The sequence below is a fragment of the Notolepis coatsorum genome (genome assembly GCF_963971535.1).
Source record: "Notolepis coatsorum genome assembly, chromosome: 7".
NCBI lineage: Eukaryota > Metazoa > Chordata > Actinopteri > Aulopiformes > Paralepididae > Notolepis > Notolepis coatsorum.
Window position 1 is genome coordinate 98,435,971 of NC_140171.1, and position 124,636 is coordinate 98,560,606.

Sequence of the window (124,636 nt, forward strand, 5' to 3'; positions counted from 1 at the left end):
GCCATACCAGCGATATCTATAACACATTAACACAGTCATACAGGTCATACCAGATATATCTATAACACAGTCATACAGGCCATACCAGCGATATCATAACACAGTCATACAGGTCATACCAGATATATCTATAACATAGTCATACAGGCCATACCAGAGATATCTATAAGACAGTCATACAGGCCATACCAGCCATATCTACAGTATAACACAGTCATACAGGCCATACCAGATATATCATAACAGTCATACAGGCCATACCAGCGATATCTATAACAGTCATACAGGCCATACCAGCGATATCTATAACAGTCATACAGGCCATACCAGCGATATCTATAACAGTCATACAGGCCATACCAGCAATATATATAACACAGTCATACAGGCCATACCAGCGATATCTATAACAGTCATACAGGCCATACCAGCAATATCTATAACACAGTCATACAGGCCATACCAGCCATATCTACAGTATAACACAGTCATACAGGCCATACCAGCAATATATATAACACAGTCATACAGGCCATACCAGATATATCATAACACAGTCATACAGGCCATACCAGCGATATCTATAACACAGTCATACAGGCCATACCAGATATATCGTAACACAGTCATACAGGCCATACCAGCGATATCTATAACACAGTCATACAGGCCATACCAGCGATATCTATAACACAGTCATACAGGCCATACCAGATATATCATAACACAGTCATACAGGCCATACCAGCGATATCTATAACACAGTCATACAGGCCACACCAGAGATATCTATAACACAGTCCAACTTTAGGGCGGTTTTGTAAAATACTTTTAAAGGTATTCAAAGGAAGCAGTGCTTTCCACATTATTCCTGATATTTGGCACTTAAAGGAATACGCCAACATTTTGGGAAATGAGCACCGTCTTCTCCAGAGAGAGACAAGAAGATAGATACCAGTTTCCTCAAGATTTTGTCGCAGCGGCCCGCCTGATCTCCAACCTACCAAAGTCAGCCCACGTCAGTGTTGTCACTAAATCTCAAGTCTGAGTCGAGTCTCGAGTCCCCAGTGTTCGAGTCCGAGTCACTAAAGAAGAGCCAGAGTCGAGTCCCCATTACCCTAGTCCGGGGTCCAAGTCCACTCCACTCTGGCAGTCAAAGACATACACATAAAAAAAGGTCTACATTAAACATAAATGACACAGCGGTCACCGTTTCAAAGGGAGTTTATTTACTTTGTGACACAATAGCCAAACAAATGCACTAGCCATCAATATATTATGCCAAATGATTAGGCCCGATTACAATTTATTTTTTATAAATAACTATTTATCAATTAACAAGTCAGAGTCTGCACCTTCCGTGTCCGAATGCAGTCAATGCTCGAGTCCAAGTCTGAGTCATCAGTGCTCAAGTCCAAGTCGAGTCACGAGTCCTGAAAAGAGTCAGAGTCCCGGACTCGAGTACTGCAACACTGGCCCATGTTACACCACTTCTTAGAGAGCTGCACTGGTTTCCCATTGCCACACAAATACTCTTCAAGGACCTCGACATGGCATACCGTGCAGCAAAGGGAACGGCTCCCTCCTACCTCCTGTCAATGGTCTTTAACTACACACCCTCCATACCCCTCCACTCTGCATCTCCTGGCCTCAGACCCACTGCTATCCAAGCGCCTGGGGGTCATAAATGAGATGCAGAGGCTGTTCTTGGTCCTCGCTCCACAACGGTGGAACAAATTGCCCACAACACCTGCCTAATTTTCCAATAAGACCTTCATGTGTTGTTGTTGTTGAATAAGTGTTCCTGTTCACTGATCAGCACTCCTCTGGCAGGCGTTGTAAATAGGAGTGTTTTTCCTTTCTAATGTGCCGCGCACCAGCAAGCTTATTCAACGTAGTTGCACACGGACGAGTCTACGAGCCCTCGTTTCAAATTAGTAAAAAGAATGCATCCATACAATACCATACAATGCCATTATAATGCCGTACAATAATAATAATAACTTTATTTGTATAGCACCCTTCATACAGGGGATTGCAGTTCAAAGTGCTTTACACCAGTAACAAATAAGACATACAATCTGTGTAAAACAAGCAGCAAGAGCAAAGCATAAAGTGGGATAAAATAATGCAGATATATGAATCAAATCATATCAGAACCTCACGTTCCAATATGCTTCTTGAATTTCTGTATTCTGTTACAAAACATGATAAAGGTCATAGTATGCACCCAGCGGATAGTGGGGCATAGAAATACAAGTAAAAATAAGTAAAATAATAGCAGACATATAAAATCACAGTTTTTCACATTAGGATCTAACATCCCAACAGGCCACTTTGTTTATGGTTTGATTAAGTTTTAGTAGAATAGAAAAGACATGAATGATGAAAATACTATACATACTATAAAATCACTTTTTCTTTTACAGTGCAATAAAATAGTTCTGGATTACAGTTATATTATCGTACTTGGCCATCGCGTCCCGCTCTTAAAGCCTATCGAGATACCTCATCTCATGTACCTATTGTACTCCATCAACGGAAAAAAAACATGTACACCTACACCTGCCGGGTCCCGCCCCTATGGAGGCGTAGCCTATAAGACAGTGGGCCTGGTCACCAAACACTCTTCCTCTATTTTCGTTTCCATCATAACGGATGCAGTGCACCTTATGTTAACTAGTTGTTATGAAAAGATTAGAGAAATTGCGTAATGTTGAAAGCTTACCGGAGGTTTGCTTACCCCTGGCATCTTCGAGGCATGTTTCAGCGACACGTCGGGCCTGTGTTGATGTTTCCTCGTCTGACGGCAGCAGACCAAGGGGCAGTGTACAAGGTTTGGCTATCGAGCCGGCTTGTACAAAGGTAGGCCCTGTGTCATCAGGCATCAATGTTGGTATTGGTAATGCTGTGGAGTATGTTTCGGCGTCAGGGCCGGGGTGGCTTGGTGAACGTTCCACTGCAGTGGACGTATTCCTGGCGATCCTGGAGCACGCTGCTAACGCTAATGCTACTAATGCTACTACTGCTAATGCTAATGTTGACGCTGAAATGGGTTGTTCTAATAACCCCCGCCGTGGGACATTGCCGCTTTTCCCTCCTCTTGCCCGCTTCATTGATGAAGGTCAGTCGGTTGCTAATGTGGGGGGTTTCGCTGAGTCCTATTTACCTTTTTTACGGGTAAACGGGCTAACAACAGAGAGAGCGAATCGGCTCGGAGGGTGGCAGTATGGACGGATGAGTGGTATACTGCTGCAGGATGGTTTGTAGCGGCGGCCAGTGTTATGGCTCAGCTGGCTAGTTTCCTATCCACATTGACGTCGGGTAGTAGGGCTATGGGTCCAGCCGACATTGTAAACATGTTGCATGTTTGTGGTGTTATAGAGATCTTGACTCAGTCGCAAGCTATAACTGCGGGGAGGATTAGGATGCTATCAATGTTTGTTGTTAGGCATGTTTGGTTGGAGCAGTCTCCTCTTGGGGAAGAGGATAGGTTTTCTCTCCTCACGACTCCTTTTTCCACGGAAAGTCTTTTTGGTCGTTCTGTGGAGGCGCAGGCGGTTGTTGATCTGGGTCCTACACCGCCTCACGCTGTGCAGCCAGAGGTGGGAGCACGGTCTCGTCAACGACTGTGGCGAGATCCTCGACAGGCGGCCATGTTTCCCCCGCCAGTGGTGCCCTGGGCGGAGAGTCAACAGGGTTCCACAAGGCCGACAGCCTTGGCGGCCGAGGGATCGGCCATTTTGGGTGAATTCGGCTTGGATAAAACAAGCCGTCGTCACTTTGCCGCGAGCAGCCCGCTCCCCGTTCAATCCTCTCTCTGTTACCCACGGAAGCGGGGCTCTGATCGTTCTCCTTTGGCTGCGGGCAGCGAACCTTATTTGAAGCGCATGCGGCCCCATTCTTCACTTCTCATGGGGACAGGGGCTGACACCCAGTTGATGGCTGAGCCTGGGTCTGTCCGTGAGAATGTTGTGCTGTCGCGTGGCTCCTGCACCACACGTTGTGTGATGGATGAGCCTGGTGTTACAGCTGCCACTAGCTACGGTGGTCAGCAGGGGGACTCGAGACCTCTTCTGTTGAATGTACAGCAAGGGTTACCCCGGCCTCGCCTTCGCCAGGCGGGGTATCGCGCTGATGCCTCCCACTCCCGTGAGAGCGGCAGTGGTCTGCAAAGAAGAGGCGAGCGTGATTTGGGTGGTAGCAATATCACTGCAGGGCTTCGGCGTGTAGGAGCCCATGGGGTCCTCATGCCTTGCGTGTCTAGCTGCGGAACAACTCCTCAGCATGCGCTAGAGGGGTGTTCAGGGGGGGGTGTGTGTCAACCAGTTTGATGACAGCTTCTCCTGTATCAAACCGGCCCTTTCTGTCGGCGTCCCCCCTTGGGTGCGTCGCACAGCGGGAGGGACCGGGCCAACTATCTACTGTTCCTTGCGGCCCAGCGTCAGTTGACGGCGGGTGCGCTGTGGGATTATTTTCACATATGGCGACAAGAATGCCGTTTGGAGGGGTGGATAGAGTGCACTGGAGCCTTTACATCGTCGGGGGATACGAGTTCTATTCTATCTCGACGACATTCTACTCCTCAGTCGTTCGGAGGAGGTTGCCAGGTCTCATACCAGGCTGGTGGTGGAATTCCTCACCAGGCTGGGTTTTGCTGTGAATTGTAAGAAGAGTACGCCTCTTCCCAGTCAACAGGTGGAGTACTTAGGCTTGACGTTGAGGTCGAGGCCCATGATTGTAACCCTCTCGGAGCAGCGCCGGGTGTCTATCCTTCGCGCGCTCTGGGGTTTCCGTCTGGGAGGGACGGTCACGGTTCCTTTGTCGATATGGGGAGATCTCGCCCATTGGAAGAGGCTGGGTATCCTCACCATTGGGGTCCCCATGGGCAGCAGGCGCTCACACATCACGGTCTTCACCGACGCCTCTCTCACGGGTTGGGGAGGGACGTGTCGGACCCACGCAGTGGGGGGCAGCTGGACGGAGGTTCATGCTGGCCCATCTACCCCGCACATCAATGTGTTGGAATTGAAGGCGATCCTCCTGGTCCTCAAACGGTTCGACCACCTGGTGGTAGGCGAGCACGTTTTGGTCAGGACAGACAGTATGACGGCAGCGGCGTATATCAACAGGCAGGGTGGGACTCGTTCCATCCGCCTGCTCCGGGCGGCGGTCGAACTTTGGCTATGGGCATCTCGCAGGCTGCGCAGTCTGAGGGCGCTCCACATTCCTGGTACAGAGAATATGGGCGCGGATATTATGTCTCGTTACGACGAGTGGGAACTCCGCCCCGACATAGTCAGACAGATCTGGGATTGGTTCGGGGAGGCCTCGGTAGATCTGTTTGCGTGCCGACGCTCTCACAAGTGCCCCTTGTGGTTCTCGGTCAGTCGAGCAGATCATCCCCCCTTGGGGGTGGATGCCTTCTCGACCTTTCCATGGCCGCCCGGTCTTCTGTACCCCTTTCCTCCTGTACAGCTGTTGGGTCAGCTGTTGGAGCAGATACGGAGGGAGCGCAGGACGGTGATCCTGGTCGCGCCGGACCGGGGCACGGCAGTGTGGTTCCCGGTCTTGATCCAGCTTCTGGTCGCTCCTCCTTGGGTCATTCCTTGGTCGGCGACGGCCCTCTCACAGCACAACGGGTCACTGTTCCAGTACCCGATGTTGGGCCAACGACTGTTGGTGTGGCTGGTGGGAGGGTGAGTCTGGAGAGGATGGACCCTTCTGTGGTTAATACCATCCGGAATGCACATACTCCCTCCACTGTCACGCTTTACGCGGGCAGATGGCGTATGTTCCAAGAGTGGTGTAAGGCGGGGGGCCGGGACCCAGTCTCCTGCCCCCTGGATGCTGCCCTGCGTTATCTCCAGGCTCTCCTTGGTAGACTGTTGGCTTCGACGGTGAGGGTATATCCTCCTATCATGAGGGGTTTGAGGGGAATGTCTTGTTCAGCCACCCTCTTGTGAAGCGTTTCCTGCTTGGCGCTCGACGCGTTAAGCCGGTGCAACGCTCTTTGGCTCCGACTTGGGATCTTCAATTGGTCCTCGGTCGGTTGTCCTTGGCCGCGTTTGAGCTGCTCGAGCAGGCGCCGTTGGGACAGCTGTCTTTCAAGACCGCGTTCCTGCTGGCTGTCACCTCCGCTAAACGCGTGAGTGAGCTCTGTGCTCTTTCGGTACGTCCAGAGTGCCTGTCTTTTCGGGCCGATTGCGGTGCCACTCTGCGACCTAATCCTGCTTTCATGCCTAAGAATATCCGGAGTTCCTTCCGCTCCCGGGATATTGTGGTTCAGGCGTTTCGTCCTCCTCCTCACACTAGTGAGTTAAATGCGGGCCTTCACCTGTCATGTCCGGTCCGTGCTTTGGGAATTTACCTCAGCCGTACTCAGGACCTCAGGGTTACCGATCAGCTTTTTGTCTGTCACGGTGGTTCTCATGCCGGTAAGGCACTGTCGAAACAGCGTCTGTCCCATTGGTTGTGCGAGGGCATTGCCCTCTGCTACACGTTGGCTGGGCAGGATCCCCCTGCGGGCGTCAGGGCGCACTCCACTCGTGGGGTGGCTGCCTCTGCCGCTCTCCTGAGTGGGGCCTCGGTGGAGGACATCTGTGCTGCAGCTTCATGGTCCTCCCCGGGCCCCTTTGTAAGGTTTTACCTCATGGACATGACCAGGGGTTCTGTCTCCCAGGCGGTTCTGGGGTCTGTGGCCTTTCCTGCTTCCCGTCCTTTGGTAGGGTAGCAGGAGTGTGTGGGTATGGGCCACAGTGTGTAGGTCACACGTGGTTCCGCCTGTGCTGTGTGTTCAAGGGGTTCTAGTTCCCTCTTGCTCGCACTCAGGTGGAGTTGACTGCGCCCCCCCTTCATTAGGAAGGATGGGGTGACGGGGCTCCCCAAACCCCTTGATGTGGGCTTACGGGTCCTCAGGGGGTGCATCTGTCAGGCCTCGCGTCCGCTCTAACCCATATCTCGATAGGCTTTAAGAGCGGGACGCGATGGCCAAGTACGATAATATAACGTAAGGTTATGTATATAACCTAGTTATATTGAGTACTGGCTAAGCGTCCCGCTCTTAAGCGGTCCTGAGTTCCCTTTTGAGGGATCTTTTACTGGAAACGGGTTTTTTTGGCGAGGAAGAGTGTTTGGTGACCAGGCCCACTGTCTTATAGGCTACGCGTCCATAGGGGCGGGACCCGGCAGGTGTAGGTGTACGTGTTTTTTTCGTTGATGGAGTACAATAGGTACATGAGATGAGGTATCTCGATAGGCTTTAAGAGCGGGACGCTTAGCCAGTACTCATATAACTAGGTTATATACATAACCTTACGTTCAAAGTCGTCTTTACCTTCCATTTGGTATCCACAGCCTTCCCTCTTGTTTGATACCCACTTTGACCCTTTTGAACCTCCCACTCAGGGCAAACCTCCCTCTCAGAGCACAGTTCCCTCTCTCAGGGCGCAGTTCTAGGCCTGGGTCTTACACAGTTTTAAAGCCTGACAGTCTTTCTCGCTTGATACCCACACAGTTTAATACAGACAGTTTCGAACCTGTAATAAAAAGAGTATTAGAATAGACAGAGTAAAATAGTGCAGTGCAATAAAATTGTAATAAAATAATAAAGTAATAAAACAGAGGGAATAAAATATAATAATAAATAATAAAGACACCAAGAAAACAGTAATTGACTAGTATGGATGTCCAGCCTCGGATATATAAAATAAGAGAATAAAAACATAAAAGGGACTAAAACATGGGTAATAAAACATAGAGAAATAGTGCAATGTCAATCACAGAGAAATAGTGCAGTATAATAGTGTAAAGTCAGTCAAATGCTTTGGTAAAGAGATTTTAAAAGGCTGCTAAAAACCTAACGTATTGGCTTCCCTAATATTGTTGGGTAACGTGTTCCACAGTTTTGGGGCATAGTTTACAAAGGCTGCATCACAATACCATTATAGTACTGTACAATACCATTGTAATGCTGTACAATACCATACAATATCATTATAATACCATACACTATCATTATAATACTGTAAAATACCATTATAGTACTGTACAGTACCATTATAATGCTGTACAATACTATTATAGTACTGTACAATACCATTATAATGCTGTACAATACCATTATAATATCATACAATAACATTGTAATACCATACAATACCATTATAATACCATACAATACCATTATAATACTGTAAAATACCATTATAATACTGTACAATATCATTATAATATCATACAATACCATTATAATATCATACAATACCATTATAATATTGTACAATACCATTATAATATTGTACAATACCATTATAATACCATACAATACCATTGTAATACCATACAATAGCATTATACTACCATACAATAGCATTATAATACCATACAATACCATTATAATACTGTAAAATACCATTATAATACTGTAAAATACCATTCAAATATCCTACAATACCATTATAATACTGTAAAATACCATTATAATACCACACAATATCATTATAATACTGTACAATACCATCATAATACTGAATAACATTATAATGTCATACAATACAATTATAATACCATACAATACCATTATAATACTGTACAATACCATTATAATACTGTACAATTCATTATAATACCATACAATACCATTATAATACTGTACAATACAATTATAATACCATACAATACCATTGTAATACCATACAATACCATTATAATACCATACAATACCATTATTGAAGATATAATGTTTGTTTGCAATGTTTGCTGGAGCCACTTCATCCAGAACGGCACACCCCGGTCAGAGAGCGGACACAGACACAGAGAACAGTCCTTTGTAGTTTAATTAGGATCACATGATGGAAGGAGAGTGATATCTCAGAGTGCTTTCCATCCAGGTTGTAAGGCTGGATGGAACAATGAAAGATTGAGTGAGTGAGTGATTGCGTGAGGGAGTGATTGAGTGAGTGGTATTCTGCAACAGATAAGCAGAACAATAATATTAACAGAGGTACATACTTACTAATCATAACCTGAACACACACAACTAAAGATGCTATCTAGCATATTAGCATTGGCCGCATGGACCAAACATAACACAAGTAATTGGCAGAATGCAATGGCATCCAGAATACACACAACTGAAGAGATGCTATAGCATTATTAGCATTAGCATAGCTCAATTAGCAGCATGGATCAACACAACGTAGCAAACCAAATCATAGTCACACATGCATGTCACAGCATCTCAACACACAAGGCAGGCTACATATGACATGATGTATCTATCATTATCATAGGCACTATATATTTGTAGGCTATTGGTGACTTACTTATTTCATGAACGCACTCTCTCACTGGGAAAGCAGACAGTAATGGAACACATGGGCGGCAAGATGGCCGCTGTATTTAAACCCATTAGGACCCCTGGGCTGTCCAGAGAGATGCCAGACTATAAATAATAGGACCCCTGGGCCATCAAAGAAGTGCCTGAATGGAAATAACAATACACAGCATAACAAATAGTGGGGAATTTACAACAACCATTATAATACCATACAATACCATTATAATACTGTACAATACCAGGCAGACACTACACTGGGCTTCTCTCTCTCACACACACAAGCAAATCAGACATAGTGCGAGAGAGAGCGAGCGAGAGAGATCCTAATCACTATAATTATGATCACCCACTCAAGGAGTACAAAAACATTACACTGCTCTAACAAAGACAAGCTGTTCAATGAAGACAAATACAAATTAACAGTGAAGGGTCTTATTCCGAATCACTGGAACCCTTGCATCCTCAAAAACAACTCTATCCTGCGAGACTGGGACGGACACCAGCTGGCCCGCATGCAGCCCTTGTACCTCCAGGTCAGTTCTCTTGAATTAGCCAGCTATTATTGTACTTACTACAAGGTACCATTTATGAGACTCAATCACTAAATAATGGCTGCATTTATATAGCGCTTTTATCCAAAGCGCTTTACAATTTGTTCCTCACATTTTTACCCATTCACTCACACATTCACACACCGACGGCGGAGGCAACCATGCAAGGTGCCAACCTGCTCATCGGGAGCAATTAGGGGTTAAGTGTCTTGCTCAAGGACACATCAACACGCTGCCCGGGAGGAGCGGGAATCGAACCGGGAACCTCCGGATTGCCAGACGACTGCTCTACCTCCTGAGCCACTGTCACCCCCACAAATTATCGAATAAATTATCTGCTTATTCAACGTAATTGTACATGGACGAGTCTACGGGGTCCTCGTTTAAAATTATTACAAAATAATGAATCGTAAACTTGGTATTGGCATCTATATGCTCATACCTGCCGGCCCTCTTAACTCATTGAATGCCAAAAACGAGTATACTATTTAAAAAAATTATTATAATTTTTAAATGATTATTATAAACAGTCCGCCGGACCTTCTTGTGTGAGCTCTGTGTGAATTGGAATTGAAATGACGATCGAATCCCGATAGGTGGCAGTATCGCCTACCTTTTGAACTGGGCTAGTTTACTGTGGGGAAGGGGGTTGCTCACTCACTGCTGGCCAGAGTCGTAGTCATAGCCACTAGCCTGCGGACTGTCTATATGCAATGGCGAGCAAACTATTGGAGATTATTATGAAGAGGACAAAACGATCACACTTATGGATGATAAGGTGCGTTTTCACCAGACTACATTGGACTCAGTACTTCTGGTAAATCATAAAAATACTATAGTCACGAGCAAGAGCACATGTATGTATTGTATTGTATTGTAAGTATTATGTATATATCTTGTAGGGCTGACCCCTATTAATCGATTAGTCGACTAATCGGTCGAAAGGAGCCGTAGTCGACTGGCCAACATCTTAGTCGAATATAATAATACAAAAATATATATATATATTAATATATATATATTTTTTTTTTATCATTCTTTCCAAAAGAAAAGAGGCCTAGAAGCGTGGCTAACGCTAATGGCACGCATACCAGAGGCTAACTGCCTACGAAAACAGGCACAGAGGCACTGAAAGAGGATTTCACCCATCTAATAAACACACTAGACTAGACAAATATCAAGATGTATCCATCAGTGGACCAATTGCATGCTTTTGCAGAGGACGAGAAGCCTTCAGTCGACTCCTTCAGACATGAAGCACCCCCCACAGCCCAAATGGAATGATACAAAAAGAAAAAAGTTAAAAAATATTATACTTTTTTAATTAAATTTTTTTTTAGTCAACCAATAGTCGACTAACGGCAAATTTTGGCCAATCCTAGTCGACCATCCAAATCCTTAGTCGGGGACAGCCCTAATATCTTGTAACCTACATTTATATTGATCCAAATAATGGACTGTATAGTCCTGTGATTTATTGTGGATATTTACTGTTAATGTTTGTGTCTAGTTTTATGTCATGTCAAAAAAATAATAAAAAGAAAATTTCACAAAAAAAAATACTATAGTCAAACCGGCCGAGCATGTAACATCTGTTCACCGCTCCGCGGTAGTCGCCGACACTAGAGTTGAGAGCACTCCAGACTAGCAAACTATTGGAGATTATTATGAAGAGGACAAACGGTGACGATCCATCCATAGCATAAGGTGCGTTTTCACTAGACTATGTTGGATTCTAGTATTTTCAAACAGGCTGTTTGGATGTAACTATAATGTTATCTGTTGTGCTGAACCAAGACACTTCGGAGCAAGAGTGGACGGGGTTTTGGTGGACCTGTGTGCAGGGCCGCCTCAGGGGGTGTGCGAGCAGTGCGGTCGCACAGGGCCTCGCGGGAAGGGGGGCCTCGAAAAAAAAAAAAAATATATATATATATATATATATTTTTTTTTTTTTTATATTTAAAAAAAAGAAAATTCGAGGCCCTCCTTCCCCCAAGGCCCTTTTTCATCACAGACCTAAAATCTAATTTTGCTTACATGCTTATATATTTCACATTAGACACGTTTGTATAGTGTTCCGGGCTCTGCGGCTCTGCTGCTCTGCAGATAGACACGTTTGTAGAATAGTGTTCCGGGCTCTGCGGCTCTGCTGCTCTGCAGATATACATTACATATACATAACATTAGGGGGAGCCGAGCTGGTTGGCGTCGGTCTGGTAGTCGGTAGAGAGATGTGAAGAAGACCGGATCCACGAGGGGAGGGGCTACAGCTAGGTATAGGGTCTATTCAGCGCTATCCAGAGGAGCGAGTGGATGTCTTTTGAAAAGCAGCATGGAGCAGAAGAAATAACACTGTGTGCCATAAGCTTGTTATCAATACCAAGTATGATTAGGTTATGCCAAGACGAAGAGGTCGTTCGGCAGATGGACTGAAGATGAAAGTTGTTGCGTGTTAGAACCTTCAGTCAGGCTATAGCTATGTCGGCTAGTAGCTTAAGGCAAGGACAGCTAACTAGCGTTAGCTAATGCTAGCTAACTAGCGATAGCTACGTTATCGAGTGCTAACGTGTGGCAGATAAACTAGGACTCCCAAGTTCATCCCAACGGGGGGACAATATCATGGATGGGACTGGTACTTTTCATCTCCACGGTAGGAAAATGCGTCGACGTCGTCTCCTTCCAACTTTGCCATTGATTCTGCGTTAGGGTGTTTTTCATGCAATCTATTCTGTTCCCGCTGTGGTCTCTGTCTCTCTGTCTCTCTGTCGCTCTCTCTCTCCATCTCTGTCTCTCTCTCTATCTCTGTCTCTCTTGCTATATGTTGACAGTTGACTGTATCATGCCCAGCCTCGGGCAGCGCTATTATTTAAGAATATGTTGACTGTATGCCCAGCCTCGGGCAGTGCTATTATTTAAGAATATGTTGACTGTATGAAAAAAATAATAATAATATGTAATTATTTTTTTATTATATAAAAAAATTAATCCTTTAGGGGGGGGGGGGGGCTCGCGTTTAAATCTCGCACAGGGCCTCGCATTTCTCCCAGGCGGCCCTGCCTGTGTGTGTGTGGTTTGAGAATCCTTCTACTATGGTCATGTTACCTTTGACCTGGAAATAATATAGGTGGCAGGCGAGCAACCCGCATGAAATGCAAATTGGCGCACAAAACACGTCATATCTCGCGTTCCAGGAAACGTAACTGGATTATTTTGAAACGGGACGATTTTTTGCATGGGATAGCGCAGGAAGGAAGGTATTGTGGCAGATATCATCCCCCGTCCCATGGCTACGTGGAGGAAGGGAGATACTACTGCCACGGTCAGAGGAGGGGACATGCATTGCTATTCCTAGCACTATTTGGGCAACTTTACACAATTCCTGTGAGTCTATGGAAGACATCTGTAAGGTTTATTTAAAAAAAAAATCATTGTTTTATATTTCTAATGGAGTACTCAAAAGCATCATTTTCCAGCCTCAGGATTTCAGCCTGTTATTGGCTGGGCTCCGCCCATAAGCACTTTCAGTGACAGTCATCCACACAGTCTGCGAATGAGAGAGAGAGAGAGAGAGAGAGAGAGAGAGAGAGAGACACGGAGCACTGTGTAAACAAATCTGCGTGTGTGAGATACGCAGGTCCCCTTCTCGTTCTCTCTCTCCCTCTCCCGTTTGAGGAAGTCTTCCACTGTGCGCTACAGCCATAGACGGGCCGTTAGTTATGCTCCCGAATCAAGAGAGAGAGAGAGAGAGAGACAGACCGAGAGAGAGACAGACCGAGAGACGACAGCGCGACCCCCGTGTGTGTATGTGTGCTCTGTCGCAAGGGTGTATCTGTTCTCCCTCTCTCTCTCTCTTGCTCGCTCTCTGTCAAACCCTGTTTTGTACGCTACAACCACAGAGCCAATCGGATCACTATCCGCTCCATCCTCGCCACGTGACGTCACGATGCGAGTCAAATCAGAATGACCTGATTAAATGGAGCAGGAAATGAATGACCTGAATGACGGCAATCCGCCAATATGGTATTTAGAGACACAGACACATTGATACTAACTCCTATTACTATAATACAATGCCCCTTTAATTAGGGAGCTGATTAGGACTGATAGAACACACCTGTGCACCACGTGATCACCCACATCCCACACACACACACCAGACACACATAACATAAAACCCTAGGAAAGACAGAGTAGAGGGGAGTGGAGGTGAGGAAGGAGCAGAGTGCAGACAGAGAGAGCGATATACAGAGTTTTTTGAGGTGAGAGGTAGTTGTAAGGAGGAGAAAGCGAGAAGGTGTTCATTGTACTGGACCCTAGACTGGCTGAGAAACCCACTTGTGAAACTGACCCTGGACCGGAAGACAAACCCTGAGTATTAAACATTCCCTTTTTGTACGAGAGCCTGATATGTGTTTTACCCTGGACTGTTATCCGACTACTCTAATTGCCCATCGGACTGTTGAAATTCAATTATTTATTGAAATTGTGCTTGTTCACCAAACCCCGGAGCGGCTAGATTCGTCTGTTCGAATCCAGCTCACAGCTCCGGGGTTGTCACCAGCTTGGCTGGCCGTTCACACTAATACAATTGGCAGTATTAGAGGGTGGGAGAAGCTGGCGGGGTGGGTCCGGGTCGTTGTAAACAGCGACTCCTACAGTTCGGTCGGGGCGCCTGCTAAGCGCGGATAGGACTTGAGTGGGATAGTGTGATCCTTCCACACACTACGCCCTCTCAATGAGAATCCACGCTGCCAGGTGAAAAGAAGTGGTTGATTGGCTGGACGTGTGTCGGAGGAAGCACGTGATAGCCTCCACTCTCCCAGACCGACTGTGGGGGGTAAGTGCGCAGCGACCAGGAAGGGGATTGGGAATTGGCATAACGACTAAACATTGGGATGGGAGAAAATCTGAGGAAAAATGGAGGGGGAAAAAGATAAATAAAAAAAAATAAAAAAAAAATTGTGCTTGTGTGGACAATTGAATTTGTTTGTTTTGAACCGTGTCGAGCCTGAACACCACTGGCTCGTCACATTATGTAGAACTAAAAGTTTTTTTCCCTGTTGGAGTATACATATTTCCTTTCAAATGAGCCATACTATTGTCTCCATAGCTATAATATAGAATATACGATGGGTCTGCAAACATCGTGAAAATGGTCATAAAACGCTGGCGCCAGGGAGTACAGATGGAAAAACAGCGTGGCAAAGAGTTAATACATTATGGCTCAATACACACAATTGTTTTTTTTTTATCAATTTTTTTTTTATTATTACTTAACATGAAAACAAGACAACACAATACAATAACCATAATAACAATACACAGAACTTCACAGGGAGATAACAGAACAATAATAATAAAAGAAATAACAATTTATAAAAACAGAGTACAACATTTTAATTTTAAAGGGGTACTATCTTACAATTGGCCTTTCCCAGTATTCAGTACCGTTTCCCGGCCGTGTGGCTCTATATCAATAAGACTTATGTCTCTAATTCTCATATTGGCGCACTCTTCCAATTCCCCTCACATCCCTCACCCTCACCAAACTGAGTCATCTCAAAACGTGCATATCAGTGATGTCAGAGATTTCCAGCTGCATAACAATGTGGCAATTGTCACCAGGCCACACAGTGGTTGGAGCCCAGCCTCAAAACGGCTTAAGATCCTGAGGTAGAAAAACGCTGCCCCTGAGTACCCGACCAGAAATACAAAACAATTAACCTTTTCGAAAAACAAAAACCTACAGAGTGTTCCATAGACTCACAGGAACCGTGCAAAAGTGCCCAAACAGTGAAGAAATAGCAAAATAGCTCCCCCCAATAAAATCCCCCCAGTTAAAGTTAAGAAGGACAAGACAAAAGACAAGACAGACAAGACATTTCCTCCTCCCCCTCCCACGAGACCGCCGGACTCCCCCGAACAAGCACCTCAACCCCGCTCAGCCGCACACGGCGGTCCTGACCTTCTCTGCTGTTGCAAACCACAGGTCAATACCAGCCTGCCCCACCCCAATCAATACCCACAATTGTTAAGGGGATGCAGCAGGGGCATATCTAGACCAAGCACTATACTGGGGCACAGGGGGCACCAAGGTATATGACATTTTTATTTTTTGCCGATTTTGCCCGTTTTTTGGGCGAAAATGGGCAGATTTTCGAACTATTTTATTTTTAACTTTATTTCGGTTTTAGGGTTAGGGTTAGGTTAGATGCATCCATCTGTATGGAGAATGGGAGGGGTTTGTCTGATGTTAAGGCCTTGAGAACATCACCCACTGCCTTTGGAGCAAGGACCAGAGCCTCTGCCTTTGTTCTTCCTAAAGTCATTTTCTTCACTATTTTGGAATCATGTAGAATCTTTTGATTGAGCTTGTTTTTTTTTAAAGAAAACATTTATCATTTAGATGCCTTTATTTCATATTAGACGCAGACGGTAGGCTATATATACAGCGGCGGTGGGGGGGAGGGGCTAGCAGGGGCTTAAGCCCCCTCTGAAAAAAGCTTAGCCCCCTCTAAGCCCCCCCTCCCAGACAGTTATGTTTTTTATTTTATTTATATATAAAATAAATGTATAAATAAATGTATGGAATAAAAAATATAATATATGAAGACATCGGACTGACTGATGTAACTAAACTAAATTATTAAATCATATTGACCTGCCATGATGACCTGCCGTTCACCTTTGTGGCACCTGTTGTGTGATTTGATTGGTTGGGTTCGTTGCACGTGATTGCATCACTCATTTGCATGCGCACACTTTAAGTTTAACGTTAACTCTAGCTAGCGCGAGAAGTTTCTAGCTGCAGCACTGTCTCTACTTAGTAGCAGCAGTTATTACAACTTACAACAAGCTTAAGTTAGGTGACATTTATATAATGGACCGCTTTATTATTATTGGAAAAAAGCGAGGGAGTGTGGTCGTGGATGATGTTGTTGATGGACTTGGTGGTCGTGGAGATCCACCAACTAATTCCAGCAACGTGGTGGTCGAGAACGTGGAAGACATTGTGTTCGTGTTGCCAGACACGGAAGATAATGAGGAGGACCTGGACGATGAACAACAAGGCCCCGGGCCCGGGGTAACGTCAGTGGCGAGGCCCGCAGTCGCAGAGGGTTCATCTTCGGCCGAAGATGACTCGGATAACGACAATGAGAGTGGAGGGGCCGCCGCCCGGGGGGAGAACAGGTGGCGGCGTTGGCTCACAGTCACATACCTGCCGTCATTCGTGGCAAAAGGCCTGGTGGGCAACTTGGGTCTGCTTGCAATCAGTTCCAGAAGGACCAAAGAACTGGACGCCAATGCAGTGATCGATCGCTTCGCTGCAAATCACAACAACAGGCGGATCGTTCTCCTGTGACTGGTGGTGAGTACCATGCAGTCTTTGTTGACACACACACACACACACACACACACACACACACACACACACACACACACACACACACACACACACACACACACACACACACACACACACACACACACACACACTGGAATGTACGGGCGGCTGTGCCCATTTTAATGTCGGGCGGCTGTGCCCATTTTAATGTCGGGCGGCTGTGCCCATTTTAATGTCGGGCCACACACACACACTGGAATGTACGGGCCGCCGTGCCCATTGGCTGTTACGTGGTGAATGAATGGTGCATGTCATAAATGTAGTCATATTATTATAGGCTATGTTTTTGTTGTCCTTGTGATTTGTCATTATCTGATATATTTCGTTGCTATACCCTTTGTAGAAACGAAATCTTAAATATTACACCTTTCCTTTGGTTACTTTTCTTTCAAGCGTTGTTTTAAATTCTAACCATACTGACAGAGACCTTTTACGCACAAGCGTCAGATTACCACTCCCGATATAATGTCGAGCTTTATTGGGTTATTGGGTGCTTGCATTGGTGTATAACGCTAAACATTTAGTAACGTGCATTTTCAATGATGTAGCCTATATTAGCCGTTATTTTGTTTGTTGCATTAAAATTCATTAGCACCTGCTATAAACAATTCAGCCCCCCCAAAGCTCCTGCAAGGCCAATTCTCTGGCGCCGTCGCTGTATATATAGCACATTTAGTTTGGTTTTCAGTTTTCAATCCATAATAAGTTAACAGAAAAAATAAGTACACAACCACATTATTTCAACCTAATAAAACTATGTTTATTGTCATTGTTTTAAGAACACAAGGTGACTTGGTAATACTCACATTTTGAGTAAAAAGAATCCCACTGGTCACAATGGTGACCGTAATAATGTTTTTGTTATAAGGCTCTGAAAATGTTACTGAATGATGTATCAATGTATTTCCAGCTAAATTGAAATAATAAAGGGTCTCAATTAAATATGTGTAGTGTCACATGACCAGAACTCAGTCGTCGCAAGGTTTAACTGAGGCTGCGTTAACATGATGGCACACGGCCTCCTCCAATCCCTTCACCGGAGCAAGGCCAGAGAGAGAGAGAGAGAGGAGAGGAGAGAGAGAGAGAGAGAGAGAGAGAGAGAGAGAGAGAGAGAGAGAGAGAGAGAGAGAGAGAGAGAGAGGAGAGGAGAGGAGAGGAGAGGAGAGGGAGAGAGAGAGGAGAGGAGAGAGAGAGAGGAGAGAAAGAGGGAGAGGAGAGGAGATAGAGAGAGGAGAGAGAGAGAGGAGAGAGGAGAGAGAGAGAGGGAGAGAGGGAGAGAGAGAGAAAGACGTTCAAGTTAACACGCCATGTGTAGGAAAATAAACAGCTGCCGCAGCCTACCTGAGATCCCTGGCACTGTTTTGCTTACTTGGTCCCTTTAAGCTGCACACCGGAGCATCTTTTAATCCAGCTGTTTGCTGTTCTCTGATATTTTCTGACATTTCATTGATGCGTCGCTCGACACTTCGAGCTGACATGGGGATATCGTTTATCCTTGATTTGATTGTCTCTTTGTTTGGCAAGCCTTCAACATAAGTACACACAGCACGGTCCTTCTGACACACAAACCTGTAGTAGTCTGTCCACGAGGGCTGGAATGCCCGAATTTCTTTAGCTTTAACTTTCTTAGCTGGCGGGGTTGCCATCATGACAGAATGCGACCGCAGCACTGTATGATTTTACCTGTGAACTGCGCGAGGCCAGCTGACTGCTGGGATGTACCATGTATTAGCTGTCATAGGGGTGTGCAAACCAGTCAACTTACAAAAAAGAGCCTGTTGGAGGATTTCAACAAGATAAATGCGACAACAGTGCAAAATATTTCACTATAATATTTCAAAGCGAAGTATTAACAGCAGTCCTGATCAACTGGATCACAGCTGATCAACAATGGGGCACGTGCCCCAGTGATAGTGGTCTAAATACGCAGATGGGATGCAGACCAGAGAAAGATTTCAGTCTTGTTTACATCAGGGTCCCCCATTTTCAATTCATAGTGACATTTATGACATACACGACATACAGATTATACAGTACTGTTACATCCAGACATTTATGACATACAAGATGTAGAAGCCAAAACCGACATTATTTGAAGTTGTATTATATGGTTCAAGTTTCAAGTTTCTTTATTAGTTTTCATACAGAAATACAGAATACTTTTGCATGAAATGCTTCTTTCTGTTTTGCTCACGAGAGTGTGCTAGATAAAATAACAAGATAGTGTAAAATAGTATAATAAGTATAAAATAGAAAGTCAAGTACGTAAACAAGTGTAAACAAAACAAAAATGTTCAATATACATATATACAGTATATGTACAGTCTATACTTCTGTACAGTCTATACAGTCAGCTACTATACAGTACACTATACTGTCTTGTCGTATAGAACTTGTAAGTCGCTTTGGATAAAAGCGTCAGCTAAATGACTAAATGTAAATGTAAATGTACAGTGTAGAATGGTGAGGTATAGCTTAGGTTGTGGTGCCACCTTGTGGTGGTGAGGTGCAATGAGGTGCATGGGATTGATGCCAATAAATATAAAGTGTGTGTTAGTGTCTAAAGTGGGTAAAGTGGGTGCTACAGTGTGTTGTTTATTTAAAGTGAGTGTGTGCGTGTGGATGTGTGTGTTGTGGGTGTATTTGATGTTCTGTTATTGTTCATTGTTCATTGAGCATCCTGATGGCCTGGGGATAGAAGCTCCTTCTGAGTCTCTCTGTGCTTGCCATGAGACTCCGGTATCGCTTGCGGTATATGGTAATGGTGTATTTATGTTTGAATGGTATATTTATGTTTGAACACTAGGGGGCACACCACCTTTATTATAAGAGGCTCTGTTAATCAGAGCCTAGGCATGCACCTGCAGAGGATTCACTTTCAAACCTGCTTTCACTGTTGGAACTGCTTATCTATAACAAACAATTGACAACTGTTCTGTTAACCATCATCATCATTCATCTTTCTTTTGGACAATAAAACCCTGCAAATGACATCAGCTGCAGCTTGGACATTCAACTTTATCAACATCCACAACTTTGATTGCTGAGTTAGGAAATGTTGTGGGAATATTATCATGTCATTATAGATCTGTGTTGAGATATCATACATATTCTACTAGGGGTGGACGGTATAAACGGTATACGGTATAAACGGTATTAATTTGCTCTACGGTATGGATTTTGACTATACCGTGTAACTGGTAGGGCAGCTCTAAAATAGCAATGACGTCATGTAACCACAGCGCAACTATTTCAATCGCATTTGCCCCTAAAAATAGATAGAATTAGTCATAGATAATAGATATGTGCAAACTGGAAAAAGTTATTTAGGAGGCTTCGCGCAGTGGGCGTGTCAACACGCAATTGTCATTTCATAATAAACACATATCACCGCGGCGCACAGCAAGTTTCAATTTCAGTTCCTGGCATTTTTAACCAGTGGAGAAAGGTAAGATATTTCCCTATCGTTTTTCTTATATGAATTATTCTACGTTAATAAAACATACCTGGTGATCAACTACAGTTTGCTGTAAACATTACGATATGTGTGTAGTGTTATGATAATGACGGCAGCAGCGGGAGCCGGGAGGACGGCTGCAGCAGTGGATTTGCGAATAGCATGCAGCTGCAGAGCCGCAGAGCCAGGGGCTCTTTCAGGTCTGGTCACAGGCCCGTCAAACAGCGCCCCCCCACCCTTGCGCCGTTCTGACCCCCATCGTCTCTAAGCATTTTGTGTGTCAATTTGTTGACACATGTGTCAATTTGTTGACACATGTGTCAATTTGTTGACACAATTGTCAATTCTTAAAGCTGAGGATGAGTGGCACCCTTGTCTCAATTCTTATTCAATTCAATTCGCTCTGCGGCTCTGCAGCTACATATGCTTCTAGCAAAATCCAGCCCCGCTGTTTGCAATGGGAGCAGGAGTCTCGACTCGGGACTTATTTTATTTGGAATATAATGACTTTATACGCAAAAGTAGCCTAGTTTTAAGTTAAAATATTATAAATCTACATGCCTTGAGGATGTCATTCTTTATATAGCCTGCCTATCAGGCAAAAAAAATTATTCTAACAGAAACACTGATACCGTGATATATACCGTTACCGTCTATGCTTCAAATTATACCGTGATATAAATTTTAGACCATACCGTCCACCCCTATATTCTACCATTGTACAACTTGACTAGGTTAATACGCTCAGATAACTACTACATTACTACAGTGTGTGTGTGTCTCTTGTTGGGACTTCAAGGTTGTATTTTCTTTTCCTAGCCAGCCAAAGCAAGCTGGTGTTATTACTTCCTCTCTACTGATAACCCAGTTTGTTTATACTTTCATCATCATATCTGATGTATAATGTTACATCTTGCAAGTTTGTGTTAATGTTCGTTCTGCCCAGAACCCTTGGTCACTTTGCTGGTCAGTCTCTGATTGTAAACTGAACTTTCATTTGTGGCCACAGATGAAATAAACTATGTTTTCTATTTTTAATAACGACTCAGAATGATATATACAAACGGCTCATCTTTTTGTCCTTTAACCTTTTCCATAACAGATGGCGACGAGAGATGTTTTTTTTAAACCGATGGGTGTCGAGGTCGGACTCTGCAGAAAGGGTGAATCCTGGGATTCCAGGATTCCTCCTCGAGGCTCCTCCGTGCAGGACGCGGAGGGGAGAGAACCGCTGCGCTCCTCCTTGTGGACGCGTGATGAGGGACACTCGGTGAGCTGTTGATTTTTGTTAACATTTTTTAAATTAGAGGTCTAAACTAGAACATGGTGCCTGTCAGAGCTATTTGTTTTGTGTATATTACTGTGTGCTTGGTAGACTGGCGATGGTTTTTTCTATAGTTTCTCAATCTTGGTACGCCCTGAAAGTATTAGGCGAGGATTAGACTCGTGCCCTATGGATGGGGCCACAAGTATAATAAAAGATGTTTTGAGTTCAAGTCTGCGTCCCGACAGTATTAGGTGAGGGCGGGGATATTTGCTTCAAAAAAGCAGAGAGGATTCTTTGGGGTTTAAAATGTCCTTTGGAACGCTGTGCTGCTGGACATAAAAGGGAACCAGAGACAGTATGTTTCACATGGGTGGATTATCTTTAATTATCTTACCTGGTCAAATCTCAAGTGTTTTCTAAGGAAAACTAGGGTATGAGGGTACTTTTCATGGGGTTCATGGACGAGGAAGGCACTGCTCTAAGGGTTAATTCCATTTTTTGTTTGTTTGTCTGTACTATAAGGGATAAGGGATACTATTTACCTGTGTTTTTCAGACCTACCGTCATTTGCCATTCAGTCTCTATTTGACCTGTTCAGTACTCACATGGTTAGTAGCTGCTAGCAACAGCGATCATCTAATTTCATGTGACCTGCAGACATCATTGTGACCTGTTTGCCGACGAGACTCTAAGAGACAGTTGTTTTTTGTTGTCATGACTTAGGAAACTGCCCTGCTCATTGGAGCTGAGTTGAGGGTATAGAATGACCTGACTTCAGGCCAGGAGTCGACCCTTTCTACCATTTTAGTGTGTAAGCAGATAATGGGGAAATAATAGAAAAAGAGTTCTGTCTATTGTAATGTGTGTGTGTGTGTGTGTGTAACCAACCGTGGACCTGAACGAGGGAGCCAGCAGACGGGGGTGTTTTGGATTGGACGGGAGGAGGAGGAGAGAGAGACCCCTATGCCACTCCGAGATCCTACAAAATGATGAGGCAAGTTTAAAACACACGCTACAGATGTGCTTTTCATTGTTTGTGTGATTATGTTTCATTCTTGTATTTTATTATTCTCTGAGCTTTGGCTCTCAAAGTCAAGTGTTTCCTGTTTTTGTTTTATCTGCTCTGCTCTTAGATTAGTAGCCCTGCAGCTATCTCATGAGAGAAAATGTATTAATATTAGTCATTCAAACAAAATTTTGTTCAACCAGGAACATCCATGTACTATTGAGATGTAAATCCTGTTATACAATCTAATTGTTAAGCGACCTTCTTAATTCTTAAAGTTAAAGTAGGCTAGTAGTGGGTTTTTTCACTCCTGGCGTTTGTTTTGGGAACGCTCCATTCCAAATTGATTCCAAACACTGTCTCATAGCAGATAAACGAAAGGTTATCCTATAACCTAGTTATATGAATACTGGCTGAGTGTCTCGCTCTAGCCATAATGAGATATCTCTTATCTCCAGCACCTACTGTGCTCATAAACAAACAATTGCACTCTCATGCACGTGACCAGGCCACGCCCCCGCGTCCTACTATATGACGCCAGAAATGGTCACACTCCCCCTTCCTCAGAAAAAGTTTCCAACACTGAAAACCCAACCAAGGGACCTGAGGGCGCTAAGAGCGAGACGCTCAGCCAGTATTCTTATAACTAGGTTATAGGATAACCTTTCGTTATATTATCATACTGGCCAATCGCGTCTCACTCTAGCCATAATGAGATATGGGGCAGAGCAGACGCGTGGCCCGACAAGTGTACCCCCTGAGGGACCGCAAGCCCTACTACCAGGGGGGAGGGGAGTCCCATCCACCCGCCCGTCCTAACGAAGGGGGGGAAGCAGTCAACTCCACCAAAGTGCGAAAAAGAGGGAACACAGACCCCTAAAAACGTACAGTACAGGCGGGACCACGTGTGACACATCACCCCGTGGCACACACCCACACACCCCTGCTAACCCACCAACAGGCGGGACGCAGGGGAGGTCCCAGACATCAGAACCGCCTGGGAGACAGAACCCCCAGTCATGTTGTCATGTACGAAGGTCTAACGACCATACAGGATAGTTAACTGGGCAGGTGGTACATGAGCAGAAACAACCCCCTCAGTAGAAAAATGCTTGTCAAAACAGTCCCGGGTAGGCAGATAGTAAACAAAGACGTTTTCAAATGGTAAATAATATTTATTGTGGTGGGGCTTGAAACCCACGGCTTTCCCCAAAGGGAGAATGATGTTTATTTTAGAGGGGATTTAAACCCAGAATGCACACAAATGGAAAAAGGTAAGGGGAGAACACACAAGGTGATATATAGATAAACAACTAGATTAGCGTCCGCCGACACTAACCAACCAGCCAGAACGTACTAAAGGTACAAGTCCACACAAAGTGGCAATGGCATACAGTTTACAAATACGTATATATATACAGTTCCACTTGAAGGGAACAATAGCAAAAGGGCAGTAAAGTATCACTCCACACTCAGTGGAAATAGGCACAAAGGCCAACAAGAGGATACTCACTCAGGTAGAGAAGTGGCACATAGGCCAACAATATATATATATGAACACAACAGTGGTTAACAATGGCAACCTCACTCTTCTCTAGTCACCAGCAATTGACAGAATGAGGCGCCGAGATGTGTGTGTGCTGTCAGGTATTTGGCTACCCATCCCTGTTGAGCTGATTGCCAATCAGCTGTCATTCATTAGGCAATCAGCACTCTTCAGTAGGGATGGGCAGCACCTGACAGGGAGAGAAGAGACAGCATTAGCTCTCCTGTTCACACACACACACATCATATACAAAACATAACACATTAAATATACTAACCTGATGTTCAGAAGGTGTCATAAATACAGTAATAATGGTAATGACCAACCCACGTACGTCACACCTCCCCCCATAAGAGCGAACCTGTAGGGTTAGTAAAACATTATTACTTATTACCCAACATCCGATTAGTACCACACACCAGGGAAAACAGAAACAACAACAACCTCTACTTTGACAGGCCGCACCGCCGATACCCACAATTTGCAACACAATTTGACGCCTTGTATTCCAGTCTTCTCCACACCTCAATGGGTTTAGTAGAAGTCATTCTGATTGTTAACTGGAGTCCACAGCAGCAGCAAGTCAACAAAAAACAGCTTCACATATTGATACCCTTGTATAAAGAGAAAAAGTTGAAGTGAAGAAAATATCACAGAAAATACAAAAATATAATTTTCTTCTGCCAAAATCTTTCAAAAATACTAACTACTCGAGTTACCAGGGTTGTTGGGCAAACATTGTTTAAAAGGTGCCCTACAGTTTTTGTGAATAATGTCCAATGGTACATTGTCACAATTGAATAAATATACTGTCCTCTAGAAAGCTTCCTGAAAAGTTACTACCTCACTGCTGTCGCTTGCAAAGGCAGGCCTGCAATTTTGTCAACAAACATACTTTAGGCTCATATTCGGTTCACAGCGCCCAAAAAAAATGATTTTGTTTCGATTTATGATAAAATAAGCTAGAATAAGTATTAGTCTCTTGCAGGCTCTGCAAACAAACCACCTTCCTCCGAAACTGCATAGTGCACCCTTAATTTAGCAATCAACTCCAGAAGGAACCAATAAAATGAAACCTTGCCTATAAGATCTACAGCAGCTATTCTGAAAGAATACTGACGCTCCATCTCCCTGCTCCATCGATCCACTTTAGCATCGTTGATCATTACAGCAGGAAAAAAACAAACAAAACAATAAATAAAAATCCACATGTAGAACTCTATTTTACTAGACTCTATTGACAAGCTTCGCATTATATACAAAGCTCTATAATGAACCGCCTCAGATTCTGAGGGGTATGTCAAAACATGTCCCAACTAATTATTGCAAGTTTGCGTTAATTTTTTGAATAGATCAACAGAAAGCTGAACGGGTCTTGACAAAGGGGTGGGGTGAAAACTGACACACAGTATCCAATTACCCATTTCTCGTCAAAGTCGCCTGTCATATCCTTTAGTCGACAAACACCCGGTCTAGGTGTGCAACACCCCCTCTATCACAAAAGTCTGTTTCCTACTAGCAGTAGCGCTGGCCACTGCCGCAAAACAACTTGATAGGCAGGAATCACTGTGCTGAGCAGTGATCAATGCTTGACGAGTCTGTGGTAGCGAAACGCCAACAGACTCGGGAATTACCAGCGTCCCCTGAACGCTACTTACAGCAACCTGTTCCATCCTTCCAATAGATGGCCCCCTGTCCTCAGCGATAGCCTCGCTTACTGACAGTCACTCAACGCCAAAGCTTGAGTTCGCTTCCTGTCCCGTGCCTTGGTGACAACACAAGCAGAAAAAACATTGGGGAGATTATTAATCCATTCATCACGACACAAGTCAGTTAATGGAGCGTCTTCAACCTCCAACACAGGGATCACCCTCTCCCCAGCAATATCGTTCCCCATGATAAACTCAACGCCCTCCACAGGGAAACCTGGGCGAACGGCGACCGGAAAACAACCTGTGATAAGATCTGACTGTACATGCACCTTATGCAATGGCACGCGCCTACACCCCATTTCTATACCTCTTACCATCGCACTAGACTGACAGTAAGAGTCCTCATTTAGCGGTAAGACATCAGCCAGGATGAATGACTGAGAAGAACCTGTATCACGGAGTATTCTCACCTTCCGTTGGTCACAGACGTCACCCGACAGTGACACACACCCATCAAACAGAAAGGGCACACTCAGAAAGGGTTTAACACAGCCATAACTTTCTTTTTTCAGAGAGCTATTCTGGTCAGAACATGACACTGTACCCATCAACCCCACACCTCCTGGTTTCTGAGCTGACGCTCTTCTCTCCTGTCGCTTCCTCAGCGCATGACATGCTTTTACCATATGGCCAGTTTTCTTACAATAATTGCACACCACCGTTCTCTTAGACGCCGGTGAGCGTGGCTGAAATTCTGACTCACTCATGAATGGGCCACCTCCACCACATACAGTAGGACGTACAGAAACACGTTTGCGTGACCATTCAAACTCATCTGCCAAAATCGCAGCCTGTCGGAGGGTTGACGGAGGTTTGAGGGTTGGCCCATGTAAATAGAGCACAGCTTGGCCTGGCAGGGTGGACATGAACTGCTCCACAAGTACCAATTCACTCAATGATGCAAAGTCTTTTACCTCATACGCAGAACACCACCGATCAAAATTAAGTCTCTCCTCCCAGGAGAAATCAACATGGGTTTGGGAAGGAGATTTACGGCGGTTTCGAAAATGCTGCCTGTATGCTTCTGGTACCAGTTCGTACACACGCAAGACAGCACTTTTCACTTTCTCATATACCATGCTGTCTTCCTTCGATAATGACACGCACGCCTCCAGAGCCCTACCAGTGAGTTTGTATTGCAATAAAATCGCCCACTTGTCCTTTGGCCAATGGAAAGCCCACGCCATGCGCTCAAAAACAGAGAAAAATTATTCCACCTCAGACTTCTGAAAGTCGGGAACTAAAGGAATATGCTGCCCAACATCAAAGGGTGCCTGGGGGTCGGAAAGTACTGGAGAGGAAATGGTGCTATCCTGAAAGGGGGGAACCAAGGACATGTGTTGGCTAATATCAAAGGGTGCCTGGGGCCCGGACAGTACTGGAGAGGAAATGGTGCTACGTTTAGCGTCACCATACTCCAACTCCAGTTTCCTCATCGCCAATTGAAATTCAGCCACCTCCTTTCTCTCCAGCATGTCTCTCACCTCCTTCCTCTCTTCCCATTCTCTCATCTCCTTCCTCTCTTCCCATTCTGCCTTCCTCTCCTCCCATTCTCTCTCCTCCTTTCTCTCTTCTCTGTCTCTCTCTCTGTCTCTCTCTCTGTCCTGCCTGTCTCTCTCCTCTAGACAGGGTAACCGCAGCTCAGCGCTCAGTGTGCTCAACTCACCAGCAGAAGTAATAGAACCATGGCCTGAACCTAATGCAGAGTCAAAAAAACTCTCAAGATCCGACACACCAACATCCTGATCACAAACCTCCATAGCTCTACTCATGAAAAAAAATAATCTATACTCGGCACTCTGCACTCTGCACTCTGTATACAGTTTATGAAAGAAAGTATACTCCCGTAGCAACACACAATACTACCCCAATACTACACCGAATCAGACTTCAATAAGCCCCACAAAATAGCCACTCACCTATGGTACTCAATAATGTCCCTGTGCAACACTCAACAGCCACATTATGCAGTATGACACCCTGACCAATTCGATTCAATATCCACATCTAACATTCATGAAAACAATAAATGTCGGTTCTAACCACCTAATTAGGATCACACTGGGTAACACTAACTACCCCGTCTAAACTACTTCCCTAGCGGAATGAAGGCTACACATATCTTCAGTCGCTTACCGATTTCATTGCGCACTCCACCGGAATAGACGACGCGTGCCCCCCACCCCCTAACCAAAGCAGGTGATCCACCCTTTACCTATGTGGAAAAAAATAGAATGGTTAAGAGCATAACTCACAACAACGGTTTACAACAGTCAAGTGTGCAGCACGGAAAAAATGGACATATAATAATATAACTTACCAAATGAAAAAAACGCAACCTACCTGACACGCTCCAATCGACAAGTCCACATGTCACATAACAACAAGGAACTATACAATTGTGCAAACTAACGAGCCCCCATGTCATGTACGAAGGTCTAACGACCATACAGGATAGTTAACTGGGCAGGTGGTACATGAGCAGAAACAACCCCCTCAGTAGAAAAATGCTTGTCAAAACAGTCCCGGGTAGGCAGATAGTAAACAAAGACGTTTTCAAATGGTAAATAATATTTATTGTGGTGGGGCTTGAAACCCACGGCTTTCCCCAAAGGGAGAATGATGTTTATTTTAGAGGGGATTTAAACCCAGAACGCACACAAAGGGAAAAAGGTAAGGGGAGAACACACAAGGTGATATATAGATAAACAACTAGATTAGCGTCCGCCGACACTAACCAACCAGCCAGAACGTACTAAAGGTACAAGTCCACACAAAGTGGCAATGGCATACAGTTTACAAATACGTATATATATACAGTTCCACTTGAAGGGAACAATAGCAAAAGGGCAGTAAAGTATCACTCCACACTCAGTGGAAATAGGCACAAAGGCCAACAAGAGGATACTCACTCAGGTAGAGAAGTGGCACATAGGCCAACAATATATATATATGAACACAACAGTGGTTAACAATGGCAACCTCACTCTTCTCTAGTCACCAGCAATTGACAGAATGAGGCGCCGAGATGTGTGTGTGCTGTCAGGTATTTGGCTACCCATCCCTCTTGAGCTGATTGCCAATCAGCTGTCATTCATTAGGCAATCAGCACTATTCAGTAGGGATGGGCAGCACCTGACAGGGAGAGAAGAGACAGCATTAGCTCTCCTGTTCACACACACACACATCATATACAAAACATAACACATTAAATATACTAACCTGATGTTCAGAAGGTGTCATAAATACAGTAATAATGGTAATGACCAACCCACGTACGTCACACATAGGCCTGCCACGATAACACATTTTGCTGGGCGATTAATTGCCCCCGAAAATATCGCGATAAGCGATATTATTGCAACCGGTTAGAGCATTTTTTTTGAGAAATTTATTTCCCAAAACTTTTATTTTGAAGCCCACCGCTCCGTCTTTTCCGGTTTTAGACTTTTATTTTGAAGCCCACCGACCGGACCGGAAGTATTGTTGTGATTATCCTAAGCAGAACATATGAGCCGACAACTTGTCTCGTCCGGTTGTTTTTGAGCTAATAACAAATGTTGAGATTGTTGGTGAACAACTAACTTTAGGTAGTTTTAACGTTAGCTACTAACGTTAGATGCAGCTACTACAGGCAATCAACGATGAGGAGGAAGCGTCAAAGCAGTATATAATAGAATAGCTGTGGTGCGTAAGCACTGCAGCACGACTCGAAACTACCGGAGTGTTATAATAAATTAATTCATGTTTAACTTGTCCCCGTGTCCAGTCCTTTGACTAGCCCCACCCGTTCATTGTAAACAATGATGCATGTAATTGTATTAACGTTATTCTGTGTTGTACTTGTAGCTATGCTATACGTTGTATTTCGTTTGTTAGGTATTTAGCTAATGTTGTTAGCATGGAATGAGAATCAAAGCTCTATCTTTCATCTTTATTTAGCAGTCCAGTTTCTCCGGGCAGTAGCGAGTAACTACTTGGGTCTAAAAATAGCTAACGTTACACTACAAACTACTTGAAGACAGCTGCTCCAACAGCGCCTGCTTAAGAGGCTCACCGGGGCCTCAGACAACCGGCTAAAGACCAGTTGGAGGTCCCAACTCGGAGACAGAGAACGTTCCACCGGCTTGAGACGCTGAGCGCCAAGCAGGAACTTCCCACGAGAGGGTGGCTGAACAACGTTCCGCCCCCACACTCGACCATACGCCACTCCCCAGCGTACGCCGTGGTAGAGGACGGAGCGCGCGCACCGGATAGCGTTAACCACAGAATAGTCAAGACGCATTCCCCACCAGATTCACACTGTCAGCAGCCAAGCCTAGAGGCTGCCCCAGAAAAAGAAGGCAGAACAGAGTTCCGCGTGCCTGAGAGAGGGCCTGCGATGACCACGGAACAGGCCACGGCGGGGCCACACAGAGCTGAATCAGGGCCGGGGACCACACAGCTGAGCCCTGGCCCGGCACGACCAGGACCAAGTCCCGCGCTCCCGACGTACCCGCCCCAACAGCTGAGCTATCAGGTGTAAGGGGGGGAAAGCGAACAGAATCCCGGACGGCCACGGAATCTGTCCCAGACCTGCCCGACTATGTCTGGACGTAATCCCCACTCGTCAGGGTGAGGACCGCCCTGCGACATCACACCTGCACCCACATTCACCCTGCCGGGGATGTGGAGAGCCCTCAGGCAGAGCAGATGGAGAACGCCCATAGCCAGAGCCCGACCGCCGCCCGGTGCAGACGGGGGGAGCGCACTCCACCCTGTCTGACAATATACGATGCTGACGTCGTGTTGTCCGTCCTGACCAAAACATGCTTGCCCACCACAAGGTGGTCGAGCCGTTTGAGGACCAGAAGGACTGCCTTCAATGCCAACACATTGAATGTAGCGCAGACCGGGCAGCATGGCAGCTGCCCCCTACTGCGTTGGTCCGACACGTCCCCCCCCAATCCCATGAGGGAGGCGTCTGTGAAGACCGTGACGTGTGACAGCCTGCTGCCCAAGGGGAACCCGCAGGTGAGGGCACCAGACCCTCCCCAGAAGACAAGGTCCCCCAGTACTGACATGGCAACCTTCAGCCGCTTCCATATGTCTCACACCGGGTCCATTTCCATACCGGAAAAAACCACCTCTGCATCCTCCCCATGAAGAGGAGGCCAAGAGGGACCCCAGCAGCAGGCGCATCACGGACAGCGCCGTAACCGTCCTAGGACGGAACCTCCCGAGCGCGCCGAGAACCCAATCACTCGCCGCCGCTCCGAGAGGGATGCCCATATAGACCTTGAGCTTAGAAAAAGCCCAAGTACTCCACCCGTTGACTGGGAAGAGGAGAACTCTACTTCCAGTCTACAGCAAAACCCAGGCTGGTGAGACACCACCTGCCTGGTATGAGACCTGGTGATCTACCCTGACCGGCCAAGGACCAGAACGTCATCCAGGGCAGAATACACTTCGTAACCCCCGACGACGCAGAGGCCCAGTGCGGTCTACACGAACTTGGTGAAGATGCGGGGAGCCAGAGAATAGCCGAACAGCAGCCTCTGGTCCTCGTACGCTAAGCCCTGCAAAGGAAGCATAGGTAAGCCCTAGGATGGAAGATCGGGATGCGAACATGCATCCTACAGGTCTATGGAGGAGAACCAGGCCCCCACCTGACAGCGTCTAACAGGTGGGAGACGGTCAAAATTCTGAACCTTCCATGGGCAGGGCTGTACGCTAAGCTTTTTCACTAGGGGCACACTTTAGGGGCAAAAAATATTTTTTAGGGGCACATTTTTAAATAACAATTTTACCATTATTAAAATAATATGTTCCTCCTGCCTCATTACTGTGGTCCTTTTATTTAACATTTAAGTGCGTTTGTTTTCAGGTTTGTATCTTTTATAATGAACCAACTGAGAAAGTGTGTAAATCACTAATAGAACAAAAACAACAAACTGTGTGTGTGTGTGTGTGTGTGTGTGTGTGTGTGTGTGTGTGTGTGTGTGTGTGTGTGTGTGTGTGTGTGCGCGCGCTTGTGTAGTGCTCATTGAATGAGATCACCACAACACACACACCATTGCATTAATCTGGAGGACAAGAAACTCTGCATACATTTGTTTCACAATGAAAAGTGCTTTAGAAATCAAATTAATTATTATTATTGTAAATAACCCCATGAAAGGTTTATTATTTTTATGGGTAATTACCTGCTTCATATTTGTGATGTTACTGGTTTCAGTGTGTGCCTAAAGTGATCAATGTGTTGGGCCGTTTATAGAGATATATGCCAATTAATGTTTATGTATATCCGGGACTTTTTTTTATAAGAATTGAGAGGTATTTGTACTGTGTATGTGACCTTTATTTTGAAAACCGTGTTGCGACGCAAACTTGTTTACATTTGCGCTTTTGACAGTGAAATGTTCAGTCCAACTTAGCTCGAAGGAAAGACTAATCAAAAAGGTTTCATTGACCCGTATGAGGCTCTTACGGTAGGACTTTGATTGTTTATAGAAGTGGAATGTAATACTATGCAAAACGAGAAATAAACAGTGATTTTACCAGCAGTAAGTTGCAAGCCACTTTCATTTCATATACGGGGAACCGTGACAATTATTAGTATTATCTTATTTGCATATTGTCTCATTATTAGATAGATAGATAGATAGATAGATAGATAGATAGATAGATAGATAGATAGATAGATAGATAGATAGATAGATAGATAGATAGATAGATAGATAGATAGATAGATAGATAGATAGATAGATAGATAGATAGATAGATAGATAGATAGATAGATAGATAGATAGATAGATAGATAGATAGATAGATAGATAGATAGATAGATAGATAGATAAGATAGATAGATAGATAGATAGGTTGATACTTTATTGATCCCCGGAGGGAAATTTAAGTAGACAGTATTTCACGTCCTAATAGTGGGCTACTCACCTAATGCAGGGCTGAACTGAACGTTAGAAGTGTCTCTGTCACCGTCAATCATCACTGCCAGGTCCGACTTAATTTCACCGGCTATGGTCTCTTATCATCTCTCCACATCGGACGTGGTTGTCATAAGATGGACTGATATCCGCTCCGTTGTTCTTGCAGAGCAAAATTAGCGGCTTAAACTTATTGAAAGGAAGTGCTTCTTTGGCGATGCAATAGCCCATATTATTATTGAAAGATGCCACATTCAGTTTCGTTTCGTTGGTTCGCTAGGAATTATGGGATTTGGTGTATAGACTCTACGCAGACGGGGACATGGTCTTTAATCGCACGATAGACTACAATTACCAAGTGGCCCAGATTCACTCCACACGCAAATATTTTTTCCACACAGGCTATCGCAGTAAGTTCATTCATTGCCGACAGATTCTTTCATAGCACCACAACATTGTGTCGCACTGTACAGCCCTGGTTGTAGGCTAATATTTAACAATTTTTTTATCCAATTTGTATGGATTAATTTAGGAGTGAAATGCGAATGAAGGGTTGAAATCACTACTCGCAAGCTTGCCCCCAAATATTATTTTCCACTCGCACGGGCCAAATTAAGGGGCAATTTGCGATCATCTCGTCGCAGTGTACAGCCCTGATGGGTCAGACTGGCCATCACCTCTGGCTGAGCGGTGTGAGGCGGTGTGGGGCCTAGGTCAAATACCGCCCGCGCTCCTGCGGAAATACCAAAGTCCCTCTGCGGAGAGGGGAGCCCTGAGGAGGGAAAAAAACGTCTCTCCTCCTCAAGGGGAGACTGATCCAACCAAGATGTCTGTAAACAAGCGTTGACAGCATCCTAGCCCTCCCTGCGGTTATAGCTTGTGGCTAGGTCAAAGCTAATAACCTCAAATGCGCCATGTTTCGACGTCGGCTGGCCCTAAGGCCCCGCCACCCGCCAACAGTTTTGACAGAAAAAACAGCAATTCGAACAATGTTACTAGTCGCTGCTAATTCTATACCGTGGCGGTATAGGCTTAATAGCCCACCAGCCACCTGCCGGGCCGACTCGCCTCATGGCGTCGGCCGGGCGGGACACCGTTCCACCATGTCAGAGGCAAAGGACTGATGCCACCTGCTTCACAAGCACGGAGCACCAGTGGTGGCTGCAACAAAAAACTACTACTAGTGAAGCACTGCCTCACTAGTAGGAATGCAGCAACCTCCACTGTGGTGTGCACCCATGAAGGGGTAAATTAATAAATGAACGAAAACTCCACTAACACACTGCAGAATGGGCTAGCCCATACACACAAATGTTAAGGGGATGCAGACCAGAGAAACACCAGTCCCGCACACAATTCATAGATTCACAAAAAGCACACCAGCCCTAGGCCTCAGCCCATCCACCCATGAAATGGTAAACAAGCCCCGTCAAAACTCCCAACAGTAGACACCGATTGACCGTCAGCATGAATGGTTAAGAGGAGGGAAGACCTTTTAGAAAAGACAGCCCTTGGCGGGGAACAAGAACGGAGACCCAGCATTGTAGCATTAGCCGCGCGCACTAGGATAGCTGGGAAAACACACAAAACAGAGTCATGACGACCATGTTTTCCCAAATATCCTGCCCCTCGCGCCAATACACAACTCGGCTGTCTCACGGGACAACGAGCAGTATCACAAATGCTAGCATTAATGCCTGGCAGTGCAGGCCCTACCTGTGCGTGACCTAGCCCGACAGCTAGCCGCCGCGCGACGTCCCTCAGTCCGCTGTCACGAGACGAGGAAACCCAGGACAGGCCCGATGCGCTGTTAGGCGAAAACCCAACATTGTGTAATTTCTCTCTGCATTTCATAACAACTAGTTCATGGAGTGCACTGCAGCGTCCATGTTGGAAACAAAAAAAGAGGAAGGGGGAGTGTGACCATGTCCGGCGTCATATAGTAGGACGAGGGGCATGGCCTGGTCACGTGCATGAGAGTGCAATTGTTTGTTCATGAGCACAGTAGGTGCTGGAGATAAGAGATATCTCATTATGGCTAGAGCGAGACGCGATTGGCCAGTATGATAATATAAAAGTGTTTTCAAGGTTGCTTTGTTTTTGCCTTTTGTTATTGTTTCTGCAAGATACTCTCCTGGGTTTTTGTTGTGATTCTTTCCAGCTTGGTGATTGGAGAAATCTATATTCTGCATCTCGACCGCCCAGGAGCCTGGACACTGTGTTCCCGACCACATTTATGTGTGGACTAATGTCTCCCTCTGGGGGTTGGTTGATGTAATAAAGATTGTTTTTTTGTTTCCTCTGATCAATGAAGTTATGTTTTTTGCAGTTTGATATTAGAGACAGTAGTCTACCCGTATTCTGCATGTTAAATTATAGGTTAAATTAGAGTTAATAGTGTTTAGAGGTTAAAGAATGATAATATTTGTAGTTATGATAAGTGATTATGATTAATTATCAAAGAGGGGAGTGTCATGGGAATATTATCATGTCATTATAGATCTGTGTTGAGATATCATACATATTCTACCATTGTACAACTTGACTGGGTTAATACGCTCAGATAACTACTACAGTGTGTGTGTGTGTCTCTTGTTGGGACTTCAAGGTTGTATTTTCTTTTCCTAGCCAGCCAAAGCAAGCTGGTGTTATTACTTCCTCTCTACTGAGAACCCAGTTTGTTTATACTTTCATCATATCTGATGTATAATGTTACATCTTGCAAGTGTGTATTAATGTTCGTTCTGCCCAGACCTCTTGGTCACTTTGCTGGTCAGACTCAGTGTGTGAACACATGTTGTCTCTGGTTGTAAACTGAACTTTCATTTGTGGCCACAGATGAAATAAACAATGTTTTCTATTTTTAATAACGACTCAGAATGATTTATACAAACGTCTCATCTTTTTGTCCTTTAACCTTTTCCATAACAGAAATGATCTAAGTGGGTGCATCATGACGCTTGTCGATTAATTGGGGAGCGACAAGCGGCCACTACACAAGATATACAAATATACAGTACTGTTTAACACATTGACTGCCACGCTTCTATCCATCAATGTATGATCACTGCCACCAGTCTAAGCCTATGGAGATGTTCACCTTCTTTGCAGGGCTATAACTTTTTAAATTGTATTGCTAAATTGACATTACTATGGCCCATTCAACATCGATTATCTATGGTTCAGGATGTAGGAACGTTATACTTTTTCATTCATAGATTCTTCCAAAAATACCGTCTAGAATATAAGTATGTTTTTATCGTTTTCTGCAGTAATTCCTAGAACGTGAGTTATAGGCATAAACGCATATATAGATGATCAACTGCCGTTTGTTGCCGATACACGCTATATTAAAAATTTCAACTGTACATGATCCTAAATGTTATGACTCATCATGCGCGGATGAGCGGGGGGGGGGTCGTTTATAATGCCGTGATCGTCAGTAAATGCTTTATGTAGTATGGGTTGATTTATTGATCAGATGGTTTATAAATAAAGAAATGTACAATCGCCTTGAAAATAACGTTACTGTCCTCTTACCGTTCGCCGATGAGACTGGAGGAAAAATATCCCACTTATTTGATGTCGATCGACTAGATCCATTTCCGGTTTGTATGGCGCAATAAACGCCCAAATCATATCGATTATTGAGTTATGGCAGCGATCCATATACAGGGATGTGTGTCTAGAGTCCCGCAACAATATGTGACTGCCGGACGGATTTCCCAGATGCACCGAGATCACCAGATCCATTTCCGGTTGTAACTCGCCCGATCATCCACCAGGCGGCGGTATTGAAGCGTTGCACTGTTGTGCAGAGTCCCACTGTCTCAGCAGAGTCTGGGTGGCGGAATTATGAATACCATGGCGAAAAAATGAAATATGATCTCAATAACGTCGTACGCCGTGGCTTGGCAGAATTCGCATGACCAGCAAACCCGTCGTACAACGTGATTGCCGGTCAATGTGTTAAGCGACAGAGTTTCTAAAAGAGAATATATACATTTGAGGGGGAAGAAACTTTAAATTGGAGGGGGTTGGGTTTGGACATTTACCGGGGCCAGTTTCGAATTGCAGCCTCCTATAGGTGCTCTTTGAGAGCGGTTTTGAAGGTGGGTAAGAATTTCACATTATTTTACGGCTGTGGGTAGGGCGTTCCACATTGTTGTGGCATAATTGTGAAACGTGTTTAGTCCCTTGTTTGAGCCGAATCTGGGTTGAACATGATTTGTGGAACGCCCTCTGGTGTTGTGGTCGTGGAATTCACTGACCTTTGGGAAGTATTTCGACATGCACATGGGTATCTTAGTGGTGTAGTGTATCTTGTAGACCAGACCCATTGCAAGTTGCTGTACTCTGTCTTCTACTCTAAGCCATCCTAGCAGTGGCGGCTCTGCCACTAGGGGCGCACGGGCGCCGCCCCACCTGCTGTTAAATCAGAGAAGAAAATAAAACTTTTTAGTTTTTTGTTTTATAGCCCTATAAATAATATAAACATGTTTAAAATGAATAATATTTACTCATTTTAAGTATGTTTGTATTTCCAATGCACAATATAACGTTATTATCTCAAATAAAAAACACTCGTTTTCCTGAGCAGGAAGTGACATCACGTTTTTTTTATTTCTTCGTATTTCTCGGCCCGGGCTAGACGCGATAGCGCTCTGAGTGCGCGTCACAGTTTGATCGCTGTATCCGTCACAGCCAATCAGTGCATAACGCGTTGTGCGTTGAAATATGACTATTATGTTGGAATCCGGGCGCGATTTGAAGCGGTCTAGCCAGTAGCGTCAAGAATTTCTGTAGCCGCATTTCGCGGAGACGCTCTCTGATTGGCCGACGCCAGTATTTTTTTCCGTAGCAGAATTTCACAGAGACGATCTCTGATTGGCCGAATCCAATTTCTAATGTTCCAATTCTAGCTTATTCCTAGGTTGGTCCGTTGGTGGTATAGAAAGTTGTGTTGTTGTTGATGCAGGCAGCTGTTTGTCTTAGAGCGTGCCGTGACTGCAAGTTCTTTAGACTGTTAAGCTTAGGCACTCTTTCAAAGTTGGTTAAGGTTAGAGTTTGTCTTAGAGCATGGCGATAGAACGCCAGGTAGTTTGCAGTCTGTTCGAGCGGAAATGGACAAAGGAATGAAGTACTTGTGACTGTTGTGTGGTGCTGCTAACTGCTAACAAGCTAACACTTGGCTAACAAGCTATATGGCGGATGCAGTCTGGACACAGTGGACAGTGGTCTGGAATACATCAACAGTGGATTATACACTACTTTATCAAGGCAAGCCCTCCTGCCCTGGACGTGTCAACTAAACAGTGAGTCTCTCTCTCTCTCTCTCTCTCTCTCTCTCGCGTTTGGATTGAAAATACGTGGATTATGGCTTGTTCAATATCGTCTATGTTTGAATGAATGAATGAATGAGAACTTTATTAACAGATTGCAGAATGGGTACAATACAGTACGGCTCAATACACACAATTGTTAAGGGGATGCAGACCAGAGAAAGACGTTTGTCTTGTTTACATCAGGGTCCCAGATTTTCGATTCATATCGATAGTTTAATAGCTAGCCTTGGCTCGTTTAACAATATGCAAAATATGTGTACAGCCCTGTACTCATACTGAAGTTATTCTTGGTATATAATAGGTCTGATTGTGTAACGAATCGATTCCACGTCGCGCTGTGTGTGAGAGAGAGAAGGAGAGAGGGAGAGATCTGCCTGTGTTTGGAGACGGAGCGAGTTTTGTTTCTAACTTTTCTATTTATATATTGTTTCAAGTTGTGAATTAGACTATACTTTATTTGACTGGTTGTGTGTTGTTGTAGTAACAGCTGAGCGACTCGTTCATAAGAGCCGATTCATTGCCGTGAGCGTGAGTCGAATCGCTCACGTCTTGCCATGAGTCGGTTGCGTGGTACTGTACATGTTTGCAAAATGTTTGGTATAGCGCCCCTAGTGGCGAAGCATCCACGGGCCGCCACTGCATCCTAGGTTGTCAAAATGGGCAGGGGTGAGGTGGGTTCTAGGAGTAAGGTCAAGCAGTAGTCTGACCAGTTTGTTTTGTGATGTTTGTAAACTTGTTTTTAGTGCCTTTGAGGTATTTTGGTACCATGAGGTGCAAGCATAGTCTTAGTACCCTTGAATGAGTGCTCCTGTTAGAGTCTTCAGGGTATTCTTGTTTACCAGAGAGGAGATCCGGTACAAGAATCTTGTTCGTTGGCTGACCTTTTTTATTAAATTGGTTGCCATTTTGTCACAGGAAAGATTTGCCTCTAGGATGGAACCCAGGTATGTAATTGCATCTTTCCTTGTGACAATATTGTCACCCACTGTAACAGAGAAGCCGTTGGCCTTGCTGAGTTTGTTATTTGATCCAAAGAGAATGGACTCTGTTTTACCCAGGTGTAATGATAGTTTGTTATCAGCGAGCCAGGTGCAGATTCTGCCGAGTTCAGAGCTGAGGGCTTTTTCAACTTGCAACTTGTCCCTGTCAGAGACCAGCAGGGCTGAGTCATCTGCGGACAGGAACAAGTTGCAGTCACAAGCTGATGAGATGTAATTTGCATAAATAATACAATGAGCTTTACATTCAGACCAGGCAATAATTTTTTAATGAGTGTGTGTCTCCCCGGTAAATGATATGTCATTCTTAAACTCTCGCGGTCGCCTCTCGGTTTACAGGCCTATAATTCAACGTGGATAATAAACCAATGAAACCCCAAACGTAATAGCCTAGATTACAGTCCACGTTTCTTACAAAAGGATTAAGACCACGTTTAACGGTTATTATAGGGCACGGCCGGTTTGAGTGTACGCATAATGAGATAAAACCACTGTGTGCGCTGTGGCATTAGCGCGAGTGCCCTACTTGAATGGCGCTGGCCGGTCATGAGAGGCAGGCAGAACAAGGATGCGGCTTTGACCCCGTTTGAATGGGAGGCAGCTAATTAGAGCGGTGATTACTGGTTGTTCGCGACATGTCGGGGAGCGACTGGAAATTATGTGAGGGCTGCAGCTGGGGAGGCGGAGAGACAGATGGTGATAGATGAGAGTCATGGTGAGAGATGAGAGAGAGATGGAAGGGGGAGAGAGAGAACGATGGAAGAGGGAGAGAGACGGAGAGATGGAAGAGGGAGAGAGAGAGACGGAAGAGAGAGGGAGAGATGGAAGCGGGAGAGAGAGATGGAAGAGAGAGGGAGATGAAAGAGGGATAGATAGAAGAGGGAGAGAGAGAGACGGAAGATAGAGGGAGAGGGCGAGATGGAAGAGGGAGGGAGAGAGAGGGCGAGATGGAAGAGGGAGGGAGAGGGCGAGATGGAAGAGAGAGACATGATAATAAGAACAAAGAGAGGGAGATGAAAAAACACGAGAATGAGGGAGGACAATAAACAAGCGTACAATGAAAAAAGATGACAAAGAAGTGATACTGGGTGTCTGAAGAAAAGAGAGCGTGTGGGCTGTGATGAGCTGCGTGGTGTTGTATAGCATGGGGAACAACCCTCTGAGTAGCCAGTGTCAGTGGAGTGTCTCCAGATGTCTCTGTTCTCTAGCGTCTGTCTTTGGGAGAGACGTGTTTGTGTACACAAATTCTTATCAAAGATCTTTTCTTTTTTTTTACATTTACATTTAGCGGACACTTTTATCCAAAGCGACTTACAAGTTCTGTACAACAGTGTTGAACTTGAGTGCTAGTCTTGAGTGCATAGTAGAATAGACATATTAGCATAGTAGGTAGTAATATAAGCAAGGTAGATTACTAGCAAAGTGCATAATGGTGAAAGACAAGGTTCGTCTTCATCTTTCTTATCTGTTCTCCCAGCTGTTAACAGATGTTTGTGCTAACTAGCTACCTGGGATGGGTACCTTTCACATTTGAACCGATACCGGTACCTGTGAATCGATACCGGTACCCAACGGTACCTTTTTTCGGTACTTTAGTCTCAAGAAATTTTATTTACCTACCTCAGTCGAAAAAAAAAATCCAAACCTCAAATAACTACAATTTCGACAGTTTTCGGCTCGTCATTGCTCCGACTGCTTTGTTGTTGAATCAAGTCAAATCCTAGGTAAGCATATATTGTGCGTGTGAACGTTGACATGAAAAGAAAAAAGTAAAAAAAAAAAAAAAAAAAAAAAAAAAATCGGTTTCTCACTTGATTCGATACTCGGTAGTACCGACGTGTTTCGGTTCGGTACCTCAAAAGTACCGAATTCGGTACCCATCCCTAGTAGGTACCCAGCATGTGGTTCAGCCGTGTCACAGTTAGGGTCCCCTCTCAATACATTACACAGTGTAGTTGCTGGTAAGAACAAGGGGAAATCTATTCTTTAGACAAAAACTATATTCGCATAAACTATTCGATTTTTTATAATTTAACGACTTTTAGAATATTAAAAAATCGATGTCCATCCCTAGTATTGATAATGCTGATGCTAGAAATAATGTCACTATTAACGCCTATAACCCAGTGTTGTAGTCAAGTCACTAAATCTCGAGTCCGAGTCGAGTCTCGAGTCCAAGTCCGAGTCACCAAAGAAGAGCCCGAGTCGAGTCCCCATTACCCAAGTCCGAGTCATCAAGGTTGAGTCCACTCCAGTCTGGCAGTCAAAGAGCTGACATACATTAAACATAAATGACACAGTAGTCACCGTTTCAAAGGAAGTTTATTTACTTTGTGACACAATAGCCAAACAAATGCACTAGCCATCGATATCTTATGCCAAATGATTAGGGCCTATTACAAAAAAAAAATAAAAAATTACTCAATCAATTAACAAGTCCGAATCAGAGTCTGCACCTTCAGAGTCCGAATGAGGTCAATACTCAAGTCCAAGTCATCAGCGCTCAAGTCCAAGTCGAGTCACGAGTCCTGAAAATCGGTCCAGACTCGAGTTCTACAACACTGCTATAACCACACTGTCAGCACATAAAAAAAGATAACAGCAAATGGTTTATTACTGTGCAAAAACAACTTTATTCACAGACGGTCAGCATGATATCAGCCAGATACAATAATTATTCTCCACAGAACAATTTAAACAACAGGAGTATTTACAAAAATAAAGTGGGATTCCTTGTAAAAGCAGCATTTTCCAAACGTCCAAACTTCAAGCTGCTGAAAGTGTTTGTGTTCCCCAGAGGGATAGAGTCGGTGTATTGCCTGTACCGTGAACATTTATTCTGCTCAAAGACAAAATCATTTGTATGGTTGTATGTGGTACTGTTGGACAATCTGTACAATTAATGTGACGGTTCTAAGCTCTGTCCTTCAGAAGCAGCCTGAGATCCTCCTCTGGTCTCAGGGAGATCTAGACTAGTTTTAGGTTGTGGATGGTCAGGCGCTGCTCCTGGTAGTGAGAGTGGAAGGCCTGCGCTAGGCACAGGAACGGGGCTTCACAGTTCTCCATCTCCTTCTGCAAGACACACACACACTAGGATTGGGTACCGTTGCCATTTGAACCGTAACCAGTACTAGTACCAGTTTCTGGAATTCGGTATCGGTACGCAACGGTACCGTCTGTAATAACAAACAAAAAATACTTCTCAATTTCAACATTGTTATTTCTTTAGAACATTGTTATTTGTTGTTGTAACACTCCGTTGTAACACTCGGACCGACCGACCGACCGACCGACCGACCGACCGACCGACCGACCGACCGACCGTGAGTATTTTCATTTTAGGGAACTTTATACTTTTACTCCACTACATTTCAAAGGAAATATTGTACTTTTTACTCCACATTTATCTGAACCCATCAGTTACTAGTTACAGTACTTTGAAGAAAAGGATTTTGCATAGAAAACATGGCAAAAATATATGAAGATTATGTACTTTCAATCTGAAGCCTGTCAACTTCAAGAGGACGTAATCAGAGCAGCATAACTGGACCACATATCACTTTAACATTAACCTTTAGACGTCAGTGGATGGAGGTTTGAACGCTCCCAAGCACTGGAATACACAAACGTCACGTATAATGCATACTTTTACTTTAGATACTTAAGTACATTCAATTGCAAATACTTCTCTACTTTTACTTAACTACTCAAGTAGAATTTGAATGGGGGACTTTTACTTTTACGAGAGTACTCATTTATCTGAGTATTTCTACTTTTACTTAAGTAAAGGAACTGTGTACTTCTTCCAGCACTGTGTAGTACTGGCAGCATACAGTGTTGTGTTCATGTCTGAGTGCACTCACAGCAGATGTCTCGTGGTACTCCAGTCCCTGGCTTTGGGCCCACTCCTGGGCTGTTGAGGCCTGCACTTCCCTCCTCACAGACAGGTCAGACTTGTTGCCCACCAGGACACCTGAAACAAACACAAACACACAAACACAAAATTAGGTGGCTTTCCCTTATAAAATACATATACACCGTTATCACAGATATAGTTACCACATGGTTCATATCTCATATCTAAAATGGTTAATGGACTGCATTTATATCAGCTTTTCTCCAAAGCACTTTACAATTTGTTCCTCACATTTCACCCATTCACTCACACATGAAGGCGACCGTGCAAGGTGCCAAACTGCTCATCAAGAGCAGTTAGGGGTTAAGTGTTTTGCTCAAGGACACTTCGACATGCTGCCGGGAGGGAGGAGCGGGAATTGAACCGGGAACCTTCCGATGACCAGACGACCGCTCTACCACCCGAGCCACTATCGTCCCTTCTAGATGCCGCCCACTTCCCATTCAACTGTAAAACTACATCGAAATCAAACCTCACACATTCCGTCTCCATGCGGTAAAGTGATCCACGGAGGGAGATTTGTGTACCAACGGAAATCTGCCATTTTAGATTAGATTCTCATTTATTGTCATTTATACAGCAGCACAAGTACAGTACAACGCAAATAAGTCTGGCATCCAACCAGAGTGCAAATGTAACAGTAAAGTGCAATAGTAACATACAATGTACAGGTGATTAAGCTGGGTATAAAATATATAAATAAGTACTACCTAATAACTACCTAAATGGACAACGTATAATGTATGACCTATATCACGCCATATGTACCTTATGCATACTGCACCTGTGTATACTGTGTACTTACTTACTCATAGATTATAGTGTATATTGTAACTATATCTATTGTAATGCAAATATAACTGATATGGGCATACAGACCCTCATCTGCACCTTGGTTTACGCTGCCTACTTGCTCATATGCGTATACTCAGAGTTAATTATATTGTTATATTGTTAACACTGCCTATTTTAATTTCTAATGTACTATAATGTTATGACCTGTATCATGTCTTCTACTATCACCATGTACCTGTACCTCCCCTCCTCCATGTTGCTATGATGCCTGAATTTCAATCAATCAATAAAGGAATATCTTATCTTACTACTGAGTAATAGTGCTATCAGATGTATACAGTATAGAGTTGTAGTATTAATATATAGTCATACTGGCCACTGCAGCATAACTAGTAAGAGTACTGTAGGTAAAGGATATGGACAGATATAGATATAGTATCGACAGACATGTAAAAAGGACTATAGGCAGGTTTGTACTGATACATGTGGGTAGATATATGTACAGATGAATCCGCTTCAAGGTCCTCGACCTGGCATATCACACAGCGAAGGGAATGGCTCCCGCCTACCTCCGGTCAATGTTCTCTAACTACACATCCTCAAGACCCCTCCGCTCTACATCCTCTGGCCTCCTCAGACCCACTCCTATCCGAGCTCCGGGAGGGTCATCAAAGAGAAGCCGCCTATTCTCGCTCCTCAATGGTGGAATGAACTTCCCACCACAGTTAGGACAGCCGAAACCCTTCGAATCTTTCACCGTCGACTAAAGACACACTTCTTCAATCAATATCTGAATTGAAAAAAACTAAAAAAAACACTAACCTTCTTTCTGTCTTATACTATCATGCACTGTTCCTACTATACTAATATGTCTTTACTACTATGCACTCAACACTGCAGCACCCAATTTTCAACACTTTGATGAACATTGTTACTCAGCTGTAAGAGTTGTACCCTTCCTGCTGACTTGTCGTACAGAACTTGTAAGTCGCTTTGGATAAGAGCATCAGTTAAATGACCAAAGTGGTAAGAATATATATGGTAAGAATATATATATATATATATATATATATATTAGGGGTGTAACGGTATGTACCTCGGTATTGGGGTCACGGTTCGGTACGAGTTCGGTACAACAGAAAAAAAATATTTATAATTATTATTATTAACACTTTGAGTGCAGACGACGTGTATTGTCATCTTATCATGCCCCCCGTTGAGTGCCGACGACGTGTATTGTCGTTTGATTTTTTTATTAGCAATCTGAATTCATATTTCATCAACCGAGTCTCCCGTTGGTACAGCAGACCTTCTAGGAGCTCAGATGGGAAAATACCGCCCCCTATCGTCTATCCCTGTGTAACTGCAGGCCATTCGATTATACTGCTGGCTCTGTGGAGGTGGAGCACTGGCTCCACTGTGCTGGCAAGCCGTCTGATGATGAGGGAAGTGATCACGGGTTGGAAAGCAGCGTGGAATATATATTTACAGCAGCCAATAATCAATCAATAAATGCAATCGATATTTGGAATGGCGATCAGGAATTGGAATAATCTTTTTGGAGAACATCTGATCTAAGGTAAGGAGTCTGTTACCAGTTTTAGGATAATCAGAGCTGTATTCACTGAGATATCAGCATGTGCCGTGTGTGTGTATATGTGTGTGTGTGCGTGTGTGATCTTGAGGAAATGAGAGAATAGATTTTTCAGCCTGCTTCTATAGCGTGCATAAGTACACATATTGTTGTGAAGGGCCAGATTAAACCGAATATATATATTTATTTATATATATATATTTAATTGTATTTGTATATTCTCTAATATTCCCTGATATCCCTTGTATATTCCTTGTACAATATGCATTGAATATCCATTCTAGCCTACTGAACATCCCATAATAGTCTCCATTCTACTATTGGTCGAGACCTTGGTGCCAGGCTGCCATACCCCTCAGACCCAGTTCAAACGTACCGCTCCACATGTACGAACAAGTCCTAGTTCCGCGTAGGAATCTGACTACCGCACCACTAATGGGACTATTTGTTCATAGTGCGTATATATACTGCGCTACTAAAGTAGGACTTCCTTTTCAGTCCAGTTTCTTACCCTCCAATAGAGTCACAGACGTAAAGCCTCCCCGCGACGCCACGTGTGGGAGTAAGGCCAAGTTCGCCTACCATCGGTATTGAGACATCGTGTATATTAATATTTGAATAGTCATATTTGGCACTATATCGTCGAGTTGGACGTAGTCTATTAAGCTAATAATAGTCTGTTAATATATAGTGCTTCGTGCGGTGAGAATACTACCGTAGTCAGTACCCCATCGTTTCGGGCAGAGAACTGGCTGCTTATCCAGGGTGGTTGACCCCACGTGAAGCTGCACCCGAGGAGCCCCAGAGCCGACGAGCGAGTGGACCTGTATACCGGATTATTCTACCGACGACAGCCCGCCTTCCCAGGCACGGATTATGCTTTGTATACTTTGATTATTCCATGGATAAAGACCCCCGACACTGCCGTGTGTTGGAACCCCCCCCCCTGGAGAGGACGCAAGGTGAGGAGACGCTCTGCAAGACGAGGTCGCTTCACGTCTCTCCCCCGTGGACCGGAGAGAGCCGGCCCACAAAGAGTCCACCTGCTTTCATCTGTGGTCCAAGGATCGCCGGCGCATTGAACGGCACTACAGTGGGTTCACCTGGGATACCCTTGGCCGGATGAGGCAGCCGGATTCTACCCCCCCCCCCCCCCTCCTACTCCTGTCGGCTTACAAGCGACCGGATTAACCCCCCCTAGTGTGTCCAGTATATAATCATTAAAGTATCATTGCTGTTATTCCTTAAACTATTCCAGGTCGTATATGTACCACCTGCGCCTTCAGAGATTGGACATTCTCTATTGATATACCGACGAGTACTCTTGCCATAAAAGTGCATACTAATTTCCATTCATAAATGTGATTGATTTGATTAAGTGCTTGCTCTACACACCATCGCTGTGTAGAAATAAAGACCTATTTCTAATTCGTACATTTGTGTTGGATCCGTTTCATCTACGTGACAGTGTTCATCATAATATATTTATGCTGTGTACTGGGTGGCCGAATATTAAGTACAAAGGTAGTGGTAGTAAGTATCATATCTAGTAATACAGTCAGGGAATTGTACCCCTCAGTTACAATTGGTCCTTCGAGCCGGATGGTTATCAGTGTAATATTAATATAGTGTTATTAATATTGAAATGGCCTATGATGAACACTCCACGAAACGATCCTCCTAACCAACGCCCGCAGCGCGAACGACGGCTCCCTCAGTACTTAGAGGCTTACGCTGTCAGTCAACAACCTAGTCTTCTACTAACAGTAAACGCGGTAAAACTAGAAAGTAAAAGTATGTCTAACCCCAATGCCCAGACTACCCCGACCATAGAGGCCCCTACGGGCTCTAATGTAACTGACCAAGTTCACGGTGGGGACCAGTGGGAACCAGACATGACTTCACACCCCGCCAGTACTGAAGAAGTAGTCCCAGATGAGTCCCGGGAGGAATACAACGCTACCGAGAGAGAACTCGGCACGGAAGAAGACGGGGAGAGCACCGTGGAGATAGAGCTCCAAGGCTCCGCAAGGAGTACCCCGAGGGAAGGCTCCCCTATACAACCGCCTTCTCCCAGCGAGGCAGAGAGGACCCTACAGCAGGCCTTCCTCATCAGCCTGAACGCCGCTGCTGAACGCGACCGACTGCAGATCCAGCAGCGGAGCGAAGAAGAGCATATACGTCTAGAACTAAGACGCATTCAGAGAGAAGAGAATGTGGCCCGAGACCGAGCAGACAGCCAGCGAGCAGCTGCTGGTGCTCTACGGGACGCAGAGCGCAACAGACAGCAAGCGCAACTAATAGAACAGCTGATCAGACGGACAACACCCTCTCCCTCCGCCAGAGGCTCCAGGAACTCGTCTAGACACACCTCCAGGGCGGCATCCCCTAGCCGAGTAAACAACCCTGAACTTGACCAACAGACGAGGTCTATACCCCCCACAGACCACCTCCCCCCACCGGTCCAAGCGAGACCTAGCAACCGGGAAGGAGCAGCATATCCTGTGGAGAGGCTAAACCAGAGACTACAAGCACTGGATGACCTAACTGAAGACGAAGAGGAAGAGGAGGAGAACCACGCCCGACGACAGCACAGTACTCTACCGGACCAGGAGGTCCGGTACAGCCCAGGCTATACTCCCGCGGAGCTGCGCTACAGACCCCCGACTCTATACACGGGTGAGCACGACGCACGACCCGCACCGAGGAACAGCACCTGGACAAGCGGGCCATGGTACACTGCCGGTACCAGCCCATACCAAGGAGCGGGAGGAGACTCACCTAGGAGGCCTCTCCCCCAACGCTCGCCGATGTATCCACAGTCAGCGTCATACATTGGCCCGCCTATGGTACCCGACTTCACCCAAGAGAACCGGGCCCAGTATACGGAACTCCGCATGTGTCTGGAGACCATGTTGGTGGATGTATTGGATGAACGCCATAAATACGCCATCCTACTGAAGCACTTAAAGGTACCCCGCGCACATAATATAGCGCTCGCCTACGCGACTTCCACCACCCCATACACAGCAGCGCTGGTAGCATTGGACCAGAGGTATGGGCGCATATGGGATTACGTGATCCAGGAGATCCGACACATCGACCGCTTACCCCCAGCAATAGACAATCGAGCACTGGACGACCTGTCCATCAGAGTGCAGTCCCTGGTAGGGATGTTGGGAGCGCAGAGAGAGAAGGGGAGGCATGAACTTTACGCCAACTCAAATGTGGAAAGGATCTTGGAGAAGCTGCCGCCCGCTCGACAGGAGCGTTTTAGGCTACAGAGGGACCACCGAGACCCGAATGGCCCCGAACCGAACCTCCTCGATCTAGCAGACTTCCTGGCGAGAGAAGTCAGCAGCCTACGGCTAGATACATTCGGACGGAGCACCCCTGGCTCCAGAGAAGGAACCAGACGACTAAATGATGGAAGAAGATCGGTGACTGTGATGCACCAATCGGAGTCAGTACCGAGCAGCAGGAGCCACAGTACCCCCTCCAGAACGGAGAAGTGGAAGATAGTGTGCCCCTACTGTGAGAAAGAACACTGGCTAGCGCAATGTGACTCCTTCCCCAAGCTGAACGCGGAGGAAGCAAGTCAATGGATAAAGTCCAACAAGCGCTGTTTTCGCTGTGCGCGCTCACACATGGCAGCCGAATGCCGCTTAAAGAAAAGGTGCACCAAGTGCGATGGAGCCCATCTGGACATACTTCACGACAGTAACAGACGGCGCCCTTCACCCGCACCATCCAGCAGCAAAGCGAGCGTCATGTACATCGATCCCGCCAGCAGCAGTGGAGCCCGAGTACTCCTAAAAGTAGTGAGTGTGACACTAAGCTACCAGAATAAAGTCCTGGACACTTACGCCGTCCTCGATGACGGGTCAGAGAAGACCCTGCTGCTCGCCTCCGCTGCGGCCCAGCTAGGGCTGCGGGGAAGCGAAACCCAAATGACAATTCGGACAATAAGACGAGATTTGAAGACGATAAAGGGCGAGAATGTCTCATTCTCTATCGCAGCAAGCGGCCAGCCTGAGCGACGGTACCAGATTACAGACGCTTTCACCAGCCAAGAAATAGGACTGTCGCGGTACACATACCCCGTCGCCAAGCTGATGGAGAAATATGCACATCTGCGCAAGTTACCGATCCCGCTCATAGACAATGCTATGCCGACCCTGTTGATAGGCTCCGACCATGCAGACCTCATTGTCCCGATAGACCGGGTTCATACCGGACCCCGAGGCTGTCCTGCAGCAGTCGAGACCCGTTTGGGATGGACTCTCCAAGGCCCGCTCGCCAAATCTCTCAACCGAAGTACAGCCACTAGATGTCTCCACTCCCGAGTCACAGAGGGAGAAACCGCACTCCTGCAACACGTAGAGCGGCTATGGACCTTGGAACAAATGCCCTTTAAGAACGGAAGGAAAGACATTCGCTCTAAAGATGACATTTACGCCATTCACCTCCTCGAGACAGGGACCAAGAGAGTCCCGGTCAACGGCGTGTTGAGATACGCCACGCCACTCCTGCGGCGAGAAGGAATGCCTACTTTCCACGCCAAGACAGACGCCACAGAACGGTACCTGCTGAACACGGAGCGGCGCTTAGCCAAGAACCCCGCCCAAGAGAGTGTATACCGCGCTGAGATTGAGAAGCTCATCACAGCGGGACACGTCACAAAGATGGACATTAAAGAGGCTGACCAGACCACTGAATCGTGGTACGTGCCTCACCACAAGGTCCATCACAACGGTAAAGACTGCATAGTATTTAACTGCAGCTACCAGATCGGATCCCAAAATCTGAATAAAGAGTTACTGCCCGGTCCCACACTCGGCCCCTCCCTACTCGGCGTTCTACTCCGCTTCCGCCAGGAAAGGGTGGCCATCAGCGGGGACATTAAAGGAATGTTCCTGCAGGTGAGATTAGTAGAGGCGGACAAGCCCCTGTTACGGTTCCTATGGAGAGAGAAGCCAGGAGATGAGCACCCAGCCATCTACCAATGGGAAGTCCTCCCCTTCGGAACGACGTGCAGCCCCTGCTGTGCTACATTTGCACTACAGAAACATGTAGCAGAGGACCCAGCAGCGGACGAAGAGGTCCGACACAGCGTAAAGAACAGCTTCTACGTAGACAACTGTCTACAAAGCCTTTCAACCCAGGAAGAAGCCGAGGCTCTCCTGATTAAACTCCGCGCCTCATTGATCAAAGGCGGCTTTGATCTCAGGCAGTGGGCCAGCAGCGATCCGCAAGTACTGCGCAGCCTCTCCTCCGAGGACAAGGCAGCCAGCAGCGAGACCTGGATGGCTACAATCCCGGGAGAAGCCCAGGAGATGACCCTGGGATTGGTGTGGCGATTCAAAACAGATTCGCTTCACTACAGACACAAGCCCCTGACTACGGAGCAGGGAAGGCCGGCGGCGGCGCCGACCACCAGACGGAGTGTGTACACAACACTCGCCCGACAATATGACCCGCTAGGATGTATTCTACCGTACACCACCAGGGCAAAAATGATTGTACGAGCATTGTGGGACAAGGACCAGGGCTGGGACGACCCCATTCCCGCACACCTTGCATCCACCTGGAGAGAGTGGGAGATGGAGCTCCACTCACTCCCAGGCGTTAATATGCGCCGAAGCTACTTCCCACCCACGGTGAGGCCAGAGACATGTAAAATGGACTTACACGTCTTCAGTGACGCCTCAGAGGTCGCATACGGATCAGTAGCCTACTTGCGGGCCCAAGAGAAGGGGGGAGAGATCTACACAGCATTTGTCCTCGCCCGCTCGAGAATAGCCCCACGCAAGCAACAATCTATCCCACGTCTAGAGCTCTGCGCAGCCCTAGCCGGAGCGCACCTAGCCACGCTCATCCAACGTGAGCTCACCATACCGGTGTCTAGAACAATCCTGTGGTCAGATTCCACGATGGTACTCGCCTGGATCAAATCGGACTCATGCAAGTACAAGGATGGCTGACCTTCCTCCATGTCGCCTCCGAATCGGTGACAAGCCATTCCACTCAACGGGTATGGACTGCTTTGGCCCGCTGCACATAAAGAAAGGAAGAGGAACCGAGAAGCGGTGGGGTATTGTATTCAAATGCATGACCACCAGAGCGATACACATCGAGCTTCTCCCGACCATGAGCACAGACTCATTCCTTATGGCCTTCCGTAGATTCACATCACGGAAAGGAAGACCGTCTACCCTATTGTCCGATCATGGGACAAACTTCAAAGGCGGCGAAAGAGAGCTGAGAGAGAGCTTCCAAGCTATGGGCCCAGAACTTAAGACCCACCTCGCTCCAGCACAGGTTGATTTCCAATTCAACCCCCCAAACGCACCCCACTTCGGTGGCACTTGGGAACGAGAAGTGCGCTCCATAAAGACAGCCCTGTACGCAGTACTTGGGGCCCAGACTGTGGCGGAAGAAGTCCTAATGACAGTCCTCACGGAGATTGAGGGAGTACTTAACTCGAAGCCCCTCGGATATGTCTCCAGTGATGTGGCGGATATCGACCCAGTTACCCCCAACACACTCCTGATGGGGCGGCTAGATCCTGCATTACCCCAGACAATGTACCGGCCTCAAGAAGCGAACGGCCGACGAATGTGGAGGTACAGCCAAGTGTTAGCTGTTAGTTTCCTACTGCACTACCTACCGTCTCTACAGACCCGCCAGAAGTGGGTAAAGGAGAGAGACAATTTGACAGAAGGAACAGTCGTCATGATTATTGATCAATCACTGCCCAGAGCTATGTGGCCGGCCGGCCGCGTAAGCAAAGTGATCACCGGTGCCGACGGCAAGGTCCGAGCAGCTGAAGTGCTCGTCCAGGGTCGCACTTACACCCGTCCCGTGGCGAGGCTCATAGAACTGCCCCTACTCCCAGACACAATCGATGATGACCATGACCCTATAACCCTATGACTTTGTGAAGTTGACTGACCCCTACAGCAAACCCTTATGTGTAAATAGACAACGCGATTAATCTGTCTCTGTTTAACTGATTAGGTCTGGGACCAATCAGGGGGTGGCTGTTGTGAAGGGCCAGATTAAACCGAATATATATATTTATTTATATATATATATTTAATTGTATTTGTATATTCTCTAATATTCCCCGATATCCCTTGTATATTCCTTGTACAATATGCATTGAATATCCATTCTAGCCTACTGAACATCCCATAATAGTCTCCATTCTACTATTGGTCGAGACCTTGGTGCCAGGCTGCCATACCCCTCAGACCCAGTTCAAACGTACCGCTCCACATGTACGAACAAGTCCTAGTTCCGCGTAGGAATCTGACTACCGCACCACTAATGGGACTATTTGTTCATAGTGCGTATATATACTGCGCTACTAAAGTAGGACTTCCTTTTCAGTCCAGTTTCTTACCCTCCAATAGAGTCACAGACGTAAAGCCTCCCCGCGACGCCACGTGTGGGAGTAAGGCCAAGTTCGCCTACCATCGGTATTGAGACATCGTGTATATTAATATTTGAATAGTCATATTTGGCACTATATCGTCGAGTTGGACGTAGTCTATTAAGCTAATAATAGTCTGTTAATATATAGTGCTTCGTGCGGTGAGAATACTACCGTAGTCAGTACCCCATCGTTTCGGGCAGAGAACTGGCTGCTTATCTAGGGTGGTTGACCCCACATGAAGCTGCACCCGAGGAGCCCCAGAGCCGACGAGCGAGTGGACCTGTATACCGGATTATTCTACCGACGACAGCCCGCCTTCCCAGGCACGGATTATGCTTTGTATACTTTGATTATTCCATGGATAAAGACCCCCGACACTGCCGTGTGTTGGAACCCCCCCCCCCTGGAGAGGACGCAAGGTGAGGAGACGCTCTGCAAGACGAGGTCGCTTCACGTCTCTCCCCCGTGGACCGGAGAGAGCCGGCCCACAAAGAGTCCACCTGCTTTCATCTGTGGTCCAAGGATCGCCGGCGCATTGAACGGCACTACAGTGGGTTCACCTGGGATACCCTTGGCCGGATGAGGCAGCCGGATTCTACCCCCCCCCCCCCTCCTACTCCTGTCGGCTTACAAGCGACCGGATTAACCCCCCCTAGTGTGTCCAGTATATAATCATTAAAGTATCATTGCTGTTATTCCTTAAACTATTCCAGGTCGTATATGTACCACCTGCGCCTTCAGAGATTGGACATTCTCTATTGATATACCGACGAGTACTCTTGCCATAAAAGTGCATACTAATTTCCATTCATAAATGTGATTGATTTGATTAAGTGCTTGCTCTACACACCATCGCTGTGTAGAAATAAAGACCTATTTCTAATTCGTACATTTGTGTTGGATCCGTTTCATCTACGTGACAGTGTTCATCATAATATATTTATGCCGTGTACTGGGTGGCCGAATATTAAGTACAAAGGTAGTGGTAGTAAGTATCATATCTAGTAATACAGTCAGGGAATTGTACCCCTCAGTTACACATATACTATAGAAGAAGCTTCTATCCCCAGGCCATCAGGCTGCTCAACGAACAATGAACACTACACAACAACAACCATCAAACGCACATAGCACACACATCCACACGCACACACTCACTTTAAACAAACACACTGTAGCACCCACTCCACACACTTATAGCACACACTCACTTTAAACAAACACACTGTAGCACCCACTCCCCACACTTTATATTTATTGATGAAGGATTGCACTACAACTCGTACACCTTACTGTAAATTGTACCTAAATTGTACCTCATCCCATTTCTGCTTTGCACTATATAGTATTGTACATTAGTACACTGCATAGTATTGTATATTATATGGTAACTCAGTTACGTCTATTCTGCATCGAACATTGTACATATGTCTATACTGAACACTGTGACCTCATTTTCTACTTCTAATTTACATGCTATACTATGTTATTTGATACTATCTTGTCTAGCACAGTCTCTGGAGCGTAACAGTAAGAAGCATTTTCTATGAAAGTATTCTGTACTTCTGTATGACAACTATTAAAGAAACTTGATAATCTAGCGTTTATTTGAAAACGATTCATAAATAGGCCAACAAATGACAACGTGTCTAGTGTATTCGAGAATATTCCAATAAATGCCGTTTATGGGGGAATCTTTAAATTTGAAAAAAAAAATCGAGAGAACGATAGCTTTTCTAAATGCTATAAAAAGGATATGAACCGATTAAAAAACAATCCGTTTCGACAATGTTGACTGCAAACAAGTCATTGATAAGCGACGGGCAGATTAGACACATAGCCATAATTTAAAACATAGATTATGCGTTTTTAACGCTAACATTGAAGTGGATGATGGCATTCAAGGGGGTAAAAAGGAAAACAAGGCCGGCACTGATAGTGTTAACACTTTGGGTGCCATGGGTTAAATTCATTATCAACCGTAGGTTGCCGGCTCTATTTGTCTATAGAGAAAGTCCCCTTCTTTGCAGGGCTATAACTTTTTAAATTCTATTGCTACATTGCCATTATTAGGGCCCATTCAAAGTCCTATATGTATTGTTCATTGTGTAGCAACGTTAAACTTTTTCATTCACATATTCATAGTAAAGTATGGTCTAATGTATAAGTATGTTTTCATCTCTTTCTGCAGCTTTCTCCAGAACGTGATCTATAGCCCCAAATACATTATATTGATGATGCAATACAGTTTTATGGCAATCAGCGCGATATAAAAAATTCCAACTAGACGTACTTCTAGAAGTTACTACACGTCATCTGATGTTGACCGGATGGGCTAGGGGGCGTTTATAATTCCGTGGGCAGCGTTATACCAATCATCTAATGTGGGTCAAATGTTGATAATAGCAGTTAGTATCGAAGACGGTAATTTTACACGCTAAAACTCACCCCAGTCTCCGCGCGCCGTTGGGCGATCATCGTAGAGTAGAAATTTTACCATTATGGGATGTCGATTTACCCGGTCCATCTCCAGCTTGTATAATGGTATATACGTCCAAATCATGTTGTTTATCGAGTTATTGGCAATCGATCGCTATGTAGTGTGTCGAGATCGAGTCCCGGGACCTATAGCGAGTGCCCGGAAGTAATATGGCAGACCAGCACAACCTCTACGGCACTTCCTGTTAAGCGATTGCGCCGATCGGCCACCAGATGGCGCTCCTGAACCACCAGAGAGCTCAGTGGGTCCTCCTGGTGGATCTCAGGCCAGCGGAGGGGAAATATGAATCCGATCCCAGATTTTTGAAATATTGATATTAAAGACGCTGTAAAGCGTCCTCGGCAACTTGAGCATGGCCGGGAATGACGCTTTTAAGCGGTTTCCGGCAGTCAAAGTGTTAATATACTTCTTTTTTTTTTTTTTTTTTTTAATTAAAAAAAAAATGTAATGTATATATATTATATTTATAATATTATAATTATTATTATTAAATAGAATAATTTTCTATAGGCTTGCTGTGGTAGTCAGTGATAATGGTGTCATTCTGTGTTCAGGCATCCACTTGCCTACTGCCCCTTTAACAACTTATCCTAGCTAAGTTTCGGTTTCACTTTTTTTTTTTTTTTTAACTTTCTTTTATTTTGTGTCATAATGAACATCACATTGCATTAATCATACAGTATAATATACTTGATTCACATAGTCAATGACATTACTCAGGCTCTTCCATCTTATTCAATTTGTTTTCAAAGTATTCAGCATAATCAAAATAAGCTGTATAATCCGAGTACGCCTCATAAACAACCCAGGGGGGGGGGAGGGTTTAAAAAAGAATTTAAGGACATACAGTAGGATAAGAAACGAAAAAATAAATAGAAAAATAAATTTAGCAAAAAAAAAAAAAAAATTTAACAAAAAAAAAAAAAGAAAAAAAAAGAGAGGGAGTCAGGAGGGTCAGACTCATGCTAGTGTATCTCCAGGTACAAGCTTACAAGTGACCATCTCTGCATAAACATATCTTTTTTCAGTTGCAATTGTGCAGTCATTTCTTCCATTGTATACATCTGTCTCAGTCTCTTGGTCCATTGTTTGATTGTCGGTGGTTGATTTTGTAACCATGCCATAGTTATAATTTTCCTTGCTATTAACAGTATCACTCTCAAGATGTATAACGTATCTCCATAGTATGTGCCTTTCGGTATACATCCCAAGATATAGTACGATGGATTCAGAGGTAAATCAAGATCTAGAATGGTTTTAATCTCATTTTTGATATTCACCCAAAATGTCTGCACCCTTGGACAGTCCCAGAAAATATGTGTATGATCTCCGATCATTCCACATCCTCTCCAACATAGTGGTGAGGACCCACCAGCAAATCCGGAGAGAACTTGAGGTTTCACTTCTAAAGAGAATTTAACGAGACTGAATACTAGAGAACAGATGACATATTACAACAATGGCAGAGGATTATTTGGATTTAAACACAGTGGAGCTCAGATGATCTGTCCGGAAAAGTATGTTTCTTTTTCTTATTTGATGATGAGCTGTGCCTGTGAGTCTGGCGGGGGAGAATGTTGATGTGTTTGTTGGCGTGCGTGTGTGTGTGTGCCGGCGACGCATGTGTGTTTCTTTCCATTGGTTTCATTTGGTTAACGTTATTGGGCGCACAAGAAAACGAAAGAAAACTGTAAAACTGTAATAATGACCCTGCAGCTGTTCCAATGTATGTGCCTTTCTCCGTGCACTTTCGCCGCTCTGAAGTCTGACTCGGTGTGCCCGGCCACGCGCGCTGTTCTCGCATGGACCTCGCGAGTGCCTGCATGCATGACTCTTGTGTGTGCGCTGTGGGGCGTATTCGCACCGTGGCGGCCGTACCGTAAATTCGCGGGACGAATACACGTACCGTTACACCCCTAATATATATATATTAGAGCTGGGCCGTTAACGCCGTTACCGGGCTAAGTTAACGCCGGACTGTTATCGCGCGATAAATAAATTGCCGCCGTTAATCTATTCTCCAAGTTGGGGCTCCTCTCCTCTCTCTGTCTGCACGAGAAGCAAGCCACACACACTCACACAAAATGCACATACGGGTACTTAAGGGAGGGGCCTGTCCGTGGCTCCGTGTTGAAGCCACACAGACCGAGCTCTGCGCTCATCATGGCGGAGAGAACAAAACGAAAGTCTGGGTACTTTACGAAAGTCGATGCCGACAACGCACGTTGCCACAAGTGCAATAAAACATTTGCAAGTAAGGGTGGCAATACAAGCAATTTGTCAAAACATCTGTTGTCAAAACATAACATTAGTCTGCAGAAATGCGCTGTTTTCGACTGCTTTGCTCACAGTGTTCCATCTCCATCCACGTCCACTGCAGGTAAGCCAAGATACAGAGTTAGCTAGGCTAATAACGAATTATTACGAATAGGATAATAAATAAAATATAATTGCTTAGCTAATTGTTTAGCTACAAATATATTTGAAAGATGACAACTTTTTATAGATCGTCATTCGTCAGGCTGAGGGGCTGCAGCCACCATGTCCCAGCCCACCCCTCCTCCCTCTACCACCACCGGTCCCAGCCAAACAAAGTCCCTTCACCCTAGCAGCTAGGAAGGATGACAGAAGATAGGGTGAACGAGTGTCACAGGGCTGTGACCCAGTTTGTTGTCAAAGGCCTGCACCCCTTCTCTACAGTGGAGTCCAAGGGCTTTAGGTAACAACTAATCATTCAGTGTATATAGTTTTTTTTTATCTTACATTTGTTGTTTATTATAAAAAGTCTATAATTCAGACACATTTAAAACATTGTTGCTGCTGTTGCTGAAGAAATAATATTTATTTATTATATTTATTTATAATTTATTTATAAAGTTATATAAAAGAACATTGCTGCTGCTGTTGCTGAAGAAATAATATTTATTTATAAAGTTATAAATAATAAAGCAATGTCGATAAAGTACCGAACCGTTAAGCAGTATCGATAAGAGTAGTAGTATCGATAAAATCCTAACGATACCCATCCCTAGGTAAAACACATATTTTGAATGCCTTCGGCAGACTTCAAATGAGCCATTTTAATCTAGATTCATCTAGATTAACTCCAGGATTGCAGATAGATTAATCTAGATTTACAAAATGTATCTATGCCCACCTCTAATATATATATACATGCTTTTTAGCAACACTGTACTTATTGTACTTATTTTATGCCTATTCTTATGTCTGCACTTTCTACATTGCACTACTTCTATTGTCTTTTATACCATGTCTGCATTTTATGCATTGCTTTTATTCTGTCAACTGTATGCACATGTTATGCCTATGTTCATTTTATGCTATTTGCTGTGAAGCACTTTGAGCTGCAATCCATGTATGAAAGGTGGTATATAAATAAAGTTATTATTATTATTATTATTATAATTATTATATACGGTATATAGCATTATTTAGTTATATGGGTTATATGCAGGTGTATACTGTAAGTAGATATATAGAAGAATTATATGGAGGTATATACAGATGGATATGGATCTATCTATCTATCTATCTATCTATCTATCTATCTATCTATCTATCTATCTATCTATCTATCTATCTATCTATCTATCTATCTATCTATCTATCTATCTATCTATCTATCTATCCAAGGTAACATCCATCAGAGGCCTACGAATACATCAAGGCCGGATGAAGTGCTTGAAGAAAGTGAGGCCGGGATCTCGCATTGACCATTATCTTCTGAGAGAAAGGTCAAGTCAGGCGAGTGAAGCTCAGTGGCAGGATTTAACCCACAGTCCACCGAGCATCAGTACCCCGGCTGAAAGTAATTCAAGCACATCAGAGAACTTGGAACCAAGTCACTTGCAACCTTCTTTGGAGCTGAAAGAAGAGCATCGAGGGGTAAAAGCAGAGGGGGGCACACCTGGGACGCCAGGTGTTGCCGTTGAGCCCTTCGGAGGTGTCGTGGGCCTGTCAACGAAACACCAATGAAGGAGGGTGCCCACCTGAAGACCCCAGTGAAGCTTTTACCTCTACCCCATTCAAAAAAGTGCTGATTATCTAAGGGATTGTAATATCTAGTCCTATAAGCTCAACTCTATCTATCTATCTATCTATCTATCTATCTATCTATATATATATATATATATATATATATATTAGGGCTGACCCCTATTAGTCAATTAGTCGACTAATCGGTCGAAAGGAGCCGTAGTCAACTAACCAACCTCTTAGTCGAATAGTAAAAAAAAAAAAAAAAAAAAAATGTACAATATTTTTTTTATCATTCTTTCCAAAAGAAAAGAGGCCTAGAAGCGTGGCTAACGCTAATGACACGCATACCAGAGGCTAACTGCCTACGAAAACAGGCACAGAGGCACTGAAAGAGGATTTCACCCATTCTAATGAACACACTAGACTAGACAAATATCAAGATGTATCCATCAGTGGACCAATTGCATGCTTTTGCAGAGGACAAGAAGCCTTCAGTCGACTCCTTCAGACATTAAGCACCCCCCACAGCCCAAATGGAACGATACAAAAAAAATAAAAAAAGTTAAAAATATACTTTTTTTTTTTTTTACCAATAGTCGACTAACGGCAAATTTTGGCCAATCATAGTCGACCATCCAAATCCTTAGTCGTGGACAGCCCTAATATATATATATGTGCAATAAATATAAATATATAAATGTATCCAGTATATACATATACATGACCCCTATGTTGATGTTCCAAAATATTCTGTGTTTAATCCGGACCTTGCTGTGGCATCGTGCTGGAGGTAACAGTACTGTGGTGGAAAATAGCCGAAGCTAATAACTTACTCAGTCCAAAGAGACCTGGTTAATACAATTTATTAACTCAATCAAAGTATCAATACAATAATAGTCCGAGTTAGGCTGGATTACTCTCAACGAGGTGTTTAGCTAGGACACCACGGGAAGAGTGCCCTCACCGGATCTTCCACATCTTTATACATACAAAACTGGAAGGGGTGGGGTCATAGGAACACACGATGTATAGGGGTGTCATGACATTTTGGGCAAAGGTGGGGGAGGGTTTGTAGGGGTTAAGAATGAGGGATGGGGGTAGGAAGGAAAGATGGGTGAGGGAGATCAAAGAGAGTGGGGAAGGGAGTCTTAACTCCCACGGTACCTGGGACGTGCAGCGCCCCGCAGCGGGCTCGGACCCGCTCCATCCAGCGGCCACAGCTGGAGAAGGACGGCTCGCTGCTCAGATCAAACACCAGACACAGCACTGCCGGCTGCCCCCACTGAGGGGGGGTGAGAGACACAGGGGGGAGGAGGGGCGTGTAGGGGGGGGGGGGGGGGGGGGGGGGGGGGGGGCAGACGAAGAGAAACAGTTAAGAGACAGTTGAAAAAATTCAATGCACATCTCACACACATCCAAAAACTCTAAACAGTTTTGCATACGTTCATTTAGATTGACAGTTATTGAGAGTAACTGGCGGCGACGGTGGCTCGGGAGCAGTGTTGTGCTAGTTACTGAAAAATAGTAACTCAGTTACTTTACTAGTTACTCATTTCAAAAGTAACTCTGTTACTTTACTAGTTACTTACACCCAAAAGTAATGCGTTACTGTGAAAAGTAACTATTTAGTTACTTAAAAAAAAATTGCTCCCATGCCCTTGGCCAATCAGAGAGCGTTCGCCAGAAATGCGGCTATGGAAAGTATAGACGCTTACAGCGGAGCGTCAGTCAGTGGCCAATCAGAGAGCGTTCGCCAGAAATGCGGCTACGGAAAGTATAGACGCTTACAGATACTCAAAATATGTTGATCAACTTGACAGTTTCCATTCACATCACTGAACTCTGCTAAGCAATGTGGTCTAGATACAAACACAAATCTGACAAACACAAATGTTGTCCAGAGTCCCGACATAATAAGAAATGCGCCGTGCCTAATTGTATCGCTGCTTAGGTTGAAGGAACAGCCTTGATGTCGCTGGAGCATTTCATTATAACCGTCTTGCAACGTTGTTTAAGATATCAATCGTGCATTGCAACGTTAGCATAGTTAGGATATCAATTGTGCATGAAAGGACTATATTTATATTGTTTGATTAGTATTGATGAGATTCCCTGGCAGATTCATAGTCAAAATCCGTTGATCAACTTGAGTTTCCATTCATTTCCATTCACATCACTGCACTCACCAGTGTCTGTCGAGATGTAACGTTAGTCCAGCAGCCCCTCAAACATTTTCTTTATCTCATTTCCATGTTGTACTGTATATTCTCTCTCCAAGTAGTTGGAAAAAGTTATTTTATTTGTGCTCGACAAAAGAGAAATACGCGAGTAGCTGGGCGCTGCCATTAACAGTCAGGACTAGATAGTAAACAAAACACGCCCCCAGCACAGCGTTTCCGCAGGCAGACAGGATAATAATAATAATAATAATAATAATAATAATAATAATAATAATAATAATAATAATAATAATAATAATAATAATAATAATCACTACCGCTCGCTATCAATCTACGCAGTATATATAACGCAAATAGCGCAGTAACGAACCATTCAGTAACGCTAACGGCGTTACTGAATTTCAAAAGTAATGCGTTAGAGTATTAGTTATCGCCAAAAGTAACTTCGTTACTGTAACGCGTTACTTTGTAACGCGTTAGTCCCAACACTGCTCGGGAGGTAGAGCAGTCGTCCGTCTGGTAATCCGGAGGTTCCCGGTTCGATTCCCGCTCCTCCCGGGCAGCGTGTTGAAGTGTCCTTGAGCAAGACACTTAACCTCTAACCGCTCCTGATGAGCAGGTTGGCATTCACATCGATGTGTGAATGTGTGAGTGAATGGGTAAAATGTGAGGAATAAATTGTAAAGCGCTTTGGATAAAAGCTGCTATATAAATGCAGCCATTTACCATTTATAAATTTGTTTGAATATGGCCACTGGTGATGTCATCAGGGACATTAAATCCTTACTTACTTACTTACTTATCCTCTTCGTCCCGGTTAGGGCATAAGGCCGCAATCATACACTGCCACTGAATCCTGTCTCGTGCTTTGGCCTGCGCTTCGTCCCAGGAAAGACCCATCTCCTTCAGCTCCATCATCACTGTCCTTCGCAAGGTGTTCTTTGGTCTACCCCTCTTTCTCTTCCCAACTGGGGTCCATCTCAAGGACATTAAATCCTTGCGTTGTGTTAATTACAGCTCCGTGAAATTATATTGATGTAAAAATAGGAATGTCTTATCGGGACTGCAACCATATCATTTCACGGAGCTGTAATTAACACAACACAAGGATTCACTCTCCCTGATGACTTCACCGGTGGGCGGTGGCCATGTTCAAATTTATCTCTCGATAAATGTTTAGAGTTTTTGGATGTGTGTGAGATTATGTCAAATAAATCAGCATTGTTTTTTGGTGAAATGCCCCTTTAAACTCTAGTGGTCCACTAGACTTCATCTCTCAAACGCATTGCACCCCCCAGTCCTCTCCAATAACTTGAGTCTCTCCCCCCCTCTCTCTCTCCCCCTCTCTCTCTCTCTCTCCCCCTCCCTCTCCCTCTCCCTCTCAGTGCATGGGGTTGGCCTAGATGCACGGTTTCTCTTGAAGCAAGATCAAATGAATGATTAGTAATTTATATGTTATTCGATATCCTAATTTTATATACATTTTACTCGTTTAAATAAACAATTTGATAGTATTTCCCATCTTTGCTGAGTTTCACAGTTTTCTGTGAAAGGAATTAAAAGGCCTGTCCCACATGGACGCCTGTGATCATTCATGTTTCTAGGTTGCATAGTAAAAAGATTGTGACTGATATGAGTTGTTGTCATGGGCTAACACACAAACAATAGCTGCGTACATGCATGCACACACGCATCAATCCACCCATACCCACACACACACACAAACAATTGACCTTCACGCCAAATGTCAGCCTCCTAGGGGCGGAAGCTGTGGCCGCTAGAGTGGGGGACACTGTTGTGGGTCCTGACCAACCGACAGAGCGAGCTAAACAGCTGCTGGTCATGGCTAATTATAATAACATCTAAATCCCTCCATAAACTTCAACTAATTCAGAACACCTCAGCCTGCATCATCACCCGCTGCCCCAAATTCTCCCACATCACACCTGTCCTCTCCTCACTTCACTGGCTCCCTGTCAAGTATAGAATTGACTTTAAGATCTGTCTCCTCACTTACAAAGCCCTCCACTCCCTAGCACCTGATTACATCTACAACCTTCTTCAACACTACACTCCCTCCCGCTCACTCCGCTCATCCAACTTAGCCCTTCTGAGCACACCACACTACCGCCTTAAATCCACAGAAAACAAATCATTCTCCTCCGCTGCTCCCCGACTCTGGAATCAACTCCCATCACACATCAAAAAAGCCCCATCTGTAGAAACATTTAAGTCCCACCTCAAAACCCACCTGTTCAAACTTGCATACCCACACTCCTGACCCCCAACCCCTGCATCACTTACTTTTTCACATCTGTACAGACCTATACTTTAGTATTATTATTTATTAAAAATAATTCTCTGTCTTGTCTCTAAGCTGTCTCCCTCTCTCTGTATTATCCCCACTATCAGCCACTTAACACTTTAACATGAGCGGGCACACACTCATGTCGCACACACGCACACTTATGGCCAAAGGAAAGGACACTTTAAATTAGAATAACAGGAACAGTGTATTGCACTACCAAAGCTAACTAGCATGTCCCATATGCTCTGTAAATAACTATGTACAGATACCGAGATGACACTCCATGTTACCTGTTACCTGTTTACTGCACAATGTTGTTTATTCATTTTTTGATTCTATTATATGTTGTACCACTGTATTGCACATCGTTGCGGGCAAGACCACACGCATTTCATTGTATACCTGTATGCCGTGACAATTAAAACTCTTGACTTGACTTGACTTGACACTATGTCGTCATTGTGAAAGTTCATGTACTGTGTTTGTCCCTGTACTGTGTTTGTCTGTATGCTATAATGCCATGTATGTAAAGCGCTTTGAGATTCCTAATGTAAGGCGATATATAAAATTAATTTATTATTATTATTATTATTATTATAAGTAAGTAAGTAATAAATACACATCATTAACACTTTGGACGCCAGACCCGATGATAGTCGGGTTATCTCGCCATGCGTTGAGCGCCAGGACCGCCAGGGAGCGGTTGTCCCGATCAGATTGAGAAGCATGAGATGCTCCCGGTGCATGATGTGTGGTGGATTATGTTGGCGACACGATCAACACCAATACTGGGACTCGCGATCAGATAATTAGAATATTCTTATTGGGGTACATCCTAGTGAAGGTAAGACCTATATGGTGTCAATCCTGCTGTGATCCAACCATGATTTCACTTCCATCACAACATATGTGTGTAACGTTACTCCACAACGTGTGCCGTTGGTGATGATCAAAGCATCAGAAATCTACCTCCCCCCCACCCTTTCATGCATTAACTCTTTCAGTGCCACGCCTGGTTTTCCGTTTTACCGCTTGAATGCCACCATCGGCGCCAATGTTAACGTTAATATCGCCTAATCTATGTTTTAAATTATGGCTATGTGTCTAATCTGCCCATCGCATTATCAAAGACTATTTTCCAGTCAGTGCTGTGAAGGCAGATTGTTCTTTTATCGCGTCGTTTCCGTTTCAGAGCAGTTAGAAAAGCCCCCGTTTTGATATAAAAAACAGCTCATTCTGGAGCATTCTATGAAAATCGTCTTTTAGTGGAATATTCCACAACGTTGATATTCGTCGGCCTTTTTATGAATCGTTTTCAAATAAACGCTAGATGATCAATATTATACGTGCACGCAAGCACATTACGGCCGCGCACTGATAATCGCTCCGTTGATTTCCTCACAGACTTTTACAGTGAAACCGAAAGAAGACATTTCACAAAACAGCTTATAACTTCATCAAACTTACTCCGATTATCCTACCACTGATAACATAGAGTCCTTACCTGACATCAGATGGTATCCAACTGGTATATTCCAATTCCTGATCACCATTCGAAAAAATCGATACGTGTATGGATCCAACGCGACACTGTAGAACTCCATGATCCGCGGGGATCTGAGGCTCCAGAATGAACTGTGGTAACCCCGACTGGATCAGTGAACTGGAAAATGTGGAGTACCGGATTTTTTTCCCCATTAATTTTCATTGAGTCCATTCCAAAATCACTTATGTCATCTGGGAGAAGACAGGGGGCGCTTTTTTCCACAGTGATCACCGGCGCAGCTCGGCTATACTCGGGTAGGCTCGGGTGATGCAATAATTTTTCAGATCGCAAAAAAAAATTAAATAATAATAATTCAGAGAAATCTCGTGAGTGGCACGCAACCACCTATAAAAAAAACCGAGAAATCTCGTGAGTGGCACTGAAAGAGTTAATGATGAAACATAATACCGATAATATAGATGTGTTTTCAAAATAGTGGCATGTACAGGCGAGAAATGACAATGTTTTTAGTGAATTGCACGTATTGCTGCATAGCGTCGTTTTCTGGGATTAGACAGGATTATTCTAAAACTATACTCATATTCACCACGGTATAAAACGGGAATGTATGGATGACATTTTTTTTCTTTTTCTCATATTGAACGATAGATAGGTGATGTCAAATGGGCCATAGTATTGTATCCATAGCTATAATATAGAATATAGTTATAGCCCTGCAAACACCGCCACGTATTCCTATACTTTAGAGCAGGGCTATTCAACTGGCGGCCCGCGGGATGATTCTGACCGGCCCGCCAAAGATTACATGATAATAAAAAATAAAAATAAAAAATAAATTTACTTTTTTTTTTCATGTCAACGTTAACACGCACAATTGAGCCAAAAGTCACTCAATTAATGACAGATTTCATTGATAAATTGAGGGAAAACTTTGCAAGTCGATTTGATGAATTTGACATGTCCAGAGAATTGATGCATTTTGTGAGCAACCCATTTGCCAATGTAGCTGCTATTTCCACAAAAGGACAAGAGTTCCTTGCATCGCTTCACATTGATGAAGGTCTCCTGCAACTTGAAATAATTGACATGCAAGCATCATCTGCTCTGAAGCAGGCACTTGAGAATGAATCCACCACAACATTTTGGATAAAGTGTATTCATGTCAAGACATTCCCCAAAATAAAAACGCTGGCAATATCTGGGCTAACAATGTTTGGCTCAACATACACCTGTGAATCCAGTTTCTCTCACATGAATGCCATTAAAACAAGCAACCGTGCCTCCTTAACAAATGAGCATTTGCATCACTGTTTGCGGGTAGCCCTCACTTCCTATGAACCCTCTTTCTCTGCCATTGCCCAGTCAAAGAAGTGCAATCGCTCTCATTAGATGTGTGTATGTAGGCTAGGCCTGTCTGCCCCCCACCCCCCTGATGTTTGAGAGTTAAGAGTGGACAATAAGTGCTGATAAGATGCTGTGATTTGCTGTTGTTGCACAGACATGAAGCACTTTTTCATAAGCTCAGCTGCACTATAAATGTGTTTTTTTGTTCAAGTGTTGAAGTTAGAATGTTCAGATGCACATCATGCACTTGTTTGTTTTTTATTTTATTTTTATATTGAAATGTTGAAGAGGAGATGTTGCAGTTGTTGCACAGTCATAAATGAAGCACTTTTTGCAGGAGATGTTGCAAATGTGGCACATAAATGAAGCACTTTTTTTGAAAAGTATACTACTTTTGCAATGTAGTTAAATAAAAGTTGTGAAAATGTGGTTGCGTGTTGTGTCAAGTGTACATATATTCATAGCACGGGGAGGCGCCGTGGCAGTCCGGCCCCTGGCCCCTTGGATTTCTGACAATGTGGCCCCCTGAACAATTTAGTTGAATAGCCCTGCTTTAGAGCGTCTGCCTTTTAACAACACATCACGCATATTGCTCCGGTGTCCAAAGTGTTAACAACAACAACAACAAAACCAACAACAACAACAACAACAACAACAAACAAGTGCATCCAAACACATCCCAGCACCATGCCAGTGCCTTTCTGCAACAAAAAGAGCCTTTTACTTTGTTCCTTTCCAGTGGCTGTAGAAAGACTTACCATCTTCTCACAGGCCTCGACAAACGTCTCCCTTCCAGCAGAGTCAATAATATACAACTCCTGATCAGAGAGAGAGAGACAGAGAGAGCGAGACAGAGAGAGCGAGACAGAGACAGAGACAGAGACAGAGACAGAGACAGAGACAGAGAGAGAGAGAGAGAGAGAGAGAGAGAGAGAGAGAGAGAGAGAGAGAGAGAGAGAGAGAGAGAGAGACTGAATATGAGATCACAATAGGTTGTAGGGTACACAGAGGTCCTCGTAGTGTGAAGCAGGGCAGAAAGAAGAGACACAGGGGTTAAGTGGTATTTATTTGTTAAAATAAGTGTTAAATAGCTCTACATTCTGACAGCCATCACCGATATAGTGTGTCTGGTCAATAACATGGGTCTCTCAATCCCTCCGCTCTACAGTAAAAAATATTTTCTGGTATCCCATTCCAATCAGGAGAGAGAACCCTAGAATTTTTTTTTTTTTTTTACTTATTTCAAAAAATCTTGCCAGGCCAGATTTGCTTACTACACTGGCAGATTATTTGACAAATGTTCTTAAAAATAGTTCTTATTTTTGTCAGACCATTTTTGCAGTGTGGAGTTCTCTCTCCTGATTGGATAAAGTGGCAACGGGATACCAGAACATGTATTTTCTGTTTTGGAGGGACTGGGAGACCCATGTTACTGACCAAATATCTGACTCTATATCTACTGATATCAGTGATGGCTGTCAGAATGTAGAGCTATTATTTTAACATGTAGACCACTTACTTTAACAAGAAAATACCACTTACAGCAGCTTTAAGAAGAGGAAGGCCGGACGCACCACGGTGTTGTTAGTCTGGGGGACGTTCAGGGACTTGACCAGCATCTCCACTCCTGTCGTCTGTGGAAAAATCACAAGACAAAGACAAGGACACGTTATGGAAGTAGCAGGAGTTCCTCTTCTCTACGGTCTCAATATGAGGAATGACATGACTAAGGAAGACAACGTCACATTACTTTGGCGTGAAATTGTGAGACCGATCCGTGAATCACTGTGTGTTTGTTACCCCGTTGAAGTTAGTCACAAGACCTCTGTAGCGACTAGAGCTATAGGCTATATATGCAGTGGTGGAAGAAATACCCAGATAAATGAGTACTCTGGTCAAAGTAAAAGTCGTCCATTCAAATTCTACTTAAGTAAAAGCAGAGTACATATTCTACATGACGTTTGTGTATTCCAGTGCTTGGGAGCGTTCAATCCTCAATCCACTGACGTCTAAAGGTCATGTTAAAGTGGTATGTGGTCCAGTGATGCTGCTCTGATTAAAGGTCATGTTAAAGTGGTATGTGGTCCAGTTATGCTGCTCCGATTAAAGGTCATGTTAAAGTGGTATGTGGTCCAGTTATGCTGCTCCGATTAAAGGTCATGTTAAAGTGGTATGTGGTCCAGTTATGCTGCTCCGATTAAAGGTCATGTTAAAGTGGTATGTGGTCCAGTTATGCTGCTCCGATTACTTCCTCTTGAAATTGACAGGCTTCAAATGTGAAAGCATATAATATTCATATACATTTACATTTTGCCATGTTTTCTATGCAAAATCTTTTTCTTCAAAGTAACTAGTAACTGATGGGTTCAGATAAATGTAGTGGAGTAAAAAGTACAATATTTCCTTTGAAATGTAGTGAGTACAAGTATAAAGTTCCCTAAAATGAAAATACACGTAAAGTACAAGTAGCTCGAAAGTGTAACGTACAGTACTTGAGTAAAAGTACTTTCCACCACTGGCTCTATGTATCACATCATGCAACAGGCCTCAACACAAGCAGCACTGTACACACCATGCTCTGGTACAGGCATCAACACAAGCAGCACTGTACACACCATGCTCTGGTACAGGCCTCAACACAAGCAGCACTGTATCACATCATGCTCTGGTACAGGCCTCAACACAAGCAGCACTGTATCACACCATGCACTGGTACAGGCCTCAACACAAGCAGCGCTGTATCACACCATGCACTGGTACAGGCCTCAACACAAGCAGCACTGTACACACCATGCTCTGGTACAGGCCTCAACACAAGCAGCGCTGTACACACCATGCTCTGGTACAGGCCTCAACACAAGCAGCACTGTATCACATCATGCAACAGGCCTCAACACAAGCAGCGCTGTATCACACCATGCTCTGGTACAGGCCTCAACACAAGCAGCACTGTACACACCATGCTCTGGTACAGGCCTCAACACAAGCAGCGCTGTACACACCATGCTCTGGTACAGGCCTCAACACAAGCAGTGCTGTACACACCATGCTCTGGTACAGGCCTCAACACAAGCAGCACTGTATCACATCATGCTCTGCAGGGCTTGACATAAACTTTTTGGACAAGTGGCTCAGATATTTTACTTGTCCGAAAGCTAAACTTACTTGTCCGAAACGTATTGTGAAAATAAAGGCCTATTAAAAAATACATTAAAATAACTAGAGATTTGGACAATTATTATGATTGAATAACTTAAACAAAGTGTGTGTGCATTTGTGTGTGTGGAGTATATACTGTATGATCAGTCCTCCAGCTCATCTTCTAGAGCAATATGATATTCGCGTTCACGGAATCGCGGAATTGACCAATAAAAATGCCGGTTAGCCTAGGCATTGTCCAACTAACACCTCTCCCGAAGGCTAACGGGCACTGTCCGCTTCCATTCATTGTGCTAAGCTAGGCTAACGCGCAGCCAGATAGCTTTCTACTGAACGCACAGAGAGGAAACTGGTATCTATCTTCTTGTCTCTCTCTGGAGAAGATTGTAAGCTAATTTCCCAAAATGTTGGCGTGTTCCTTTAAATGTGGCCAAGATCAGATTCCAGTGTGAACCGGTCACACGCTCCTGAACTTGCGCAAAGGAACAATAGAGAGAAGATGGATATAAGAATTGTGGCAAATGTCACAATCTAGAGTGACGTGAAAGTCACATGACTGTTCACACTGTCATGAAAGAAACAGATCTGGAGTCAGATTCGGGCCACTTTTGCCTGCAGTCTGAACTGGATTTCTAAGAGCTGCATCTGTTGCCTTAGTGATGTCAGCTGGTCACGGCTTCTTAGTCTGGTTAATACACACTACAGCACCTACAAGAGCCATCCATCAATACTGGAGAGAAATAAATTGTGCACCCCCCCCCCCTCATAATTTCCCTGAATTAATAAAGACAGTGTTTAGGGGTGTGGGCTCGACGTGAGAAATCATAGCCCGCTCAAATTAAAACAGATGAAGTTAACCTTCCTCTCTGGCGCTTTGAGATTCAAAGCAGATCTAACTAGACTGGATAGGGCCGAGCTGCCTTGCTCCGGTTGGTGTGAGATCAGTTGATAACCTTGGAGGAAGAAAGCCAAGGTGTCTTTATATTAGGAACAAACTCTGTTCTGATCTCCTGAGGCCTGACCGGGGGAGCGTGTCCAACACTGCAAACTGCAGCGCAGCACAGAGCGAACGCGCACACACGCAGAGGCATGCACACAAGCACACACACTTAAGTCTGACCTCATTCTAACACATACACAAAAAGCCCTTCATAGTTCATTACACAAATCCACAAAAAGCTCTCTCTCTCTATGGGTATACATTAGTTTATGGGCTCATTACTGGATGTCCAATATAATATATACTGGATTATTCAGCTCACCACATGCATGCAAGAGTCTCTCTCTCTCTCTCTCTCTCGTCTCTCTCTCTCTCTCTCTCTCTCTATACAAGTGTCTCTCTCTCTCTCTATATATATATATATATAAGTGTCTCTCTCTCTCTCGTCTCTATATATATATATATATATATATATATATAAGTGTCTCTCTCTCTCGTGTGTGTCTCTCTCTATACAAGTGTATCTCTCTATATATATATATATATAAGTCTATCTCTCTCTCTCTCTCTCTCAAGTGTCTCTCTCTCTCTCTCTCTCAAGTGTCTCTCTCTCTCAATACAAGTGTCTCTCTCTCTCTATATATATATATATAAGTGTCTCTCTCTCTCTCTCTCTCTTTCTCTCTCTCTCTCTCTCTCTCTCTGGAATGTCAATGAGAGCCTATTAGCAACATAAGCTGAAATATCACTAACAGGCCGTCTGACATTTCAAAGGAGGACCTGAGTGGAATGGATCCCGGTACCCTTCAGAATCAAAAGGTGCATAATGACATGAGGGGGAGGAGTTAATCTGCTAGTGCACATATCACACATATACAGTATATATTTACATATCACACATATACAGTATAGATTTACATATCACACACATACAGTATATATTTACACATCACACATACAGTATACAGGTGCAGCTCGATAAATTAGAATATCGTGGAAAAGTTATTTTATTTCAGTAATTCAATTCAAAAAGCAAAACTCTCATAGATTATAGATTCATTACACACAAAGTGAAATATTTCAAGCCTTTATTTGTTTTAATTTTGATGATTATGTATTACAGCTCAGGAAAGCCCAAAATTCTGTATCACCAATAAAAAATAAAAAATAGATGTATTTTTCTTTTGTATATAGAAATGTCGGCCTTCTGAAAAGTATGTTCATGTATGTTCACTCAGTACTTGGTTGGGGCTCCTTTTGCACAAATGACTGCATCAATACAGCTAAATATATATACTTTTCCACGATATTCTAATTTATTGAGCTGCACCTGTACATATCACACATATACATATATGTGGAAAAACAAGTATCTCACGTTTTTCTGAATGTATGTACATTCATAAAATAATCGGATTCTGAATATACATATTACATATATATCACATACTTCCAATGAAGCTGCTTCTTACCTTTTCTTTTTTTTGTAAGCCAATCAGATTAACTGACCTTGAGTTATTGAACCACACATGTGACATGTGCCAGCTGAACTGTGAAGAAGTTGCATAAAAACCTTTTTTACGTCTTCTCCAGATAGACAAGAAGACAGACCAGGCTGCAGAAACAAATTAGTGGGGGGGCATAAAATTTTCTCGGGGGGGCACAATGGTTTTTCAACACAGGTTCCCTTTTATCGTTTCAGCTGGGACAGCGGCGCTGTGGCTTGCTTGGCGCTGCCCACGGTGCTGAACTAAACAGCAGAGAGGCAATTGAAAAATCTAATTTCTCTCCATCTTAAGAACTTTCACTTATACAAAAACAGACTGAACGGATATATATAACAGACCTGCTGGGGCAGTGGACTGAGAGCAGGGTACACAAACAGGCTGGATAAGATGGTCAAGAAGGCCAGTAGCGTGGTTGGGGTGGAGCTGGACTCAAGCGAGGGTGGCGGAGAGGAGGAACCTTGCTAAGCTCCAGGCCATCAGGGAAAACCCCTCCCTCCCACTATACACAGACTTGGCTGACAGGAGGAGCATGTTATAGGCTCACACTACCTAAATGTAGCACTGAACGGCACAGGAAGTCCTTCATTCCGACAGCCATCAGACTATACAATGCATTACTGTGCCTCACTGCATCACTGAGCATCAGAGTGACAGTTACCATCTTCCTGGACTCTTACTTTTTAAACAGCACTGTGCATTATTACACCTACTGTAGACTTCAGTATATTTTACTGTATTTATTTATTGTATCTTTTATTCTATTTTTATTTTATTTCATTTTATTCTATTCTATTCTTAGGCCATTTGTTTTGTTATTCTTATTTGTGACTTGTTCTGTCTAAATGTTTAATGTTGAGTGATTTGCAGTGTCAAATTTCCCTCATGATAATACATTTCTATTCTATTATATTCTATATCTTTGAAAAGTCTCCATTTATTCAACACTTCTGAATTCACTGACAAACTGAACTGAACTGACAAAAATAAGGTGCATAAAAAAGCAAACAAAGTTCCTCCACAGGCTACTCACCATCATAAGTAGAGAGGCAAGCGGCATTTGGGGACAGAGTGAAATCTTCTTAAAACACTGCCCCTCCACTCATTCCTGAACTTTTTTGTTAAGTCCTTCTCAAATGCCAACTGAATTAAATTGGCCTTAGTTGCGTCGATGAAGCATACTAAGGCGATGTTCTGTAAAGACGTTCTTAAGGGTAGAAAACGAATTCTCACAGAGTGCCGTGCTAGCTTCAGTAGTGTTGTTGTTGACATCAGTGCCCACTAGGGCTGTCCCCGAGTCCCCGACTAAGGATTTGGATAGTCGACTTTGATTAAAAAATTAAAATAAAAAAATTTACCAGGGTGGGCACAGCTGACTCAGTGGGCGGGCCCGGCCCCCGAATGCCCGCCCATGGCGCCGGGACTGCAAGAAGATAGATACCAGTTTCCTCTCTGTGCGTTCAGTAGAAAGCTATCTGGCTGCACGTTAGCCTAGCCCTAGCCCCTTAAGCTTACCCCCCATTTTGCAGAAAACTAAGCAATTTGCATACTTTTTTTGCAGAGCTTAGCTTTATACGTTATACTTATAGCACATGCATGAGTCTGGTCTCTTTTGAAAGGTAACATTCTGAAGTTGCTGAAGCAATAAAGACAAATCACTTTGAGTGCTAATGTATTAGAGAAACAGAGGTTTGAACACACTGAAATGTCCTTACTTTTTTGTTGACAGATTACTGTTTTTAAGTTCCAGGACTTCCAGCATAGAGGTATGAGCTGGAAAACACAGCGGTTCCATAGCCTGAACACTTTGATGAACATTGTTACTCAGCTGATAGAGTTGTGCCCTTCCTGATGGCTTGTCGTACAGAACTTGTAAGTCGCTTTGGATAAAAGCGTCAGCTAAATGACTAAATGTAAATGTAAATGTAGTACAGGTCCAGATTTGATAAAAATCCATAAAAAAATTTGTGCCTGAGAAAGGTTTTTGTAAACAGTGTACCGGGAAAAAACTGCGTCCACTTCCATTCATTCTGAATTCATTCTGACAACAATTCGTTCTTCTTTGTCACCTTTCACTACCTTCCCAAACTATCACACACTCGGCTGGGGTCTCTTTCGGAGCGGACGCTCATTGGCTACAATGGTAATTTTTGCCATCAGAGGTGATTGGTCAGTTCTAAACCATTCTAGACCGGAAGTGGTCATGACCGTAAGTAGTCGTTTTGGATGACGCTCGCCGGATATATCATCATGTAACTCGAGACCCGAAGCACACAGCTGGTTGAGGGTAGTGGCTATCGAAAGGTGGCAAATTCAACTTCAAATGGTGCATTGGACGATCCTCGAAAAATGCAGCTTCGACCCGGTAGATGAGCGCAAAGACATGCCGTGACGTGCTCGCAAAGTGCAAAACGTACGGTATGAGACCCACCGAACCTTAACAGGCTAGCTTAGCACAATGAATGAAAGCGGACAGTGCCGGTTAGCCTTCGGGAGAGATGTTAGTTGGACTATGCCTAGGCTAACCGGCACTGTCCGCTTCCATTCAAGGTTAGAGTTTGTCTTTAGAGCAGGGCGATAGACCACCAGCCCTGATTCCAAACTCTAACCTTAACCAACTTCGAAAGAGAGCGACTTCGAAAGAGTGCCTAAACTTAACCAGTTGGAAACAAGGCGGACAGTAATAAAATTAGCAATCAATCAATCAATCAATTCAATAATCCACGCTCACTTAAAACAGCGCACCTCCCAGCTGCTTCTATATAAAGTAAGTTAAAAAAGAAATCCCCTCTTATAGGGCAAATAACCCCCCCCCCCCCCCCCCCCCCTATATAGGGCAAAGAAAACTTTTTTTATTTGTTTTACCTACTTTCTATAGAAGCATCTAAGAATGAAGTTCTATAGGAAGTAGGTTCAAAACAAAAGAAAAGTTGGATGTGTTAGTTTGTTGGATGTCTAGTTGAAAGACAGTTGGATGTGTTAGTTTGTTGGATGTCTTAGTTGAGTTGAAAGACAGTTGGATGTGTTAGTTTGTTGGATGTCTTAGTTGAGAGACAGTGAGAACAGTTGGATGCACTTCCGAGCTGCTTCCACATAGAGGCAACTTCTCTCTTCTTTTTTTTGGGAACAACTTTTTCTGCTGATGTTTTTTTCAATAAATCTTCAATTAATGTGTGTTTATTGTATAGCAATAACGTTGGATGAATGCGCCAGTTGTATAAAAGCCATTACACCACGTGCAGTCGTGGGTTGTGAGAATTAGACCATATCTAGGGGGGGTCTAACGACCACCCCTAGGCATAGTCTAATTCTCACAACCCACTCCTGCGCGTGATGTAATGCTTTATTATGCACAAACAGGCGTAGAATGATGTGAAGAATTTAACCAGATAGGAACATAGGTTAAATCATCAAGTGTTCACGGTATGAGAGCCTTATTAACAGATAATTGGCCTCAGAAATCTCACATTACCGTCCTGACAGGGAGGGAATGTGTATATTATCCCAGGAAATGTGCAAAATCACCATTTCCCCACAGTTACCACAACATATATATACACAGTAGTTACATTGTTAAAACCAACCAACACAAGTAGAAACAGTCACTAAAAAGTGGGTATAGGTATATGCTGTAGTCACACTCTGTGTGTGTGTGTGTGTGTGTGTGTGTGTGTGTGTGTGTGTGTGTCCTTGTTAAGCACCTGTGTTGGTGTCTTTCCAGAACCCCACTGTATTAATTATCGACGTTCCTGTCACCTCAGAACCCCCAATACTGCCGACACAGCATGAGCTTCTCACACACACACACACACACACACACACACACACACACACACACACACACACACACACACACACACACACACACACACACACACACACACACACACACACACACACACACACACACACACACACACACACACACACACACACACACACACACACACACACACACACACACACACACACACACACACACGATGCATGCGCTCGCGAGTACACAATACACACACACACATGCAGTTACGTTTTTACTCGCCATCCGGATCTATAACCTCAGCAAAGATGCCAGGCCTCAACAGGCATCCTATTTGTGTGTGTGTGTGTGTGTGTGTGTGTGTGTGTGTGTGTGTGTGTGTGTGTGTGTGTGTGTGTGTGTGTGTGTGTGTGTGTGTGTGTGTGTGTGTGTGTGTGTGTGTGTGGGGGGGGGGGTGTATGCATGCATACATGTGTGCTATAGAAACCCAATAGCCAAAAACATTGACAGCAATCATTGAAGAACTGTGAACCTGTGTGTGTGTGTTTGTGTGCATGCGTGTGTGAGTGTGTGCGTGCATGTGAGTGTGTGCGCGTGTGTGAGTGAGTGTGTGCGTGTGTGAGTGAGTGTGTGTGTGTGCGCGTGTGTGTGTGAGTGTGTGTGTGTGTGTGTGTAGCAGGTTAACGGCGCTGCTCCCTCTCTCATGCATAGTAAAGCAGATTAGTATTCTCTGCATCATCAGCATAGCTGAGCACCAGAGTACAGTAAGCTATGCGGCAGCGGTCTGCGAGGGTTGTCAAGTGGGGTCCGAGGACCACAGGGGGCCTTCACGGGGTCCCAAGGGGTCCGTGGAAACAACGACAGTGGCTTGGGGGGTAGAGCAGTCGTCTGGTAATCGGGAGGTTCCCGGTTCGATTCCCACTCCTCCCAGACGGCGTGTCGAGGTATCCTTGAGCAAGACACTTGAGCCACCCCTAACTGCTCCCGATGAGCAGGTTGGCACCTTGCATGGTCGCCTCCGCCGTCGGTGTGTGAATGTGTGAGTGAACGGGTAAAATGTGAGGAACAAATTGTAAAGTGCTTTAGATAAAAGCGGATATATAAATGCAGCCATTTACCATTTATAATAATAATAATAATAATAATAATAATAATAATAATAATAATAATAATAATAATAATAATAATAATAATAATAATAATAATAATAATAATAATAATAATAATAATAATAAATTCAATTTGTAACACACTTTATATTTGTGACAATCTCAAAGTGCTACAGGAGATAAAGATGAATAAAAAAACTATTTAAATGAATAAAAAAACAATGAAATGGAAGAAACGGAGAGCAGACGGGCTCCTGGTCAAATGAGCGAAAAAACGGATAAATAGAGACCCGAAAAGTGATTAAAAATAAAAGATGCACACGAGAAGTAAGGAAGAGACAACGATTGTGAAGGAAAGAGAAATGGAGAACACACGAGAAGAAGAGAATTTGAAGAAACAGAGCCCCCGAAGCGAAGCCGAGAAGGGACAGGCGGAAGAAGGGGGAGGTCCCGCTGAGGCAGACACGGGAATGCCAGGATGGGCCGTGGTCATGCAGGCCGGGATATTGGAGACCATAACAGCGACGATAAAACTGAACACGGACACGATAAGGAACGATATTGGGAAGTTACGGGAGGAATTGAGGAAGGAACAGGAGGACTTCAGAGGTGAAATGAATACAGAACTCAAAAGGGTGGATGAGAAGATGGCGGAACAGGACAGAAACGTAACAGAGTTACAGACTAGAACGGCACAAACGGAGGAATGGAACACAGAGATACACGAGGTGTTAACGTGTGCGATTCAAAAACAAGAACAGAAGGAGACAAAGATATCGGACATGGAGGGGAGGTCACGGAGAAATAACATCAGAATATGGGGATTGAAAGAAGGAGTCGAAGGGGAATCGGTGATCCAATATGTGGAAAAGCTTATCAAGGAACAACTGGAGGAGACGGGACTGGAAAAAATGGAGATAGAGGGCCCACAGGGCGTTGGCTCTGAGACCGAAACCGGACAGACCTCCGAGGGCGGTGATTATTAACTTTCTTTGAGATTTGAGATTAAGGAATTGATACTCAGAACCGCGTGGACCAAGAAGATAGAAATCGAGGGGAAAATACTGTCGTTTGATCACGATTACTCGACAGCGGTAGCAATAACACGCAGGTCCTACGCGGGACTGAAGAGAATTCTGAAAGAAAACGGAATGAAATTCCAATCACCCATGACCTCGCTAAGGATTCACTGGAAGGAAGGGACGGTGACGTACGCGACGTCGCGGGAGGCGGCGGAGGAGATGAGGCGACGGGGATGCAGATGGCGGAGGACGGAGAAGGAAGGGGACAGGAGGGCCAGACGCTGAGCCTGCAGCAGAGATTGGAGAAAGCACGCAGATGGACCAGAGTAGGAGATCGAAACCCGGGAGAGGAGGGAGGAGAGAGGAGAAGGCCGAGGTGAGACGTGACAGACCGAAGGCGGAGACGGACGAGGAGGCCAGAGACGGAGAAGGAGGAGAGAGGAGGCGGGAGGAGACGAACGGATGAGTACACGCACAAGAGATTGAAAAAACTATCCAAATAGAGACAAAATATAGAAACTGAAATAACATATACATAAACACACATTCCCAGGTAGAGGCAGGATATAGGAACGAACATAACGTATACATGGACACATAATACACATGCTGATGGAGGAAATAAATGGAAATATAATTAGGTATGATAGACGGAACACAGAACATATTGAAACAAATACATAGACACACGCTGCGAGTAACACAGTTGGAAGGGATTAAGGGGATAAATGGACATCACATAGAAAATAGAGGGGAGAAAAAGAAAGTAAGAAGGGGTACACAGAAGACACCACACACGGGTTTGGGAGGAAGGAGGGACATTGAAACATATGAGCCACATTGAGAGGGACCTAGGAAATGGGGGTCTTTGATCAGAATGAAGGACAGAGCGCTTTTGACCAGGAGCTCGACAGCAATAAAAACAGTAAGAAAGCTGGACAAATATGACGAGCGGTTGGGGGTAAAGGTTTCAAACCCCCAAGCCGTCAGGAGGAGGCCTCTCACTAGGAGAACAATTACTCCTCACCCACCAGCAGGGGACAGGGGGGGACACAGGGACCCCCCGAACGCCTTGGGAGCACTTTATGTAAAGTTTATGTTTTTTATTTATGTTAATCATTATATGTATTCGGTGAAGAGAGCGGAGGCTACAACCGGAGGGGGGAATGAATGTGACATGGGGGGGACTGACAGACGAAAGAAGAAGAAAGATGACAATGGTTAAAGGTATAAAAATGATGTCGTTAAACGTTAATGGAATGAATAATACGATAAAGAGGGGCAAAGTGATGTTGAAATGTAAAAAAAGTGAGATGGAAGTGATTTTTCTGCAGGAGACACATTTGGTAGCACAGGATCATGAGAAACTGAAGAGATTTGGATATGAAAATGCATACTATAGTTCCTTTAAACGGAACCTGAGGAGAGGAGTAATCACGTTAATCAAAAACACAGTCAAATTTGAATTGATCAAGGAAGTAAGAGACAAGGAGGGAAGGTTTGTTCTGGTGAAGGGAAAAATGGAGGGTCAAATGATTACGTTAGTGAATGTTTATGCACCCCCAGAGAGTGAGAGGGATTTATATGAGACTATTTTTGATATGATAGTGATGGAACTAGAAGGGATATTGATATGAGCGGGAGATTTTAATGTAGTACTGAATCACGACCTAGACACCACGAGTACTAGAAAAGGACGGGCACCAATCAGTAGATATATGAATATTCAGATGACGGAAATGGGAATTACAGATGTTTGGAGGGGGATGCACGCCATGGACAGGGAATACACACATTACTCACACCCGCACGTGACATATGCGAGAATAGACTACTTTTCGATGATGACGGGGGACAGTTACAGGGTACGGGAGAGCAGAATAGGAGTAGCGGACATATCGGATCACAGTGCCATATATCTGACAGTAGATCTAGAAGGGAGACGGAGGAACACGATCTGGAGACTAAATGTAGGAATATTAAATAACAAGGGGGTGGTGAGTCAGATCAAGGAGGAGATAGCTAGGTATAAGGAAGAAAATGACCCGGTAGACCCGAACATTCTATGGGACACACTGAAGGTGGTGATAAGGGGGAAATTGATAGAGAAGCCAGCAATGCTGAAGAAGGCCAGAACGGAGACATATCACAATCTGATAGGGAAGCTGAAGAAGCTAGAGGGGAGACACCAGATATCAAAAGAACAGGAAACGCTCGGAGAAATCAAAGAAGTAAAGGCCAGGATAAATAGGGAATTATTGACGGAAATAGAAAAGAAAGCGAGGTTCATGAAACAAACGTACTATGAAGGGGGACCAAAAGCGACCAGACTGTTGGCTAGGAGAATTAGGACGCAACAGAAGTTGAACACGATACACACAATAAGGGATACAAAGACTAATGAAATATTGAGGGACCCAGCTGAAATAGAGAGGACATTTAGAGAATACTATGAGAAACTATACACACAGCCAAAAGCAGCGGGAGAAGAGGAAATAGAAGCATATCTGGAGAAGCTAGAGTTACCATCGATAGGGAAAGAACAGAATGAAGAATTAAATAAAATAATTACGGAACGAGAACTGGAAGAGGCAATTAGTAGAGCTAAAAACAACAAATCTCCGGGGAGCGACGGATTCCCATCGGAATTCTACAAGACATTTAGAACAGAATTAGCACCCATGTTAGGGGCGGCGTTCAGACACACGATGGAAGAGGGCAAAATGCCCCCCCTCATGGAAGGAAGCCATAATCACCACGATACCGAAGGAAGGGAAGGATAGAGAATTATGTAGTAGTTTCAGACCCGTGTCCATACTCAACGTGGATTACAAGATGTATACATCGATAATATCAAAGAGATTTGAGACGTTTATGCCAGACATTATAGATTAAGATCAAACTGGATTTATTAAAGGGAGACAGACACAGGACAACGTGAGAAAGACATTACACATAGTAGAGGAGATACAAAAACAAGGTGGTAGCGCGGTACTGATTAGCCTGGATGCAGAAAAAGCATTCGACAGTGTGAGCTGGAAATTTTTATACAGAACATTGATGAGGTTCGGACTGAATGGGAGGGCAATGAAGATGATCAAGGCACTATATCAAGAACCGACAGCGAGGGTTAAGGTGAATGGCAGCCTGACGGATAGAATCAGATTAGAGAGGGCTACCAGACAGGGATGTTGTCTCTCACCAACGCTCTGCGCCGTTTTCATAGAACCACTGGCACAACTGATCAGACAGACCGAGGACATCAAGGGAGTAAGGATAAAGGGAACGGAATATAAACTAGGCCTATTTGCGGATGACGTGATAGTATACATGAGACAACCAGACAAGAGCTTCCCGGCACTGATGGATCTACTGAAGGAATATGGCCACTACTCAGGATACAAACTAAACGTGACAAAGACACAGACCTTAGCATGGAACTATACCCCAACGACGGAAATTAGAGAACAGTACGGGATAAGATGGGACATGGACAAGATTAAATACTTAGGGGTGAACATCACGAGAGGGGTGGGGAAACTGTTTGAGGCGAACTATACACAGATAAATCAGAACATCAAGAGAGACTTAGAGAGATGGACAGTAATGCCCTTGGACTTCAATTCAAGAATAGAGGTCATTAAAATGAACATACTATCAAGGTTACTGTACCTGTTCCAGTCACTACCGATACAAATACCACAGAATCAATTCAGGGAGTGGGACAGACTGATATCGAGGTTCATATGGGCGGGGAGAAGACCACGGGTCAGATATAAAACACTACAACTACCAAAGGAAGAGGGAGGGATGGCAGTACCCAGCCTACAAGATTACTATTATGCAGCACAACTGAGAGCAGTGACATGCTGGTGTAATGACAAGTATGAGGCAAGATGGAAAGACATTGAAAAAGGGGAGGGATACAAGGTACAAGCTCTGGTGGGAGATAGGGAACTATTCAAAGAGAAAGAGGGACTGTTAGATCCAATCACCAAATGCACCTTGACCATATGGAACAGAGTAGTAAAAACACACAAATTGGAGAAGCAGACAGGGGTTCTGAGATGGATAGCACATGACAAGAGATTCAAACCAGGGAGGTTGGACCATGGATTCAGAAGATGGGAGAGGGGGGGGGGGGCAACAGCGATATGCAAATTGATAGAGAAGGGGGAAATGCAAACAGTACAAAAATTAAAGGAGAAATTTGGACTAGAAAACAGGGACCACTTCAGATATCTACAGATTAGAGATTACTATAATAAAGAAATAAGAGGGGACAAGGACGAAGAACAGAATGGAATAATTAGGATGATAGTAAGGGCATACGAAGGAGGGAAAGGAAGGGTAATATCAGCACTGTACCGGGCTATAATGACCAGCAAGGGACACACGACCGATTACATAAGGGAGAAATGGGAGAGAGAACTAGAGATAGGAATAACAGGGAAGGAATGGGGTAACATATGCGAGGTGCAACATTCAACAACAGGATCGAGGATATGGAAAGAGTTTGGATGGAAAAACATAATCAGATTCTTTATAACCCCAGAGCTGAAGGGAAAATATGCACCAACACAAAGAGCATGCTGGAGGATGTGTGGGAAGGAGGGGGCAAATCACACGCACATATTCTGGGGATGTCAGAAGCTGAAGGGGTATTGGGAGGAGATAGGGGAGGCAATGAGCAGAATATTAGGATACAGGTTACCACAAACGGGACTGGTGCTTTACTTAGGAGACCTGACACACGAGGGAATACAAGGGGGGGACAAATATTTAATAAAAATAATGTTGATAGCGGCCAGAAAAGCAATAACAAGACTGTGTTACAAAGAAGACCCACCGACAATAGCACAATGGGTAGGAATAGTAGGGGAGATACAGGATATGGAGAGGATAACACACATGCTGAGGTTACAGGAAGAGAAATTTGGAGAAAGATGGGGAAAGTGGGAGGATTACAAGGCGAACGAAAAAGACATCACAGAGGAAGAACCAAATGCAACACAAGAGGGCAAAGGGTAAAGGAGGAAAGAGGTTCAAGGAGGGTCTCTGAACCCATGTCACAAAATGCTGCTTTAGTTAGCTTTTTTATTTAAATTTTTGTTTAGGGTATGACAACTGTTTTATGTTTTTCCATTTTATTATTTATGTTTGTGGAATTTCTGCTCAAGTCAGTATTTTTTATTTTGTTTTTGAGTATTACATTTTTTTCTTTATTGTTTATGTCTGTTTAATAGTGTTGTTGATGTTATTGTATCAATCAATCAATCAATCAAATTTATTTATAAAGCACATTTCACATGACGCGTGTCAACCAAAGTGCTGTACAGAGGGTAAATACACAAGATACATATAGACAACAATCACACTCCGTTTTATGGGAGGACACACAGGCAAACACATAGAAAAACAGGGCATGAGTCAGTGAACGGGAAAGGCTAGTAGGTAGAAGTGGGTTTTGAGCCTCGATTTGAAGGCATCTATCGAGGGGGCGAGCCTAATGGAGGTGGGGATGCTGTTCCACAGTTCAGGGGCTGCGATAGCAAAGGCACGGCCCCCCTGAGCTTGAGGTTAGACCTCCGGACTGTCAGGAGCCTCTGATCGGCTGACCTGAGGGACCTGGTGTTGGAATAGGGGGATAGGAGGTCTGAGATGTAGGAGGGTGTGTGACCATTAAGGGCTTTAAAAACAAATAGGAGAACCTTAAAATCTATCCTGTAGCGTACTGGGAGCCAATGAAGGGAGGCAAGGACAGGGGTGATGTGGTCTCTCTTGCGGGTTCCGGTCAACAGTCTGGCAGCAGCGTTTTGTACCAGTTGTAAGCGGGACAGGGAAGACTGGTTAATGCCTATATAGAGGGAGTTGCAGTAGTCTAATCTAGATGAAATGAAGGCGTGGATGACTCTCTGAAGGTCTGCAGGGGAGAGAAGGGCTTTGAGTTTGGCAATGGTGCGTAGTTGGAAAAAACATGCCTTTACCACTGAGTTTACTTGTCTGTCAAATTTAAATTGTGGATCAAAAATGACACCTAGGTTCTTGACATACGGCTTGACCAGGGAGGACAGGTTGCCAAGGCTGTTGGTAAGGGTGGTGACAGCGTCTGGGGGACCGAAGAGGATTATTTCGGATTTGTTTTGATTTAGTTGTAGAGAGTTTTGTGCCATCCAACATTTAACATCATCCAGGCAGGATATGAGACTGTTAAGTAGAGACTGGTTGTTGGGTTTCAGGGAAACATAAAGCTGTGTGTCGTCAGCATAACAGTGAAAAGAGATGTTGTGCTTCTGAATGATTGGACCAAGGGGTAGCATGTAAAGGGAGAACAGGATCGGGCCAAGGATGGACCCTTGTGGGACCCCACAGGAGAGGGATGTTGAGGGGGAGGAGCAGTTGGCGATGTTGACAGCAAAGCTTCTATTTGTGAGATAGGAGGAAAACCATGCTAATGCAGTGTCACTGACACCAACCCCATGTTGGAGACGATCTAATAAAATGGTGTGATCAACAGTGTCGAAGGCTGCACTGAGGTCAAGCAGCATTAAAATAGAGCAGTCACGGTTGTCAGTGGCGAGGAGTAGGTCATTTGACACTTTAAGGAGGGCTGATTCTGTGCTATGGCCAGTCCTGAACCCTGACTGAAATGTCTGAAATGTATATGTTGTGTTGTATGTCTATAAATGTTTAATAAAAATTTAAGTTTAAAAAAAAAGAAATGGAAGAAACATCCGGTCACCCATGGTGCGAAGGTGTGTCCTGTGTAAGGGTTGGAGTGTGTTTGAGTGTCCAGAGCGGAGGGAGCGGGTGGAGGTCGGGGGAGCGATGAGTCCGTTTAGATAGGAGGGGGCGTTGCTGTGGATGCACTGATGGGTGAGGAGGGAGACCTTGTATTCAATCCTGAAGGAGACGGGGAGCCAGTGTAGGGAATGGAGTATGGGTGTGATGTGTTCATATTTCCGCACTCTCATCAGGATCCTAGCAGCACAGTTTTGAATGTACTGGAGCTTCTGGATGCTCTTGCTAGGGATCCCGATGAGCAGTGTGTTGCAGTAGTCAAGCCTTGAGGAGACAAAGGCGTAGTTTTTCCGCATTTTGGCAGGGTGAGTGTGGGACGGAGTCTGGCTATATTTCTAAGGTGGAGGAATGAGGTTTTGCACAGGTGCTTAATGTGGGAGTCAAAGGTCAGGTGGGGGTAAATTTGTATGCCCAGGTTAGTGATTACAGGTGAGAGGGGGAGGTTCTAGCTGGAAAAGAGTATGCTGGTTATTGGGGATGATTTGATTTGGTGTGGGGTGCCGATTAGAATGGCTTCTGTTTTGGAGCTGTTTAGTTGCAGGAAATTGCGAGTCATCCACGCCTTTATCTCCTCAAGGCAGGTGGAAGGTGACGACGGTGGTGACGGTAGGGGGGCAGAGGGGAGTGGGACAGTCCTGAGGTAGAGTTGGGTGTCATCAGCGTAGCAATGGAAGGATATCCCATGCCGGCTGATGACATGACCAAGGGGGAGCATGTATAGTGTGAAGAGGGTGGGGCCGAGGACGGAACCTTGGGGAACGCCGCAGGTGACAGGCTATGTCCGGGAATTTGCGTCTCCCAAGGAGACACGCTCAGTTCTGTCTGTGAGGTAGGAGGTGAACCAGTGTAGTGCAGAGTGATAATTTATATCAGTTAAGTGAGCACAACAACAGAATGTAAACAAAGACGTGTTTCAATTGTAGATTTTACTCTCTCAACTATTATTAGATTTGATTAGATTCAAGTAAAGTGCGACAATAATATACAATGTACAGGTGATTAATATATCTGTATACAGTGCAGCAGATGAGGCTGCCACAACAGCTTCCAAGTGTCAAAAAGCCATTTAGTGTCACTCACCACACCTGAAGACATCATACTGATAAAGAAGGAAGCGAACCAAAGAGAGCATAATATGTGTGGAACACCCTACCCACAGCCGTAAAAAGATGTGAATCCCTACCCACCTTCAAAACCGCTCTCAAAGAGCACCTACGGGAGGCTGCAATTCGAAACTGGCCCCCGTAAATGTCCAAACCCCCCCTCCCACCCACCCACCCCCTCCGAATGTACAGTTTCCTCCCCCTCATATGTATATATTTTCTGTTATGATCTCTGTTTAACACGTTGAATGCCCATAACGAGATTTCTCGGGTTGAATGCCCATCACGAGAATATTTATTTTAATTTTTTATTAGCGATCTGAATTCATATTTCATCAACCGAGTTTACCGTTGGTAAGCCTGCCCCACCAGGCGCTCAGATGTGAAAAAAGCGCCCCCTATCGTCTCCCAGATGGTAATGCACCCTTTTGGATTGGACTCAATGAAAATTGATGAGAAAAAAACCCTCCGGAATCCACATTTTACTTCTCACGCATGTAACCGGAGCCGATCAGATTCATTCTGGACCCTCAGGACAGCGTGTAATATGTCTTTACAGTACGTAGCATTGGATCAATAAAAGGATCGATTTTCGGAATGGCGATCAGGAATTGGAATAATCCATTTGGATACCATCTGATCTCAGGTAAGGAATCTATTTTACCAGTCTTGGGATGATCAGACCCGTTTTCACGGAGATATAAGCTTTTCCCATATGTGTCCCCCAGGCTGTTTGACTGTGTGAGCGGTCAGGAACTAGGAGAATCGATTTTCAGCGCGCGGCACCAGCGTGCATGCGTACACATATACTATCGATGGTCTAGCGTTTATTTGAAAACTATTCATAAATATGCCGAAAAATGACAACGTCCTAGAATATTACAGCACAGGGCGTTTATCAGAGAATCTTTTTTTCCCCCCTTGAAAACGAGGGCTTTTCAAAATGCTATAAAACGGAAATGAACCGATAAAAAAACAATCCGCTTCGACAATGTTGACTGGAAAATGAGTCATTGATGGGCGACGGGCAGATTAGACACATAGCCATAATTTAAAACATAGATTAGGCGATATTAACGTTAACATTGAAGCGGATGGTGGGCATTCAAGCACTAAATGTGCGCCCCCTGCTGGGCACTGAAAGTGTTAACAGTACTGTATATTTTCATATCTTGTATGTCACAAATGTCATGATATATATCTGTATATCTGTATGTTGTGTATGTCATAAATGTCATTATGAATTGAAAATGGGGGACCCTGATGTAAACAAGACGAAAGCCTTCCTCTGGTCTGCATACCCTTAACACATTGGGCGCCAGCCATTAGCCTGGTCCTTGTGGCTAACGTGCCAGGTTTCCATAGCATATTTTCACTGTGCGTCACTATATTTGGAGAGCTATATCTATATTATAGCTATGGAGACAATACTATGGTCATTTGACAGGGACTTTCTTCCGTCGAACATGCAAAAAAGAGAAACAAATTACGTGCATACGTTTGCGTGTTATCCCGTGGTGAATATAAGTATAGTTTAGGAGTGATCCGGGATCATTCCTGAAAAGCGGAGTTATAGGGCGCTACGTGTATTCTACTATAAGCGTTGCCGTTTCTTGCCTGGACACGCTACTATTTCCAAATCAAATGTATATAATAGGTATTATGTTTCATCGTGAATGCATGATGAAACATAATACTCGTTGTTGGCGGGAATGAGTTAACAATTGTGTGTATTGAGCCGTACTGTATTGTACCCATTCTGCAATCTGTTAATAAAGTTTTCAATCAATCAATCAAAAGAGGCTACAGTAGATGAAAATGGGTTATGAAGGTCGCATGAAAGACTTCTAATAGCACCTGTAGCTCTACTAAGAATCCTAACTTCACAGGTGCACAATGTGGTCATTGTGCAAGGGGGGAGGTTATGAGAAAGATAAAAAAAAAAAAAAAAAAAAAAAAAGCTGCAAACGGAGCTGAAAGAGTACATTGAGCAATTAACTGCTGTCTATAGGTCCATCTACTGTCCGGAGAAAAGGAAAGAACCAGACCTAGACCAGGAGATCAAGAGGACAGTGGTGCCATGTGATCTGGTTCATGTTAAGGTCTTCCGAAGGAAGTGGCATCAACCACGACAGGAAGGGCCTTACACCAATGCCGACTGGAGTCCAGGTCGAGGCAAGCACCTGAACCACTGCAAGGAAGTTTGGAACAACCTGGGGCTACAGGAGCAGCAGGGGCCATAACTGAGGCCCAAGATAGACCTGAGAGACCCAGGAGACCTGAGAGACCCAGGAGGCGAAGAGAGACCTGAGAGACCCAGGAGGCGAAGAGAGAGACCTGAGAGACCCAGGAGGCGAAGAGAGACCTGAGAGACCCAGGAGGCGAAGAGAGAGACCTGAGAGACCCAGGAGGACAAGAGAGACCTGAGAGACCCAGGAGGCGAAGAGAGACCTGAGAGACCCAGGAGGCGAAAAGAGAGACCTGAGAGACCCAGGAGGCGAAGAGAGAGACCTGAGAGACCCAGGAGGCAAAGAGAGACCTGAGAGACCCAGGAGGTGAAGAGAGACCTGAGAGACCCAGGAGGTGAAGAGAGACCTGAGACCCAAGAGGCCAAGAGAGACCTGAGAGACCCAGGAGGCCAAGAGAGACCTGAGAGACCCAGGAGGCCAAGAGAGACCTGAGAGACCCAGGAGGCGAAGAGAGAGACCTGAGAGACCCAGGAGGACAAGAGAGACCTGAGAGACCCAGGAGGCCAAGAGAGACCTGAGAGACCCAGGAGGCAAAGAGAGACCTGAGAGACCCAGGAGGTGAAGAGAGACCTGAGAGACCCAGGAGGCCAAGAGAGACCTGAGAGACCCAGGAGGCGAAGAGAGACCTGAGACCCAGGAGGCAAAGAGAGACCTGAGAGACCCAGGAGGCGAAGAGACCTGAGAGACCCAGGAGGTGAAGAGAGACCTGAGAGACCCAGGAGGTGAAGAGAGACCCGAGACCCAGGAGTCGAAGAGAGACCTGAGAGACCCAGGAGGCCAAGAGAGACCTGAGAGACCCAGGAGGCGAAAAGAGACCTGAGAGACCCAGGAGGCGAAGAGAGACCTGAGAGACCCAGGAGGCGAAGAGAGACCTGAGAGACCCAGGAGGCGAAAAGAGACCTGAGAGACCCAGGAGGCGAAGAGAGACCTGAGAGACCCAGGAGGCGAAGAGAGACCTGAGAGACCCAGGAGGCGAAGAGAGACCCGAGAGACCCAGGAGGCCAAGAGAGACCTGAGAGACCCAGGAAGCGAAGAGAGAGACCTGAGAGACCCAGGAGGCCAAGAGAGACCTGAGAGACCCAGGAGGCCAAGAGAGACCTGAGAGACCCAGGAGGCCAAGAGAGACCTGAGAGACCCAGGAGGCGAAGAGAGACCTGAGAGACCCAGGAGGTGAAGAGAGACCTGAGAGACCCAGGAGGCCAAGAGAGACCTGAGAGACCCAGGAGGTGAAGAGAGACCTGAGAGACCCAGGAGGTGAAGAGAGACCTGAGACCCAGGAGGCGAAGAGAGACCTGAGAGACCCAGGAGGCCAAGAGAGACCTGAGAGACCCAGGAGGCGAAGAGAGACCTGAGAGACCTGAGAGACCCAGGAGGCCAAGAGAGACCTGAGAGACCCAGGAGGCGAAGAGAGACCTGAGAGACCCAGGAGGCCAAGAGAGACCTGAGAGACCCAGGAGGCCAAGAGAGACCTGAGAGACCTGAGAGACCCAGGAGGTGAAGAGAGACCTGAGAGGCCCAGGAGGCAAAGAGAGACCTGAGAGACCCAGGAGGTGAAGAGAGACCTGAGACCCAGGAGGCCAAGAGAGACCTGAGAGACCCAGGAGGCCAAGAGAGACCTGAGAGACCCAGGAGGCGAAGAGAGAGACCTGAGAGACCCAGGAGGACAAGAGAGACCTGAGAGACCCAGGAGGCCAAGAGAGACCTGAGAGACCCAGGAGGCAAAGAGAGACCTGAGAGACCCAGGAGGTGAAGAGAGACCTGAGAGACCCAGGAGGCCAAGAGAGACCTGAGAGACCCAGGAGGCGAAGAGAGACCTGAGAGACCCAGGAGGCAAAGAGAGACCTGAGAGACCCAGGAGGCGAAGAGAGAGACCTGAGAGACCCAGGAGGCCAAGAGAGACCTGTGAGACCCAGGAGGTGAAGAGAGACCTGAGAGACCCAGGAGGTGAAGAGAGACCCGAGACCCAGGAGTCGAAGAGAGACCTGAGACCCAGGAGGCGAAGAGAGACCTGAGAGACCCAGGAGGCGAAGAGAGACCTGAGAGACCCAGGAGGCCAAGAGAGACCTGAGAGACACAGGAAGCGAAGAGAGACCTGAGAGACCCAGGAGGCCAAGAGAGACCTGAGAGACCCAGGAGGCCAAGAGAGACCTGAGAGACCCAGGAGGCCAAGAGAGACCTGAGAGACCCAGGAGGCGAAGAGAGACCTGAGAGACCCAGGAGGTGAAGAGAGACCCGAGAGACCCAGGAGGCCAAGAGAGACCTGAGAGACCCAGGAGGTGAAGAGAGACCTGAGAGACCCAGGAGGTGAAGAGAGACCTGAGACCCAGGAGGCGAAGAGAGACCTGAGAGACCCAGGAGGCAAAGAGAGACCTGAGAGACCTGAGAGACCCAGGAGGCCAAGAGAGACCTGAGAGACCCAGGAGGCCAAGAGAGACCTGAGAGACCCAGGAGGCCAAGAGAGACCTGAGAGACCCAGGAGGCCAAGAGAGACCTGAGAGACCCAGGAGGCGAAGAGAGACCTGAGAGACCTGAGACCCCCAGGAGGCCAAGAGAGACCTGAGAGACCCAGGAGGCCAAGAGAGACCTGAGAGACCCAGGAGGCCAAGAGAGACCCGAGAGACCCAGGAGGCCAAGAGAGACCTGAGAGACCCAGGAGGCGAAGAGAGACCTGAGACCTGAGAGACCCAGGAGGCCAAGAGAGACCTGAGAGACCCAGGAGGCGAAGAGAGACCTGAGAGACCCAGGAGGTGAAGAGAGACCTGAGAGACCCAGGAGGCAAAGAGAGACCTGAGAGACCCAGGAGGCGAAGAGAGACCTGAGAGACCCAGGAGGCGAAAAGAGAGACCTGAGAGACCCAGGAGGCGAAAAGAGAGACCTGAGAGACCCAGGATGCGAAGAGAGACCTGAGAGACCCAGGAGGCGAAAAGAGACCTGAGAGACCCAGGAGGCGAAGAGAGACCTGAGACCCAGGAGGCGAAGAGAGACCTGAGAGACCCAGGAGGCCAAGAGAGACCTGAGAGACCCAGGAGGCCAAGAGAGACCTGAGAGACCCAGGAGGCGAAGAGAGACCTGAGAGACCCAGGAGGCGACGAGAGACCCGAGAGAACCAGGAGGCGAAAAGAGACCCGAGAGACCCAGGAGGCGAAGAGAGACCTGAGAGACCCAGGAGGTGAAGAGAGACCTGAGAGACCCAGGAGGTGAAGAGAGACCTGAGAGACCCAGGAGGCAAAGAGAGACCTGAGAGACCCAGGAGGCGAAGAGAGACCTGAGAGACCCAGGAGGCGAAAAGAGAGACCCGAGAGACCCAGGAGGCGAAAAGAGAGACCTGAGAGACCCAGGAGGCGAAGAGAGACCTGAGAGACCCAGGAGGCGAAAAGAGACCTGAGAGACCCAGGAGGCGAAGAGAGACCTGAGACCCAGGAGGCCAAGAGAGACCTGAGAGACCCAGGAGGCCAAGAGAGACCTGAGAGACCCAGGAGGCCAAGAGAGACCTGAGAGACCCAGGAGGCGAAGAGAGACCTGAGAGACCCAGGAGGCGACGAGAGACCCGAGAGACCCAGGAGGCGAAAAGAGACCTGAGAGACCCAGGAGGCGAAGAGAGACCTGAGAGACCCAGGAGGTGAAGAGAGACCTGAGAGACCCAGGAGGTGAAGAGAGACCTGAGACCCAAGAGGCGAAGAGACCTGAGAGACCCAGGAGGCCAAGAGAGACCTGAGAGACCCAGGAGGCGAAGAGAGACCTGAGAGACCCAGGAGGTGAAGAGAGACCTGAGAGACCCAGGAGGTGAAGAGAGACCTGAGACCCAGGAGGCGAAGAGAGACCTGAGAGACCCAGGAGGCCAAGAGAGACCTGACAGACCCAGGAGGCCAAGAGAGACCTGAGAGACCCAGGAGGCCAAGAGAGACCTGAGAGACCCAGGAGGCGAAGAGAGAGACCTGAGAGACCCAGGACGCGAAAAGAGACCTGAGAGACCCAGGAGGCGAAAAGAGACCTGAGAGACCCAGGAGGCGAAAAGAGAGACCTGAGACCCAGGAGGCGAAAAGAGAGACCTGAGAGACCCAGGAGGCCAAGAGAGACCTGAGAGACCCACGAGGCGAAGAGAGAGACCTGAGAGACCCAGGAGGCCAAGAGAGACCTGAGAGACCCAGGAGGCGAAAAGAGAGACCTGAGACCCAGGAGGTGAAGAGAGAGACCTGAGAGACCCAGGAGGCCAAGAGAGACCCGAGACCCAGGAGGTGAAGAGAGACCTGAGAGACCCAGGAGGCCAAGAGAGACCTGAGAGACCCAGGAGGCGAAGAGAGAGACCTGAGAGACCCAGGAGGCGAAGAGAGAGACCTGAGAGACCCAGGATGTAGAGCCATATGAAATCCGTTTTATTTTTTCCAAATTCCATTTTATTTTTTTCCAAATTCCGTATTTTCTGTATTTTGCTTTGTACGCTCATTTTACCATCAGAAATAGTGTCTAATAAGTGGGAATGAATAAATGTCCACAATTTAATAAGATATAACAGTCCATTTAATAGGGCCGTCTTAAATACTTTGAAGCTTCGAAGCTTCGTTCGATGGGTATGGGATTCGAATATGAAAATAAAATTTGATTATTTAAAAAAAAAAAAATTATATATATTTTTGCAAAATCAACTCTGCCTCTCTTTGTCAACTACAACAAGCAATGCTGTTTGTTATTTAAGATGAGGTCGGACTCGGCACTGACAGATTTGTGTTCATTGTGCTGCTTTTATAAAGCCTCAAATGACGGCTTACAATATTTCATGAAAGCAAAGTGTTTTGTTTGTCTAAGATTTTAAAAGGTTTAAACTCTACAGCACTGACAAAGTTGAACAAAGTGCTGTACAAGTCCCACAACATAAAAAAGAAAAGTAAAAAAAAAAAAAAAAAAATGTATAGTGGATTCCATTTTTATTGCTCAATTCCGCGATTCCGTGATCGCGGATTCCATATGGCTCTACCAGGAGGCCAAGAGAGAGACCTGAGAGACCCAGGAGGCCAAGAGAGAGACCTGAGAGACCCAGGAGGCCAAGAGAGACCTGAGAGACCCAGGAGGCCAATAGAGAGACCCGAGAGACGAAGAGAGACCTGAGAGACCCAGGAGGCAAAGAGAGACCTGAGAGACTAATGCCATATGAAATCCGCGTTCACGGAATTGCGTAATTGACCAATAAAAATGGAATCAACTGTAAAACGTGGAATATTGCAGAATTTGGCCTAATCTGGACTGAAATCCCGTTTTCGGGAGGAGATGGAACGTTTGGTGCAAAGCAAACATGACCGGGGAGTCGGGGACGCTACAGCGTGTTACACACAACATGCAGCAGTGTCCAAGCGTCTGGCTGCTTCGATGTTAACGTCGTCAAGAAGCTAATAAATTGCGCACTAAGCCCTAAATTCAGAGCAGAGCAGTATCGTAATGACTTTTATGCCTCCGGCGATAAGGTGTTTTGCTAATTCTGTCAACGTACCGTGGACTGGACCCGCAAAAACACGTGCGAAGATCACTCTCCAAAAGCCATGTCAGGAACACGGAAAAACACTGTGCTTCCCAAAACACACCAGCCCTCTAACGATGATCCCTGTCGATCGATACAGCTAGAGGGCGAGGCTAATCACTGACACTATTGTGATTAAATAGCTATGTAACGTTACAGTACATAGACTATAGATGGAAATGATAGCTTCTTGCTAAATCTGGTGCACCAATCTATTTGTTTAATGCAAATGATTGTCAGTACACACTGTCCTTTATAAACGAAATAAACTAAAGGTGCCTAAATTATGCATTACTATATTTCATCACAATAGATATAGCTAGGCTACTGATATTGTGATGTCAGTAGTAGCTAGCTGTATCTATTGTTTACACTTGAAATGTGTATTTTTATTTTGTGTGCATTTTTATTTTGTCACAATATTATTTGAAAGATATTGTGTAAAATTGAACTGTATTTCTGAGTTGCAGCACTTAAAAACATTAAATGGACTGTTATATCTTATTAAATTGTGGACATTTATTCATTCCCACTTATTAGACACTATTTATGATGGTAAAATGAGCGTAAAAAGCAAAATACAGAAATATTAAATATTAAAACGGAAAAAACTGAATTTGGGAAAGATTTTTATGGAATTTGGAAAATAATAAAACGGATTTCATATGGCTCTATAGAGACCCAGGAGGCGAAGAGAGATACCTGAGAGACCCAGGAGGCGAAGAGACCTGAGAGACCCAGGAGGCGAAGCTAGACGCTCAACTGTCCTCCAGTGACTTCAATGCTATTAACTCAGTTAAAGGAACATGCCAGCATTTGGGGAAATTAGCTTACCATCTTCTCCAGAGAGAGACAAGAAGATAGATACCAGTTTGTGCGTTCAGTAGAAAGCTATCTGGCTGCATGTTAGCCTAGCTTAGCACAATGAATGGAAGCGGACATGGCCGGTTAGCCTAGGCATTGTCCAACTAACACCTCTCCCGAAGGCTAACCGGCCATGTCCGCTTCCATTCATTGTGCAAATGTTGGCGTGGCCTTTTAAGTATAATGCAACCATATCCACACCAACCCATTTAGGGCCCAGAGTCCGCATGCCAGCATTCCTGATATTACAATTATGCTCAATCAATGTGTAAAAATTTGAATGTGTTGTGTATACCTCAAACGTAGAATGGGGGGGGTAACGAAAGGGCTGAGCCCTGCTCCCTGCCTTACAGTTAACCTCCTGTTCTTCTCCCCCCCCTCAAAATACTACGTTTTCAAATAAAAAGTCCCTCTGAAAGAGGGCGATTTTTTTTATGTAACAAGCGTGTGATTATTCACTGTGTATTTTGGGTAATGCCTATGAGGGCTCGCTGTCCTTTCTCTTGAAAGGGTTCGTGGCGAGGTCGGTTTACTGGCGGAGTCAGGGTCCGGGACCCCGACCCCGCGAGGTTGTGACCCCACGAGATTGTGACATTGTGCACGGCATGCCGAACACCCTCCCCTCTCCCCTGCCCGGCGGGTAGGCCGTCGGGGTACTGTCAGCCTCTCTAGGCGCTCCTGTGTAGTTCACAGTCCTCCGGGCGCAGGTTGAGCTTGCTCTTGTTACCTGTCGGCCTGGGTTACGGGATCAACCTCCTCTCTTGGAGTGTTTGTCTCCCCGGTATGCCAGCTGACCCCACGGGATTGTGGGGGAGGGCCTCCTCAGGGAACTTCGGAGCCTCCTCCTTAGGGAGTTTTTCAGAGCCTCCTCAGGGAGTTCTTCGGAGCCTCCCCCTTCAGCGGGGCCTCCTTACAGAGCCTCTTCCTCAGGGGATCCTTGCAGCGTGCCAGGCGGAGAAGGGCCTTCACCTGTTGTGCCCTGTCCGATGTGCTGGCGGTGTAAAGGGTGGTGTCACGAGTAAATGCCTGGAGAGGTCTCGATGCCACAGCCTCGTTGACCTCACCATGTCCCTTTTGTCTGGTCCTGGCCCCTAGACTCGGCAGTAAGCCTGCCTTAAGTAGTCCCGCTGCTACAGCTTCCCCCGACCCCGCGGGACACCTCGCGGGCGGCGTCAGGGTTTAACGACCCCGACCCCACGAGGTGTGGAAGCGGTAACACGGGCTTGTGTTTTTTCACGTACGTTCCCTGGTAGCGGGCGGAGCGCACGGTCGGTAGTCGCGGGCCCTTCTCAACAGGGGTGCCGCAGAGAGCTGCCAGGGCTGCCTTGAGATTAAAAAAAAATATATATATATATTTTTTTATTTATTATTATTATTTTTTTTATTACAGAAAATTATCACTAAAGTGCTATCTGTTGCAGCTGCACTGTTTTACATGAAAATACCATATTTGGATAAGTTTGACCATTTCTCAAAATCTGAAAATCATTATGAAACTTAGTGTTAATAAAACACAGAAAAGGATCACCAAGTTACTCTGGATAAAAAAGAATTTACAGACAACATTGAGACAAAGCTTCCTGACACATCTCCATCCAAACTCTTGGAAGAACTCATTGAAATCTCATCTGATACCACCTGGAGGCGTCTAGTTTTTTACCAACGCGTTCTGCGATCTGCGATCTGATCGGCCACTGACGTTTCTGGTGCGATCTGATTGGCCACTGACGTTTCTGGTCATGTGACATGTGCGCCAATCGCGTGACGCCTGTTTCTGCGCCCATTTACGCCTCGAACAGCATGCAAACTACCTAACGCCTAGTTTATCACTGGTTAAGCTTAGGCGACTCTTTCGAAGTTGGTTAAGGTTAGAGTTTGGAATCAGGGCTGCTCTAAGACAAACTCTAACCTTAACCAACTTCGAAAGAGTGCCTAAGCTTAACCGGTGATAGAAACAGGCGTCACACGATTGGCGCAGATGTCACACGGCCAGAAACGTCAGTGGCCAATCAGATCGCAGAACGCGAATGCGGAACTGGGTTGGTAAAAAACTAGACGCCACCTGGAGAGCTAGTTTCAGAGTGTGGTGCTGAGTACCAAGTATCTCATGATGCAGCAGTTAAGGTGTTGATACCATTCAGCACCACATATCTGTGTGAAGCTGGCTTTTCATCCATGGCAGCTCTGAAAACAAAATATAGGGCCAAGTTGAGCCTTGAGGATATGCGTGTTGCCTTGTCAAAGATCTCCCCGCGTATTGACCGTATTATTAGCCAGCAGCAGCAGACCTCGCATTGAGCTAGAAATGTCCACTGAGTGAACGAGTGCTTATTTTCTGTATTTATTTATATTTTTTGAGAAATGGTAACTTGGTAATCCTTTTCTGTATTTAAAAATAAAATACATGATTTTCTGTTGAGAAATGGTCACACTTATCCAAATATGCTATTTTTATGGAAAAGTGTGCAGCTGCAACAGATAGCACTTTAGTGATAATTTTCTGTAATTTTATTTAAAGAAATATGCTATTTGATTTAGGGATGCACGATAATTATCGGGCCGATATCAGCAATTATGACGTCATCCCGATAAACCCGATAACGTTATTGATAGCTCCGATAATATAATATATTTTTTGGTTAAAAAAAATGCGGTGTGGGTGAATTGGGATGAAGGCTGTTTGTTTTTACTGTAGGCTCCTCCCGTTTTGCCAGTACTGTGGTACGACTGATAGCGTGTGGTTTAGGAGGAGGGCGTTTTACACAAATCCAGCGCTCCCTTTCTTGGCTGTGACGTAGCCACGTAAGTTTCAGAAGCAGCGCAGCGGATGTAAACAAAGATGGCGTCAGTAGTGTGGGAATAGTTTCAGAGGAAAAAGGTTTGCTTGCTATTTGTAACAAATGCAATGCAGAAGTTCCACGAGGAGGGAAAAGGGCAACAACTTATAATACATCCAACCTAACAAGTCACCTGCAACATCACCACCGCTACGATGGTGTGTTATTGTGTTAAAAGCCTACGATGACGCGCGAGCAGCTAAAGCTGCTGCAAATCTAGCCCCTTTCATGACTGTGATGCAACCCTTGGTTGAATACGCAGTCACTTATTGCTCCGTAGTAGCCAGGTAAATTTGCACCACCAAGCACTGCTTAAAAGCTAGCGGCTTGAGCCCTTGGGTCATTTCTGTCAAACTTCTTTAATTTAGCAAACGCCTCGTCAATAGGTACAAACGCTGCGGGTTCCTTTGTAGCTGGCTTTGGATTCACAGTAGCTTTAGCTGCTCGCGCGTTGTCGTAGGCTTTTAACACACCATCGTAGCGGTGGTGATGTTGCAGGTGACTTGTTAGGTTGGATGTATTATAAGTTATTGACGGATTGTGAATTTTCTGATTCAAATTATATTTATTTGGAAAAATAAATATGGTCACTTTATCAGTCAAAACTGTTGTCTTGGCTTTGTTTTGTTCATAGTAGTAACGCTCATGTCATGATAAATCTGGTTAGGTCAAAACTACAGGAATATACATTTAAAAATAAATTGTATAATACAATAAATATCGGTTATCGGTATCGGCCTTGAGGAGCATAAAGTTATCGGTATCGGGTCAAAAAATCAATATCGTGCACCCCTTTGATTTACTACTACAAGCAGTGTAATGTCAACAGTACTAAGCCATTTAGACCGGAAACACCTGTTAATAATGCATTATATAGCCTGCATATACACACAAATGTGTTTCCCGGTTTCTTAAATAAACATTATTTTGAAAGCAAGCACTTTTGTCATCATTGTAGCAAAAAAGACAGGACCGGAAAAGTCTTTATCGTATGTAGGGGTGCCCTGGAATATTTTATTGAACACAGGGGTGCCTTGGCAGCAGAAAGGTTGAGAACCCCTGGTTTAGAACTACATTTCAGGATGTGGGGTGCCATATTGGCTAAAGCAGCAATGTTTAGTAGTAGGTCATAGTTCTAATCATAATTTTCTTGTTGACATGTTGCATTGTGCCCTGGGTGACGAGACGGTGTCAGAGGATAATGGACAAACACATGGACACAGAAGTTGGCATACAAAGTGAACGATGATGAACGGAAGAGGAATGAGATACTACGAAAGACCGACGCCTGAGGAACGAGAGCAAAGAGAAAGATGGGAGTAGGAGAACAATAACAATTATTAAACTGTGAAGGGGCAGGTATGTTGAGAAAACAGGAGAAGAGGAAGAGCAGAAGTCAGATGAACTGTAAGGGTGCGGTTACACCTTTCGTTTCATTTTCGTATCATTGTCATATGCGTTTCGCCGCGACGTCGTGCGCCTCGAGTCACACTTTCGTTTTTTTTTCGTTTTTGTCACCCGAGCACACTGATGTAGTACACTGCCAAAGCAGTAGGTGGCAGTAGGTGGCAAACATGAAGGCAATTTCAACCAATCAGAACTTTTGAATGTGCCAATACACTTCCTGGAAGCTCCAGCAAAGAAAATGTCAATAAGGCAGGCGCCTATGCCGCGCCACCATCTTGCCTATTTACTCAATGCAGCAATTCTTTTTCAGCAAAGCCTAATAAAAGTGCAATAAACAAAACGGATACATTCACTGTGTGTTCTGCCTGTCATTTGTTGATGAAACAAAACTAACATCAACATAAGTGACCACCAAGAGCGGATAGTTTAGTCTAAAAAACGATCGGTAGCATTGTTAGCTGCATGCTAACTAGGGATGTCCCGATCGCCTTTTTTTGCTTCCGATCCGATCCCGATCATATGATTTTAAATATCTATCGATCCGATCGTTTCCGATCCGATCTTTCACATTAGTAATCAATTTTGACGCATTTTTGTCAGAAACTGGCAGAGTGAGACAAGCCCATCTGTTGCCTATAATAGGGCGCGAGAGCGGAGGCTTTTGTTATTACATTCACCCTGAGAAATGTGCTTCTGCTTCATGAGAAATATTAAAAGTTTCAATATATGTTTGCACATTAGTATACATTCAGTGTTCGACTTACGTAATGGTCCATTCTGGTCTGAAACGACGACGTAACGTTATTCTCCAGTTGAAAAGATAGTCTGAAAACTTCGCCTCCAGCCTGCTGCTTCATGAGTTTTTCCTCCACGCGGAATCTCCTCCTTGCAAACATTGCAACTTGTTTGACTTTCTATTTTAAAATGCTTAGTTCCAAACCTCTGACATTAAGTCTAGCTGCTCAAGTCAGTGGATATTAACCGTGTTTCGGGAGCGACGTGTTGTTGTTGTGATGTGGTCGCGACTCGCGTGTAGCGTGTAGCGTCTAAATTAAAGGGAATGTTTGTTGCAACGGTGAAAATTAAAGGGGAATGTGTTTGTTGTGGATAATTATTCTGCTCTGTGTGACAATAAATACATTAATGATGATATATTATATGTAATTTAAAACCAAAACTAAGGCCTCCGTATGAGTTTAAGACGTGGACATGGTCATGTTTGTTGAATAAAATTTTTCTTTTTTTGACTGCCGATTTTTATTATTATTTTTTCCCGATCGCCGATACTCTGAAAAGCACGTGATCGACGCCGATTCCGATCACGTGATCGGATCGGGACATCCCTAATGCTAACGTCAATGGAATTTGCCATTATAACAGTATAGCATTGTGGCTAGAAGCTAACGTTAGCTCACGCTACTTAGCCAGCACCAAACTGATGATATCGGGAGCTATCAGTGGTTAGATAACATTAGAGACAACGCTGTGTGTATTAAACAAAGGTGAATAGATGACTGGGCCATTTTGTTTAATGCTTGTTAAGTTGAAAGAGGAGCTTTGAGCTAACAGGGTTTGATAGCTAACACTAGCTCATGTTATCCAGTGGCAGTGCCAATCGGTAATGCTAGCAGAATGAATGGATGTAAACTTTCTTTAACATATTGCATATGGGTACAATACAATACGGCTCAATACAAACAATTGTTAAGGGGATGCAGACTGTTGTAGCTTGGACTGGGGTCCTTATAACAATAACTTGACAACACATAGTAGCTGCAGCTATTTGGTTTGGGCAGGGCTGTACGCTAAGCTTTTTCACTAGGGGCACACTTGCCCCTAAATGAGAAATTTAGGGGCAAAGAATATTTTTTAGGGGCACATTTTTAAATAACTATTTTACCATTATAGTAGGGCTGGGCGATATGGCCTCTAAATGATATCGCGATATTTTGACATGCATCAAAAATGCTTGATTTAACCCTTTGATGCATACAGTCACGCCAATATGATGATTATAATAAGTCCCTGCAACATATGTTTGCATTATTAAACCATGAAGATGCTTTAAAAAATAATTTAATGAAAATGTACTAAGAGTAGTCTACTGACACACTAATAAAAAAATTTATTTACATCTAAGACAATTTATATAAAAACTCTTGGGTGCCTTTTACACAGTACTGTGTTTTCTATCCACTTTAGCCAAACACACACACACACACATATATATATATACTAGGGATGCCCCGATCACGTTTTTTGCCACCGATACGATCACCGATCGTCGTGAGCCATATCGGCCGATACCGATCCGATACCGATTGTTTTTGATTAAAAAGAAATTAAAAATTATTTTATATAAAACATTTTTTTTTATAAAATATATATATTATATAATTAGACTTGTACTTGTATTATCTGCGACTGCGAGACATCGCCACCACGCAACAAGTCAAAATGCTCACTATCTGCAAACAGCTCCACTGTCTGTGTGTACTCTAGTAGCCCAGCTCCAAAAAGGATTCTCCGGCGCTGCAGCGGGACCCCATTGGTAACGTTAAGTGCTTTGGTCATTTCACATTCAGCAAGCCCTCAGCTCGAATACGCATTAAATCAATGTTATAAGACATTGATATCAAGAGCTATCTGTAGCTACTGCTAGCCGGCTAGATGACGTTAAGACAGAACTTTAGTTCAATGGGACATTTCGTTTTGAACAGTAAACGAACGTCAGCTAACGCAAGCTAACTGAGGTATGAACATGAACTACTAGACTTTCTGGATCATTTGTTGATATCAGGAGCTATCGGTAGCTAGCCGGCTAAATACCGTTAGACAATGCCTACTAAACGTGAATAGTTGACTGGGTAATTTTGTTTAAACAGTAACGATAGCTAGGTAGCTAACGTTAGCGCAGGTCGAATGCAGTGCACTACAGACTCGAGCAGAGGAGCCGCACCTCTTTGTTTACAAACTCTACACGGGGCGGGCGGGGCTAGGGAGGAGGAGCAGCGGCAGTTTGCAGGTCGTGTGTGTCTGAGACAGACAGCGAGTGAGAGCTTCGCTTGATCGGTTTCCGCTATCGGCGAATATGACTAATTATCGGAATTCACAGATTGCATATTTATACTGAGTATCGGCCGATAACGATCGGTGGCCGATCGATCGGGGCATCCCTAATATATACACACACACTACTGTGAGAAAATAATAATCACACAGACTTAATGATTTTAGAATATTTCAGATAATGAAATTAAATGTTTATATCATCAACTATCCAGTTAGTATTTATACTGTGTGTAACATGTAGAGAGAGAGCGAGAGAGAGAGAGAGAGAGAGGGGGGGCGAGAACGAACAAGAGAGCCAGCCCCCCCCTTCGCGTTTTGATAGTCTAAGCTGCCGTAGGTGATGACGTCACACTCGAATGTAAACAGGAAGAGATGGAGACACACGGAGATGGAAATTCAATGATATACAGAAATGAATAACCAATAAATATGAAGTTATGTTTAAACTTATGTTGTCAAGCGTTGTCAATATAACCCACCCCCTTTCCTCACGAATGGAACTAGTCTTGTGGAGTCCGCTTTGACCGTTTTCCAGGGTTAGCAGAGATCGCTAGTTAGCTTAGCATAATCCTAAATGGTAACCTTGGTTAGCAGCTACCGTTAGCTCATTGCTCGTGTCAATTAAATTGCATGTTATTAAAGGTCCGCGCTGGTCTGTCTAATGAAATTACAACCGCAACATTATATTGCACTGTACAGCCCTGGTTGTAGGCTAATGTTTTACTACAATTTGTATGGATTAATTTAGGAGTGAAATGCGAATGAAGGGTTGAAATCACCACTCGCAAGCTTGCCCCCAGATATTATTTTAAACTCGCACGGACCAAATTAGGGGGCAATTTGCGATCATATCATCGCAGTGTACAGGCCTGTTGGGACAGCTCTCTGTCACCGGAAGGGCACGCAGATGGTATCTACTGCGCATGGGCGTTTTCGCAACAACGGCTCATGCAGACTACATGCTGTTGTCTGCGCGTTTTTTAGCGTTTCTCCAAAACGCAAACACAATTTTGCGTTTCAGCCGTATCCACAAAAAAACGCCAAAAAACGCATTTCTGTGTAATAGGGACATGAAACGTATTCAAAAACGTATAAAAAAACGCCACAAATACACTAGTCTAACCATGGCCTAAGTGTAAGACGAAGAGAATGCAGAAGATGAGAGGGGTTACTGGACAATACAATTATAATGTATGTTTAGACAGGAGCAAGTATTGAGCAAGTATTGAGCAAGTATTGAGCAAGTATTGTGCAAGTATTGAACAAGTATTGAGGAAAACGAGTGCAGGTATTGAAGGTGATAGGATGTTTGAAGTATGGGGTGAGCAGACTATGGTTGGGGCATGTTTTTAGGAGAATGGTTATAGGGAAAGTTGATAGTCTTTGAAAGTTTGAACGTTTTTGAAAGACTTACTGTCTTCTACCATGCTCTCTTCAAGTTCCTACTATACTAATTATGTCTCTACCACTTGGCACTGAACACTGCAGCACCCAAGTTTCAGCACTGTTTGATGAACATTGTTACTCAGCTGAAAGTTGTTCCCTTCCTGCTGACTTGTCGTACAGAACTTGTAAGTCGCTTTAGATAAAAGCCTCAGCTAAATTACTAAATGTAAGGAGGCGTCATTTATGAAAGTTTGGGGCCAGCTTAGAAACAGACGCATCATTGTCAAAATAGATATATCGATCTATTATCAATGATCCAATAGGATCGATGCAACGTAAAAAGATTGGTTCATATTGCGATACTCTTATTTTGAAAATCCTGTGGCGAGGCGTATCCGCCCAACAGCACAGCAGTAGCGTCTGAATATTATATTGATAGTAAATTTACTGAGGATGGACAGATAATGTTGATATTTAAACATAAAAAATACAATACATAATAAATGTATTCATGATCATCATGCAAAATAAAACAATTGTAGGAACGGTTTGGGAGAGGAAGAGGTTGCGTGTTGTGAGTTCCAAAAAAATTTACTTAAAGTTTAAAGCTCAATATATCAAAACGTGGCACTTTACAGTGAACAGGAGGTCTATTTGTATTCAAAACAATAGATTGTTTTTAATTTAAATGTCTGGAAGAGCTCAAATTTAATTGTCAAATGATATTTCCGTTGCCTTTTTTGAATTGATCTTAATGTTACTGATTCTGTTAAATGGGCATATAATATCGTCTCATATCGATCGCAGGCACCTGAATCGAATCGTATCGTGGCAGACTTTGTGATATCGGCAAATATCGTATCGTTGTCCAAATAATCGATATCGTATCGTATTGTGATGAAACTGGTGATTCCCACCCCTATATCTAATACTTGATTTCTCTGTCCTCTGTGTTGTGTTTTTAAATGGCATGCAATTATAGCAAATGGTTTCTTTATTGCTATCTGTTTGCCTCTAGACTCAGCACCATCTTGTTTGAGAATCCTTGGGAAAGCTCTGCATTTCAATCAGGTTTAGCCATGGATGCCTAAATTGCTATTATTATTCACAGACCATGGTGACAGTGTGCAGATGCTCTCACCATACTGTAGTTCTTCTGAAAGTGTGTACCATCACTGCGGAACATCTGAGAGAGGGCACTCTTCCCTACCGCAGCATCCCCTGCACACAGAGAGAGAGAGAGAGAGAGAGAGAGAGAGAGAGAGAGAGAGAGAGAGAGAGAGAGAGAGAGAGAGAGAGAGAGAGAGAGAGAGAGAGAGAGAGAGAGAGAGAGAGAGAGAGAGAGAGAGAGAGAGAGAGAGAGAGAGAGAGAGAGAGAGAGAGAGAGAGAGAGAGAGAGACATATGGTATACTAGACCATCAAGAGACAGGGTCTGACTCATTGACGATTTCAAACCTGAGTGTAAGAGCCAAAGCTATATATATTTAGGTTATTGTATTATATGAATGTTTAATATTGATTGAATTTAGATAAAGTCATTGAAACGTTGTACTTGTCATAATATAACTTTCTAGAACCTAAAGGGTCTAGAGCCCCATCCACTACATTTTCCAGAGCATCATCTGCAGGCCAGCGTCTGAAAGTTGAATTGGAGAGGGCTGAGTTGCTAGCCCAGGCTTCAACTCTAAAACAAAAACGACAACTCGAGGAACAGGAGGCTCGGCTCTTAACGTCACGGTGACCAAATGCGTCCACATTTGTATAGGATTCTATCACATTTTCATAACAATAGCGAATATTACTTACCCTGCGCCGTTTTCATTGAGGTTTCTTACAAATTAACGATGTTTTATTTGTCCTATATATGCGGATAACATTTCAAATCTTAAATTGTACCATTTTGTTTCCCTTTAGACAACAAACATAATGCTAATGATGCACTTTTGTTAAGATAATTAGTTTACCATTCGCGGTCACTGTACTGAGGTCGCATTAATAGTCTACCGCTGTTCAGATCGCGTCAAAGAATAGACGCGTCCCAGTGACCTGTGACCTGTGCTAAAGGACTTGGGAAATGTATTCATGTAGTTTTCAACATTTTCACCTTTTAATTTTAAACCAATGCTGCCATCTACTGACAACAGAAAGTGTTGTGTATCGTCAACTTGAGAGGCACTTCCGTAAACACCATCGCCCAAAACCCATTCTAGAGATTCCCACTTTTTACTGGGAATGGGGCGTGGCCGAATTTGGTCCGAGACAATAAGAGTGACTGAGATTGGTCTATGTTCCGTTAGCTAACCTTTCAATAAATTCTGACCAAATTCTAAGAGCAGAGAGAGAGGAACAGGAGGCTCTGCTCTTAGCTACCTCCTCTAAGCTAAGAGCAGATAGGGAGGAAAAGGAGGCTCTGCTCTTGGCTAAGCTACGAGCAGAGATAGATGATTTACAGGTCCAGACTGCTTTAGCTGCCTCAGAGGCTAAGTGCAAAGTACTGGCAGAGTATGAGGGCCAGCGAGCCTCATCCAGAGTGTCCCGTAGGGATGGAATGAACGCTTACATAGAGAACCAGAAGCCCTTCGAATCACAAGCTCACGAGCAGGCTACGTCTACTCCCCAGGCCGTAGCGATGAAAGGAGGACATGCTTACAGTAGCAGCTCCACCGAAAGAACAAGAGTCTCTGCAACAAGATTCCAAATGAACCATGGTGGATTTCCCAGTGAGGCAGCAATGCCATGCTACGCTGCCCCCTCAACAGATTCCTATATTCAGGGGAGAACCTATGGAGTACAGGCTATTCATCAGGGCCTTTGAACACGGAGTGGAGGCCAAGACAGATAGTAACAGTGACCGGCTGTACTTCTTGGAGCAGTACACGGAGGGGCAGCCAAGAGAGCTGATCAGAAGTTGTCTTCACATGGAATCAGAACGAGGCTATCCCGAGGCAAGGAGGCTCTTGAAAGAGCATTTTGGAAATGGATACATTATCTCAATGGTGTATAATAGACAAGGCGCTGAACTGGCCTATTATCAAGTCCGATGACGGAAAGGCGCTCCGCTCCTTTGGCCTCTATCTCACTGGATGCCTCAACGCTATGGCTGACGTGGAGTACATGCAGGAGCTTGACAGCATATCAAATATGCGGGCCATCACAACCAAGCTTCCGTACGAGCAGAGAAAGCGGTGGAGAAGCAAGGCCTATGCGCTTCTAGGGAAAGATCGGCGCAGCGCCAAGTTCAGCAACCTTGCCGAATTTGTCAACCTACAAGCCCAGGAAGCCCTACACCCTCTCTTCGGCAACATCACAGATGGAAACAAGAGCCAAGCTAAGGCTCACAAAGATGAGAGGACCTCCATAAATAGCGGCGCTCGGGGAATCTTCACAACAGCTGCTACAGCAGTCCAGAACCCGGCAGAGGCTAAAGCAAGGCCCGAGGGGGATACCCTTTGTGCCTTCTCCAACCCTTGCCTCTTCTGCCAAGGAGAACAGCATGCCCTGGAGCAATGCAACAAGCTGAAGAAGTCTCTTCACAAGGAGAAGATAGAATTGCTCAAGAGTAAAGGCCTATGTTTCAGCTGTCTGAAACGGGGTCACATGAGCAAGGCCTGCCAAGAGAAGATTAGCTGCCGAGTCTGCCAGCTTACCCACCCTACAGTTCTACATATTAATAACAAAGCTGCCTATGAGGAAGCAAGGTACAAGAAGGAGACATCGGACATCGGATGTCAGGCATCGGATGCCAGTTCTATGGTCAGTGGATGCATCAATGCAGAAACCAGGACCTGCAGAGCTACTGGGGCCGGCAAGGTCAAAGGCATCTTGGCTATCGTGCCGGTCCACATCAAAGCCAAGAAAGGCAACAAGATGGTGGCTACCTACGCTTTCATCGACCCAGGCAGCAACGTCACTTTCTGCACGGAGTGGTTAATGGCAGCGCTTAACGTCACCGGCAGGAAGACAAGTATCCTGCTAAATACCATGGGAGGCAAGCAGGTTGTGAGCAGCCAGATGGTGTCTGGTTTGGAAGTCTGTGGCTTGGATAGTGACAACTTCCTAGAGCTACGCAATACCTTCTCTCAGAAGTCAATACCTGCTAGTAACCAGAACATCCCACTGCAAGAGGAAGTCGATAAGTGGCCCCATCTCAGGGAAGTGCAAATCCAGAAGATCCAGGCGGAGATAGGCCTTCTCCTCAGGACTGACGTACCCAAGGCAATGGCACCATGGCAAGTGGTACCCAGCGTGGAGGAAGGGCCGTACACGGTGAAAGCGCGATTGGGCTGGTTCGTCAATGGCCCCCTCAGAGGAGTAAATGGCCATGAAATGACCAGTGGACTCATACAAGTCATGTCCAACCGCACATCCGTGGCCACGCTAGATGAACTTTGGAGTCAACAGTTCAAGCACGACTTCCCAGAGTGTCAAGACGACCGGCTTGAGAAGTCGAGGGACGATATCCAGTTTCTGCAACTGGTCTCGCAGTCTGTGAAACTTACTACAGCATTGGCCTACCAGTGAGGAATGCAGTCCTCAAGATGCCGAACAACAGAAGAGTAGCTGAACAGCGAGCTCTCAACTACAGCTCTCTGCTACAGAAGAGGGATGACAACAAGCTTCATGTTGCCTTCGTCATGGCGAAGGCGAGAGTGGCCCCTACCATGGCAGCGCGCATGGACAGGACCTTGAGAGCCGAGCTGGAGCTCCAACTAAACAAATCTGTGTTCTGGTACGACAGCACCACTGTGCTCAAATACATGACAAACAGAACCAGTAGGTTTCGCGCCTTCGTGGCGAATCGAGGGGAGACCATCTTGAAGCTGTCATAAGTGGGACAGTGGCGGTACGTAGATACTGCAACAAATCCAGCTGACCACGCGTTGAGAGGACTCAATGTGGAATCATTCCTGAACAATGAGACTTGGATACAGGGGCCGGAATTCCTCACCAAGTCCGAATCATCCCTGCGCAATGAGACTTGGATACAGGGGCCGGAATTTCTCACCAAGCCCGAGGAGGAATGGCCTCAAAACCCAGAACACCATGGGGACCTAACCACGGAGGACCCAGAGGTAAAGAACGCTGTGGTCAGCGCTACTGCAGCTGAAGAGCAGTTCGACAGTTCCTGGAATATTACTCCAATTGGAACCGTCTCCAGAAGGTAGTCGGTTGGATGCTGAAGCTTAGAAGCACTCTGCTGAGGCTGTGTCGCCAGAGGAAGGAGATGAATGCTTCGCTCACACAGTCTGAGGTACAGACACAGATGGAGATCTTCAAGGCAAGCCTGGAGAAGACCAACCTCACTGTGGAGAATATAAAGGAAGCAGAGCTCGAGATCTTCGTGAAGAAGAAGCTGCATGAGGCGGTGGTAAAGACCATCCTCCTACGGTGTGCCATGTACTAGTGACCTCTGGCACCAGGTATTGGTTATCCCGCAGCAGAGACACTTATCAGTTGAAATAGTGTTTGGTTTGGCTCCTTGTGTTTTAGTAGTTAGTAATTGTCTCTAGATTAGAAGGACAATTAGGGGCCGGTGTAAGAGCCAAAGCTATATATATTTAGGTTATTGTATTATATGAATGTTTAATATTGATTGGATTTATAAAGTCATTGAAACGTTGTACTTGTCATAATAGAACTTTCTAGAACCTAGAACATTCGGGAACGAACGTACTACTCACGAGTAAGTAATTTAACCAGTAGAGTGGATCGTCGGCCTTCACACTGAGTGAGTGAATAACTTAGGTCTAGGTTACAAGTAACTGTAGAGGTATGTGTGTCAGAAAAAAAGAAAGAGAGAGGGAGAAAGATGCAGACTTAAGGAGAGCTAGCATGAAGTACTAAACAGAAACCATGCAATTGTGTGCGGTTACATTTTCTTTTTAATCGGTTGAAAACAGCAACAAACGAGCGGTGGGATCAGGATGTAACGTATCCCCTTTCGTGACTGTGATGCACGCCAACAATTCACTCTGCCAAACCTTGTTGGCGTGCATCACAGCCACGAAAGGGGCTAGATGTAACGTAACATGCATGGTTGAAATAAAACTCAGCTCTGAACTCGGCAGAATCTGCACCTGGCTCGCTGATAACAAACCATCATTACACCTGGGTAAAACAGAGTCCATTCTCTTCGGTTCAAATAACAAACTCAGCAAGACCGACGGCTTCTCAGTTACAGTGGGTGACAATATTGTCACAAGGAAAGATGAAATTACATACCTAGGTTCCATCCTAGAGGCAAATCTTTCCTGTGACGAAATGGCAACCAATGTAATCAAAAAAGTCAACCAACTAACTAGATTCTTGTACCGGATCTCCTCTCTGGTAAACAAGAATACCCTGAAGACTCTGGCAGGAGCACTCATTCAAGGGTACTACGACTATGCTTGCACCTCATGGTACCAAAGCACCTCAAAGGCGCTAAAATCAAAATTACAAACATCACAAAACAAACTGGTCAGACTACTGCTTAAACTTACTCCTAGAACCCATGGCTTAGAGTAGACGACAGAGTACAGCACCTTGCAATGGGCCTGGTCTACAAGATACACTACACAACTAAGGTACCCATGTACATGTCAAAATACTTCCCAAAGGTCAGTGAATACCACAACCACAACACCAGAGGGAGCTCCACAAATCATGTTAAGCCCAGATTCGGCTCAAACAAGGGACTAAACACGTTTCGCAATTATGCCACATCAATGTGGAACGCCCTACCCACAGCTGTAAAGGAATGTGAATCACTACCCACTTTCAAAACCACTCTCAAAGTACGGTTGATTGATTGATTGAAAACTTTATTAACAGATTGCAGAATGGGTACAATACAGTACAGCTCAATACTAGGGGTGGGAATCACCAGTTTAATCACGATACGATACGATATCGATTCTTTGGACAACGATACGATATTATCCGATATCACACAGTCTGCCACGATACGATTCGATTCAGGTGCCTGCAATCGATATGAGACGATATTATGTGCCCATTTAATACAATCAGTAACATTTAAATCAACAAAAAAAAAGGCAATGGAAATATCATGACATTTTTATTTTTGAGCTCTTCCAGACATTTAAAGGGGAACTATCTTATAAATGGCCTTTTTGAGTGTTTAGCATTGTTTCCTAGCTATGTGAACTTATATTAATATGATCTATGTCTCAAAATTCTCATATTGGCGCATTCTTCCAATTCTCCTCTCACAATATTCACCCTCACTGAACTGAGTCGTTTGAAAATGTGCCTATATGTGATGTCATATAGTCACTGCTGCATGTTAATGTTGGGACGCTCCGCAGTGGTTTAGGTGGCACCTGCAGCCCAGGCTCAAAACAGCTCGAAATCTTGAGGTAGAAAAATGCTGTTTTTGAGGACTTGATTAGAAATACAAAACAATGAATAAAAAAAATATATATATTACAGAGGTGTTCCATAGACTCACAGGAATTGTGTAAAAGTGCCCAAATAGTGAAAGAAATAGTCAAATAGTTCCCCTTTAAATGAAAAACAATCTATTGTTTTTAATACAAATAGACCTCCTGTTCACTGTTTTTGGTTCATTTCTTTTTTTTCTCGATATTAATATCCTATTCACTGTCACAGAGCTGTATTTTGGCTGGAAAAGCATATTGGGAGTCCCAAGGTGCAGTACCGGCCAGATCCTGTTAGTGGGGCTATCCCCGAGAATGCACCCTCCCAGTCCCCACTTCTCTCTGCCTATGGCTCTGGGTTAGCTTGTTAGCTCACGCTAAAGTAACGTTATCTTCGATCTTTAACGCGACGTGGGCATAATGGAGTGACGAGGATTGCAAAGCAGGTTAGATGCATTGGCCCCGTTGTGGAATAAAACAGCAGGGACATGTTTTGGGTCACAGAATAGGCACACTAGCCTTGCTCTAGTGACGCTCTAGACGCTAATGCTGTTGATGTTAAACGGAGTTTGAGTTTCACAACACTGGGCGCGGGGCGATGACGTCGCCGTCGCCGGATTTTCAAAATAAGAGTATCGCAATATGAATCGATCTTTTTACGTGGCATCGATCCTATTTGATTATTGATAATAGATCGATATATCGATCTGGATCGATGTATCGTCCCACCCCTACTCAATACACACAATTGTTAAGGGGATGCAGACCAGAGAAAGACTTTCGTCTTGTTTACATCAGGGTCCCCCATTTTCAATTCATCAGGACATATATGACATACATGATTGATTGATTGATTGAAACGTTTATTAACAGATTGCAGAATGGGTACAGTACAGTACAGCTCAATACATACAATTGTTAAGGGGATGCAGACCAGAGAAAGACTTTCATCTTGTTTACATCAGGGTCCCCCATTTTCAATTCATCATAACATATATGACACACACGACATACAGATAGACAGTACTGCTACATCTATACATTTATGACATACCAGATTTGCAAATACAGTACTGTTTGTGATACAAAAAGTGTCCAGAAAAAGAGTGTAATTACATACCTAGGTTCCATCCTAGAGGCAAATCTTTCCTGTGACAAAATGGCAACCAATGTAATAAAAAAAATCAACCAACGAACTAGATTCTTGTACCGGATCTCCTCTCTGGTAAACAAGAATACCCTGAAGACTCTGGCAGGAGCACTCATTCAAGGGTACTACGACTATGCTTGCACCTCATGGTACCAAAGCACCTCAAAGGCGCTAAAATCAAAATTACAAACATCACAAAACAAACTGGTCAGACTACTGCTTAACCTTACTCCTAGAACCCATGGCTTAGAGTAGACGACAGAGTACAGCACCTTGCAATGGGCCTGGTCTACAAGATACACTACACAACTAAGGTACCCATGTACATGTCAAAATACTTCCCAAAGGTCAGTGAATACCACGACCACAACACCAGAGGGAGCTCCACAAATCATGTTAAACCCAGATTCGGCTCAAACAAGGGACTAAACATCACGTTTCGCAATTATGCCACATCAATGTGGAACGCCCTACCCACAGCTGTAAAGGAATGTGAATCACTACCCACTTTCAAAACCACTCTCAAAGTACGGTTGATTGATTGATTGAAAACTTTATTAACAGATTGCAGAATGGGTACAATACAGTACAGCTCAATACACACAATTGTTAAGGGGATGCAGACCAGAGAAAGACTTTCGTCTTGTCTACATCAGGGTCCCCCATTTTCAATTCATCAGGACATATATGACATACATGATTGATTGATTGATTGAAACGTTTATTAACAGATTGCAGAATGGGTACAGTACAGTACAGCTCAATACATACAATTGTTAAGGGGATGCAGACCAGAGAAAGACTTTCGTCTTGTTTACATCAGGGTCCCCCATTTTCAATTCATCATAACATATATGACACACACGACATACAGATAGACAGTACTGCTACATCTATACATTTATGACATACCAGATTTGCAAATACAGTACTGTTTGTGATACAAAAAGTGTCCAGAAAAAGAGTGTATATACATTTGACGTAGAAACTGTACATTGGAGGAGGTTGGGTAGGTGGGGTGGGGCGGGTGGCTGGGGGGCTGTACATTTGAGGTGGGGGGGGGGACACACTCTACACTGTACATTGGAATACTGACAAAGCCATACATGGTAATTTACTGTACAACTGAGACTGCTATTCGAAACTGGCCCCTGTAAATGTCCTAACCCAACCCCCTACAATGTACATTAAATGTCATAACCCAACCCCCTCCAATGTACAGTTTTTGTATCGCAAACAGTACTGCATTTGTAAATCTAGTATGTCATAAATGTCTAGATGTACAGTAGCAGTACTGTCTATCTGTATGTCATAAATGTTATGATGAATTGAAAATGGGGGACCCTGATATAAACAAGACGAAAGTCTTTCTCTGGTCTGCATCCCCTTAACTGTGGTGTTCCACAAGGAAGCATACTAGGACCACTACTGTTCCTAATTTATGCAAATGACATGTCGTCAGCTTGTAACTGCAACTTGTTCCTGTTTGCGGACGACTCAGCCCTGCTGGTCTCTGACAAGAACAAGTTACAGGTTGAAAAAACCCTCAGCTCGGAACTAGGCAAAATCTGCATATGGCTCGCCGACAACAAACTATCATTACACATGGGCAAAACAGAGTCCATTCTCTTCGGTTCAAATAACAAACTCAGCAAGACCGACGGCTTCTCAGTTACAGTGGGCGACAATATTGTCACAAGGAAAGATGAAATTACCTACCTGGGTTCCATCATAGAGGCTCATCTTTCCTGTGACAAAATGGCATCCAATGTAATAAAAAAAGTCAATCAACGAACTCGATTATTGTACCGGATCTCCTCTCTGGTAAACAAGAATACCCTGAAGACTCTGGCAGGAGCACTCATTCAAGGGTACTACGACTATGCTTGCACCTCATGGTACCAAAGCACCTCAAAGGCACTAAAAACCAAATTACAAACATCTCAAAACAAACTAGTCAGACTACTGCTTGACCTGACTCCTAGAACCCACCTCACCCCTGCACACTTTGCCAACCTAGGATGGCTTAGAGTAGACGACAGAGTACAGCAACTTGCAATGGGCCTGGTCTACAAGATACACTACACGACCAAGGTACCCATGTACATGTCAAAATACTTCCCAAAGGTCAGTGAATACCACGATCACAACACAAGAGGGAGCTCCACAAATCATGTAAAACCCAGATTCGGCTCAAACAAGGGACTAAACACGTTTCGCAATTATGCCACAACAATGTGGAACGCCCTACCCAAAGCTGTAAAGGAATGTGAATCACTACCCACCTTCAAAAACACTCTCAAAGAACACCTACGGGAGACTGCAATTCAAAACTGGCCCCTACAAATGTCCTAACCCAGTTGTACAATAAAGACCAAGCATGGCTTTGTCAGTATTCCAACGTACCCAACCCCCCCCCCCCCCCCCCAATGTACAGCCCCACCCAACCCCACCCCACCTACCCAACCTCCTCCAATGTACAGTTTCTATGTCAAATGTATGTCAGTATTCCAATGTACAGTGTGTGTGTCCGCTACCCAACCCCCCCCCCCCCCCCTCCAATGTACAGCCCCACCCCACCTACCCAACCTCCTCCAATGCACAGTGTCTATGTCAAATGCATATACACTCTTTTTCTGGATTTTTTTAGTATCACAAACAGTACTGTATTTGAAAATCTGGTATGTCATAAATGTATAGATGTAGCAGTACTGTCTATCTGTATGTCGTGTGTCATATGATGAATTGAAAATGGGGGACCCTGATGGAAACAAGACGAGTCTTTCTCAGGTCTGCATCCTCTTAACAATTGTATGTATTGAGCTGTACTGTATTGTACCCATTCTGCAATCTGTTAAATAAAGTTTTCATTCATTCATTCATTCAAGTTCGCTGGTCCCAAGTCCTACCAGCTGTAGCCTAGCGTGTGTGTAGCTACATGTTGGAGCCGGGGACAGAACATTACAGGTTGCCTTACCGTTTAACGCTCAACTCAGAAAACCCCTGTCACTAGAAATAGAATGCATGAAGATGTTCTCGCAAAGCTTGGCTAATGATGAATGGAGTATCAGCATGTCTGCCTTGCAAGCGAGATTAGTTAGCCGATTAGCATAGCTTGATAACATCTGATGTAAACTCCTGTCGGCCAAGAATTAGTTATTGCCATTTATTTAATGTTATTACATTTGTAATACATGGCTTGTGTTGGCTCAGACAGACACAGGCAGACAGACGGAAGAGGAACGCAAAATAGTTGTGGTTCAGAAGCATAGCCTACCGACAAGCAGACATCTTGCCCTCAACTTCACCATTTCAGATGGTAACTTTATAACGAGAGTTATATAACGAGTTAACACGTGCGTTAAATTCCCCGTGTTCTTAATCTAAAACAAATGCTTGTTTTGAAATATCCAAATACTCCGATATCTTGTTCCTTGAGGTCCCTCGGCAACATGGACACGACGCGTCTCTTAGCAACCGACCGAGGGAGTAGCCTCCAGCAGCTACAGCCCTGGAGAATCCTCTCACTGGCAAGCTTGTGCCAGCCACAGGACGCGCGCTGATTGGCGGAAAGTACGGAAGTATCTCGAAGTACGTCTGCGCTGATTGGCGGATGGTACGGAAGTTTCTCGAAGGCAGCCACAAACCTGCGCTGGCTCACTACCGCCATCTGCTGGGATGGTGTCCGCATTGATATTATAGACCACCGCAACACTTCCGGTATTTGCTTAGAGTTTGGAATCAGGGCTGGTTTTGATTGATTGATTGATTGATTGATTGATTGATTGGTTGATTGATTGATTGATTGATTGATTGATTGATTGATTGATTGATTGATTGATTGATTGAAAACTGTATTAACAGATTGCAGAATGGGTACAATACAGTACAGCTCAATACATACAATTGTTAAGGGGATGCAGACCAGAGAAAGACTTTCGTCTTGTTTACATCAGGGTCCCCCATTTTCAATTCATCATAACATACAGATAGACAATACTGCTACATCTAGACATTTATGACATACCAGATTTGCAAATACAGTACTGTTTCTGTGATACAAAAATAGTCTAGAAAAGAGAGTATATACATTTGACGTAGAAACTGTACATTGGAGGAGGTTGGGTGGGTGGGGTGGGTTGATTGATTGATTGAAAAGTTTATTAACAGATTGCAGAATGGGTACAGTACAGTACAGCTCAATACATACAATTGTTAAGGGGATGCAGACCAGAGAAAGACTTTCGTCTTGTTTACATCAGGGTCTGGGGGGGGGACTGTACATTGGAGGTGGTTGGGTGGGTGGGGTGGGGGTTGGGTAGGAGGGGTGGGGAACTGTACAACTGTACAAGCAAAACTGTACATTGTTTGGTGGTCTATCGCCCTGCTCTAAAGATAAACTCTAAGCATAACTGAGTCTGTCATGTGAATGAATGTGTGTGTCTCTAAGACCAGACCATATTAGGCGCTCATGCGCCGGAAGTAGGTCATTCCAGGTATGCTACCGAAACAACGCTGTGGGTGTGTGTCTACGAGAAGCAAATAAACACAACAACCTATGGAGTTAAAGCAAGTCGTCAAGAGTGTTTATTATATCGGTCATAACTTGAACATGGTGTCAGAAGTAAACCAGTGACGATGGCAAGTTTAACCCTCCCGACAACTTTGATTTCACTCGCCCAGAACTGTGGCCGGAGTGGAGGCAACGGTTCCAACGCTACCGGCTAGCCACAAAGCTAGACAGGGAGGATGGACCTGTGCAGGTTAGCACGTTGCTATATGCGCTCGGCAAGGAGGCTGAGCAAGTTTTTAACACGTTGCATTTCGAGGAGGGCGAGGACGTTGATGACAATGACAACTATGAGGTTGTGTTGGACAAGTTGAATAGTTATTTCATTCCGAAAGTAAACATTATCCACGAACGTGCTCGTTTTTACCTCCGCTCGCAAAAGAGGGGCGAGTCTGCGGAGGAATACATCCGGACGCTCTACGAGCTGGCCGAGACCTGTCAGTTTGGTCCGGTGAAGATAGAAAATATTCGGGATAAACTGGTGATAGGAATCCTGGATAAAGAGATGTCAGAAAAGCTACAATTAATGGCAGATCTGACGCTGGAGAAAGCCGTCGAGATGGTGAGACAGTCTGAGCAGATAAAGGGGCAAGTTAGCCAACAAGCTAGAGCGGGCTCGGGAGATGCAGCATTCCTCAGTGAGGTCACACACAGCTGTTGTAACTGCGGAGATGCTACATTCCTGAGTGAGGTCAGACACAATGTGCGTGCTGCACCTTTCAAACAAAACAGAGGGCGGGGAAGAGCGCGGGGCAGTGGCGGCTTCCAAGCAGCAGGGCATTGCGATGGTGGTGCTACAGGAACGAAGTGTTTTAGGTGTGGAAGGGACCACCCGAACAACGTGCAGTGTCCAGCCAGGCAGGCAAAATGCAGACACTGCCAGAAGATTGGACACTTTGCCGTTGTGTGCCGCTCTGCAAGAGTGAATGAGCTGACAACAATGGAGCAGCAGGATGACAGTTACAGTGAAGGACACTTCCTTGGTGAGATAAAAACAAAATACCTCTACGTGACAGATTCCAATAGGCCATGGACTGTTAAACTGAACGTCTGTGACACTCCTCTCACCTTCAAAATTGACACTGGTGCAGACGCCAGTGTGATTCATCAGTAACAGCCTGTCATTATCAAGGGGTCTTGTGCTGTACGGAGACCGCATCGTGATTCCTCACAGTATGAGGAAAGAGATACTCAACCGGTTGCATGACGGGCACCAGGGCATCACCAAGTGCAGGGAACGGGCACGCATGAGTGTGTGGTGGCCCGGGCTGGAGAGAGAGGTCCAGGAACTGGTGAAAAAATGTCCCGAGTGCCTGCAGGTCAGACCTACACAGAGGAAGGAGCCTCTGATTACAACGCCACTACCACAGAGGCCCTGGCAGGCGATCGGGGCGGACATCTGTGAGTACGAGAAAGAAAACTACTTGGTAGTTGTTGACTATTATTCTCACTACATAGAAATAGCTCATCTACCAAACATGAAGAGTGAGACCACAATTGCTCGTCTGAAAAATATCTTCGCCAGGTGGGGTTGTCCAGATGAGCTTCACACTGATTAATGCTAAACAGTTCACAAGCAAAATGTTTGATAGTTTCACTGTGACATATGACTTTAAACTCATCACCTCTAGTCCTCACTATCCTCAGGCCAACGGTGGGGCTGAGAGAGCAGTGCAGACTGCGAAGAGGATCCTACGGCAGGATGACCCGTTTCTGGCTCTCATGAGTTACAGAGCTACACCAATACAAGCCACGGGTGCTAGTCCTGCACAGCTGATGATGGGCCGCCAGATCAAGACGACGGTGCCTACAGTCGATAAAGTGCTGTTGCCTGTGTGGCCCGACTTCGCTAAGGTGCGTGAAGCTGATGCCAGGGCGAAAAGGTGCTACAGGCATGCTTACAACCGACGCTATGGTGCCAGAGCACTTCCACCTCTCAGGCCAGGGCAGAGCGTGGCAGTGAAACTCGACGGTGAGTCTGGCTGGACGACAGCAGCAACGGTTCAGCAGCCACACTCAGCTCCGAGGTCCTATCTGATCCAGACACGGGACCTTGCTGAGGAACAGGCGCCACCTACGACCTACATTCCTTCCTGGAGAGGCAGAGGACATGCAGGTGAGCGAGCAACCATCACCACCCCAGCTTACACCTCCGAGTGACGTCATGCCGCTCTGCACCCCGTCCTATCTGGAGCGGAGGAAAGCCATGGTGATCGACGACGACGACGTAGACGACGAGATCATCGTCAAGGTTTCGGCTCTTGGAGGGGCCGTGTCACCTGCTAGGGAGCCTGTTTCCCCTGTTCGTGAGACTGTCCCGGCGGGGGCCTGCGAATCGTCTTCCAGAACCAGCTCGGGTGACTTCCAGGGGCAGAGTCATCCGTCCACCCGAGAGGTTTGAAGACTTTGTGTGTTATTAGACATGTGGCTTGCCTCAATGGAGCAGAATAACCTCCGGCAGCTACAGAGGTGACTGGGTTGTCTACCCCATACCCTCAGTAAAAAAAAAAAAGTAACACACAATGTTGGTTTATATTCTATTGTGACGTGGAAGAGCAGCCGGGGTCCGAAACAGACTGAGGTCCAAACGACACAGAACCACATTGCCCAGCATATTGTTGGCCAATGTGCAATCGATAGGAAATAAACTGGACGACATTAGAGCACGGATCCAATTCCAGAGGGACATTCGGGATTGTAACGTCCTCTGTTTCACAGAAACTTGGCTGAGTCCAGATGTCCCGAATCACGCAATAGAACCGGCAGACCACTTCTTCGTTCTCCGCAAGGACCGGACGGCAGAAGAGTCACTAAAGAAGAAAGGAGGCGGCATTGCCTTCATGATAAACAAGGAGTGGTGCGATTTAGGCAACGCAAAGGAACTGTCTAACCACTGCTCCCCAGACCTGGAGTTTATCACGATCAAATGTCGACCCTTCTTTCTCCCGAGAGAGTTAACGTCCATCATCCTCATCGGAGTGTACATTCCACCACAAGCGAACACTGGGGCCGCACTTTCAAAACTACACGACAAGGTAAACAAACAACAGATAGCTAGCGTTGACGCTGCCATTTTGGTTCTGGGCGATTTCAACAGCGCGCGTCTTAAAAAGGTGTTGCCGAATTTCTATCAGCATGTGACCTGTCCCACCAGAGGCGAGAACATATTAGACCATGTATACTCGCAATTTAAGAATGGGTACAAGTCACAGGCTCTTAGCCCATTCGGTAAGTCCGATCACGCCGCCATTTTTCTTTTGCCAAAGTATAAACAAAGTCTCAAGCGAACGCCGGTGGTCTCGCGAGAGGTTAAGCGTTGGACCGTGATGTCAGAGGAGACACTCCAAGCTGCACTTGAATGCACAGACTGGAGGGTATTCCGTGATAACACAGCCAATATTAACGAATACACTGAAACGGTGCTTGACTTTGTCTGTACTCTGGTAGAAGAAACAATCCCCTCTACCACAATTAGAATCTACCCAAATCAAAAGCCCTGGGTAGATAAATCCGTCCGTGAGGCTCTGAAAGTGCGCACATCAGCCTACAACACCGGGCTGGTGACAGGCAACATGGAAGAACACAAGACGGCAAGATACAATGTCAGGAGAGCAGTAATAGAGGCAAAACGGCGTTACAGGGATAAAGTTGAACTTCAGTTTGAACAGGCTGACTCTAGAGGCATGTGTCAGGGCCTCAGAACAATGACAGATTACAAAGGCACCTCCCTCAAACTGAACAGTGACATCTCCTTAGCAAATTATCTCAATTCCTTCTATGCGAGGTTTGAGGCTGTGAATAACAACACCAGCCTACAAACCACGGCAATGGGGGGGGGGGGGGTCTGCTGATGGAGACTCAGTGTTCAGGGTAACAGAGCATGAGGTGAGACGGATCTTTAAAAAAGTGAATATCAGGAAGGCAGCAGGACCGGACGGCATCCCCGGCCGCGTCCTAAAAGTCTGTGCCGACCAACTGGCCCCGGTATTCACTGACATCTTCAACCTGTCCTTGGAACAGGCTGTCATCCCCACCTGTCTGAAGAAGTCCACCATCATCCCTGTACCCAAAAAATCGATGCCCGCTTGCCTCAACGACTACCGCCCTGTAGCCCTCACCTCCATAGCCATGAAGTGCTTTGAGAAGCTAGTGAAGGGCTACATCTGTTCCTCCCTCCCCATCAACCTGGACCCCCTGCAATTTGCATATCGCCCCAACAGGTCCACGGAGAACGCCATAGCCCATGTGCTGCACACAGCAGCATCACACCTGGACAAGAGGCAGGGGAACTATGTGAGAATGCTGTTCATCGACTACAGCTCAGCATTCAATACCATAGTCCCCTCCAAACTAATAGCCAAGCTCAGGGACCTGGGCTTGAACTATGACCTCTGCCAGTGGGTCCTGGACTTCCTGACGGGCAGACCCCAGGTGGTAAGAGCAGGCAACTGCACCTCCTCATCCATCATGCTCAACATAGGGGCCCCCCAGGGCTGTGTTCTGAGCCCCCTCCTCTACTCCCTGTACACACATGACTGCGTGGCACAGCGGAACAACAACACAATCATCAAATTTGCTGATGACACAGTAGTGGTGGGCCTGATCTCTGCCAACGATGAGAGGGCCTACCTGGAAGAGGTAGAGAATCTGTCACAGTGGTGTCAGGAGAACTGCCTCTCCCTGAATGTCAGCAAAACAAAAGAGATGATTGTGGACTTCAGGAGGTCGGGGGTCAAGGACTACAGCCCCCTCAGCATCGACGGGGCACCGGTTGAGAGAGTGAACAGTTTCAAGTACCTCGGAGCCCACTTATCCGAGGACTTGACATGGACCACACACATTGACAGTGTTGTGAAGAAGGCACGACAACGCCTCTACTTCCTCAGGCGCCTAAGGAAGTTCCAAGTCAGTCAGAAGATCCTTAGGAACTTCTACTCATGTACAATAGAGAGCATCCTGACTGGCAACATCACCTCCTGGTTTGGGAATAGCACTGCACAAGACCGTAGCAGACTACAAAGAATGACACGTTCAGCCAAACGCACAATTGGAGGGGGGCTTCCCACCCTCCAGAACATTTACAACAAGCGGTGCAGGGGGAAGGCTAAGAGAATTATTAAGGACTCGAGCCACCCGAACAACTGCCTCTTTGAACTGCTGCGGTCAGGCAAGCGATACCGGAGTCTTAAGGCGAGCACAGAAAGACTCAGAAGAAGCTTCTATCCCCAGGCCATCAGGCTGCTAAACGAACAATAAACACTATGCAACAACCATCAAATGCACACAGCACACACACCCACACGCACACACTCACTTAAACCACACAAACACACGTTATATTTATTGATAAAGGATTTGCACTACAACTCGTACACCTACTGTAAATTGTACCTAAATTGCACCTCATCCCATTTCTGCCTTGCACTATATAGTATTGTATATTAGTACACTGCATAGTATTGTATATTATATGGTAACTCAGTTACGTCTATTCTGCATCGAACATTGTACATATGTCTATACTGAACACTGTGACCTCATTTTTTTTTTACTTCTAATTTACATGCTATACTATGTTATTTTATTTCATACTTATATTGTCTTGCACAGTCTCTGGAGCGTAACAGTAAGAAGCATTTTGTATAAAAGTATTCTGTACTTCTGTATGACAACTATTAAAGAAACTTGAACTTGAAACTTGACTTTCTCTGTTAAAAAAAAGAGAAAAAGAAAAGAGGAAATGGGGAAAGGAAGTATTGTTATTATGACACTTTGGTTAATGGCACTTTTCTATTTATTATTATAGCACTTTGATTAATGGCACTTTGATATTTAAAAAAAAGAACTGATTGATATTGTGGTTACAGTATTACCTTGCACTTCTAAGAGCTCAGATTATTTGCTCGTTTGAGAGGACACTGCACTAATTTTGTATTCAACAGTATACACTGTCTCTGACTCAAAGAAAGGGAGATGTCATGTGAATGAATGTGTGTGTCTCTAAGACCAGACCATATTAGGCGCTCATGCGCCGGAAGTAGGTCATTCCAGGTATGCTACCGAAACAACGCTGTGGGTGTGTGTCTACGAGAAGCAAATAAACACAACAACCTATGGATTGATTGATTGATTGAAAACTTTATTAACAGATTGCAGAATGGGTACAGTACAGTACAGCTCAATACATACAATTGTTAAGGGGATGCAGACCAGAGAAAGACTTTCGTCTTGTTTACATCAGGGTCCATCTGGTTTATGACATACCAGATTTGCAATTACAGTACTGTTTGTGATACAAAAAGAGTCCAGAAAGAAAAAGTATATAAATTTGACGTAGAAACTGTACATTGGATTGGGTAGGTGGGGGTGGGGGGGGACTGTACATTGGAGGTGGTTGGGTGGGTGGGGGGGGAGGGGGGGGGGTAGGAGTGGGGGGGGGGGGGTTGGGTAGGAGGGGTGGGTGGGGGACACTGTACAACTGTACAAACAAAACTGTACATTGGATTATTGACAAGACCATACTTGGTAATTTACTGTACATTGGAGGGGGTAGTGTTCGGACATTTACAGGGGCCAGTTTCGAGTTGCAGTCTCCCTTAGGTGTTTTTTGAGAGAGTTTTTGAAAGTGGGTAGTGATTCACATTCCTTTACAGCTTTGGGTAGGGCGTTCCACATTGATGTGGCATAATTGCGAAACGTGTTTAGTCCCTTTTTTTAGCCGAATCTGGGTTTAACATGATTTGTGGAGCTCCCTCTGGTGTTGTGATCGTGGTATTCACTGACCTTTGGGAAGTATTTTGACATGTACATGGGTACCTTGGTCGTGTAGTGTATCTTGTAGACCAGGCCCATTGCAAGTTGCTGTACTCTGTCGTCTACTCTAAGCCATCCTAGGTTGTCAAAGTGGGCAGGGGTGAGGTGGGTTCTAGGAGTAAGGTCAAGCAGTAGTCTGACCAGTTTGTTTTGAGATGTTTGTAATTTTGTTTTTAGCGCCTTTGAGGTGCTTTGGTACCATGAGGTGCAAGCATAGTCGTAGTACCCTTGAATGAGTGCTCCTGCTAGAGTCTTCAGGGTATTCTTGTTTACCAGTGAGGAGATCCGGTACAAGAATCGAGTTCGTTGGTTGACTTTTTTTATTACATTGGATGCCATTTTGTCACAGGAAAGATTTGCCTCTAGGATGGAACCCAGGTAGGTAATATCTTCTTTCCTTGTGACAATATTGTCACCCACTGTAACTGAGAAGCCGTCGGTCTTGCTGAGTTTGTTATTTGAACCGAAGAGAATGGACTCTGTTTTGCCCATGTGTAATGATAGTTTGTTATCAGCGAGCCATATGCAGATTTTGCCTAGTTCTGAGCTGAGGGTTTTTTCAACCTGTAACTTGTTCTTGTCAGAGACCAGCAGGGCTGAGTCGTCCGCAAACAGGAACAAGTTGCAGTCACAAGCTGACGACATGTCATTTGCATAAATTAGGAACTGTAGCGGACCTAGTATGCTTCCTTGTGGAACACCACAGCTTACTGTGAGGGGGGGGGGATAGGGTACCGTTTACCTCCACCATCTGCTCTCTCCCCTCCAGGTAGGATTGCATCCAGCTCACTGATAGACTATCAAAACCAATTGCTTTTAGCTTGTCAATCAGAATGGTGTGATTGACAGTGTCGAAGGCCTTT

General features: G+C 44.9%; 1 protein-coding gene across 1 annotated transcript; it reads right to left on the reverse strand.

Annotated features, from left to right (window-relative positions):
• Window positions 1-42,159: 42,159 nt before the first annotated feature.
• Window positions 42,160-115,856, reverse strand: ift27 (intraflagellar transport 27 homolog (Chlamydomonas)). The gene is made up of 7 exons (XM_084318643.1): window positions 115,668-115,856; window positions 104,999-105,078; window positions 68,709-68,768; window positions 67,893-67,952; window positions 60,960-61,077; window positions 43,414-43,523; window positions 42,160-42,622 (listed from the first exon to the last, which is right to left on the reverse strand). The coding sequence occupies exons 1-7, from the start codon at window positions 115,699-115,701 to the stop codon at window positions 42,518-42,520; spliced, it is 567 nt and encodes a 188-aa protein (XP_084174769.1). The 5' UTR covers window positions 115,702-115,856; the 3' UTR covers window positions 42,160-42,517.
• Window positions 115,857-124,636: the final 8,780 nt, after the last annotated feature.

Bases quoted from the DNA above. Each gene is read 5' to 3' on its own strand.
- ift27 (XM_084318643.1), bottom strand. From the start codon at position 115,701: ATGGTGAAGTTGAGGGCAAGATGTCTGCTTGTCG. The intron at 105,079-115,667 runs GTAGGCTATGCT...CTCTGTGTGCAG, and splicing joins GGCAAGATGTCTGCTTGTCG to GGGATGCTGCGGTAGGGAAG. The intron at 42,623-43,413 runs GTGAGTGCACTC...TGTGTCTTGCAG, and splicing joins AGTACCACGAGACATCTGCT to AAGGAGATGGAGAACTGTGA.